This window comes from Moschus berezovskii, chromosome 22 (assembly GCF_049115385.1).
Source record: "Moschus berezovskii isolate FMDL1 chromosome 22, NW_MosBer_1.0, whole genome shotgun sequence".
In the NCBI taxonomy this organism is placed as follows: Eukaryota; Metazoa; Chordata; class Mammalia; order Artiodactyla; family Moschidae; genus Moschus; species Moschus berezovskii.
Window position 1 is genome coordinate 30,120,885 of NC_142481.1, and position 144,179 is coordinate 30,265,063.

Consider the following 144,179-nt stretch of genomic DNA (forward strand, 5'->3'; position numbering starts at 1 on the left):
TGAATTCTCACCTAACACTTGGTGACAGAATGGCTGCCAGCACCTGAACACTTGCATCTCTCCAGATTCCAGTTCAGAAGGAAAGAGACACCTCACCCCACAAAATGTGAAAAAATTCCTAAGATTGATGAGAGTTCTAGAACTGCCCACTTCTGAACTAATCACTGTGCAACTCCAGCTGATCCTGGAGATCTGAGTTTATCCTCAAGAGATGAGAAGGAGGAAACTTCACCAAAACCATGTAGACCTTGGCTTTTTGACACAATAGGGGAGGTGATTGGTATCCAAGGAACGCTGACTTTTAAAATCTGAGAATGGTGTCATTAGGATATTTTAAAAGTTTTATTGCTAAAGACGTGAAATAAAAGATTATAAAAGTGTAGAAGACTAGGTACAAAGAAGTGGGCAGGATCAAATGTTTAAAAAAAAAAAAGATCCATAATGTAACTGAAGTCTGAGAAGAAACTATTACGTTTGGGAAAGAAAGAATGACTTGTGATCCTTGAGATACAGAATTTAAAATTTACAGAGTTCGCATATATCACATTGAAAATGTTGTTCAGTAATAATAAACTATTGCTATTTCAGATTCTGTTGATTTCCTGGGGGTAATTCCAGTATGAAAATAATTCCACTAAGGGCATGGGCTTCATCCACCAATGCAGCAGAGAGGCAAACTGAGAACATTTCGCCACTGAGACTGTGAACAGAAAGGTAGCATCGAATTAAGCCAGTATGAATAACAGGCTGTAGAAATGAGCCCCTTCTTTTGAGAATAAGTTTCTAAACTCTGCATGAGTGTGTGCTTAGTCACTCAGTCATGTCTGACTCTTTGTGATGCTATGGACTGTAGCCCCCCAGTCTCCTCGTAACATGGGATTCTTCAGGCAAGCATACTGGAGTGCATAGTCATTCCCTTGTCCAGGGGATCTTCGCAACTGTGCTCTTTCTGAAAGAATGCAACTTAACTCATATCTTATACCACTCACAAAAAAGACTTACATGTAAGACCTAAGACCATGAAACTCCTGGAAGAAATCATAGGAAAAAAGCATGCTTAATGTGGGTCTTTTTTAGAGCTTTTTGGAAATCACACCTAAAGCACAGCAACAAAATAAAAAATAAGTGGAACTAAACCAAACTAAAAAACTTCTGCACAGCAAAGAAACTACAAAAAATAAGTGGAAAGATAACCTATGGAATGGGAAAAAATATTAATATTTGTAAGCCACATATCAGATAAGGAGTTAACACTGAAACTATGTAGATAACTCATACAACTCAAAGGAAAAAAAAAATCCAGTTAAGACTACGAAGAGGATTTGAATAGACATTTTTCCAAGAAGATATTCATATGATCAACAGATATATGAAAAGATGCTCGACATTACAAGTTACTAGGAAAGTGCAAATTAAAACCACAAAGACATATCACTGTATGCCGGTTAGAATGGCCATCAATGAAAAGACAAGAGACAACAAATGCTGGCATGGACGTTGAGAACAGGGAACCTCTCTGCACGGTTGGTGGGATTGTAAGTTGGTAGAGTTATTATGGAAAACAATATGGATGTTCTACCTAAGAACTCAGCAATTTCACTACTGGAGATATATCCAAAGGAAATGAAAATACTAACTTGAAAAGATATCTGCACTCCCATGTTTATAATACAATAGCCAAGACATGGAAACAGCCTAAGTGTTCATCAATGAATAAATGGACAAAGAAGTTGTAGTGATTATATCAGTAGAATATTATTCAGCCATAAAAAATGAGGGAACCCTATCATTTGCAGCAACATGGCATTACACTTAAGTGAAATTAGTCAAAGACAAATACTGAGTGATCTCACTTAAATGTAGAATCTAAAAACAAAACAAAAACACCAAACTCACAGAAAGAGAGAACATATTTCCAATTACCAGAGGCATGGTGTGAGGTCAGAGGAGGGATTAAAAGGAGGTACAAACTTCCATTTAAAAGATAACTAAGTGCTAGAGATGCAGTATATAATGGGTGGAATATAGTTAACACTAGTTAACTAGTGGTGCGTGGGAAAGTTGTTGAGAGAGTGGATCCTAAGAGTTCTCACTACAAGGAGAAGTTTTTTCTTTTCTTTGTATTGTATCTATATGAGAAGATGGATATTGACTAAATCAACTGTGGTAATTGTTTCACAATATATTTAAATCAAACCACAGTAATGCATAATTAAACTTATATGATGATGTATGTCAATAATTTCTCAATAAAACTGGAAAAATGTATATAAGATCATAAAAATGTACATGCATATATGCTTATGTATTATGCATGTATATGTGCATACTTTCAGAAACACAGAAGAATTAGTATGTTTTATCAAGGATCAGTTCAGTTCAGTCGCTCAGTTGTGTCCGCCTCTCCGCGACCCCATGAATCACAGCACGCCAGGCCTCCCTGTCCATCACCAACTCCCGGAGCTCACTCAAACTCATGTCCACAGAGGCGGTGATAGGTTTCTACTGAAACTTCTTCCCCTTTGTTTCCGTGTGTTTAGTCTTCATCTCTCTTTCTTCCTGGCTTCTCCCCATCTCTGTTTACAGTATGTTTTTCCTTTCTTCTGAGTAGGATAAATTTAAGATGGAGCATACGAGCTGGAGAAAGTCCATTCTGGGTTTGAATTTTTGCTAGCTACTTGCTAATTGTTATGACTTTGGACAGTCGGTTTCAGGGTTGCTAAGATCTCTGTCTCCTCCTCTGTAAAGTGACGATCAGTAGGTTTCCCCCTCCAATGCTTGTTCTGAGGATTAAACAAATTTCTATATATGAAATTCTTAGCACACTGCCTTTCATGTAAGAACTGAATCTGTATATGTTACTGTGTATAAGCTCCCTTCCATTCTGTATTTTTAAAGCTGTTTGGACCATTATTTTTCTGGATGACAGTGTTTTGCTCTCAGCTTTGACTTATGGAAGTATCTTACTCCCTGATGGCTAATGGAGGAATCTGTGTGAGGACAGAATCCTCAAATGGACTCTGTGAAGTTCACAAGAGCATCCCTATTGTTGTCAGAGAATGAGTCCAAATGGTTCTAGAGCATAAGGCTGGTGTGTGTGGGAGAAAAGAACTGGAACAAGCCTGACTCATCAGTTTGCAGGACCATCTTCCTCTCCTTAAAACTCTTCAAAAGTTACTCAACTCGCTTTGGGATCATGAAAATAGATATGGAATCTATCATGTATTAGAAGTCAACCATGTGCTGGAAAATACACACAGGGCATTTTTCTTTTTTTTAATAACACATTCGCATACCCCCTCCATCTCTATGAACTTGCATAACCTATGCATTATATTTAGTTAGTTTCCTTTTCTAGAAAAGAAATGATCATTTAAAGGGATTTTTCTTCAAGGTTATTGAGTCAGAAAGAGATCAGGATATGTGAGTCTTGGGCTGACTGACTGCCAAGTCTCTGCTTTCTCTACTTCAATTGTCGTATGCGATGCCGTTGTTGTTACTATTACTATCATTATGATAATGTTTTGTCATGGTGGTTGCTGAAGGTGGTGATGATTCATACTGGTACAATGTACCAGTACTACTTTTTCCATCAGGATGTTGACAGACATTTCTTCAAGATATTAAACGTTGCCATACCAACCGGCTGCACTGACAGGAAAACTATGCTTCGTGTCAATGTAAATAGTATTAAAAATGTCACAAAGAAAACAGGGATGGGAGAAGTAGATTTTAGTTTATCGAATTATTACATAAAAGATTGACAAGAATGTCTCCTGTTACAAAAGTGTAAAAAAAGCACAGCATATCAGTGTAGCATTTATCCTTCTCATAGGCAGAGAAATGGGCCTAATAACCTTTCAATGACATTTCAGTCTTTCATTCAATATATTTTTTGAGAAATATGCATATGGTACTTCCCTACAGGCTCCTTTCCATGCCAACATTGTGCTTTGCAACCAGACCGACCCATTCATATCCCACTCATTCATCAGCCAGGACAATGGAACTCTGGACCCCCCAGGACATGTCCAAGTGCACATCTAGGACATGTGATTTTATTTATTACCTTTCCTTACTTGATTCTACAGTCCAGTGACCCCTGAGTCCTTGCTTGGTTTCTTTTCCCTGTTACTCACTTGCCCTTGGCACCAAAGCCTACACTGAGTTCTCTGATTTGACACTTGGTATTGCATTCGGCAGAGAAAACACCAGTTACTAGACCTCACTGGCCATTCTTAGTTTAAAAAATGTAACACAATGCTGGTGATTTCTGAACATCACCTTGCAATACTGTGTGTAGCTGTGCAACAAATGCCCACATTCAGCTCAGGACTGACTCACCATTCTTCCCTCCCTTTCATATTTCCAAAGGAGAATCTGAGAGCTGTCTCAATGGAAGAAATGTTTGTGAACAGCACAAGGGTAAGTGCTGATATTTCGAACAGTGTTTTCATATCAGTTTGGCTAAATCACAGCAGGTGATTTGGTTATGTTGGAAGCACTGTTAACATTAATACGTGTGTGTGTGCCTGCACACTCTGCCTCACACAATTTTTATTCCTTGAAAATCCAGAGTGAATTATTGTTGTTCAGTTGCTCAGTCGTGTCTGACTCTTTGTGACCCTGTGGACTGTAGCACGCCAGGTTTCCTATCACTCACCATCTCCCAGAGCTTGCCCAAACTCATGTCCATTGAGTCAGTGATGCCATCCAGCCATCTCATGCTCTGTTGTCCCCCTCTCCTGCTGCCTTCAGTCTTTCCCAGCATCAGGTCTTTTCTAATGAGCCGGCTCTTCACATCAGGTGGTCAAAGTATTGAAGCTTTAGCATCAGTCCTTCTAATGAATATTTAGGGTTGATTTCCTTTAGGATGAACTGGTTTGATCTCTTTGCAGTCCAAGGGACTCTCAAGAGTCTTCTCCAACACCACAGTTCAAAAGCATCAGTTCTTCAGTGCTCAGCTTTCTTTATGGTCCAACTCTCTCACATACACATGACTACTGGGAAAACCATAGCTTTGACTCCATGGACTTCTGTCGGAAAAGTAATGTCTCTGCTTTTTAATATGCGTCTAGGTTTGTCATCAGAGAAGGCAATGGCAAGCCACTCCAGTACTATTGCCTAGAAAATCCCATGGATGGAGGAGCCCGGTAGGCTGCAGTCCGTGGGGTCGCTAAGCACGACTGAGCGACTTCACTTTCACTTTTCACTTTCACACATTGGAGAAGGAAATGGCAACCCACTCCAGTGTTCTTGCCTGGAGAATCCCAGGGACGGCGGAGCCTGGTGGGCTTCCATCTATGGGGTCACACAGAGTCGGACACGACTGAAGTGACTTAGCAGCAGCAGCAGGTTTGTCATGGCTCTTCTTCCAAGGAGCAAGCGTCCTTTAATTTTGTGGCTGCAGTCACCATCTGCAGTGATTCTGGAGTCCAAGAAAATAAATTCTGTTACTGTTTCCATTGTTTCCCCATCTATTTGCCATGAAGTGATAGGTCTGGATGCCATCATCTTAGTTTTAGAATGTTGAGTTTTAAGCGAGCTTTTTCACTCTCCTCTTTCACTTTTATCAAGAGCCTCGTTAGCTCCTCTTCGTTTTCTGCCATAAGGTGGTGTCGTCTGCATATCTGAGGTTATTGATATTTCTCCTGGAAATCCTGATTCCAGCTGTGCTTCATCTAGCTTGGTATTTCACATGATGTACTCTGTATATAAGTTAAATAAGCATGTTGACAATATACAGCCTTAATGTACTCCTTTCCTGATTTGGAACCAGTCTGTTGTTCCATGTCTGGTTCTAATTGTTGCTTCTTGACCTTCATATGGGCTTTTTAGGAGGCAGGTAAGGTGGTCTGGTATTCCCATCTCTGAGAATTTTCCACAGCTTGTTGTGGACCTCTCTAAAACATGATTTTCATTTCCTTACTATTTTGTACAATTGTATGGAATGGCAGCCCACTCCAACATTCTTGCCTAGAGAATCTCATGGACAGAGGAGCCTGGCAGGCTTCAGTCCATGGGGTGGCAAACAGTTGGACATGACTGAGCAAGTAAGTTTCAAACCTTCACTTTCATGTCATTACTAGGTGTTTTCTGAGGTTATAGATACTCATTCCTCTCTGCTGCTGCTAAGTCACTTCAGTCGTGTTCGACTCTGTGCGACCCAATAGACGGCAGCCCACCAGGCTCCCCTGTCCCTGGGAGTCTCCAGGCAAGAACACTGGAGAGGGTTGCCATTTCCTCCTCCAATGCATGGAAGTGAAAAGTGAAAAGTGAAAGTGAAGTTGCTCAGTCGTGTTTGACTCCTAGCGCCCCCATGGACTGCAGCCCACCAGGCTCCTCTGTCCATGGGATTTTCGAGGCAAGAGTACTGGAGTGGGCTGCCATTGCCTTCTCCTCATTCCTCTCTAACTAGTGTTTAAAAGACAAGGTCTGAAAGAATGCTGACTTCTTATAAGTTAAAGAGGACTCGCTTTCTCTTTCCATTTCTCACTTCCTGTCTGTCACATTTCTCAATCTCCAAACCATGTTGAAATGTAGTTTGCTCATACTCAACACACAGAAGTCAAATAAAGCAGAGACACAAGAGTTTGATGATTAGAAATGAAATTATCCCATACCTACTTTAGAAAGTTTCGATTTGTGCTCTGTTTCTCTGCAGGGCTATTTCAATGTGGAGTTATGGACATTGACCCCGCAGCTGATAATCTTGTAGCAGGGGTTCTCAAATGGATTGTCAAAATCTGGAGGGTAATGGCAAAACTTGTTTTCCCATTATATCACCAGAAGAGGGTTTCAACCATTTTTATTTGAGATATCAACAGAAAAATTGACCCTGAAGTCTACAGAATTTGGGGACCTCAGCCAGCCACATAGTAAATTTGTAAATAAATGGTGAAATTAAAAGGCACCCATTATTCAAGACACAGACGCTCAGGCAGTAAGGAATTCCGCGAAGAGAGGGATGAGTAGTTGATATCAAATGGTTCAGCAACTTCCTGGAAAATGATGGCTGAGAAGAGACCATTAGTTTTGGGTGAGCAAAGGATCATTTGTGATTTCTGAAAAAGGAATTTCAAGGTTGTGGTGGGAACAGATAAACAATTGCAAGTGATTGCAAAATGATTGCATGCCATCTGTACTCACAGCTTTGCTGAACTCCTGGTAGGAGATTCCAGGACAAGAAATAATTGCATTAGTAGGGCTACTTTGAATGCTTAGGCTAGTGTTGTATACAGATCTGTTCATAAATCTAAACAGAAAACATCCTATAGAGATGAAAGAAGCATCACGGTCTGCCATGCCACCATGGCAATGCAATTAAGAATATTGTTTTGAACCTAAAAGCTTGAACAAACATTAAAGTAAATTCTTATATTGTAAATTACACATAATTTGTCACTAAGCAGGGGGTTAGTCTTTTCTCAGCTTTTATTTTTTTAAGTACTTAACATCTCAAGGCACTTTGAACAGATATTACTGAAACAATGAGCCTTAAAGAAAAGTTGGGATATAGAGCAGCCTAAGTATTTAAACTATTCAGGAAATGATGTCCCTTCCTGCTTTCTGCGTATCTGCCTCATTCTCTCCTCATTTATCATGTTCTCTCTCTATCTGCCTGTTAGCAGAGAAGACATACAATGCCAGTTGAATTCTGAGGACTCTAGGGAAAGCCTGCACGGCTCTGAACACCAGATTCATCACTTCCCAGCTAGCTGCTTAACATCTCGGAGCCTCAGTTTTCCTGCACCTTTGAAATGGAGTAACAAGTGTCCTTACCTCATAGGGTGTTGTAAGTTCTTAAATGAGGCAATCAATGTAAAATGTTGGGGTGCCCGATAGATATTCAGCATCTGGTGACAGTCCCCTGAATGGCACCAAACCCACAGTGAATCCACATCTGAACGGCAAATGAAGGTGGTCGAGCCGGAACCACTCGTGTGAACATGTGCACTCAGTTGTGTTCGACTTTTGGTAACCCCATGACTGTAGCCCGCCAGGCTCCTCTGTCCACAGGATTTTCCAGGCAAGAATACTGGAGCGGGTTGCCTTTTCCTTTTCCAGCGATCTTCCTGACCCAGGGATCGAACTTGCGTTATCTTGTGTCTCCTGCATTGGCAGTGGGATTCTCTACCTCTGCGCCACCTGGAAATCAGGATTATGCTATTTGGGGATGATCAGATCAAGCCTGTAATTTCTGAGCTGCATTACTGATTCATCTCATTCTTCTACTATCTGTTTTGTACCTCTGTGATAGGCACTGACTAAACTTCGTGGTATCAGTACCCCTTCAAACCAAGGGGTGCTCATTGCCAAGGTATGTGTGTGCCTAGTCACTCAGGCATGTCCTACTCTTTTTGACGCCAAAAGACTGGTGGACTATAGCTCACCAGTTTCCTCTGTCCGTGAAATTCTTCAGGCAAGAATACTGAAGTGGGTTGCCATTCCTTTCTCTAGGGGATCTTCCCAACCCAGAGATTGAACCTGGATCTCCTGCTTTGCAGGTAGATTCTTTACTATCTGAGCCACCAGGGAAGCCCCTGCCAAGGTATGTGCTAAATTGTTTCAGTCACGTCTGACTCTTTGTGACCCCATGGACTATAGCCCACCAGGCTCCTCTGTCCATGAGGATTCTCCAGGCAAGAATACTGGAGTGTGTATAAATGGAGTGACCCATAAATGACCTCTCTGTGCCTCAGTTTCAAACCAACCAGTATATTAATGTAAGGTAATTTGCCTCCAATAAAATAAATAAATAAATAAAAAATGCTAACCACACTTAAAAAAATAAAAAAAATAAGATGGAGGCAATAATAGTAACTTCTTCCTGGGATTACTGTGAGGACCAAATGTTTAATACATGTGAAATGCTTGGCAAAGTGCCTAGTCATCGTGAGTACTTGTCAAACAAAATCTATTTATTATCATTGTTATTCTTGCTATTGTTATTTTTAAAGACTAAAATAAAATGTGACAAGAGGTAGTGAATATATACCTACAAAGTATCAACTGAATAAATAGGCAGAAACATTTAATTCAGGATCAGATATTCGAGAATGTTTTTCAGGCAATGGTACTTTTGGATTAAGATTTTGACGAGAAGAACTTTTCCTGATAGAAAAGGATATTCCAGGATTGGTAACAGCAAGGTCAAATGTATGAATGCTAGATGATGGATTTGGAGGATGGAGAGACATTTGATGCTATTAAAATCGAGACCCTTAAAGATGAGTTCTGAAGCAAGAATCATATCCCTAGACAAACGAGGATTGACATGTGCACACTATGTGTAAAGCAGGTAACTAAAGAGAATACACTGCATAGCACAGGGAACTCTACTCAGTGCTGTGTGGTGATCTAAATGGGAAGAAAATCTAAAAAAGAGGGGAGATATTACCTGATTTACTTTGCTGTAGAGCAGATACTAAGACAACATTGCAAAGCAACTATACTTCAGTAAAAACTTTTTAAAAATGAGTTCCTCTGTCACGTTTATGATTAACCTCTCTATCCAAAATGTTATTTTCTTTTTTGTCTAACACCTGTTCCCCCTCAAGATTGAGGGGTATTGAAGAAAAGGGGGGATTCAACCTGGATCCATGCCCCAGTGTCCCTGTCCTTTAAGGTAAAAGGCTTCTGCTAAGGTTCATCTAGTCAAGGCTATGGTTTTACCAGTGGTCATGTATGGACGTGAGAGTTGGACTATAAAGAAAGCTGAGTGCTGAAGAATTGATGCTTTTGAACTGTGGTGTTGGAGAAGACTCTTGAGAGTCTCTTGGACTGCAAGGAGATCCAACCAGTCCATTCTGAAGGAGATCGATCCTGGGTGTTCATTGGAAGGACTGATGCTGAAACTGAAACTCCAATACTTTGGGCACCTGATGCGAAGAGCTGACTCATTTGAAAAGACCCTGATGCTGGGAAAGATTGAGGGCAGGGAGGAGAAGGGGATGACAGAGGATGAGATGGTTGGATGGCATCACCGAATCAATGGACATGGGTTTGTGTGGACTCTGGGAGTTGGTGAAGGACAAGGAGGCCTGGCGTGCTGCGGTTCATGGGGTCACAAAGAGTCAGACACGACTGAGCGAGTGAACTGAACTGAACTTAGTCTCCCAGGCTTCCCCTGAGTCTCAAAAGGATGCCTCAAAAGTTCATTTTTAGTAAATGGGAAGATGTAGAAACAAATAATAGCTATTGGTCAGGGAAACCAATAACAATTTAGATTATAAGCCAGCTGCATAGAACAGTCACCAAACTTCCAGCTCCCTGAAAGATACAGATAAAAGGTCTGATACATATTTTTAAGCTGTTTTTACAGGAAGCAAACCCCCACCAGATGAAAACTGCTGACCACAAGCAGAGACCCCAGACTGGCTAAACCAGAAGATCGGTGAAGCTCGAAACTTGAAGCTGATGCCAGTCAATCTGAGAATTGTGCACGAGCTGATCATGTGCCCTGCAGCTCTCTCTCTCACACTGCCTTTAAAACTTTTGATTTCTAACTGCCAACATGGAGATGGTCTTAGGACATTAATCCACCATCGTCCCAGGTTTTAGGCCTCCTGAATAATGCAACTTTTCCTTTTCCTCCAACACTTGTCTGCGAATTAGCTTTTTGAGTGGCAAGCAGCTGAACTTGGGTTTGGCACCAACTTCTCTAGTTATACCATGAAATAATTCTTTCATTTTGCTAATCCGTGGTTCTTAGCATAATGTCTGATATGTAACAGTTGACTGGATGGATGATGAGTGGAAAAGATGGATGAAAGGATGGAAGGGAGGAAGCAGGAACAGATAGAGGGAAGGACAAATGGCTGCCAGGGGGTGAGGAGGGGCGGACAGAAGGAGGGAGAGTGGGTGGGAGGGTGGATGGATGCATGGATGGAGGGTGAGCTGGATGTTACTGTCGTCCCAGCCTCCTTTCTAGCGATGGCTGTTAGCGGCACATTTGGGATGACTATTTTGTACCTTAGTCTGGTTTAAACATCCCCTCCCAGGGCTTCCTGCACTCTGCTCAAAAAGGCCAAATCTAATCGATGAGCAAACTTGATCCTATAACCCTCAAAAGGCAGCTGTGAGAAGAGTGCCTTTGAATTTGTGGTAATACTACAGACCTCAAGATTTTCATAATGAAACTGGCTGTCAAATTTTAGAGGTTGCCAGAACACATGGCAGAAGAGAATCCTTACTTGCAAAGAGTCTCACCTAAATATGTTTTCTACCTTCTAAGAGTCAGCCAAGCATTGACAATATAAAACCACGGACTCACATTCCTATTCGGGTACTTCCTCCAGCCTTAAACTGTCACCTCTGTTTACAAGAGCCATCAAGGAAAGGGTCCCGGTTTCGCTCCATTTTGGAGCATAAGCATCTAGAAACTCTGACCACAGTGGGCAGTGCTAGATTCCACAGTTGGGTGCATGCTTTCTCTTCTTGTATCTGTCCCATTTTGATTTTTTTTTAAACTGCCTTTTGGATGTTTGGTGCCAAGTTTAAAAAAATAAAATCAATAAACCCAACATTAGAGCAGCAAGTTTAATATAGCTCACCTTCCTGGAACACAGACCTCAGGGAAAGCGAGAAACATCATGTTGAAATGGTGCTGAGCTCAGATTGCGAAAGATGTTTGGGATGGAGAGGACTTGTTCAGCAAGATTTTGATACCTTCAGATGCAAATGAGACAACCCCTGCAGGAGCAGTCTTGGCATGAGAGCACGTTGAGATATTTGTGGGAGACGATAGCCCAATGAGCTTCAGTGGCCATGCTGGGAGTATAAAGGCGGCACGGAATGCAAGATCACAACTCCACCATCACGGGAGATCTGCTGGAAGGTTAAAGGCAGAACTCGTCGTTTGAGTCCTGTGGAGACCGGTCTCACCACAGAGAACAGATTGCTGCAATTCTTACCACCCCCAACAGTTCATTTCATGGGAAACAGATGATCATTTGAGTTCGGTTTTCAGAACACACATTCAGAGGGCCGAATACATTGGGCAATTTGAACAACCGACATCAATGACTTCACTCATCCGTTCACAGGTTAAATAAATGTTCACTGAAGGTCAACACTGAGATACACTGGTGAGCAAAACCAGCTTCTGGTCCTGCCTTGGTCAGGTTTGCAGTCTGGGGTGGGGAAGAAAGACAGCAATCCGATGATTGCCCAAATCAATGTGAAATTACAATTGTGATAAATGCCACAAAGAAGAAGGGCTGTGGCCAACAACCGTTGGATATTTACTCCCCCTGACCCTTCATATGTAAGCTCTCATTTAAGTCTCAACAACAGCATTTCCATTTGATACGTTCATCCAGACTATCAATCAACAAAATACAAAGTTCACGGCAGCCAACTTTAGCAGCAAGGGGATTTTGAGCAGGAACTGAGATGATTTAGATATTACAGACATCATAGACCCTGTCACCTTGTGCTTCTCCCATTAGCTCTGACTCTATCTTGGTAGTAAATAATGATTCTCTCGTTGCAGACTATGCGAAAAGAGCTAGGGAGGCAAATGCCTGTGTTCCTCCTTGGTCCAGCACTCTTGACTATGAGTCCAGTAGAGGTGGTACTTAGAGTCCAGACAAAAATCAAGCAAGTCATGACCCTTTCCTATTCCATCTGACTCTCTGGGTATCTACTGAATAAAAATGAAGTGTTATGAATAAAGTACCATGACCACAGTGTTTAAAAAAAGCCAATCACTAAAGCCCATAATTGATTATTAATTTTTACTAAAAGGGGATGTGGCTATATTACTGCAACAAGATATTGACATAATGTGAAAGAAAAGACACTTTATAAACAGGAGGCTCCATCACTACACTGATTAGTTGGTCCAGCACTTCATGCAATGCCATTTTTGTTTAACAAGTCACATTATAAATCATCTTCTGAAATGTTAATTAACTGGTAAAACATTTGCTGAAAGTTAAAAGTTACCAAGAGTTTAATTATAACCTTGTGGACGCCATTTCCAGTCAATTATGGACCCTTCTTATAGTCTTGATAAACCACAAAATGCATCCTGTTAATGATCAATTGGTACTAAATTAGCTAGAATTAGTTTTTATTAAATCTAAATTAGATTTTTATTTGTGATACAATAAAATAGTGCACCCAGCCCTTGCCTCTATGATTGGGGATATTTCTGTAGAGAGTGATCACCAGATGTCTAATTGGGCAATTAATAGATACAGTTCCCAAATTAACATAATCGGGGGGCCTGAAAAGAAAACAAAATGATTATTCAGCCAGCAGACCATCTTTTTTGCATCCTGCCTTTCAGTTGGGGATGTCAACCAACCCCTCATTCTTTTGGAAAACCATGCTTGTCAGGGCTGGATTCCTACCAAAAATGGTCACTGCAACCCCAAAACCAACAGCTTCAAAGTTCGCCAGCATGGAGATGGCAATCACGGAGACCACCCAGAAGTTCATCTCCCACGGGCGGCTCTTCCAGGTTGTGCTGTGCCTTCAGGCAGGTATAGCGAGCCTGTGTGGGGTTTACAGAACCACCGAGGTAACCAGCCAGATAACGGGGTGTTTACACAGCTGACAGGAGTCCAAACGCTCAAGCCCATCTCCTTCCAAAACCAATTTTCCAGATGAGTTTAGTTGGCTGTTCCAAAGCTTTTTCACTTTACTGTTTAATATACCACAGAAGGGACTGCAACTTAACCTCTCCATTCATGCCATCTACTTAAAACACTTTATAATTGCTTTCCCAACACATTCAGTTCATAGTCTCAAAGCATGTCCGCTGCCATCTGTATTCTCTTAAGAGATGGTTCTGCGCCCCCCATATAAATAGGCTCCATTCAGCTTCCATCTGTAAAGGGGGCTGGGGGGGTGTCTTGGCTACACTGCTCACTCTGGTACCCAGGCTTCACTCTCTGATTCCTGTTTATCCAGTAGTTTTCTTAAAACTCAGGAAACCAACAAACAAGCCAAAATAGGTGAGATATAAAATAAAATTTTATAAGAGCTCTTTATATATAGTTCTTAAAACTTACTTTTAATTGGAGAGTAATTGCTTTCCAATGTTGTGTTGGTTTTCGCCATACGACACCACAAACCAGCCATACATATACCCGTGTCCCCTCACTCCCCAACTCCACCCACTCCAGGTCATCACAGAGCACCAGGTTGAGCTCCCTGTGCTCTGCAGCAACTTCCCGTTAGCTATCTATGTTCCATATGATAATGCATATGCATCATCATATGCATTTCAAGAGAGACTACCCATGAATGAATTACAGAAAGCTTATAAGAAGGCAGTGAGGAGTGCACCAGCTTCCATCAGTATCTGCAGTCTTCTTAGTGATGCCATGCCATCCACCTCCTCCAGGAGCAATGGTGAAGCTCTGCACAGGATGGACCATAGCCGTTCAGGACTGCTTTTGTTACTGGCATCGTTCTCTTAACTGCTTCCTAAGTGTAGGCTGGCCCATCCCAACCCTCACTCAGTCAAGGAATCTGTATTTCCAATCACTCTTTCTTTAGCAAACAGTCAGGAACTGCTTTTCTGCAGAGCTATGCACTTGGACTTCCCTGGTGGCTCAGAGGTTAAAGCCTCTGCCTCCAATGCGGGAGACCCGGGTTCGATCCCTGGGTCGGGAAGATCCCCTGGAGAAGGAGATGGTAACCCACTCCAGTATTCTTGCCTGGAGAATCCCATGGACGGAGAAGCCTGGTAGGCTACAGTCCACGGGGTCGCAAAGAGTCGGACACGACTGAGCGACTGAACAGACGGACGGATGCACTTGGACACCAGGATGCAATGGTAAAATTGACTGATAATGGTCCCTGTCCAAGGGGTGCCATTCAAGTGGGAGAAACAGACTATAAGTGTAACTATATATAATTGCAAATTGCCACAAATGCTATGCAAGGCAAGAAAGAGTGAGAGCTATAAGGAAAATAATGGGGTTTCCTGTGGTTCAGATGGTAAAGAATCTGCCTGCAGTGTAGGAGATCCGGGTTTGACCCCTGGGTTGGGAAGAGCCCCTGGAGAAAGGAATGGCATCCCACTCCAGTATTCTTGCCTGGGGAATTCCATGGACAGAAGAACCTGGCAGGTTACAGTCCATGGAATCGCAAAGAATCGGACATGACTGAACAAAAATAATGGAGGCTTCTTTAACTAGGTGGACAAGACAGGTATCTTTGAAGACTGGTGATTTAAATTGAAACCCAAGTGGGGTTAAGTCCAAAGGAAAAACACTGAAACAGACCTTGCAAGGGAAGGAGTTTGGTTATTGAAGAAACTTAGGAGGCCTGGAAGAAGAGCAATCATGGCATGGTGAATGAGGGGGAGGGTGGCATGGGCAGGGAACTAGGAGGGCATAGGAGGTGGCAGTCAACACAGGCAGTCAAGGAGCATGAGAGGAGATGAGGCAGTTGGAGAAATCAGGCAAGAGAACAAGCTGATATGCTTGGGCTTTCAGGTCATCAATCTTGCTGATTGGTAGAGAATGCATAGGAAGAGGCTGAGATGGGGAAAGCTCGACTGGAGGCTGCTGAAATTCTCCAGACAAGAGAGATGGAGGGATGGAGGGATAGGAGGTGGAAGGGAGAGAGGTGATGGATGGAGATGCATTTTAAGAAAGAACCAGAGGGATGGGCTGGTTATGAAGCTGAGGCTAGAGAAAACTCAAGAAGGCGCCAAGGTTTCTGGCCCAAGCATCTGAGTTTACTAGTTCATTCAGCTTGCAGTCCTTGAGCACTTAAAGCACTTAGTATGCTCCAGACCTGGATATGACAAAGGTGGACCCGACAGCAAAGGTTCATGCTCTCATGGAGTTAACATCCCTTGAGAGGAGAACTGACAAGCTAATTGCCTAGAATTCCTTCCCTTTCCAGTCATTCAGAATCTGGTTTTTGGAGGACAGGACATTCATCGGCTACAATTCTAAGACAATTTGCTTTGGTGATGACTGTGACGTGCTCTCATCCAATATAAATTCAGTTTCTTCCAAAATGACTTTGCTTGTCTCCTGCTGGGTCAGGACAGATTTCAGAGACCTCTTTGGTGCTGTTATATTACAAATGATTACTAGGTCTGGGGTTTCCTCTATGGGTGTGATTCAGGGGGCACCATGAAATGCCTTTCTCTTTACCCCCAACCTGCTGAAGACACGTGGAAGTTTCTTTATTTGGGGCCTCATCCATGATTTGCCATATAATGACTTCACAATCAATTCCATTTTTTGTTTTATATAAGGTCTCCTCCTAATTATTACAGTAATATGGATTACCTATGTAAAATCTGGGAAAGGAAAAGGAAAAAATGAAGTATAATCACTCATGATGCTATTCAAGTTTTATAAAGCAGTTTTATAATCCTGATGCTCTCTTTATATGCATATTTCAATGAAGCTTTGATTATAAACACTTTTATTTTGAATTGAACAATAAGAAAAATCTGTTTTTCAAATGGTTTTCACAGATACAACTTTAATACCCTGGACACATAGGTTGTTTTCAGTGTATTACTATTCTAAGCATAATTTCAATAAAGTATGCATGAACTTCTTGTGCTCTTCAGGATTAGTTCATCTTTATTTGTATCCTGGAAGAAGAATTAATGGGCCAAAAGGTAGGAATGTTTTAAAGGCCCGTGATGCTTATTGTGATACGTATTGTTAAAGCGCTTCTAAAAGGGTTGTGCTAATTAATGCTCCCTAGAGAAGTGCAGGAAAGAAAGTTAAGCCAAACTCTTTTAAGCATCATTTTCTCTTCTCTCCTGTCTATTAAATTTTTAATGTGTGTTAATTAGATGGGTGAAAAATTTCCTCTCGTTTTTGTAACAGCCTCCTTTTTCATTTTTATTAGAGGCTGAAACCTACCTACTAACCCACATGGGCCTATAAGTCATTTATAAATCCTTTGTTGTGAATTGTTTTGTTCATGTCCTTCACTCCTATATTGGGGTCTTAGCTTTAAGTTTTCCTGTCCTTATTTATTTCTATATCTGTATATCTGCTCCACCACTGGGTTCTCTTCTCTTTTGCTGGCTTTTTCTTTCCTAGCCTACCCCCTGGCAAGAAGAAAGTCTTTAAATATTCATCACATACATAGATTTTTATAAAAATGATCAGTATAATCAAGAGAAAGTTTTTTTTTCCAATTAATCATTCCCCTATTTTAAACCCCCTAAAAATCAGAAGTCTACACCACAGAGAACTGTAGGGAAGCACAAGCAGTGAGCTCCATTCTATTACTGATTCCCTGTGGGATCCAGGTGGACCCTGCTCTGGAATTCAGTCTCTCCTGCAATGACCATGGGAGGACACTGATGGAGCTGAGTCAGGGCTCAAGATGGAAACAGAGAAGTCGAAAGAGGAGGAGAGGGTGTGGCTTCAGAAAGTACACCTCCCCTAAAGCAGTGAGAGCCAACAAGCAAGCAAGCAGACACCACCAACAAAACGCACGCATGCATAGTGAAAGTGAAAGTATTACACCCTCAGTCACGTCTGACTCTTTGTGACCCCATAGACTGCAGCCCGCCAGATCCTCAGTCCATGGAATTCTACAGGCAAGAAAACTGGAGTGGGTAGCCATTCCCTTCTCTGGGGGATCTTCCCAGTCCAGGGATTGAACCCTGGTCTCCTGCATTGCAGGCAGATTCTTTACAGTCTGAGCCACCAGAGAAACCCCATGCATACATAAGCTAAGAGCTATCTGCAACTGTCTTCTAATCACAAAGCCATTTTATGATTGGCTACTGGCCATTAGTATTTTCTCCAGGAATGGATGAATCTAGAATATCCTTCCAATCATGCTGCCCACAGTAGCTCCTCTTTGTCCAAATCAAGCAAAAGCTGCTACTGTTGATTGCAATTTTCTTTTATACATATATATATATATATATATATATATATATATATTTCTACACAGACAGAGAGAATCACAATTCTCCAGTAAAACTTATATATATAAGTTTTACTTATATATATGCAAATATATATATCTATATATATTTACTTATATATAAACATATAAGAGAGAGAACTGTGACTCTGTCTCTCTGTAATCAGTGTATTTAACCATGCCACTACTCCTCAGCCACAACCATATTGATTCATTTATTGATCTCAGCACAATCTGTTCAACCTTCCTTATTGACAGGTCACTCTATTTTGTTGATGATTTATTCATAAATGTCACATTCATAAAGGTATGTGCTCTGAGTGTTTATGTTCCAGGTGTGGTATCGTTTAGGTTAAAACCAAATGTTATTTATACACTAGCTCCAAGGAGAGAACCCTGACTCTTGCGAGGGTAACTGGCTGCTGCCATATGGCAGGGCTAGAATTACAGTTTCACTGAACACAGCCACCTAAACCCTGTGTCAAATGATTCCTACTAAGCCCACCATGCAACTTCAAATGTCTCATTATTCTTACAAAATGTATTATCACAAATATGGTGACTTAACACGAATTTTTTGAATCTTACAGTTTCATACAGTAGAAGTCCAACATAGGTCTATCTGAGCTAAAAGCATGATGTTAGCAAGGCAGTGTTCCTTCTGGAGCTTCAGGAGAGAATCGGTTTCCTTGACTCTTCCAGATTCTATGACTGCTCACATTGTTTGGCTCCTAGCTCCCTTCCTGTGTCTGCAAAGACAGTTAACACGGCAACCCTCTGACCATACTTCCATTGTTACATCTCCATCTGCCCACAGCCAGAAAAGATTCTTCACTTTCAAAAACTCATGTCATTAGACTGAACTTACCTGGATAATCCCAATGATCTCTCAGTCTCAAAGTCCTTCATCACATTTGCCAAGTCCCTTCTGCCATGTAAGGTAATGTATTCAGAGTTCCCTGGAATTACGTTGTGGACTTTTCAGGGGGAGGTGTGTTTCATTCTTCCTATTTGTCTTAGTTCAAGCTGCTATAACAAAATGCCACAGACTGGGTGGCTTATAAACAATGGGAATTATTCTCTCACAATTCTGGAGGGTAGAACATCAGGGTACCACTATGGTCAGGTTCTGGAGAGGGTCTTCTGGATTGCAGACTGATGACGTCTTGTGATGTCCTCACATGGCAGAGGGCAGAGAGAGAAGCAACAGGCACTCTCATGACACTTATAAAGGCAGGAATCCCATTCATGACAGCTACACCCTCTTGACCTCATTTAATTATAATTACCTTCCCAAAGCCCCAGCTCCTAATAACATCATCATACTGAGGACTAGAGTTTTGACATGTGGCTATTTGGACAGATACTACTCCAGGAGAACATGTCATTAAAAAGAAAAACAAACGCAGCCTAAACTTAGGGTGTATTCTTGGTGTAAGCTCATCAACTTCCCATCCTGAACAGGACTTCTGGTCTCCTAAGATTATATGTACTAGTAAATATGATATAGAAGAAAAGTACAGAGATGATTCACAAGCCACTCTGGAAATTTTTTTCTGGGTGGCATTAGAAGTGAGGCATCACCTCCATCAGCTTCTGGTCTTCCTTGCAGTTGGGGAATCGGCCTGCTCATACAAGCTTCCTAGGAAGCCAGAGTTTCAGAACTGTGATGTAGTCCCCCACTTATCCCACAGGACTCCATTCCCCTTCCAGCAACCCTGGATAGGCAAGTATGCTCCTACATTACTGCCTATACACTTCAGTTCAGTTCAGTTCAGTTGCTCAGTCGTGTCTGACTCTCCACGACCTCATGAATCACAGCCTGCCAGGCCTCCCTGTCCATCACCAACTCCCGGAGTTCACTCAAACTCATGTCCACAGAGTTGGTGATGCCATCCAGCCATCTCATTCTCTGTCGTCCCCTTCTCCTCCCACCCTCAATCTTTCCCAGCATCAGAGTCTTTTCCAGTGAGTCAACTCATCGCATGAGGTGGCCAAAGTATTGCAGTTTCAGCTTTAGCATCAGTCCTTCCAATGAACACCCAGGATTGATCTCCTTTAGAATGGACTGGTTGGATCTCCTTGCAGTCCAAGGGACTCTCAAGAGTCTTAATCTCCCAGAGAACAGATGACCTTGGGAACTTGGATTACCTCAACTTAATGATTACAACTTATACATACCTTGAAATATCATTTATTTACCTGGCTTTCTACTCAGTATATCAAATCCACCTCAAGTCTCCACGTTCAAAATTAAATTCATCCTCTTCCTCACATTAGTTGCCTAGAACTTGTCTCCTTTTGGCATTTCCTATTACAGTTAATGGCACTAGCAATCATCGTTGACTCCAGAGTCAACTGACCTCCTAAGTAATAGTGGAATTCTTCCCCTTCACCAACAATACCTGGTTTAAGCACAACCACCATCCGCTATCTTTAGTGGTCACCTAGCAGATGCTTTACACTCTCTCTTTAGAATTTAGGTGTCAGTCACTCAGTTGTGTCCAACTCTTTGCAATCCCAGGGACTATAGCCTGCCAGGCTCCTCTGTCCATGGAATTCTGCAGGCAAGAAACTCTTTTCACACCATTTTTTTTTTCCAGTGGAAAAAACAAAACAAAAAGGACAATCTTTTCAAAATAATCAACCGGTTGCGTCATCCTCTTACGTCTTTACCATGAGGATCTGTGCCTGGTCCACCCCGGCCCTGGACTCATCTTCAGCAAGCATCCCTTCACTTAACACTTTCACCCAACCAGAACCTGGTGTGCAGTTCACAGAATGTCCTGTTATTCCCACTAAGAGAAGGCTTCTGAATGGGTTCTTCTCTCTGCCTGATATATGTCCACTATCCTCATCTTCTGCCAAACCTGTTTATCTAAAGAGCTCATTTGCCCTTCAGGTTTTGAGTCAGATACCTAGTTCTCACAAAGCCTTTCTTCACCCTGCTAAGCCACATCAGATTTCACTGCCTTTCCTGCAGTTTGTGATGTATATCATCTGCCTAATAAATGCATGAAATCTATAATTTCAATGAAGGTTGCCCTATTTCAGCTTCACATATATTACTGCATGTTCATTATTTCAATAGTTTGGTAACTGATTTCCTTTTCTCCAGCTTTCTCTTCCTCTTTTACTTTCCACAGTATCACAAGTATGACCCCTCACATGTGTAACTCTGATGATGCAGGGCCCCTGTTCCTTATTTATTAGTTTATTTATTTAATTGGTATGCCCATTGCCTACTGAGAGAATTCAAACACTCCTTATCTTTATTCATAGCCCTTCCAAACTTAGGCATCTCCTACTGGACTCCCCTTCTTTCTCCTCCAATCTTCACACTTATGGTCAATCTGAGCTGGTCACTGTGGCTGGGATTTGAGGTCTATCTGCAGTCTTGCTGAACCCTCAATGGCTGTTTTCCAGCTCTGCTTGCCTTGGGCTTACTCGGCCCAAGCTACTAGCTGGCTTCAATACCAGTCTTCTTTCATCCCATCCAGCTGGTCACGCTCTCTCCATCCCCTCAATGCTCACGCCTCTCTCCACCACTCACATAGCACAGCAAGACTAGAGCTGTAACACACATATGTCCTATTCATGCCTGTCTTCTTTCAGCCAGTTAATACATTTTCATTGTTGTTGCTGTTGAGTCGCTCAGTCATGTCCAACTCTTTGTGACCCCATGGACTGCAGCACGCCAGGCTTCACCATTTCCCAGAGCTTGCTCAAACTCATGTCCATTGAGTTGGTGATGCCATCCAACCATCTCATCCTCTGTCGTCCCCTTCTCTTCCTTCCTTCTATCTTTCCCAGCATGATGGTCTTTTCCAGAGTTGGGTCTTTGCATCAGGTGGCCAAAGTATTAGAGCTTCAGCTTCAAAATCAGTCCTTGCAATGAAAATTCAGGGTTTATTTCCTTTAGGATTGACTGGCGTGATCTCCTTGCATTTTCACTGAGCTTCTATGATAGTCCACTCATTATGGACATGAGGATGAAGAAGACATAATGTCTGCCCTCTGGGAATTTATACTCTGATGAGCAAGAGACAGGAGAGTAGTAGCTGAATGTAGCCTTCAAAGTATTATGGTCAGCCCAAATGATCTATAAACTCCAGAAAGAAAAAAAAGTCCTATCTTTGACATCCCTTTCACTTTCATATATTTTAATGAAAAAGTATTGTTTCAATAATCATCAAGGCCTCTGGGGCTTGGGGTAGAAAATTTGACTGTCCGTGTCTAAACACAAGAAGATGAAGAAGATGTATCAAAGATCATAGCATTCTATAAAGGCCTGCCTATTAAGAGTATTTCTGCATCAGGAATGGAGCCAGATCAAGTCTCTACAGACCCATCCCATGTCTGTCATTAAGAGCCAAATGACTACACTCTTTACCCAGAATAATGAGCAGCAGTGCTGTTTGCCATTATAACTTATGACAGCCAACACCATTCAGAGAGGCACTTTGAGAATACAGCCTTAATGTGGTGTTGTCTTAATCAAATACTTCTTTATCGATTGCTTATGGTTCAAAAAAAAAAAAAAGATAGGTTTGCATAACTGCCCCTAAGGAGAGGTATTAGCTGCAGCAGCTTTATTATGTCTTTGTACAAATCAACCATGATGACCCAGATCCTGCTGGATTCATTTTTAGAGAAATAGTAACAACTCTAAAACATGGTCAACCAATTTGATTACATATATGCTTTCAAAAATATTAAATATTGGGTTTCCCTAGCAGTCTAGTGATTAAGAATCAGCCTGCTAAAGCAGGGGACATGGGTTCAATCCCTGGTCTGGGAAGATCCCACACGTCTCAGAGCCACTAAGACTGAGCTTCACAACTACCGAGCCCTCATGTCAAAATTATTGAAGCCCATGTGCCCTAGAGCCCGTGCTCTGCCACAGGAGAGGCCACTGCAATGAGAAGCCCAGGCATCACAAAGAAGAGTGGCGCCTACTCACTGCAACCAAAGAAAGCCTGCCGGCATCAGCGAAGACCCAGTGCAGCCAAAAATAAAGAAATGAATAAAGAAATACAGGAAAAAATAAAACACTGAGTTGTTTTTGAAAACATATTAAGTATTTTTAAGGGCAAAAATGAGAAAAGCTGTTTGCACCAAAATGGGAGACAAGACAATATCTCTATTTCCTGAATTTTCTAAATATTCGCCTCCCTGCCTTTGATTCTCCTGTTCCATCTATCTAGACCTTTCTCTCGACACTGTTCCCCAGGCAGGCGTATGGCTTCCTCAGCCATGCCCTCCTCCTGACAGTATCACATGCTGAGCTCATTACAGCCTGTACCCCCACTAGCTTGTGAACCCAAAGAAGGCAAAGGTTGGGTCCCATCCTCTATGTCCCTGCAAATATGTTGTGGGTATCTGTCCAGTGAAGGAAGAGTTCATTCCAGTTGGTTAGAAAACTAATAACTAAGTGGTTAAAGGAGAGAAAATCTAAATACATCCTACAATAGATGAAGTAATTTCATAGTAAACATCATCATTAAATTCTTAAAGTCATCAATAAAAAATGATAACTAAAACAAACTCATCACTACTAAATAAACATGTTTTTAAAAATGATAATGCAAAATGCAGTAACAACTTATAGTAAAACTGGATTAGACCACCCACAGCAGTAGCTCAATGATATGCACAGAGTTTTATTTATGCTAGGGAAGCAACTGGGAATGAATTAGTAAGCTATGGTGTATCAATCCAATAGGAAATTCCACAGCAATTAAAAGTGATAGTTACAAAGACAATTCAGACATGAAATTGTTATGAAATTGTATGTTTCATAATAAACAAAAGCTGCGAAGAAAACAGAAACAGTTTGACTTTGGATGTCACAGTGAGGGTGAATCTTTAGTATGTTTTATTTTTATTTTTATTAGTGTGCTCTACTGCTTCAGCAGCATAAAAATTGATCGTCTTTTTTAGGGCCATGTTCTAAAGTTCTGTATTAAAATGCAATATGATCTCTAGCAATTTCATTTTTGTATAACACTGTGACTCAACACATTTTTTATTACATTTTGAAAATATCCCTTTCGCCTCCTCACACAAATACTGTATTGATGTGTTTGGGCATCTGGGTGACTGTTACGACATTCTTGCATTTATGTAAAATAAAAGTTACAGGAGGAGTCTAGGTAAAGGTGGTAGATTGAAGACATACACATATTTTCTCTCCCTCTCAAAATCTCCTTTAAACAACAATACAGGGTTTCATTTTGCTTGTTTGTTTTTTTCATTGCCATTATGGTTTAGTACAGGCTATTGAATATAGTTCCCCATGCTATATGGTAAGATCTTATTATTTATCTATTTGATATATAGCGGTTTTTTATCTCCTGGCAGAGAAGGCAATGGCAAGCCACTCCAGTACTCTTGCCTAGAAAATCCCATGGATGGAGGAGCCTGGTAGGCTGCAGTACGTGGGGTCGCTAAGGGTCAGACACGACTGAGCGACTTCACTTTCACTTTTCACTTTCACACATTGTAGAAGGGAATGGCAACCCACTCCAGTGTTCTTGCCTGGAGAGTCCCAGGGATGGGGGAGCCTGGTGGGCTTCTGTCTAGGGGGTCACACAGAGGCAGACACGACTGAAGCGACTTAGCAGCAGTAGCAGCAGCAGTCTCAAACTCCCAACCCTTCCCTCCCCTACTCAGGGTTTCTTTAAAAAGCCTAAACAACAAGAATGGAGAATGAAAGAGGGGGGAACATCTACAAAATTTGGGAAGTTCAAAAGCAGATGGATAAATTACCTGACTCGTACTGAGAAAAATGAAACAAGCTGGTAGTAGGGAAAGTTGAGAAGCAACTCTATGGCAGAAACCAACAATATATTGTGAAGCAAATATCCTCCAATTAAACCAAATTTTCAAAAAATCAAAGGTGAAGCCAGCCAATTGAGACCACAGGACCCCTGAGTGGATCGGGATTAGACATCACCTCTGAAAGTGAAGGTGAAGATGAAGATGGTGCTTTCTGGTTTTTTCTTTGGCTGAACCATATCACTTGTGGGATCTTAGTTCCCTGACCGCAGACTGAACCCGGGTCCTCGGCAGTGAAAGCATAGCGTCCTAACCACTGGACCACTATGGTATTCCCAAAGATGGTGCCTTTAAGGACCAGTACCCCTGAGGACACAAGAGAAGACTCTACACATGGACATCACCAGATGGTCAACACCGAAATCAGATTGATTATATTCTTTGCAACCAAAGATGGAGAAGCTGTATACAGTTAGCGAAAACGAGACCAGGAGCTGACTGTGGCTCAGATCATGAACTCCTTATTGCGAAGTTCAGACTTAAATTGAAGAAAGTAGGGAAAACCACTAGACCATTCAGATATGACCTCAATCAAATCCCTTATGATTATGCAGTGGAAGTGAGAAATAGATTTAAGGGACTAGATCTGATTGATAGAGTGCCTGATGAACTCTGGACGGAGGTTCGTGACATTGTACAGGAGACAGGGACCAAGACCATCCCCATGGAAAAGAAATTCAAAAGAGCGAAATGGCTGTCTGAGGAGGCCTTACAAATAGCTGTAAAAAGAAGAGAGGCGAAAAGCAAAGGAGAAAAGGAAAGATATAAGCATCTGAATGCAGAGTTCCAAAGAATAGCAAGGAGAGATAAGAAAGCCTTCCTCAGTGATCAATGCAAAGAAATAGAGGAAAACAACAGAATAGGAAAAACAAGAGACCTCTTCAAGAAAATTAGAGATTCCAAGGGAACTTTTCATGCAAAGATGGGCTCGATAAAGGACAGAAATGGTATGGACCTAACAGAAGCAGAAGATATTAAGAAGAGGTGGCAGGAATACACAGAAGAACTGTACAAAAAAGATCTTCACGACCAAGATAGTCACGATAATGTGATCACTGACCTAGAACCAGACATCTTGGAATGTGAAGTCAAGTGGGCCTTAGAAAGCATCACTACGAACAAAGCTAGTGGTGGTGATGGAATTCCAGTTGAGCTATTTCAAGTCTTGAAAGATGATGCTGTGAAAGTGCTGCACTCAATATGCCAGCAGATTTGGAAAACTCAGCAGTGGCCACAGGACTGGAAGAGGTCAGTCTTCATTCCAATCCCAAAGAAAGGCAATGCCAAAGAATGCTCAAACTACCGCACAATTGCACTCATCTCACACGCTAGTAAAGTCATGCTCAAAATTCTCCAAGCCAGGCTTCAGCAGTATGTAAACCGTGAACTCCCAGATGTTCAAGCAGGTTTTAGAAAAGGCAGAGGCACCAGAGATCAAATTGCCAACATCCGCTGGATCATGGAGAAAGCAAGAGAGTTTCAGAAAAACATCTATTTCTGCTTCATTGACTATGCCAAAGCCTTTGACTGTGTGGATCACAATAAACTGTGGAACATTCTGAAAGAGATGGGAATCCCAGACCACCTGACCTGCCTCTTGAGAAACCTGTATGCAGGTCAGGAAGCAACAGTTAGAACCGGTCATGGAACAACAGACTGGTTCCAAATAGGAAAAGGAGTGCGTCAAGGTTGTATATTGTCACCTTGCTTATTTAACTTATATGCAGAGTACATCATGAGGAACGCTGGGCTGGAAGAAGCACAAGCTGGAATCAAGATTGCTGGGAGAAATATCAATAACCTCAGATATGCAGATGACACTACCCTTATGGCAGAAAGTGAAGAGGAACTCAAAAGCCTCTTGATGAAAGTGAAAGAGGAGAGTGAAAAGGTTGGCTTGAAGCTCAACATTCAGAAAACAAAGATCATGGCATCTGGTCCCATCACTTCATGGGAAATAGATGGAAAAACAGTGGAAACAGTGTCAGACTTTGTTTTTTGGGCTCCAAAATCACTGCAGATGCTGATTGCAGCCATGAAATTAAAAGACGCTTGCTCCTTGGAAGGAAAGTTATGACCAACCTTGATAGTATATTAAAAAGCAGAGACATTACTTTGCCGACCAAGGTCCGTCTAGTCAAGGCAATGGTTTTTCCTGTGGTCATGTATGGATGTGAGAGTTGGACTGTGAAGAAAGCTGATCGCCGAAGAATCGATGCTTTTGAACTGTGGTGTTGGAGAAGACTCTTGAGAGTCCCTTATACTGCAAGGAGATCCAACCAGTCCATTCTAAAGGAGATCAATCCTGGATGTTCATTGGAGGGACTGATGCTAAAGCTGAAACTCCAATACTTTGGCCACCTCATGAGACGAGTTGACTCACTGGAAAAGACTCTGATGCTGGGAAAGGTTGGGGGCGGGAGGAGAAGGGGACGACGGAGAATGAGATGGCTGGATGGCATCACCGACTCTGTGGACATGAGTTTGAGTGTACTCCAGGAGTTGGTGATGGACAGGGAGGCCTGGCGTGCTGTGATTCATGGGGTCGCGGAGAGTCAGACACGACTGAGCGACTGAACTGAACTGAATCCCTGAGGAATGCATACCTGAGAAACGCTTTGATTTCCGGAACTGCTGCCCCCACACAGCTGGACAACTTTCTCCAATGCCAACATGTAACTGGAGGTTTTTTTCTTTACAGAAGATAAAGCAAAACTTGTGCTTTGTAATGTAAGGAACTTTATCAAGTAAATGTGTCTATCTGTCTTTTAGAACCATCACACCAGTGCCTGGACTGAAGGGTATGAAGGGTGAGACGGAGCCAGAAGGCAGGGAAACCAGTGAGTCAACTTGTGAAAACTGGGTAGGAGATCAATGGCAGCAGAAGCACTGGAAAGAGATGGTTTTGGGAAATAGAAATCACAAGGCTTAGTTAAGTGATTTGATGTAGAGGAGAGGCAGAGGAGAGTAAGCCAAGGACGATTCCCAGTTCTTCCTACTGGATGACTTCTACATGGTCTCTATGTGGCTCTGTCTCCTCCCTGCTCATTATTTTATTTGTCTCAGGGTTTTTGTCATAAACCCTGGTAGCTCACGGGGGCTTCCCTGTGGCTCAGACTTTAAAGAACCTGCCTGCAAGGTGGGAGACCTGGGTTCGATCCCTGGGTCAGGAAGATCCCCTGGAGAAGGAAATGGCAACCCACTCTAGTATGCTTGCCTGGAGAATTCCATGGACAGATAACTTGGTGGGCTATAGCCCATGGGGTTGCAAAGAGTCGGATACGACTGAGCCACAAACACACTGGTAATTCAAATCTTTGGGGAAGGAAGTGGAGAAAACCTTTCTCAGCAGTCATTTCCCCCTCCTTCCTCTACTCCATTCTCCAGAGCAGAAGCGAGTTTTAAGGAAACTGGGGATCAAAGCAGGCTGCCATCTGTGTGAGGTGCTTACAAACCAGGCAGCAGTAATTCAGGTGTTCACACAGTAGATGCGTAAATGCAGAATGATGTCCTTTTCTGTGCAAACTAGCCATTCCTACTGTGTGCCATCTGGAGCAATGATTCTATTTGTCTTTGCTATTCAAATCATTTGGGGAATAACAACTCACCCCCGCATCACTGGGCTTCCCTGGTGGCTCAGACAGTAAAGAATCTGCCTGCAATGCAAGAGACCCAGGCTCGATCCCTGGGTGGCGAAGATCCCCCGGAGAAGGGAGTGGCTACCCACTCCAGTATTCTTGTCTGAAGAATTCCACAGACAGAGGAGCCTGGCAGGCTACAGTCCATGGGATTGTAAAGAATCGGACACAACTGAGCGACTAACATTAGCATCAAATCTGTCCCAGTACACGTCTTCATCTAAGGTGTTGATAATTCTTCTTGGATAATATTGTGGAAAAGTTGTGCATAGGAATATGGTGAGATCAAATGAATTCTTGCTTTTCTTTATCTGGGCAATGCTTCTTTTAAGTGATATCTACTAGTATTTGGCAGTAGAATGAAGCATATTTTAATGTCATGCAACCTTTTAAAAAACACTATTGTCTTCTTTTTCCTGTATTACTATAATTGTAGAAGGAATCAATAAAGATATTGACCTTGACGATGGATAAGTATGGCACCGAGACTCAGTTTAGCCATTACAAAGTTACATGTCTCATTATCCTGGCAAGTTCCTGGAAGCCACATGCAGTTGAGCCTAAAAAATCCCATAAAATCCTTTTCATTATGACCAGGGAACAACTGCAGAGTATCTGCGTGGATAATACTGCCACATCATTTTTAGGAGAACAGCTGGTAGCTCAATGGCCTCCTTTCTTTAAAAAAAAAAAAAAAAAAGTGCCTCTTGCTCTGAAGTTTCAGCAGGAAACTGCTGCTTCATCATCGAGTCATGTCACATATTTTATGGTGCTAAACTTTGCCGTAGGAGTCGAGAAACAAAAATGAAAGAAAATTGATGCACTGTGTGAATCGGTGCCAGTGAACAGAGAGTAATGGGTGAGCATAAAACTCAGCATCTACTGAGGGTGAAGGGTATACAGTCCGTTGACATTCGGAACTTGAACATGAGCACCATTTCAGATGCCTGGAGGGAAGATAACGCTCAGCAGAGGGTTTATCGGTGGTGGTGCAATCTGATCATGGGTTCTGGTGCAATTTCAGGGGGATGGAGTGTGTAGGAGAATGGACTCAGATGAAAAGGCTCTGACTCTGAAAGATCAGGAATGATGTGACAGACTCCTTAGAAATGAGAAACAAGAGTTGGCTAGAATACTTTCCACATGGACACAGACATGGATGCAACAAAATGTACCTGCCCTTAGCATGTAAGAGGAGAAATAACTCTTGTTTCATGATTTTCAAAGGAAGACAGTACACCAGAGTAATTAATGAAAAATAGTATTAATGTAATTTATATACAAAGAGTCCTCAATAAATCATTAAGAAAGAACATGCCAATTACACATAAAGAAATGACACAAATACTGAGCATTATGCAAGAAGAAATCCATCCAGTGAACAAACATTTAAAAGGTTTATCCTGAATAATAAACAGACTGCTAAGAAGAGCCATGACATATTATTTTGCATCTTTTATTTTGATAGAAAAAGATAACACAAAAGATACATTGACATGGCCATACTTTTATATCACTGATGGCAATAAATTTTTATAAGTCTCTTTTTGGAAGCAATCTGTCAATAGGTATAAATACATTCCTATCTGGTAAACAACATTCTCGAAAGCTTTTCTGGGTTTAACAATCTGAAATGCAGGAGAAGGTGCATATATGAAGATGCTAATTTGTGTATGTGTTTCAAGTTGGAATTCTCCAGGAAAGACTGGAGTGGGTAGCTATTAGCTTCTCCAAGGGATCTTCTTGACTCAGTGATCGACTCTGGGTCTCCTGCATTGCAGGCAGATTCCTTGCTGTCTGAGCCACCAGGGAAGCCCCTTTAAAGTTGGAGGCAGTCTTAACGTCCAACCTAAGGCAAGTTAAATAAATAGTGACATATCCATTGCCTAGATGACTTACTAAACATTCTAATTATGACAACTTCGTAGCAATGTAGAATATATAGTAAGCAATTATATATTCGATTAAATGGAAAATAAGAGGAATATTTAATGGGATATATACTGTGATTATAAACATGAAAAATAATAACTAACATTTAAATAGCATTCTTCATTGCCAGCCACTTTGTTAAGCACTTTGCACTGATTATCCTATTGAATCTTCGTAAGAGCCCCACGAGGTTAGCATCCCATTCACAGATGTGCAAACTTGGACTTGGAGATATAAAGTTACTTGTCTAAAGTGACAGAGCTGGTAAGCGGACTCTGATATCCTGACCTCTGCTCTGGAACTCTTAACCAATACTCCATATCACCCTTTCTGAAGGAACAAAAGAAAAGAACTGGACAAGAACACGAAAAAAATCAATATAAGTATATTCAGCGAGTGGGATTACCACCTACATTTTTTGATATTAGAGTTTCATTTCAATAATATAAACTATTCTCTAAAACCTCTATTTCTGATGAAAAGGAGATGGATACAAATGACTTCACTAAACGGATGTCATGGAGGGAAAATGGCAACATGGTCTCTCTTCCTCCTTCAATCTTTACTGGGGAAAAAGGGGCTCTAACCATCTGCCTCCACCATATGTTGTAGTGAAGACAGGTGGGTCAGCTTATTACCCTACTGCTTGGATCTTGGGGTCAGCATTGTGAGATTCTGAGTTGGCTATTTCTTTGCTGTAGGGACTGTCCTGTGATTACAGGATATCTAGCAGCATTCTCAGTCTCTATCCATCAAATACCACCAGCACACTCCCTACAAGTTGTGATGACTGAAAATGTCTCCAGACATTTGCCCTAGAGGGTAAAAATTGTCCTTGGTTGAGAACCAGTGCCTTAGGTATTCATTTCCTTTCATTTGGGCTTCATGGTCTTCCTATGAAGATGTGAAAATGTTAGTCACTCAGTTGTGTCCAACTCTGTGTGATCCAATGGACTGTAACCTGCCAGACTCCTCTGTCCATGGGATTTTCCAGGCAAGAATACTGGAGTGGGTTGCTATGCCCTCCTGCAGGGGATCTTCTAGGCCCAGGGATTGAACCCAAGTCTCCTACACTGCAGGCAGATTCTTTACTATCTGAACCACAAGGGTCTTCCTATAGCCTTTTAATATTAATTGGATATTGATATGACTGTCCTAGAGTGCTTTTCCTACTGAGAAGAGGAATCCAATCAACCGACACAAGAATAACTCTTGGGACCAGGATGGTTCTATTTCTGCTTTCTAATAGTCAAGGCTATGGTTTTTCCCGTGGTCATGTATGGATGTGAGAGTTGGACTGTGAAGAAAGCTGATCGCCGAAGAATTGATACTTTTGAACTGTGGTGTTGGAGAAGACTCTTGAGAGTCCCTTGGACTGCAAGGAGATCCAACCAGTCCATTCTAAAGGAGATCAGTCCTGGGTGTTCATTGGAAGGACTGATGCTAAAGCTGAAACTGCAATACTTTGGCCACCTCATAAGACGAGTTGACTCACTGGAAAAGACTCTGATGCTGGGAGGGATTGGGGGCAGAGGAGAAGGGGACGACAGAGAATGAGATGGCTGGATGGCATCACTGACTTAATGGGCATGAGTCTGAGTGAACTCCGAGAGTTGGTGATGGACAGGGAGGCCTGGCGTGCTGTGATTCATGGGGTCGCAAAGAGTTGGACACGACTGAGCGACTGAACTGAACTGAACTGAATGAGAGCTGGCCACTTGACATTTACACGGATCAGTGGGCCTCTTGGGAATTCCTCAGTTTTGAGTCCATGCTCCAGGGGCAGCATGGGGCACTACAGAGTGCTTAGAATTTGGCATCAAGCAGACAGACCAAGCCTTCTTATTGCCTAGGTACGATGGATCTTACCTCTCTGAACCTTGATTTTTATCATATCTAAGGGGAAATGCTGGTACCTACTCTGAAGAACTGCATTGAGGATCTGAAAAGAAAGTACACATAATCAGTAAGAAATTTTAGGATAACCCCAAGGAGTTTCCAAGGTGGAGTGGGGATGCAGAAACGTACGGACGCAAATTCAGTGCTGGGTGAGGGGTTCCATGAGTATGTCTTTGCTCCAGATTAGATTGGCTTTTCCCAGTGAATGTTTTCTAGGTCCCTTACCTCTCTCATTATTGCATTCATCACACTTCAAGAGATCTTCCACCAGACTATAGGTTAAGAGGGCATGGATTAGGTTACTTCAACACCCCTAGTACCTGCATGGTATCTGGCTTACATTAGAAAAAAGAATTTTTAAAATACTTAAGTGAAGAAATAACTGTCGAATGTATGTGTTAAGTCGCCTCAGTTGTGTCTGACTCTTTGTGACCCTGTGGACTGTAGCCCACCAAGCTCTTCTGTCCATGGGACTCTCCAGACAAGAATACTGGAGCGGGTTGCCATGCCCTCCTCCAGGGAATGTTCATGATCCAAGGATCGAACCTGTGTCTCCTTTGTCTCCTGCACTGGCAGGCAGGTCTTTTACCACTAGCACCGCCTGGGAAGCCCATTGAATGTACAGGGTGTGATGAAAAGAGAGAGAAATGAATGAATTCTGCCTAAATCAGGGGCAGAAATACAGTCAAGACAATGGTGAGTACACACTAAGGTCTGACCGTGAAAAGCCATGTTAGATGGTGTGGAATTCAACCTGAAAAGCACAGAGGGTCCCACTGAGACGTTTAAAAGTAGAACTGTCATTCTTAAATTCATAAATGTTGCCATGAAATCTCTTAATACTTTTTAAAACTGTGATTTAAATATGGAAAAGATCAAGCACACATAAAAGAATAAGGAAGAGTATAATGAGCCCCCGTGATTCTATCACTCAATTTCAGAATATATCAGTTCACTGCAATCTCTGCCTCATCTATAACCCTACCCACTTTCCTTATCTGGGGTAATTTTGAAGCAGGTTCCAGACACCAAAGTATTTTATCTGTAAATATCTCCCTTTCTGTCTCTAAAAGCAAAAGACGATGATGCCAACACAACCATGATCCTACAAGCAAACTTCCCTCTTTCTCTCTCTTCCCCTCCCACCCATTCTGAATCCTCCTTCTTCACCCTATCCTCTTTGTCTTCCTCAGATTCTCTAATCTATTTGTTGAAAAAAACAGATCCTTTGTCCTAAAGAATTTCTCACGTTTTAGATTATGTTGATTTGGTGTCATTGAACATGCTTCTCTCCCTCTTCTATTTTCTCTAAGCTGGAAATTAGATTCAGAGGCTTGACCAGACTCAGGTTTGATTTTGGCTTTTTGGCAAGACAATTTCATAGGTATCCTGTACATCTATTGGAAGGGACTTAATGCCTGCTTGTCTCTCTGTGACATTAACAAATATTGATCATTTCTTGGATGTATTATTTCACACAGTGTACAAATTGCTACTATTGCATCATTCCATCTTCAGCGACTAACTGGGTGACTAATTGGGATATTCTATGAAAAGAAACTGTCCCTTATCAACTACTCTGTTACTAAGAGGTACAGTTTATACAGGAAAGCCTTCATTCCTTTCCTATATTAATCAGTAATCAAAATGAAGAAATTGGTTCCCTAAAATTATCCAAAAGTAACTATGACCAACCTAGATAGCACATTAAAAAGCAGAGACATTACTTTGACAACAAAGGTCCGTCTAGTCAAGGCTATGGTTTTTCACACCCATACATAGTGGTCGTATATGGGTGTGAGAGTTGGACTGTGAAGAAAGCTGATCGTTGAAGAATTGATGCTTTTGAACTGTGGTGCTGGAGAAGGCTCTTGAGAGTCCCTTGGACTGCAAGGAGATCCAACCAGTCCATTCTAAAGGAGATCAGTCCTGGGTGTTCATTGGAAGGACTGTGCTAAAGTTGAAACTCCAATACTTTGGCCACCTCATGCGAAGAGTTGACTCACTGGAAAAGACTGATGCTGGGAGGGATTGGGGGTGGGAGGAGACGGGGACGACAGAGAATGAGATGGCTGGATGGCATCACTGACTCGATGGACATGAGTTTGAGTGAACTCTGGGAGTTGGTGATGGACAGAGAGGACTGGTGTGCTGTGATTCATGGGGTTGCAAAGAGTCGGACGCGACTGAACTGAACTGAACTAATGTTCTGTTGTTCTCAAATCTAATTCTGACCTCATGGATGGGTTCAAGTGTATGTGATGTGTTTCATTCCATTGCAGATATGATCTTTTATTATCTCACTGCCTTTGGGCTCAATTTCGCTCTTGAGTTCTTCTGATCCTACTAACCTTTGACAGCCCCCTTGTTTTCCGGCACAACATGATGATTGAGACCTTATCTTGTACCAAAAGTATTTTTTTTTCTTTTTTAATTTTTCTTATTTAATGGGAGACAATACCTAGAGACCACATTTATTATACCAAAAGCCCTCATTGCTATTGATGCTGCTGCTGCTAAGTCGCTTCAGTCGTGTCCGACACTGTGCAACCCCATAGATGGCAGCCCACCAGGCTCCTCCATCCATGGGATTTTCCAGGCAAGAGTACCGGAGTGGGGTGCCATTGCCTTCTCCATCATTGCTATTGAGTTGACCGTTACTTCTAGTTGTTTGCAAATAACAGAACTAAGATAAATGCAAGCAATAGAACTAAGATATACACTGTTTTATAGAAATACACTATGAATTTTAATTTATGACTACTACTTTAATTACTTTAAAACTTGATGTCTTCAGTAGTGTGTCTTTGTTTCCTTACTCTTATGTCAAAATTCCTGGTTCCCAATGTTGTTGCTAACATCACTGTATATTAGGTCAGTTCAGTTCAGTTGCTCAGTCATGTCCGACTCATTGCAACCCCATGAATCGCAGCATGCCAGGCGTATTTGATGCCCATCCTCAAATACAACAGTCTCATAATAACAGCACCAACGTTACCACAAAAAACAATTACCAAAAAAAAGTTGAGGATTTTTTGGAGTTGACTTTGTATATCTTATCAGAGATGTACAGTAAAACCATGTGTTTTAAACTTATTTGAAATAATCCCCATCTGTGCTTATGTCAGGCTTCCCAGGTGGCTCAGTTGTAAAGAATCTACCTGCGAGTGCAGGAGATGTGGGTTCAATTCCTGGGTTGGGAAGATCCCATGGAGGAGGAAATGAAATGACAACCTACTCCCAGTATTCTTGCCTGGAGAATGCTATGGACAGAGGAGCCTGGCGGGCTACAGTCCATGGGGCTGCAGAGTCGAACATGACTGAGCATGCTGCTGCTACTGCTTCTGCTAAGTAGCTTCAGTCGTGTCCGACTCTTAGCGACCCCATGGACTGCAGCCCTCCAGGCTCCTCCGTCCCAGGATTCTCCAGGCAAGAGTACTGGAGTAGTGTGCCATTGCCTTCTCTGATGTACTAATGTCAAACATTTAATACGCAGTTAATTTGCTTTAGTCTTCGTGCTGATTTTAGGAAGTCCTTTCAAAAAGTTAATTTTGTTTCATAAGTATTACGATTGTGATGTTTAGAGAGTCAAGCCTATAACACAAGGCATATTCAATCCAGAGAGCTGAGATTTTATGTTTCTTCTCTCATGTTTCTCCCCTTTTGTAGCCTTAAAAAATATGTCAAATTATATGTGTATCTGTGTATTTGTATCTATTCCTTTTCTTACATACTACAGACCTTGATTTTTATCACCTTAGAGTACATTTTATGTATCACATATTTCTCATACTTGCATTACACCTACATGTTAGTATTTAAAGTCCAATCTTAATGGCCATTTTCCCCCAGCCTTTCCTATTACAAATAGTGTTACAAAAATGTTTTTCTACATATTTCTTTTTATATTTTTCTTTGTGTATCTTTGTAGTAAGATACTTAGAGTGGGCTTTCTGTGTCAATGTTAAATACCTAAGTAATTTGCTAGATATTGCCAATTTCTCTTCCGTATTCATCATATTTTTGCATTTCCCCCAACAAGGCATGGAAATACCTACGTCTCCAGAGAGCTGCCAATAGAGAATGTCATTATTTGGATTTTTGCCAACTTGAAAGGTGACAACTAGCATGTCACTGTAGTTTTAATCTGCATTTCTGTTATGATCAAGGTTAAGCACCTTTTCGTATACTTACAGGATTTTGCATTTCTTTTTTGAATTAATTATCTTTCCTTCGCATATTTCTATAGAATTCTTACTTGTATTTTCTATTTTTAGAAGATTGTCTTCATATGAGGGATACTATTCCTGCCTGATTTAAGTTACAAATATTTTTTCCAATTTGGAATCTGATCTGTGACTACCTTTTAAAACAGAAATCTATCCATGGTTTGCAATTTGCAAGCCACGTTGAGATTAGGGATTTCATATTGATGTAGAGTTGAAATGCACAAGGTCATCTTCTTAAATCCTTGAAAAACAAGTATCCTTTAGAGACTATTGCATCACTTGGAACCAGGTAAGTTATTTAAAACATCATTTGAGTTTTCTACCAGTTGTAATGTATTTCTAAGACAAGAGCATAAAAAAGGCAGAGTTTTACCAACCCCTCCATGATAATTTTGTATGGATACCATCAGAAATATAGTGATTTACCCATCTATATTTTCATGTCTTTCAAATCATTAACATTTAAACACCTGGAAATTGATTTTTGGTAATTAACCTTTTAAAAACGAGTAGTCTGTTTATCCGTGTGTTTCAAAGGTCTTGGTACATCACAATAGCTTCAAAAATATTTAAAGATATACCATAAGGGGAAAAATAAAAATGAAAGGACAAAAGAATAAATGAATGGAAAGTGGAGAGAAACTAGAGACTCAGCCAAATTCTCTCCTAACATGACATCTTCCACCAAGGTATCTATAGTAAAGATGAATTTTGTCTTTCAAATCTCTGAATTCTCTCCCTAAGAAAACTGCATCCAAAGAAGTCCATATTTAAGGCATCCCTATTGGAAGGACTGATGCTAAAGCTCAAACTCCAATACTTTGGCCACCTCATGCGACGAGTTGACTCACTGGAAAAGAGTCTGATGCTGGGAAGGATTGGGGGTGAGAGGAGACGGGGACGACAGAGAATGAGATGGCTGGATGGCATCACCGACTCGATGGACATGAGTTTGAGTGAACTCCGGGAGTTGGTGATGGACAGAGAGGCCTGGTGTGCTGTGATTCATGGGGTCACAAAAGGGTCGGACACGACTGAGCGACTGAACTGAACTGAACTGAACTGATAGCCAGTCCAGTTCAGTCGCTCAGTCGTGTCCAACTCTTGGCGACCCCATGAACCACAGCACGCCAGGCCTCCCTGTCCATCACCAACTCCTGGAGTCCACCCAAACCCTTGTCCATTGATTCGGTGATGCCATGCAACCATCTCATCCTCTGTTGTCCCTTTCTCCTCCTGCCCTCAACCTTTCCCAGCATCAGGGTCTTTCCAATGAGTCAGCTCTTCGCATCAGATGGCCAAAGTATTGGAGTTTCAGCTTCAACATTAGTCCTTCCAATGAACACCCAGGACTGATCTCCTTTAGGATGGACTGGTTGGATCTCCTTGCAGTCCAAGGGACTCTCAAGAGTCTTCTCCAACACCACAGTTCAAAAGCATCAATTTTTCAGTGTTCAGCTTTCTTATAGTCCAACTCTCACATCCATACATGACTACTGGAAAAACCACAGCCTTGACTAGACAGACCTTTGTTGACAAAGTAATGTCTCTGCTTTTTAATACGCTGTCCAGGATGGTCATAAATTTCCTTCCAAGGAGCAAGCGTCTTTTAATTTCATGGCTGCAATCACCATCTGCAGTGATTTCCAGTTCAGTTCAGTTCAGTCACTCAGTCGTGTCCGATTCTTTGCGACCCCATGAATCACAGCATGCCAGGCCTCCCTGTCCATCACCAACTCCCGGAGTTCACCCAACCTCATGTCCATCGAGTCGGTGATGCCATCAGCCATCTCATCCTCTGTCATTCCCCTTCTCCTCCTGCCCCCAATCCCTCCCAGCATCAGAGTCATTTCCAATGAGTCAACTCTTTGCATGAAGTGGCCAAAGTATTGGAGTTTCAGCTTTAGTGTAAGTCCTTCCAATGAACACCCAGGATTGATCTCCTTTAGGATGGACTGGTTGGATCTCCTTGCAGTCCAAGGGACTCTCAAGAGTCTTCTCCAACACCACAGTTCAAAAGCATCAATTTTTCGGTGCTCAGCTTTCTTCACAGTCCAACTGGAGCCCCCCAAAATAAAGTCAGCCACTGTTCCCACTGTTTCTCCATCTATTTGCCATGAAGTGATGGGACCAGAAGCCATGATCTTAGTTTATATAAAAGTTATTAATAATATTTATTTTATGCCAGCAGTGTCCAGAAGTATGATTCCAGAGGAATCATAGCTTTTTAAAATGGAGTCAATATAAACGTGAGGTTGAACACAGCATCTCTGCTTGAGAAGGTTTGTCTCTCTTTGTCAAGGACTCTTGCAGTGGATTAATTATGGGAAGAACTTTGCTGGGCCTGGGAAGGTGAAAAAGAGGACAACCAATGATTCATCCACGCTTTGCTCATGTGAGTTATGGAAGAATATTATTCAGGTTGAACTGTTATAAATAAAGAAAAAGAGAAAGATTGTAAAAAACATTAAATTTGAAAGTGACAAACTTACAAATTCTGTGTGAAGTAGAACTCTACAAACACATTACCTGTAATATATGTATGGATATATGTATTATATGTAGACAAATACATAGATAAGTGTGACAAACTCCTCTTCAAAAATCTATGAGAAAGTTGTAATATTACAGCTCAGAAAAGATAGAGAAAGAAAGAATATTTACTGGGTACTATCATATGCAGAATATTTTGTATACTTGAACTTCAATCTTTCCAGAAAACCCTAGGAAGATTACAGCCGAGGAGACAAAGGCCCCATGCAGTTATATAATTTTCCAAAGCTTACTCACAAGAAGTAAGGAGGCTGGAACCCAAGGCTGAATCTGTAACTCTTCATTACTTTGTTCCCCACTATACCTGCTGACTTTCAAATACATTGATAGTTTCCCCCATTACCACCATAGATTTGTGTCTCAAATCCATTTGTTCTCAACGAAGAGTCATAGGACTCTGAGAGTCTGGGCCAAGTTTTGTTTTTCATTAAATAGAATTATGAGAATAAACAAGAAATATTGCTAAGACAAAATGCAATGCACCCTTCTGCTCAGGAATGAGCTAGAAATCCAAGAGAAAATCAAATCAAGCCCACAACTAAAACTAGGTATTTTTCTGGCTGAAGCAATGATACAAGGATTCCTTACTGTTGATGTTCTATTCACCAAGTTGAGGCAGAGCCTGGAGAACTCTCGGATCTTTTATTGGTACAGTAATTATCCCATAGCAGAGACAAAAAGACCTCTTTTGTTTGTAACACAAACTACTTGGGTTACCTTATCATGACTCTATCAGGCTCTTGGAAGTATAATCATAATGTAATTGTGAAATGAAGATGTAATTTGAGGATAGTCCATTATGTTGCAGAGTTTCCTCTACATTACTTAAAGTATTTTGTGAACAGTAAGTTATTTAATAATTGACAGAAATCCTGTCTCCACCTATCCTCTGACAGATAACCCTAGCCAATATATATACTTAAAAATCTTTGGACATAAACTGATAAAGACATTTTGCACAGAAAAACTGAGCACTTCCCAAAAGCTTCTAGGTCCTTTCAAAGAACAGAACTGATAAATTAAGTCTATTCTGTATGTCATAAGTCTAATTCTGTACCACAAGATTTTAACTTGACCTCTTCAGTCTAGAGTCTTCATGTTCTTTCTTTTATACAGAAACCCCTGCTTCCTGACATAACCAACATTCCGACTCCTTTATTTTTCTGTAATATTTGCCAATCTGCATGAGGACGTCAGCTCCACCTTCACATTATTTGACTTGGTGAAAGTCAGAGGCACACATTTTGATCCTCAAAAATAAGAGCATCAATCCCAGATGTCTGGGGATGGTCTTTGGCGTTTGGATTCAGCAGACTTCAGCAGACTCATCTGGGACTTCCAGATCTCCCAGGTCTACTGAGGCTGCACAGTTCTTTTCTAGAGTGTTTTAGCTTCAGTGAGAGATCACACTTCCCTGGAAGATGTGGACATTGCATTGTCAGTCTCCCTGAAAGGCGGCTAATGGTACAACCATAGTCAATGGAATTCTAACTCACTCACTGGCTGAAGTCACTTAACCTCTGTGAATGTCAGTATCTTCACCTGCAGGGTCATGCCCACCACGCACATTTGTGTGGATTAACTACGATTTTAAAGTAGAAGCAGTTCTGTTTGTGTGGAAGCTAAGGAACTGTAGGTGAGAAGTTGCATTCATTCTATAGAAATCTTTCCATAAACTGTATATGTGTGTGCCTGTGTGCTAAGTCACTTTCATCATGTCCAATTCTGTGTGACCCTATGGACTGCAGCCTGCCAGGCTCTTCTGTTCATGGATTCTCCAGGCAAGAATACTGGAGTGTGTTGCCATGCCCTCTTCCAGGATATCTTCCCTCCCCAGGGATCAAACCTGTGTCCTTTATTGCATTGACAAGTGGGTTCTTTACCACTAGCGCCACCTGGGAAGCCCATAAACTAAATGAGTGACTTAACTGTAAGCTTCCTCAGCATGGGCACTGCTTATTTTTTGTTCACCCCAGAAATCTAAGGGTTCAGCACCTTGCCTGGTACAGCACAGGATCTCAAAGTCATTATTTTTGAGCAAGAAGAGACATTAATCAATCATCAGGTATTTCTTGATTGCTTTCAATGCACGTGTGTGGAGCAGATGGGAAATACATGGCTGTTCTATCACAAGTTCTATGACAACAGTGACCCCACCTAACTGGCTCAAATCTTTCTCTATAGATCTATAGTGTTTCAAACTCTTTCTGGTACTATTACAGATGCTCAATAAATATGGGTGAAGTGAGTGAGTTCCTCTGTCAAGTATACATGGAGTTTTAGGGAGAAAGCATATATACATTAAAATTTTGAGACCCACTCAGTCCCAATCTGTGGGCGCTAGAGATGCAGAGGTGGGCAGGGCTCTCAAAGGGAGAAGGGGGGCTTCTTTGAGGAGGTGGAAAACCATTACTGTGATGCATGAATAGGCTGTGAGGAAGTGGAAAAGCAGCAGGATGAGCGTCTCTGAGGGGAACATCAGGTGCAAACACAGAGAAGTTGGATGCAAGACGGTTGTGGGTGGAGAGAGATGTATAGGAACAGGGTCACTCCACAGCATTTCCCAAAGGGGCCTTTGTCACTGATGGAGATCTCACTCTCTTCTGTCCTGGATTGATGGATGGGACCAGCCATTTACATTCTCTTAATCTCAGGCAGTCCTGTGACATCCTAGTTGCAGCACTTATCGCAGAGGACCCTGGATCTGACAGTGTCTCTTAAGATTGTTGAAACATGAAAATTGCCATTTGAAATCCTTGAACTGTTTTCTGTCTCTCAGACTTAAATTTGCATTTATCATTGTAGAAGAGTGTCTCATTCCCCATGGAAATCACTTCAAGGGTTTCCCAGATACTAAAACATTGAACAAAGTTCCACCCAAAGTCCCTGGAGAAAATGGAAACTTTGACCTACTTGAATGTAGGTGATTTAGGCATAGAGTAAGTTCTACAATGCTGTGCAGTTGACCATTCTGTAGCTCTGGGGGCAGAAATTATGTTTTCATTATATATATATATGCATACATACATGAATTTACTTTAGAGTTACGGGTGGTTTTCTTTGGTATCTATTACTAGAGACAGAATACTGTAGCAAAAATAGGTAGGCACATGGATGTGAGGGGAGTTTTGGAAAGAATAGATCCATGTATATGTACTGCTAAGTCCCTTCACTATTCACCTGAAACTATCACAGCATTGTTTGTTAATCAGTTATACCTCAATACAAAATTAAGAAAAAAAATTAAGGGAACAAGTAGGCACATGTTTATTAACCTCTTTCCATTGAAACAAAGTCACTGAAATTCAGATGTACTGGGTTGATGTGACTCAACACAGATTCAATTTTTTGAGATGCTAGATGCAACCATGACATTGTCATCTCTCTGGTCCTCACTGCACTTGGGGCCTGGGTCCCTGAAAAGCAAGCATGCTCAGGGTACTGTCTATGGAAGGAGGTGGGCTGCCTTGTCGTTCCAGCACTCAAGCAAGGCAAGGTGGCCAGCTGGTGCCATTGGTTGTCCATGTACTGCAGTTGAGAGCGTGGACTCTGACAGCATATGGCCTGAATTCCCATTCTGACTTGATCCTTTCCTACTGGATCAAGTTGGGCAAGTCACTTTATCTCTCCATGCTGTGTGTGTGTGTGTGTTTAATGTATTAGGTAATCCACTCAAGTCTCCTTTACTATGCTCTATTTCTTCTCACTGCAGAACATATTTTGTTATAATCTACAGTTTTTTAGGCCATTTTCTCATCTCTTTCTCCCCTCAGGAGTGTAAACACAATGCAAGGATTTTTGATTAATCACGAGTACAAATTATTTTTGTATTACTCATAGCATAGTACCCGGTCCACAGTAGGTGCTTAATAAAAGTTTCCTGACTGAAAAAGCACTTAGAAGGATGCTCAATAAATGTCAGTTAACATTTCTCTTTCTTCCTTTCTATTATCCACAGTGTCCAGGAAACTCTTCACATGTAAGCCTGGTCTAGTGTGTGGGGAACAGCACAGAGCAACCTGTTTCAGGGCTGAGACATGATGGCCCTACCACCTCCATGGTTGGTAGGCAACCTACCAACCACGGAGGTTGCCTTTATTGCAGGAGAACCATCAAAAGTCACAGGAGCCCCATAAGGGAATTTTCTCTGGTTTATAAGGCAGCAAAGTCTGAATATTTATCTGATACAAGGTAAGCGGGAAAAAAAGAAAGCTAATGATCCTTTTTTTTTTCCCTACCAGGCGTGTTGAGCTAATCTCAATAGAGTTCCAAGGAGAGAAGTTCTACATGACTTCTCATCTCTGTTGGCAGATGTTCTGTCTCACCTTTGAGATAACAAGATAACAGATATGATAATATTAATAACAACAAAGGTGTAGTTGATATCATACTCTTCTAAGCAGTTCACATGTGTTATCACATTTAATCCCAACAAATCGGAGTTAGGCAGTCACAAGAGCATTTTAGATGATGAAACTGAGGCCTAGGAGGTGCAGTCGGGTGCCCACTGTCACTTAGAGAGAAAGCCACAGGAAGCGGAAGTAAACTATGTGTATCTGAGGCTCATCAACAGTACTACACTGACTTTAGATCTGGGCACGGGTCCAGCTTTTGAAGGTGCGTGATGTTGAGAAAAGACATGGAAATCACCATTCACAGAACAGGACTTTAGGATGTGGGGTAAGAGGCCCTGAGTGAGGGGGGACTGAACATGACTAAGAAACCTAAGAGGTTTTGTAGAAACCGTGACATTTCCAAGAGACAGCAGGAGCAAAGCAAAGGTATTTTGTAGGCCAAGAGCATGCAGACAGGGAAGAGAACACGCTCCTCAGGCAGTGGCATGTGCAAAGACAGAGACAAGAAAGGTGCTGCTGCCAAGGGGTGCTGAAATCGACAGCTGGCCTTTACTGAGGTCTAGACGTTTGTGTGCATAGACATCACCCTTGAAGCTATTGGAAAGTGCAGGTTCCTGGGACTCCTCACGTCCAAGGACAGAGCTCAGGAGTTCCACTTTAGCAAGAACTCCAAGTGCTTCTGATGATACCCTGTGGATCGCATTTCAGGAAATGTGACTATTAAGGCAATGGCAAGCCACTCCAGTACTCTTGCCTAGAAAATCCCATGGATGGAGGAGCCTGGTAGGCTGCAGTCCGTGGGGTCGCTAAGGGTCGGACACGACTGAGCGACTTCACTTTCACTTTTCACTTTCACACATTGGAGAAGGAAATGGCAACCCACTCCAGTGTTCTTGCCTGGAGAATCCCAGGGACGGGGGAGCCTGGTGGGCTTCCGTCTATGGGGTCACACAGAGTCGGACACGACTGAAGTGACAGCATAGCATAGCATGGCTTTTAAGAAAGGAAACATGAAGAATGTGATCAGATCCCTCTTTTATAAAATCTCTCTCATGGGGCAGAAAGGAGGGCCTGGAAGAGAAGAACTGAGTCATAGGGGGCTCTTAGAAGGCTGATCCAACAGTCCAGTTGAGAGAGGCAAGGACCTGAGCCCACGCATGGCTGAACGGGTAGGGGTTCTCCTGCAAGCAGGCTCAGAGCTATGGGCGGCTTCCCTTATCTGAGCGTCTTCCTTCGATTGAGTCATGACCCACTGTCTGGGGCAACGATAGCAGGAAGGTCAGCTTCTGCCAAAGGAAAACTCCATGGCAACAGTAGAAATGAAACATGCTCTGGAATTAAAGGAGGCTGACATACACGCCGAGTAATTCAATCAGAAATATTTGGAGAAGTAGGGTTTTTCAACTTAATGACATTTCAGCATCCAGGTAACATTCTGAGATATTTCACAGACACCCTTAATTAACTCAGCAGTAGGTACTGCCAAAGAGGTGGCACCACATCAGAAGTGAGTTGTATTTATTACTCAACACCTAAAGAGGACATGCTATGGTGGTTAGAAACAGTTACAGGGGCAGACTCCCCTGGTGGCTTAGTGGTAAAGAGTCTGTCTGCCAATGCAGGAAACAGGAGTTCCATCTCTGCTCCAAGAAGACCCCACATGCTGCAGAACAACTAACCCTGTGCACCACAACTGCTGAGCTTGTGTTCTAGAGCCTGGGAGCCAAAACTGCTGAGCCCACGTGCTGCGATTATTGAAGATCGCATGCCCTAGGGCCTGTGCTCCGCAATAGGAGGAGCTGCCACAATGAGAAGCCTGCACACCGCAACTAGAGAGTAGCCCCCACCCGCCTCAACTAGAGAAAAAGTCCCCACAGCAATGAAGATCCAATACAGCATGAATAAATAAATAAAATTATTAGAAAATAAGGAAAAGAAATAGTGACAGGGGCAAGAATGGCTTGGGTTCAGCATGCTGCTTGGGGTGGCCGTGATGGAAAAGAGTCACACAATTAATGATGCCACTGGGTTCTAAGTGAGGTCCAGGTACAAGTCTATAAAGGTGCAGAGGTGGGAGAGAGAGACGGCTCCTGGCTGAGATGACAGCCTGAGAGGCAGTGGGCCTTGGAAGAGGCGCCTGGTTGTACATGCAGAGATTGACAGAGATTTTTAGGCTGAGTCAATAGCTTGAGAACATGGCTACGGACAGGCAGATGGGGATTGAAGACATAGGGCATAGACACACACATAAACTGAAGCTTAGGGCTTATAAATGGGTGAAGGATTGGAAATAACAAGTAAAACAAACTACATTTACTGAGCATTCACCATGTGCTGGGAGTACTCTAAGTGCCTTGAGTGTATTGACTCCGAGTCTTATGGGATGACTCTTAGGTCTTCCAGACAGAAGGGGTGAAGGGCCTTGAACACTCGGCTAATAAGCTGGGATTTATTCTTCAGGCTGGCAATCTCAAATTGCTCTGTGCTTCCCTTGTGTTCCTTGGAGAAGCTTTAGGGGGTGCTCTGGGGCATGACATGAGGAATCCAAGGGGCAAAGAACCCCCCTCCCAAACTTCTAAAGTCTAAGTGAAAGATGACCTGCTTTCAGCTATTTGATTTTCTAGGCTTCTAAGTAAGGTTTGGCTTGGAGAAAATATTACTTTCATAATTTTTTGTCTGTAAATTATTTGGAGTCGTAGAACATCATGATAAAAGTTGAACATATAAACCAAAGGCGAATCTGGAAGTAAGTAGAGGATGATAAGGAGAAGGCAATGGCACCCCGCTCCAGTACTCTTGCCTGGAAAATCCCATGGGTGGAGGAGCCTGGTAGGCTGCAGTCCGTGGGGTCGCTAGGAGTCGGACATGACTGAGCGCCTTCACTTTCACTTTTCACTTTCATGCATTGGAGAAGGAAACGACAACCCACTCCAGTACTCTTGCCTGGAAAATCCCAGGGACGGGGAAGCCAGGTGGGCTGCCGTCTATGGGGTCGCACAGAGTTGGACACGACTGAAGTGACTTGGCAGCAACAGCAGCAACAGAGGATGATATAAAGAGGAAAGCCAAGCAAGAGACACTGGAACCTGGGACTTCCCTGGTGGTCTAGTGGCTAAGACTCCATGCTCCCAATGCAGGGGGCCCAGGATCCATTCCTGCTCAGGGAAGTAGATCCCACATGCCTCAACTAAGAGTTCACTTGCATTCCACAATGAAGATCCCGTGTGCCACAACTAAAACCTGAAACAACCGAACAAATAGGTAAATATTTTCAAAAAGAGAGAGACAGAGAAATACTCGAACCCAGTGCTGGGGCAATGACAGTGATTATGGATGGATCTAGAAGGAAGGTGAGCTCCGGATGACTTGAGAACTGAGTGGGGAGAGGAGACAGGATGGTTCTGATGTGAGCAGAGCAAGGAGGGCGCAAGGGGTGCAGGGAGGAGCTCAGGTCTGGGTGTGATCAGGTTCTGTTCATCAGGCTTCCAATCTTCTCTCTGTGCAGAGGAGTCAGCTTTCCCACCGGGAAGGATGCTGCAGTTATTCTACACCCAGCGTAGCATTTCCAATGAAGTAAGACCTTGATAAATCTGTACTGATTTAATTTGACTATCCCATGACATCATCTCAAGTTCAAGTTTTAGACAAGGTGGAGACAGAAGGTGCCTTTGCTTTGGACTCAAAATAGATGGAGGAAATGAGACAAGCTTCCAGGCAGCTCTTGGGGTGTGGGCTCATAAGGCTGAGTGATGGATCAGAGAAAGCAATGGTTTTTGCAACTAGAAGGACTCAGTTTCCAGTCTTGCCTTGTCCATTTTCAGATGTGCCACTCTGGAAAGGTTTCTTAACTGTTTTGCGTTTGTTTTTGCATTTCCTAAATGAGAGAAATAAGTCCTTCTAAAATGTTGTGATAATGCACCATGATAATTTATGGAATACTCAGAATACTGTTTAGGTATTCAACAAGTTTCATGCAAATATTCACACTGCCATCCCCCACCCAACCATTCTAGAAATGGTTCCTTCCCTCTTATACCACTAGGTCATACATCTTAACATAGTTAAGGAACATTTGTGTATATGGAAGACTAGTAGGTAAATTAATGACACCATCCATGATATTCTCTCAAGAGGGTCCAAAGGTGATCAATTCACTAGGCCAGGCTGTGAATGAGGGTTACATTTAGCTCAGTACTAGAAAGAGGTAAAACTCTCAGTTAGAGATAAGAGAACCTTGCCAAGGGCATGGCATTTTATTATAAGTACGACATGGGAGGTCAGAAATCTCAGAGAACTGAGGTCCTTTCATAAAGTGCTTTGTCTTTTTTTTTTTTTAATAAGCTTTTAGGATTTTTAGTATACTTAAGATGTGACTATTTTTCCTACGCACACACATAACTTGATTTTACAAAAGAAAAGTCCAGCTTCTTGAATCAAGAACAGTAATTGTGAAGCACTGGGAGGTGAAGTCAAATACTGAGGATTAATATCAATGCCATTTGTAATTTGCATAGACTACAAAAGTAATCAATCTTGCATTGTTTTAAGTTCAATGAGTACACAGCAGTTGATGACTTTGCCTGGGATAATCCTTTTCAAATGTTATTTTCAATTCAAAACTGCCTGCTGAATAATACTGGATTTCACTGGCAGGACAATGGTATGCTGCCCACGGAGGGCAGGTCTGCTGTGGAGTTGAAGGGATGCTGCGGAAGCAGGGAACGCCTGCGGTACCACCAGGCTTTCCACATGAATGAGGAGGAGGCAGGCATCTCCTGAGGTTTGTGTTTCGTGCTTCTCCAGGCACAATCAAGGCCTGGCGCCAACCCAGAAGGAGGGCAGATTCAGGTTATGAATGCCTCCTTCTCGTAGTTTGTTGAAACTAGCTTGAATTGTCTTGCAGGATTCAACTGTTACACACTGAAACATTTTAGGAGCTAGTCATTGAATTGTTGGTAGCCAGAAACAACATGTGAGGGTATTTACACCAGGGAAATTGGCAAACTCTCCAGTGAGTAGGAAAGACTTGAAACCTAGGACTGCCTCAGCACATACCCTCTGGCCCAGAGATTATCTTGAGAAGTATTTGTTGTCAGTGAGATGGCTTTAAGCAAAGGAGTCCATTACCAACCTCTGTACATGCCTAAACTTTCCACGTCTCTCGACTCTTGAAAACAGAGGAAAGAAAGAGCTCTTCCTCCTTCTTTCTCTTACTACATTTTCTTCTACTCTGGTCTGCATCACCAGACTCTGCTTCCCAACGAAGAGCAGCTAGGTTCTAACATGGCCATTTTGATGAGTTATTTCTACATTTTGACAGATTTTGGCAGACTATGATCTACCTCTGAAGTGCAATAACATCCCAGATGGCATCTTCAATGAGGTATCTGAATGGCCGTTAATTCCAAATCAATATGATTACTCAGAGTGAGCTGTGTGTGTGTGTACAGAGTGCATCTGTGGGTGTTCCCAACAGCAGGCATGCATGATTTAAAGAGGAGAGAGTCGGAGATTCTTTGAGGAAGCAGCTGCAGGGTGGGGAAACAGTTAGCAGGATGGGCAGGGTAGAATGAGGAACATTTAGTTATCTTGTATTCTACGGGATGTGGTTTAATCTCCAAAGCAGGAACCAAGGAATCATTATTTATTTATTCATTCACTTATACCTTTTCTTTTGTCCAACAAATATTTTTGAGCCTCCATGGCACCACATCATGTGCTGAAAAGAGAAGAGTGAAAAAGACAACTGCCCTGGGGAGTTGCCACATGGGGTTTAAGTGGTGGGACAAAGTCAGAGCAAGAGGCAGGGGCAATCCTACAAGTCCAGGTAAGTACTTTCTTATGGGGAATTTATCCTAAGTTCAAACAGCTAGAGGTGATGTGTTGAGGGTTTTGTTTCTAAAAGTATATCTTAGGCTACTGGGGAAAACTGGAAAGAAACAGGAGAGAACCTACTTATATTGTTAACATGAGAAGACCCTGGGTCCTTGAACTCTCATCCATTCAATCACAAATCCTTCAGTTCATTTCAGTTCAGTTTAGTTGCTCAGTCGTGTCCGACTCTGCGACCCCCTGAATCACAGCACGCCAGGCCTCCCTGTCTATCACCAACTCCCGGAGTTCACTCAAACTCATGTCCTTAGCCATTCCTTAATGTCTCTAGAGCCTGCACCCACTCTGCCATACTGATACATTCTGTAAGAGAGAAGTGTGGGCACTGACCAAGAATAGATGGGTATACAATGTTAGAAAAGAACTTCTAAACTTGTTTATGAAACCCTGGTTTCTTTTTTCCTTACACTGCATGACACACTGATGTAGGTTTGCAGTGCCTTCCACAGACTGTTCCTGAACTTGTTTCTGTTAAGTGTTTGGAGCATTAGTTGTGCAAGTTTCAGTGAAGGGGCCTTGCATTACTTTCTTCCTCATATGCTCCTCCACTTAAAATATTTCAGCGGTGGCTATTCATGTAGAAAAGTAAAGAATCTCTGCTTGCAGAGGGGACAAATAATTTTTAGCAGTCCACACGATCCATGTATTCGGTCAATAGACCTGCATCAGTGCTAGATTTGAGGATCTAATGATGAAAAAGCTGTTTCCTGCCTTGGAGAGTACTCTTTCTGATGGCCCATTTGATAATCCAAGATGCAATGATATAAATGCAATGATAAAGAGAAGCACGGGGTCTTAGGGGAGCCAAGAGAAGGAAGCCAGGAATTCAGCCTTAGAATGTTCCTGAAAGTACCAATGCCCATGCTGAAGCTTACTTCAGGAGTGGAAGTCAACCATGGAGAAAGTGATAGGAGGTTATGGAGAGGACCATCCAGCCGCAGGCAGACATGTGGAGGCAAGAGAGCCCCAGTGCCCATATCTGCACTGAAGCACTCAATCAACTACATTTGACCATGTGTCTTTCTATCGTTCTTTTCCCTGAGAGTACCAGTTTTGGAAGAGCACAATGCCATTTCCCCCATGGTTGTACCCAAAAAAGAGAGCCATCTGTGGGTCTCACAGAACTTGATTTGGCTCCCACCTGCCCCACTAGCTGTGTGACCTCGGGCAGAGTACCTTAAACTTTCAGCTTCCGTTTCCTCATCTGTGAAGTCGGGCAGTAGGGCTTGTGAGTGTTCACTTACACGAGGTTCTCGTGGCAAGAGGACACTCAGTAGATGTTGAAATGGACTGAGGGGTCATTTGACGATCTATGATCCAGCTGACATTTATGTTCGGATCTTTTTCTTTCACGTTTCTGGTTGTGTAAGCAGTCCTAGACTGAAAACAACCACGCAAGTGATTTAAGCATGAGAACCAGCCTTGAGGCAGTTGCTTCATCTGTCAACGGACAGCTCTGTTTAGCTGCGCTTCCACCTTTGAAACCTGAACACCAACATTCAAAGCCAACTCTACTTAATGGAGCCACCTGCCATTTCTCCCAGCAGAGGGATAAATCCACGTGGTCAGGGGACAAGTGGGATGCATTCGCCAGGTAGGTATTAGCTTTTTATTGGGATCTTCAAGGTAACACGGGTAATTTCCATTTTTGTCATATGTCATTTGCATTTCCATTTTCTATAGCAATGAAACTTTAAACGTTTCTCTCTAAATATTGGATATTGACAGTAATTGTTTGCAGAAAGGGGTTTTAGGTCATTCCCCTAATTGGTTTTGCATAATTGATTTGGGAATGTTTTATAAACTTGTATTCTGACAGTTGTATCTAGAATGCAATTTATTTCATGGTATCCAGGAACTATCCATTTTAAAGTGTATCATTATTACATGTAATACTAAAGAAGAAATATTGCTGCCAATTAAACTATGACACAGTGATTCCTTATGAGTGAGTTCTTAAAAACTCATTGAAAGAGCTCTTCGAAATCTATTTAGACATAGATTTTGTCACATGGAACTCTTGTTAAAATTTCTCTTTTAAAAATAAACTTTTTTATATAGAAAAATAAATTGGTCATGTGGGCTTAGTCACTCAGTCATGTCCGAGCCTTTGTGACCCCATGGACTGTAGCCCACTAGGATCCTTTGTACATGGGGTTTCTTCAGGTAAGAATACTGGAGTGGGTTGCTATTCCCTCCCTCCAGGGAATCTTCCCAACGCAGGGATCAAACCCAGGTCTCCCGCATTGCAGGCAGATTCTTTACCATTTGACCCATCAGGGTCAAGGTATTAATAAAACTGCTTCATATTCAAACAGAAAATCTTCAGGGTCACTTGTGAATTCACAGCTGTTGACAGCTGGTCTTTCCCATATCAAGACCACTGATGATATAGCATTTCTTGAAAGAGGGTACTATTATTGCAACGGGGATTCCCCCCTAAACTAAAGGTACTTATCCTGCGACTTTTAATACAGATGCACAGGCAATGACAGCTAATATCAAGATTTCTGCCTACCAAACTGACAGCATTCTGATTTCAGAGAGGTTAATATGTGAAATAAAAAACAAGTAAGCCAAATGTTTCTGAGAATTGCTAAAAAACAGTACAACTATAAGGTAGAATGTACTTGAGATTCATCAACTGGCTGGGCTTATTTTAATCACTCTGGACCTAGATGATTGTTCAGTGATGAGCCAGGAGCCACATTTTCAACTTCATGATCAATATTTCACTTCATGAAGTTAGAAAAGGTCCATCATGGCTGTTTTACTGTTCCTGCTAAAAAATTCCATTCTGGACCTCAAAGTCTATAGCATCACTTCATTCTGTTCAAATTGTACCTTGGTGATATGCCCAGTGCCACATGACTCTTCCAAGAAAATGGGAACATTCATTTGGCAATAACAGTAACTGCCACAGTGCACATGATACAAAGGGAAACTTTTTTCCCTCCAATTTTATATTTTATCTCATCAATTTTCCCCTTCTATTTCACTTCAAAAATTGCTGCACAAATCTCTGGTGGAACTATGTGTGCTAGAAAGGCTTTTTACTTACTTTCTGCTCCTACCATCTGTACTTCCCATTTTGCACCTGACATGCCAGGTAACCGGAATAACCTGCAGAAAGGGACCTCTGGGAACAGCCCCGGGCATCACACAGCAAACCAGAGCAACATTTCCTTGCATTTCCGTGATGAATTAGCCACTGTTTTTAACTAGCAAGATATGCATTGGAGCTTGCTCATCTATTCTATGTGCGTGTACATCTGAGTCGCTTCAGTCGAGTCCAACTCTTTTCGACCCTATGGACTGCAGCTGGCCAGGCTCCTTTGTCCATGGGATTCTCCAGGCAAGAATATTGGAATGGGTTGCCATGCCCTCCTCCGGGGGATCTTCCCGACCCAGGGATCGAACCCACGTCTCTTACATCTCCTGCACTGGTAGGCAGGTTCTTTATCACTGGCGCCACCTAGGAAGCCCTTTCTTCTATATATTAAGCAAAAATTTATCAGCTAGACTGTATACTACCTGGGATATACGGACATAAAGAAACACCCATGCCTTCCATGAGTTCAGAATCTAGCAATAGGAAGTACAGATAATCAAAGAAGTCAAAGGAGTGCTTTAAGTACTAACGTCAAAGTAACTATCGGGTACTATGAGAGGGGTGAAGTGGCTAGGACACTCAGATAATAAGAGGGGGAAGGGGCCCTCAACAGTGAGCCAACTGTTGAGCACTGCCAGTAGCACCCAGCATCGTTTGTTTCATAATACGTCCCTAGTGTCAGGTGACATTGCTTTCTATTTGAATTTGTATGAAAATGCTAATGTGGTATACTGGAAAGGTGTTTGGGTCTCCTCAGGGTCAGACCAACTAAGATGTGAATCCTAATTGATATTTACCAGCTCTGCAACCATGAGGAAACCAACTTACCTGAGCAGTAGCCTCTCCATCTGTGAAATGGGCGTGCAAAACGGCACCTCCCTGGACATCCCTGGTGGTGCAGTGGTTAAGAATATGCTTGCCAATACAGTGGACGTGGGTTCGATCCCTGGTCTCAGAAGATCCCACGTGCCTGTGCACCACAGCTCCTGAGCCTGCACACTCTACAGCCCGTGCTTTGAAACAAAAGAAGTCCCTGCAGTAAGAAGCCCCTGCGCTGCAAACTAAAGAGTAGCCTTTGCTTGCTGCAGCTAGAGAAAAGCCTGTGTGCCACAACAGAACACAGTGCAGCCAAAAATAAATGAATAAATAGAATAAACAGCACCACCCTGGAAGGAGGCAAGACTTTGGGCCTCACCTAGGAGTTAGTAGGCGTTCAATGAAGGTGGAGTGCGATTCTACTCAACACTGACATTCTAATGTATTTTTCGCATTCTATACCCTAATGACTGACCCAACATTTTTACTGTTTTCTTTTAAACTATGGAGAAACGCCTGAGAGTTTGCAAAATGCTTACACATACATATTTCCTATTTGTTCATCTCAACAGTCTTGTAAGACTCCTAAGGATGCCTCGCCTGAGGTTACAGAAGTAGTAAGTGGCAGGGCCAGATCTAATCTCGCATCTAATGATTTCAAATTCCATGTTCCTCCTGCTGTATCCAGCCGTCTCCCAGCTGCCAAAGGGGTTGTCAAGATTCTTCTGCGGAAGAGAGATGAAACAGCTCTGGATAATTTAGGGGCGAAGGAAGGAAAGCTTTCAAGTTTATCGCACAGTCAAAGCTGGAGTGTGAGTTCATTCCTTCGAGGGAGCACCCCAGAGCATCTGACATGATATTGAGTTTTGTTTTGGTTTATGTGTTTCCTGTGGCATCGAGAGGATATTTTTTGTCCCTTCTCCTGTTCTCTGCCAAGTCGACTGTTTGGTTGCCCATTAAGGGAGGATATATGGTGTGTTTCTCTTTTCTGCTCTAACCTGAAGTGTTAAGAGTGGAAAGGTACTGAGAAAATAGATTGCTTTTTTATTTCTGTTGAGAACCTATTGTTTCTGGGCTAATTAGCAAACAGCTTGGCAAATGTTATTGGGTGGAGGACAAAGAGGGAATACACATAATTATTTCTCCTAGTTAGAGACCAGAAGTCATGTTCGTCCCTTCGGGAAGGGAATATAAAACACCTCCAATAAACATATCTGGTCAGGTAGCTGTTCTCTACTAGGGAAAAGTGTCCACAGCTCCTGGTACAGAAACACCAAGTGACATAGCCAATCCACCATCATTATTAGCCTCCCAGCCAGGCCTGCCTTCACTCATAAAAGTGTGTTTGATGCCTCGCAGAGTAGGTTCCAGTTGGAATCTAGTATGAATGTGGTCTGGTGTGAAGGGGCAGTGTGAGGTGTGAACTGGAGTGGGATCCTGGCTCATTGACTGCTAGTGAGACCCTGGACAAACTTGCTTATTCCCTGAAGCTCCTCTGCATTCTCCTTTATATAATGTGGATTCCAATACATATTATATAACCATATTAAAGTGTTAATGTGAAGATCAGATAAGAACATATGTTAAAAGCCTAAAATAATAGTTTCGCATATAGTAGGTGCTTGATAAATATCAACTGCAACTCTTTCCTCCCGTGATGTTTCTGTACATTCCCTACAGGCAAGCAGTCAAACAGAATCTATCACGAGCCGATGCAGTCTCAGCTGATTACCTACCTCACCTGTTTTTGCACCTCTCACGGCTCTGGCCCTGCTGGCTATGAGGTTCAGACTCTCTCTGCCTGGAACTTCCCTGCTGGTTCAGTTCAGTTCAGTTCAGTTCAGTTCAGTTCAGTCGCTCAGTCGTGTCCGACTCTCCGCGACCCCATGAATCACAGCACGCCAGGCCTCCCTGTCCATCACCAACTCCCGGAGTACACTCAAACTCATGTCCACAGAGTCGGTGATGCCATCCAGCCATCTCATTCTCCGTCGTCCCCTTCTCCTCCCGCCCCCAACCTTTCCCAGCATCAGAGTCTTTTCCAGTGAGTCAACTCGTCTCATGAGGTGGCCAAAGTATTGGAGTTTCAGCTTTAGCATCAGTCCCTCCAATGAACATCCAGGATTGATCTCCTTTAGAATGGACTGGTTGGATCTCCTTGCAGTATAAGGGACTCTCAAGAGTCTTATCCAACACCACAGTTCAAAAGCATCAATTCTTCGGCGATCAGCTTTCTTCACAGTCCAACTCTCACATCCATACATGACCACGGGAAAAACCATTGCCTTGACTAGACGGACCTTGGTCGGCAAAGTAATGTCTCTGCTTTTTAATATACTATCAAGGTTGGTCATAACTTTCCTTCCAAGGAGCAAGCGTCTTTTAATTTCATGGCTGCAATCAGCATCTGCAGTGATTTTGGAGCCCAAAAAAACAAAGTCTGACACTGTTTCCACTGTTTTTCCATCTATTTCCCATGAAGTGATGGGACCAGATGCCATGATCTTTGTTTTCTGAATGTTGAGCTTCAAGCCAACCTTTTCACTCTCCTCTTTCACTTTCATCAAGAGGCTTTTGAGTTCCTCTTCACTTTCTGCCATAAGGGTAGTGTCATCTGCATATCTGAGGTTATTGATATTTCTCCCGGCAATCTTGATTCCAGCTTGTGCTTCTTCCAGCCCAGTGTTCCTCATGATGGACTCTGCATATAAGTTAAATAAGCAAGGTGACAATATACAACCTTGACGCACTCCTTTTCCTATTTGGAACCAGTCTGTTGTTCCATGACCGGTTCTAACTGTTGCTTCCTGACCTGCATACAGGTTTCTCAAGAGGCAGGTCAGGTGGTCTGGGATTCCCATCTCTTTCAGAATGTTCCACAGTTTATTGTGATCCACACAGTCAAAGGCTTTGGCATAGTCAATGAAGCAGAAATAGATGTTTTTCTGAAACTCTCTTGCTTTCTCCATGATCCAGCGGATGTTGGCAATTTGATCTCTGGTGCCTCTGCCTTTTCTAAAACCTGCTTGAACATCTGGGAGTTCACGGTTTACATACTGCTGAAGCCTGGCTTGGAGAATTTTGAGCAGGAATCCCTTAGAAGAAATGGAGTAGCCATCATGGTAAACAAAAGAGTCCGAAATGCAGTACTTGGATGCAATCTTAAAAATGACAGGATGATTTCTGTTCGTTTCCAAGGCAAACCATTCAATATTACAGTAATCCAGGCCTATGCCCCAACCAGTAATGCTGAAGAAGCCGAAGTTAATCGGTTCTATCAAGACCTACAAGACCTTTTAGAACTAACACCCAAAAAAGATGTCCTTTTCATTATAGGGGACTGGAATGGAAAAGTAGGAAGTCAAGAAACACCTGGAGTAACTGGCAAATTTGGCCTTGGAGCACGGAATGAAGCAGGGCAAAGGCTAATAGAGTTTTGTCAAGAGAATGCACTGGTCATAGCAAACACCCTCTTCCAACAACACAAGAGAAGACTCTACACATGGACATCACCAGATGGTCAACACCGAAATCAGATTGATTATATTCTTTGCAACCAAAGATGGAGAAGCTGTATACAGTTAGCGAAAACAAGACCAGGAGCTGACTGTGGCTCAGATCATGAACTCCTTATTGCGAAGTTCAGACTTAAATTGAAGAAAGTAGGGAAAACCACTAGACCATTCAGATATGACCTCAATCAAATCCCTTATGATTATGCAGTGGAAGTGAGAAATAGATTTAAGGGACTAGATCTGATTGATAGAGTGCCTGATGAACTCTGGACGGAGGTTCGTGACATTGTACAGGAGACAGGGACCAAGACCATCCCCAGGGAAAAGAAATGCAAAAGAGCGAAATGGCTGTCTGAGGAGGCCTTACAAATAGCTGTAAAAAGAAGAGAGGCGAAAAGCAAAGGAGAAAAGGAAAGATATAAGCATCTGAATGCAGAGTTCCAAAGAATAGCAAGGAGAGATAAGAAAGCCTTCCTCAGTGATCAATGCAAAGAAATAGAGGAAAACAACAGAATAGGAAAAACAAGAGACCTCTTCAAGAAAATTAGAGATTCCAAGGGAACTTTTCATGCAAAGATGGGCTCGATAAAGGACAGAAATGGTATGGACCTAACAGAAGCAGAAGATATTAAGAAGAGGTGGCAGGAATACACAGAAGAACTGTACAAAAAAGATCTTCACGACCAAGATAGTCACGATAACGTGATCACTGACCTAGAGCCAGACATCTTGGAATGTGAAGTCAAGTGGGCCTTAGAAAGCATCACTACGAACAAAGCTAGTGGTGGTGATGGAATTCCAGTTGAGCTATTTCAAGTCTTGAAAGATGATGCTGTGAAAATGCTGCACTCAATATGCCAGCAGATTTGGAAAACTCAGCAGTGGCCACAGGACTGGAAGAGGTCAGTCTTCATTCCAATCCCAAAGAAAGGCAATGCCAAAGAATGCTCAAACTACCGCACAATTGCACTCATCTCACACGCTAGTAAAGTCATGCTCAAAATGCTCAAAATTCTCCCTGCTGGTACAGTGGTTAAAAATCTGTCTTTCAATGCAGAGGACACCAGTTCAATCCTTGGTTGGGGAACATAGACCCCACATGTCATGAGGCCACAACCAGAGATTCCACACGCCAAATCAACAGAGCCAGAGTGCCACAGCTAAGACCTGATGCAGCCAAAATAAATAAATGAAAAAAAAAAAAAATCCTCTCTCTCTGCCTGTTGACAACGGGGCTGCCATCTTGGGGAGTGGCACACTTGGAGACATTCCTGGTTACTATGTCCTAAGCATTTGCCCCCTCCCACAATGAGATGAATGGGAGCAATTGTCCAGCTAATTTGCCAGTTACATGGAAGAATTCTTCCCAGATAACAAAGCTGTTGAGACTAAACGGGTAATGACCACATGCAGATTTCCAAAGTGTTCATTTGTTTGTACCCAACGTGGACTGAGGGACTGGGATTCTGAGAGGCCTTCAAGTCAGATTTAGATTGTGGTAGATGCGGATGAACACCTAGATTAGAGAGAAGTTATCGCTGATGACATGGTCCTCAGCCATGGGATGTGGGAAATGTCAGGCAGGGCCACAGACCCTGGAATGAAGATCCTTTCTTCCTATGCCTGAAGCACCTATGTCACCCTCCCACACCCAACAAAGACATTTTCCTCACAGAGTCTGCCTGACTGCCTTTCTCAAACTCAAGCTAGATTAACTGCTCCAGATCTGCACCCTGATGGCATCCACAGGGCTCTTCACACACTGTGACAATTTCTGATGAATATATGAGCTGTCTGCTTCCATCAGCCAGGGGTTAACTTGAGACGGAGGATCACAGTCCTTGGTTCCTATCCTGATACCTGTCACATGGCAGGTATTCAATGATGGTTGGGAAGGAGAGAAGGAGACTGGAAGGAAGAGACTTCTGAATAAGCCGCACAGTTTCTCTCCTACGAGCATGAATTTTTGTTCTTTTCTGTGACACAGAACTAAACCACCAGCTCACCCCGACCTGTCCTGTGTGTGCCACACTCCACTCTCAATAACCTCCTAGAGGAAAGCTTCCTGATTCCTCCAGACGGAGATTATCAGGAACCTTCCTTTTCAAGAGCCTTCTCCCTGGGTTCCTTCCAATGTTTCTTATTGAGGTTAGGAGGAGAAAGGGGTGACAGAGGATGAGTTGGTTGGATGGCATCACTGCCTCAATGGAGATGAGTTTGAGCAAACTCTGGGAGACAGTGAAGGACAAGGAGTCCTGGTGTGCTGCAGTTCATGGGGTCGCAAAGAGCTGGACACAACTGAGTGACTGAATGCCAACAAAGAGGGAAAACAATAGTGGCTTAACCCAAGAAAAAGCCTTATTTCTCTCCCAAGTGAAAGATGTATGGATACTGGAGAGTCCAAAATATCATGGTGCCTCCTTCCTTTGGGTCCATAGAGACCAAAGGTCTTAGATTTCTGCTCTATCTCATCAGGGTCACCTTAGGATCCACATTGGTCCTGATGCTGCAGCTGCAAGGACAAATTTCAGGCTGGAAGAAGGAAGAAAGGCAGGATGGCAAATTGGAGGAATCACCTAACTGAGATGATTCTTTCAAGTGCAGACCATTCTACATCACTTCCACACACACCTCTTTGGCCAGAGCGTAAGCACATGGCAGTGCTTGGCTATAGCCACCTTTTTATCCAAGAGGAGAATTATTCCCCTGCCTCAAAAAATCAGGGTTCCAGTATCAAGCAGTTCAGAAAGACTACTCCTTGAGATGGACAACAAACAGCCACAGCATCCAGGATAAACCTCAGTGGAAAAACAATGCGAGTGAAGGGAATTGTATTTCCCTCTTCTGGAAAGACTTACGCCCCTAAATGCCATTTCTCCTGACAGGCACAATTCAGACATCTATCTCAGGGAGAGAGAAAAAGACAGAGAAAAATGATACCTCTCCTCAGTTTCATCGAAACAGCCCAGAGAAATCAACCAGCAGGAAAGAAACAAGTATATATTAATTTCCTGCTTGCTCCAGGCACCAACACACAGTTTATCTTATTTAATTTTCACAACAGCCCGAGAAGGGAATTATTATTATTTCTATTTTGCATACCAAGACCCAAGTACAGAGAGGTTAAGTGACTTGCTCAAGGTTGCACAGTTCACAAGGGATGAAGCTGAAATTCAAACTAAAACCCCTTTACAGTTAGCTCCTGCTTCTAGTTTAACAGTAACTCTCGACACAAAAGTAAAAGAAGAAGGAGGAGCCATGACAACATCTCTGATTCAAAGAACAAATTGCCCTTGAATTTTGGTTTCACATTGGTGTAGAATATTAAATGTTCACTGTCCCTTTCATGTACAAGCATTTGTCTGATAGACAACATTTTCTGCATATATGAATTCTGAAAATATTTTAAATCTCCACCAAGATTCTCTATGATGTTGGAGAGCTGAACACAAAACTTCAGAGTCTGAATGTGAATGGTCCGTGGGCCACTTAACTCATGAGGTTCTGTCCTCTGCTGAAGCAATGCTTATGCTTACTGGTGTGAGAACTGGGCCTTACTGGGATTCTAGGATACACAGGGAATTAAAGAGAGATAGGACTGGTGCTGCAGAAGGATCCCTCAGGGATCTAAGTGCAATCCCTTAAGGATCAAAGGGAAGTTAGATGTCACTGTGGCCAGCCTCCCACACACGGTAGAATGCTCCCTAACATCATTCTTAAGTAATCATCCAGCCTAAGGAAGAAGTCTTTAAGATGATCTGTTTTCCAACGTTGAGCATTTTATTGATGGACAGCCCCTTTTAAGATTTCTTCAGTCCGTTTCCAGCTCTGCTGCCTTCAATGCTGTGTGGGCTTCCTCTAGCCATGATGAGTGGGGGCTACTCTCCGTGGTAGTGAGCAGGCTTCTCACCGTGGGGCTTCTCTTGCTGCAGAGCACGGGCTCTAGACGGGCTTCAGTAGTTGTGGCGTGTGGGCTTAGTTGCTCTGAGGCATGACGGATCTTCCCAAACCAGGGATTGAATCCATGTCCTCTGGATTGGCAGGTGGATTCTTAACCACTGGATCATCAGGGAAGTCCAACAACCCCTTTTAAAATAAAACCCAATACCACACTCCTGAGTTTAACAGCAAAGAAGTACTGAGGATCTCAGATGTACCATGCTTTTATATCAATTGCTTTCAATAGTCCTAATACCATGCCTATACACTTACGAGGGAGCTAGAGATTACCCTTCACCTTTTGTAACTGAGCGAAGGCTCTGGGAGTGCAAGATTCTCCAGAGATCACACAACTAAGCCGATCAGCCAGCCCTGCTGGCTTCAAAGTGGGTGTTTTTCCCATGCACAGCCACTACGTCTTTGTTCTTGGTTCTTGTCCTTAAACTCTGGTCCTTTCTTCAGTGATTCTGGTTGGTTGGATGCTAATGGTACCATAGTCTCCTCCATATGGGATCTGACTTGCAGACTTAGTTCAGTTCAGTTGCTCAGTCGTGTCCGACTCTCCGCGACCCCATGAATCACAGCACACCAGGCCTCCCTACCATCAGCAACTCCCGGAGTACACTCAAACTCATGTCCACAGAGTCGGTGATGCCATCCAGCCATCTCATTCTCTGTCGTCCCCTTCTCCTCCCGCCCCCAACCTTTCCCAGCATCAGAGTCTTTTCCAGTGAGTCAACTCGTCGCATGAGGTGGCCAAAGTATTGCAGTTTCAGCTTTAGCATCAGTCCTTCCAATGAACACCCAGGACTGATCTCCTTTAGAATGGACTGGTTGGATCTCCTTGCAGTATAAGGGACTCTCAAGAGTCTTCTCCAACACCACAGTTCAAAAGCATCGATTCTTCGGTGATCAGCCTTCTTCACAGTCCAACTCTCACATCCATACATGACCACGGGAAAAACCATTGCCTTGACTAGATGGACCTTGGTTGGCAAAGTAATGTCTCTGCTTTTTAGTATACTATTAAGGTTGGTCATAACTTTCCTTCCAAGGAGCAAGCGTCTTTTAATTTCATGGCTGCAATCAGCATCTGCAGTGATTTTGGAGCCCAAAAAAATAAAGTCTGACACTGTTTCCACTGTTTTTCCATCTATTTCCCATGAAGTGATGGGACCAGATGCCATGATCTTTGTTTTCTGAATGTTGAGCTTCAAGCCAACCTTTTCACTCTCCTCTTTCACTTTCCTCAAGAGGCTTTTGAGTTCCTCTTCACTTTCTGCCATAAGGGTAGTGTCATCTGCATATCTGAGGTTATTGATATTTCTCCCGGCAATCTTGATTCCAGCTTGTGCTTCTTCCAGCCCAGCGTTCCTCATGATGTACTCTGCATATAAGTTAAATAAGCAAGGTGACAATATACAACCTTGACGTACACCTTTTCCTATTTGGAACCAGTCTGTTGTTCCATGTACAGTTCTATTCATCATTTAATTAACCTTTGCAGGATACCTGTCAACTTTTTCAATGGTTTTCCTGATCATGGCTCCACAAACTGAGCAAAATCCGCTGGCTGTGGTCAGAATGGGATTGGTTTCCACTCTTTGCCTTTGAAGACTCTTGTGTCTGTTCAGCTGAACCTGTTCTTCAGTTGATTTCAATCGCAAATGCTCTGGAGTCACTGGGTTATTCCAGTTAACCTATCACAACTGTGGACTCAACTGAGAAATCCAAGTAAAAGGCCCAAACCCTGTTTTCCTAGAGCTCAGTCTCAGGAAATTGATGCCGGACATTCAGGCCTTTACATGCACTCCCATCACTGCGAACCATCTTTCAAAACTGTTGCCACCCTGTCTTTAAGACACTGTCTCTCTGGGAATCAACAGTACACACAGAAAGGGCACCAGCTCTGACGTCCAGTTATCTATGCTGCATGACAAACCACATCCACACTTAGCGGCTTAAAACAACAACAATCACTTATTTTGCTCCTGAATCTGCCATGTGGGCAGAGCACAGGAGGGACAGGTCATCTGTTTCACGTGCCTCTGGTGGGGCACATTCAACAAGGTATTGGAGAATCCGTTTTCAGGACAGCTTGCTCACATAGCTCGCACATTGGTGCTGTCAGCTGAGAGCCCTGCTGGAGCCATAGATCAGGGCCAGGGGTTCTGGTTCCTCACAACCTGTATTTCTCCATTAGCTTCTCTGGTTTCATCACAGCATGGTAACTGGGTTCCAAGAGCAAGTGTCCCAGAGAGACCAGATGGAGGGTGCAGGGCCTTGCCTAACTGAGCCTGGGGAGTTGTGTAGTATCACTTCCCTTACACTGCATGAACTGACAGGTCACTACGCTTGGCCTAGAGTCAAGTGGGAGATAGACCTGCCTATCAATACAAGGCATGTCAAAGAATCTGTGGCCTACAGACCCAGCATGGAAGGCGTTCAGCTCTAACATGTACTTATGTACGATACAGAGCAGGTTACTTTGCTACCCTAAAGCCCCCCCGACCCTTTCTTTTTTTGTTTTTAAAGGCAGCGTTTTATTTATTTATTTTTGGCGACATAAGGTCTTAGCTGTGGCATATGGGATCTGCACCGAGGCACGCGTTATCTTTGCTGCAGTGCAGGGGCTTCTCTCCAGCTGTGGCACAGGCTTGGCCGCCCCACGGCGTCTGAGATACTAGCTCCCCGACCAGGGATTGAACCATCCGTGTCCCCTGCATTGGAAGGCAGACTCTCAACCACTGGACTACCAGGGAAGTGTCTCCTTTCTCTTTTCTATGATGGGAAAGAGTAGACTCTCTGAAAGGTGCCTCTCAGACGTGTGAGTTGGCTTCCTCCTCTCCACTCAGGGTCATAGTATTATTCAATTCATATTATCTGAATAAATCAGCTCATCTGAAATGATCAGTTCATCCTCGCCAGCGTCTCTCAAAGTTTTGATAAAACTTTCAGATAGGCTAGAGGGCTAGGGCACACCCCTGGAGGCCTCTCTTTAAACTGGCCAACCCACACTCTTTTGAGGCAGTCACTCAGTCCACAGTGAATCCTAGGGAGGCCCTGGGAGTTTGTGAAGTCTTCCTAATTATTCTCTTCCAGATGTGCCATAGTCCAGGAAGTAGTGACGAATGAAGGGAGGGGCAAGGGGACAACAGAGCGGACATGGATAAGCACATTCAACACTAGTTTCATGCTGATGTATTCAAATCATAAATTCAAGATGCAGGTTAAGAATTCATTTCTGAATAGTCACATTAGATGAGTTTAGCTAGGAAGACTTTTTTAGAGAAAAACCAATCCTGGGGTGGCGGGGAGGATTTAAAAATCCCGAACAGAGGGAATTTTTTAAATAAAAAATTGTACTGGGATTTTGGGGGGGCAGCACAATTTGGTCCCAAGTCAGTTTTATATTAGGCCACTTAGTTTTACCCCAGTGGAAGTGATTAGCATGGAGAACCCTCGCTTGATAAAATATTTCCAAAAAGTCCACTTTCCTTTGTCTGCTGATATCTTGACATCACATCATTTGATTCTTGGAGAACTTAAAGTGGTAAGAAATCTTCAAGGAATTATTTTATATATTTGAATAAAACTGTTAATTATTGCATTCTGTTGTGAAGGCATGAACCAGGGAAAAGATAAAAGCATCTTTCACATTTAATGTCCCAATTAATTAATTTTTACTTATAAAATTGGAGCCTTTGCCAAGGCTTCTGGAAGCATTATAAAAGATTGATGTCATAAAGATAAGAATTTAACTGGGTCAAGCCCAACCATCAGACTATTCTTAATTAGGAATGAATCTCTCTATAATTTCTATAAAATTGGCTGAATAACAGATGACATACTAAATTACTAACGTAATTCAAGGGGTATATGATTTGAAAATGGGTTGCTCCTTCATGCCAATGTCTTCAATGGTGTTTTCCGCCCTGATTCACTCTGAAGGTTGTTTATTTTCCAACTTCAGAAAAAGGTCATTTTTAAGTACAGATGTTGCCCAGGACATGTATCCCTGCCCCCTCCATGCCAGCACCTGGTATTGAATGTAAAATACTGGCCTAGATAGGAAAACCTGTGCTTGTGTCAGAAGCAGCGTAATTTCAAAAAGGTCACATTTGAAACTTCTTCAGTAAGTTAGCTTGGAAAACATGGACTGTGTGCTGTGGTGTTTAAGAATCAGAAAGCCTGGTCTCTCCAGGAGATTCCAGATATTGCCTAGGAAGGCAGTTTTCATGGGAAAAAGGGAGAAAGGATGTTTGAGAGATCTGAAATACACCATATCACAGTATCATGGATGAATCTCATAAATGTAGTGTTGAGAATATGTATCATTTTATTCCATTTATGTGAAGTCCAATAACAGTTAAAAACTAGACTCTGATAATAAATGTGAAATTAGTGGTTACCTATGAGATAGATGTGTGGATCACAATAAACTGTGGAACATTCTGAAAGAGATGGGAATCCCAGACCACCTGACCTGCCTCTTGAAAAACCTGTATGCAGGTCAGGAAGCAACAGTCAGAACTGTACATGGAACAACAGACTGGTTCCAAATAGGAAAAGGAGTACGTCAAGGCTGTATATTGTCACCTTGCTTGTTTAACTTCTATGCAGAGTACATCATGAGGAATGCTGGGCTGGAAGAAGCACAAGCTGGAATCAAGATTGCTGGGAGAAATATCAATAACCTCAGATATGCAGATGACACTACCCTTATGGCAGAAAGTGAAGAGGAACTCAAAAGCCTCTTGATGAAAGTGAAAGAGGAGAGTGGAAATGTTGGCTTGAAGCTCAACATTCAGAAAACAAAGATCATGGCATCTGGTCCCATCACTTCATGGGAAATAGATGGAAAAACAGTGGAAACAGTGTCAGACTTTAGTTTTTTGGGCTCCAAAATCACTGTAGATGGTGATTGCAGCCATGAAATTAAAAGACGCTTACTCCTTGAAAGGAAAGTTATGACCAACCTTGATAATATATTAAAAAGCAGAGACATTACTTTGCCAACAAAGGTCTGTCTAGTCAAGGCCATGGTTTTCCCTGTGGTCATGTATGGATGTGAGAGTTGGACTGTGAAGAAAGCTGATCGCCAAAGAATTGATGCTTTTGAACTGTGGTGCTGGAGAAGACTCTTGAGAGTCCCTTGGACTGCAAGGAGATCCAACCAGTCCATCCTAAAGGAGATCAATCCTGGGTGTTCATTGGAAGGACTGATGCTAAAGCTGAAACTGCAATACTTTGGCCACCTCATGCGACGAGTTGACTCACTGGAAAAGAGTCTGATGCTGGGAAAGGTTGGGGGCAGGAGGAGAAGGGGACGACGGAGAATGAGATGACTGGATGGCATCACCGACTCTGTGGACATGAGTTTGAGTGAACTCCGGGAGTTGGTGATGGACAGGGAGGCCTGGTGTGCTGTGACTCATGGGGTCGCGGAGAGTCGGACACGACTGAGCAACTGAACTGAACTGAACTGATGAATGGATATTACCAGAAAAAGGCATACGGAAACTTTCTGGATTGATGGAAATGTTCTATGCCTTTATCTGGGTGGTAACTAGACATGCACACACACATAATTTTATATACATGTTTGTAAATTTTAGGCTTGTGCATTTTGCTTCATATGAGCTACACATCAATACAATCACACACAAATATAAAGATTCAGTACAATAATAAGAGTGTATATGTCACACAATCCTAAATATGGTGACTTGAATTTCCAATCTTAGAATGTAAGATTGTCTCTACTAGGTCATGTTTGTCAAAGAGTGGTTCCCAGATTTCTGCAACAGAATCAGCTAGAATTTTGTTAAAATTACAGATCCCTGGACTTAGGCTAGTCCAACTTACACACACACTATCAGTGGAAATGAAGGGCTGAGAAAGCTGCCTTTACATAAGTTTAGAGTCCCTTATACTGCAGGGAGATCCAACCAGTCCATTCTAAAGGAGATCAATCCTGGGTGTTCATTGGAGGGACTGATGCTAAAGCTGAAACTCCAATACTTTGGCCACCTCCTGCGACGAGTTGACTCACTGGAAAAGACTCTGATGCTGGGAAAGGTTGGGGGCGGGAGGAGAAGGGGACGACGGAGAATAAGATGGCTGGATGGCATCACCGACTCTGTGGACATGAGTTTGAGTGTACTCCGGGAGTTGGTGATGGACAGGGAGGCCTGGTGTGCTGTGATTCATGGGGTTGCGGAGAGTCGGACACGACTGGGCGACTGAACTGAACTGAAGAAGAAACCCGACACAATGTATCTTGGAGAAGTGATCCGTGAACCAGTCACTCTGCATTTCTTGTTTGCACAGATGTGCTCATTAGAAGAATCAGTGGATTCTGAGGAGCCTCCCTTTAGAATCAGCAGGTAAACTCCGGACAAAAAATGATGAGTCCTTCTACTAAGCACTTGCCATGAGTCTTTATTTATATCTCTTTTAATTTTCACAACTATGATGTGACACTTAGATTAACATCATCTCATATTCAAGAGGTGTGAACTGAGGTTATATTGGATAGTCAGCACCCACACGGTCACTATAGCAGAAAGGGAGGAGCCACCCAGATGTGGATGGCTTCTGAGCTCAGATATTCAGCCACTCTGCTTCCGTGGAGAGTGACTTCTGTAGATAGGTGACAATCATGGAGTCCCAGTCCTTCAGCTGGGAGGGTCCAGGGCAAGACAGGTCTCAGACTACAGAGGACTGGTTCTGAGCCTTAGAGAGCAGTTAATAAGGAGCTAAGATAGAGAAGATAGAAGAAGATAAGATAGACAGAAGATGAGAAGAGGAAGTGGAGTAGACTTGATCAGTTCTGTGATGGTGGCTTTTTCTCTAAGTCATGTCTGACTCTTGTGACCCCATGGACTGTAGCCTGGCAGGCTCCTTTGTTCACAGGATTCTCCAGGCAAGAATACTGGAGTGGATTGCAATTTCCTTCTCCAGGGGATCTTCCTGACCCAGGGATTGAACCTGGGTCTCCTGCATTGCAGGCAGATTCTTTACCGACTGAGCTATGAGGGAAGCCCCTTGATCAGTTTTATAGGAGACACGTTTCAAGAATGATTGGATGGGGACTTCCCTGGTGGCCCAGTGGTAAAGTGTCCACCTTGCAATGCAGGGAATGTGACTTGGATCTCTGGTTGGGGAACTAAGACCCCACATGCCTCGAAGCAAATAAGCCCGTGTGCCCCACATCAAAACACCCACAAGACGCAATGAAGATCCCTCATGCTGCAACTAAGACTCTAAGCAGCTGAATAAATAGATAAATAGATACTTTTTTTAAAAAGAATGATTGAGTGAGTCCTGGACTTTCAGGGGAAAAAATGAATAACAAACATGGATTGGGAGGTTGGGGCAGACTGGGGAGGGTCTCGAATGTCCGGTTCCCATGTTGGCCTTTCCTTTGTGGTTATAAGGAAATAATGAAAGTTACTAAGCCAGGCCTTCAGGATCTAATGCCTGATGATCTGAGGTGGAGCTGACATAATAATTATAGAAATAAAGTGCACAGTAAATGTAACGTGCTTAAATCATCCCAGAACCATTCCTCCTTGGTCCATGGAAAAACTACCCTTCATGAAACCAATCCCTGGAGCCAAAAATGTTGGGGACCACTGTCTTGCAAGATGACTCCAGATGCCAGCGAAGTCACCCTGGCCTCGTTGCCAAGAATGAACTGATGAACCACTGCCCGTGAACACTCACGCTCCCCTTTTCTTTCCAGTAGACTCTCTGCCTGCTTTTCTTAATCTCTCTCTTTCGTTTTCAGCTTTGGGGCCAGCCCTTTATTTAACGATATGGTTAGTCTAATCTTTGCAGAGCAAGTTTGTATTGCTTGACTAAATCCTGCTTCACAGAAAGTATATTCAGCCATTTTACTAAGGACTGAACTGATGTATGCATATTGCATATAATTTGATTTTGTACATTTCTCTTCATATGGCTTACTTTTTTGTAATGTACTTTTAAGGCTATTTGTAATTATGTTCAGATCTTTAGGTAGGTGAGGTTAGCCCATTTCTTGGTATTAATATGAGTTTAGTCATTCATTTCACTTGAAAATGGCAAATATCTGAAAGGGGTGGTGGAAAACTGACTTTGATTTGGAGTTAGCTAGGGCACATTTAATTTTGCCAAAGCTGAGGGCAAATTTAGAATCTCTTACACTGCTGAATCGTAATGTTGCACCTCAAGAGTGTGACAGGCCACACAGAGCTAGGGGAGAAGAGAAAGCACGTCTTGGAAAGAATTATCTCCCGAGCTAAAGGGGTGACCTATGCAAAATTTGTAATTGTAAAATTTGACCTTATGAATCACACAGCATCATGGCCACTGGGAACACACGCTCTTGCTTATGCCTACCTCTGTCCAAATACCTTCTTTTTTTCTTTTAATCCTAAGTGAAATTTCAGCTCTGTTTCATTTTTCTGTTCTTAAATGCAAATGAAATTTCGTTCAGTTGTAAACTGAGTACAGCATGTGGACTTCAGCATGTACAGATTTTTGCTCTGTTTTCAAAAGATCTCTTTATATCTGGAAATCACCTTCATAAACAATGCGGGAAAATTACACAACTCAGCCTGACTTCACTGTTTATTTTTCAAGACCACGTTTCTCCAGGCTGAGGTTAGGATAACTATAGCTCTTGCCCCATCAGTATGGTTTACTGAGCCCAACAGCAGTCACAAGATTTGCGGTAGGATGGTAAATAAATATCTCTTGCAAACTGGGCTGGATTCTTTACATGCATTTTCGTCTATAGTCAACCAGCCCTTTTGGATTATTTCTATCTTAAAATGAAAGAAAATGAGGCTGAGACACTTGAGTGCAGAACAGGAAAGGGGAATTCAGCACCAGAGAAGTTAAGAATGGCGAGACGAGTGACACCTGAAAAGGAGCTACAAGATCCAAACAAATGCAAGCTTAGGAGCCAAGACAGTGGAATGGAATAAAACTGGGGGGAAAAAAAAACCCTGAAATTATTACAGAAATCTGAATATGGAAAACAGTCATAACTTCAGTAATAACCATAACCATTACCTCCAGGACATCCCTGCCAGGTGTGAAGCAATGAACTGTGTTTGGGGCGTGACAAGGAACAAAACAAATTTACTCTCTGCCCTTGAGGAGTTCACAGCCTCAAAGGGAAACAGTGCTTCAAAAAAAAAAAAAAAAAAATGGCTGTCAGTCAATTTTAAACTCTGAATGGTGCCTTGAAGACAGCCCCAAAGGAGACAGGAGCCAGTGGCAACAAGCCCGCTTGCAAAAATTTGGTGAGTGCCACCAGGGGCAATCCCCTTCTGGCCCGTTTTGCTACCACCAGTCACGGACTCATCCGTAAGTCATGATCGTTCCCCCCTCATAAGAAAAGTTACCCACAAGTACCTATTAAGCATCTCTTCTAAATGCATAATGGCTACAATGTTTGATCTTTCTCCTTTGAAACTAACTTGCCAAGTCTCTGGTTTCAGTTTGAGGACACTTGGCATCTCAGCTGGTGAGCAGCTGAACTAGAATTCAAACTCTTTTCTTTAGAATCTGATCTGTCCTGTGCCTCCCCTAGGACAGGGAGCAGGAACGCATTTACATCTCCCATCTATCTCAGTTCCAGCATTTTAAGAAAGGCAGCTTTCTCTCATCCAAGTACTCACCTCTCCAGTTTTGTACACAGCTGTACTTGTTTTAATAAGCAGATAAATAAATGCATGAATAAGCAAAAACAGCAACACATCATGTTCATGGAAATTTTTTTTTTTTTTTTTTTTGCATCTTAGGAAAATAAATGGTTTGGGTGAACTTGGCCCCAAGCACTGGAACTCAGTAGTTGCTTCATTACAATTAAGCAGCCCTGGAAGACAAGTTTGGCTTTTGACTCTGGAGAGTAATTTAGCTTTGGAAGTGTCCCAAAGTGCTTTATATCAACACCACAACATTGGTCATTTCAGTGAGATTTTTGTGTCATGCCTAGAAATCTTGCTTTGATACTTGAAATTGAAGACCCAAAGGCTCCAAGTGGAAATAAGTGTTTCTCCTTTCATATGTGGTCCTTAAATTCTGATTGGTTATTGCATTCGATCAATATGGGCTTCAGAGCAGAAGGGATACCGTGCAGAGGGAGAGAGTCAACAGAACTGTTAAGACAGATTCTGGCTATAGGTCTTCAGGCCAGAAGAGGTATCCGGAGTGTCATAAAGACTGTGATGGACTTTGACTTAGAATGACTTGGTTTCAAATCTCTGCCTGAATCTCACTACTTGTGTGGTATTACACAAGCAATGTGACATCTCCAAGTCTCACCTGACACAAAGTACAGATGATGATACAGATACTATGACATCGCTTGCGTTGAATAACTAGAACAAAGGAGTGTATGTTAGGAAAGTTAGGACACACCCAGACTTTTTCAGAATTAGTTCTGATATCAGTACTATTTGCTGTCAGCCCCTAGGCTAGGACAGTGGTCGACTTAGAGCAGAAAGGAATATAGAGGACAGGTAAGACCTTCTTCTGAGGAAGATCCTTTCCAGATGCTACTGACATTCTCCCAGTAAGAACCTTCGATGACTATGCCAGAAACAAGTCAGCAATGAGCACTTGGTGGGGAGTCAAGGACATCCGATCTCCCCCAGGGCTGTCATTGGGTGCACAGCCTAGGGTAAGTCACCTGAGCCATCTGGGTCTCAATTTCATGAGAACAGAAATGGCGGCAGTGGGGCGGGGGCAGAATGGAGCTGAGAGAGAGACCATAAAGTTCTCTCAGGTTCCACTTGCAGTAATGAACAAAACACAACCCGAGGTCGTTAATTTCTTTAGGAGGCTGATTCTCAACATATACATCGATCCAGGAAAATAACAAATAAATAAAATTAATGAAATAAATAAATAACACAGACTGTTGCACAAGGTACTATTTTTCACAAAGAATAAATTGGTATCTCCGTGGATTGGCGTAACAGGATGTTTTTTTTCTTTTATGGAAAAAAACAATGGTTTTCAGGGGCATAAGTAGATGGTCTTTGTCAAACCTATATGTCTGTATTTTCATTTAAATGTAAATGCAGCTGTGAGTCTTAACAAATCCACACATACACCCCACAGCCTTTGCAGAGAAACCCCAGGAACAGTGAGCTCTTCAAATTGAAATTCCTTCTTAAATTATTTTTTAAGTCTCTCAAGATCATCTTGATAATTAATTTCTTTTATATTTCAAACATCTTTTTTTTTTTCCCCCCTGCAAAGCAGAAGAAAGCATCAACATCGGTGGAAGAACTCTGATTGTCAAGATGACACAATGTGCTGCCAGCTAGGGAGACATTTGTGCAACTTACACAGAGATATAAATATATTAGTTTGGGGATTGCTGCTTTCAGAGCAAATATTCCATTGTCACAAATACCGTACCCTCAAGCCTAGGTGCATGTATTAATGGCTTCATTATTACAATTTGGTTACTGTTTCAGAACCGTAAATCCATCAGTTATGATAATTTTATAAAATGAAGCCACAAATATTAATAAAAGTTTTCAGTTCAATAGAGCATCAACAATAATCAGATTTTGTAATGCAGGGGAAGTTGGGAAACAGGATTTTTAAGGTATAAGAAAATATTCCCTAATTCAAAATGTTTGCCTGCATGTTTAAGCATTAGCCTGGACAGTATGTTTCTCCTACTGCCCTCCCTACCTGTAGGCATCATTTCTCATTGTCTATTGAATAAGGCCCATGCTTTCTTGCCTGGCATTCAAGAGCCTTCCCCTCCTGCTCTCGATGAGCTTTAAACTGCTTTCCCAATACTCCCCTTGGTGAACACTGCATCCTTCAGGACAGGCGCATCCTCAGATCCTGCCTCCTCTTTGACATCACACTGTCTTTATTCAAAATGAAAGTGAAAAAAGTGAAAGCGTTACTCACTCAGTCCTGTCCAGCTCTTTGTGACCCCACGGACTGTGGCCCACCAGGCTCCTCTGTCCTTGGGATTCTCCAGGCAAGAATACTGGAGCAGGTAGCCATTCCCTTCTCCAGGGGATCTTCCTGACCCAGGGATGGAAACCAGGTCTCTTGCATTGCAGGCGGATTCTTTACCGTCTGAGCCACAAGGGAAGTCCAAGTTTTTATTTAAGGTAGCCCTCAACTGATATGCCTTTCCTTTCAATTATTTTTCTCTAACACCCATATTAAATTTTTGTTGGACTTCAAGATCTTTCCTCTCTGTATTTTTTTTTAAAGATTTTTTTTTTTGATATGGACTATTTTTAAAGTCTTTATTGAATCTGTTACAATATTGCTTCTACTCTGCGTTTCAGTTTTTTGGCCTTGAGGCTTGTGGGCTCCTAGCTCCCCAACCGCCTGCGCTGGAAGGCGAATTGCAACCACTGGACCACCAAGGAAGTCCCTCTTTCCTCCTCGCCTTGCACAGAGTAGGTTCCTACTACTTTATCTATGATGAAAGATTGCATAAAATAAATTTGTTTCTGCTGCCTATGTAAGAACTGTAGATTTCATAGCTCTAAGGTGGGCAAAAAAAAAGTTTTAGAAATAAAAGAACATTAAAGCTCATTAGGGAAATTTTGCCAAAAGGAAATCTGGAGAACAGGCAGCTCTGCTTTATGGAGGAAATTGTTTTTCTTTTTAATCAAGTGTATAGCCATTTATGTAGTTATTAAGCAGTCAGACTGTTTAAAAGGAGTTGGCTGGCCTCCTTCAGGTTAAAGACCCTTGATCGTAATGCACAAGATTGAACTAGATTCACAGGACGAAATGACGACCTATTTTCTTTTCTAAATTTCAGAGGAGTCATCGGTCTTTCCACTTTTTACCTCCCTTCTCTCTCCATTCATTCTCTTAGTCTCATTTTCCAACTTTACACACAGACCCACAGCAATCCTACACACCAAATATGCCCAGGCGTCATCATAAGTATTTCAAAGTGCACTATTAAGGCAAAAAGAAAATCGAATCTTATTAACAGGATTAACTTCTGAACAACAAGTCTAAAAATCTATTAGACATAGAAGTGACAGCGTCAGCAATACGACTTGGAGAAATCATTTAATTAAAACTCTTTTACTTTTGAAAGCTGATTACTTGTGTTCTGGTGGCTTTTAGCATTAAAACCTTGACGAGTGGATACTCCACAGTGGGCTACAATCCCCTCAGAGTTTGTTTGCCAAAGACTATTGGATACTCTGTCTGTCTTGTCCGAGCTAGTTGATTTATCCTCTGAAGAAAACACATATAAAGACCATGCACCCAAGAGGAGGAAATTAATGCCATAAACCTGTCATGAAACATTTCGAGTCAAAACAAGATCTGGTGAAACTGGAGTCCTTTATAGTGGATGATGGAAACTGTGTTACAAAACCAAGTCATCCAGTGCCAACTCCTTCAAAAGAAAAATGCCTAAATCTTTCAGAGAAAGAGATGCTTTACTTTTTGTTTATGTAATTTCCACCGTTCCAACTGAATTTAAGGGAATTCACTTGTTCATTCATTTATTTTTTGATTTACAAACTTTTAACACATGGAAGGAGCTGAGGATACAGCAAATGACAGGACAAAGTTCCCAATCCTGGAGAATGGAGGCATTCTTTACAAACAGGAGGATCCAATTTCACAACCGTTTTTGTCAGGAGAGCAACCCTGATTGAAGACGTCCAGTCTGGAAGTGGGGTGGCTGGTGAAGGTCTGCAATTAGTAAACAGCTTACAGACTTGCTGTTGTAAATATGCTAATAAGATAGGCCCCAATATTTTGACTTCTTGTTGGGGAAATTCCCTGAGCTTTCCCTTATGAAATACCAATTTTGTTAAAAAAAAAAAAAAAAGAAAAGTTAATTACTTGGTTCATATACACAGCATATTACAAAACGGAAACATCATTTTGCCAACAAAGGTTTGCACAGTCAAAGCTATGGTTTTTCCGGTAGTCATGTATGGATGTGAGAGATGGACTATAAAGAAAGCTGAGTGCCAAAGAATTGATGCTTTCAAACTATGGTATTGGAGAAGACTCTTGAGAGCCTCTTTGACTACAAGAAGATCCAACCAGTCCATCCTAAAAGAAATCAACTCTGGATACTCATTGGAAGGACAGATGCTGAAGCTCCAATACTTTGGCCATCTGATGTGAAGAGCTGACTCATTGGTAAAGACCCTGATGCTGGGAAAGACTGAAGGCAGGAGGAGAATAGGGCAGCAGAGAATGAGATGGTTGGATAGCATCACCGACTCAATGGACATGAATTTGAGCAAATTCTGGAAGTGGAGGATAGAGGAGCCTGGTGTGCTGCAGTCCATGGAGTCACAAAGGGCTGGACACAACTTAGCAACTGAACAACAGCAAGGCAAAATTTCTGGAGGGAAAGCAGAGAAGTGGTTCCAAAGCAATTTTGTTCCTTGCGTTAGATCTGAATCAGGGATGTTTTGGTCATCTTAGAGGTACACTGAAACAGCCCACGGCCTCCTAAGTAGGGACAGAGCCGCTCAAGGCTGACTGGACTGACACAGGTAAGTCCAAACCAAACTCAGTGGCCTCTCCCAACCTCCTGAACATGCAGAGCCTTTGAGAGTGAGGTCTTTGGACTTGAGTGACTATTTTTTACTTTGATTTCTAGAACTTAACTGAAGAAGAAAACTGTTTCAAGCAGTCTCCGTTCTGTCCGTTCCGTTCCGTCGCTCAGTCGTGTCCGACTCTTTGCGACCCCGTGGACTGTAGCCTACCAGGCTTCTCCGTCCATGGGATTCTCCAGGCAAGAATACTGGAGTGGGTTACCGTTTCCTTCTCCAGGGTTCAAGCAGTCTAAGGACTACTATAATTTTTAAGTATTTTGTATCGCAATTCACAATAACATATTTTTGAGTTCTATGGGAATAAATATTTAATTATTTTTCCTCTAAGTAGCTATCTATATTGCTGTTAAGATGACATTGGCATCTAACTTTCAACTATGGACTGTTTTATTTGTTGATACTATTTGTATTGTAACAATTTTTTTACCTCTATTTTTGAGGATACGCATGGATAATGTCTCTTAGAGCAGAGTTCTGCAACCTTCAATAGTATCATTTAAATATAGTACAGAAAATAAAGAAAAAGCTATTTAATAATGAACTGTGTTTTTGGATACATATGTTTCGAGGAATTATTAACAGACTGTGATGATGTGTTTCCAATTCAGTTAAGAATAAGGTATGAGGGTTTCCCTGATGGCTCAGTGGTAAAGAATCCAACTGCCAATGCAGAAGACGCGGGTTTGATCCCTGGTCTGGGAAGATCCTGCATGCTGCGGAGCAACTAAGCCCCTGCACCACAACTACAGAGCCTGTGCTCTGGAGCCCGGGCACAACTGCTGAAGCCCGCTCACCGCAATTACTGAAGCCCCTGCTCCCTAGAGCCTGTGCTCCAAACAGAAAAGACCACTTCAGCGAGAAGCCTGCTCACCGCAAGAAGAGAGGAGCCTCCATTCGCCACAACTAGAGAAAAGCCTACGCAGCAACAAAGACCCAGCACAGCCAAAAATAAATAAGTAAATTTATAAAAAGAATAATGTATGAGAAGAATATAGTAGTATCCATTATGAATAAGCTCTCTCTCTGCCTTTCTCTTCCTGGAGCTGCACCTCCCCACCCCCCTCCACCCCCACTACACTGAAGTTCCACCTATATTCCAGAAAAGCTACTTTCATAGAGGTGATAGTTGAGTCCTAATACAACCAGTCCATTCTAAGGGAGATCGATCCTGGGTGTTCATTGGAAGGACTGATGCTAAAGCTGAAACTGCAATACTTTGGCCACCTCATGCGACGAGTTGACTCACTGGAAAAGACTCTGATGCTGGGAAAGGTTGGGGGCGGGAGGAGAAGGGGATGACAGAGAATGAGATGGCTGGATGGCATCACTGACTCTGTGGACATGGGTTTGGGTGGACTCCGGGAGTTGGTGATGGACAGGGAGGCCTGGCGTGCTGTGATTCATGGGGTTGTGGAGAGTCGAACACGACTGAGCAACTGAACTGAACTGAATACCTAATATTTCATTGAAATATTAAAATAATACAATATTTCAATATTATTCAATGAAATATTGAATAACGTTTCATTATTTCAAATAATGAAAATGTTTGAATTAGCAAATTTCAATTAACTGATCATTCTACATTTGTTAGTTTTATGGGGCACTTATACGAGGTCCGTCTGTCTGTCTCTTCCCTCTTAAACACGTGAGAGGAGAGCAGGAAGCTAGGCCATGATTTCTCTCTCACTCTTCCGTCTTTTCTTCCCACGCGGCTGAATGGAAGATGGTAAAAATTAAAAGCTAGGTTTGGACTTGATAGGAAAGTCAGCTCTTTAGTGCTGATTATCAACCCTGAACCGCAGTCCTGCTTACTTGCGTTTTCTGTACTGAGATTTGGGGATCAAGCCCGCCTGACAACTAAGGCTCTTCCCCTTTCCTTTGCTCCTGTTTTCCATGTGTCCACTGTCCCTGGACAGGGTGAGGAGAAAGGAGGGTATCTAGGGAATGAGCCCAGAAATTTGGGGTCCAGATACCACCTGAACATCATTAGCAAGACTGACTCTTCACATGTTCCTCGTATCTGCTAACCTTCCTAAACCAACGCCTGGAAGGTCTCCTGGATGCAAAGCAGCCCTTGAACTGGGCTTTGAGCTGGTAAAACAACATGTCTGGTGTCAATTCTGGTCGTAGGTTTTTACTGGATGCTGATCGTAGTAGACTCTTTTGATTCTCAGCTGGAGACCCAGTGGACTCAGATTTTAAAAGCAAAAGATCAGAGAGCAAGAGATAGAATGGCTCTGGGCCACGGGAAGGAATTAGCTTCATGTGGAAAAGTGATTCTGACCTCACAAAATGATTTGGGTGCCAACCACTGCTCTCTTTTGAGCATTTCCCTCGAATTTGATCTTGCTTATTGGGTTGTGTGATGAAAGACTTCTATTGATTAGTACTGAGCACTTAAAAGTTAAGTGGCTCTGTGGAAAATGGGGAATTAGATGATCATTATTTTTTATCTTTTCTGAAAAGTGCAATTTCTAGTTAGACATCTGACTAAATAAAACCCAGGGTGTCTTTATATACCTGAAAGGAAGTGAAAAGTGGACTCTCAAACACAGCATTTCAACGTGATGGGATTTAATTAAATAGTATATATGAACTTAGGGAGAGGAAGGGTCTCTCACCAGAAGTGAGGTGGGCACTCGTTTTTATGACTTGGTTTGATGTGGAATGGGTATACCATGCCCTTGACCCTATCAAGTTCCAAACAGGTCTCAGCCTAATGGCTAGTCACTCTGTTTTGTTCCCCGGGTACCCTCTACAGATAGGGAAGCTTCCCTAAAGCATGCCTTGCCCCACCTGGTCTCTAAGCCCATCCTCAGAGAAAGCCACTGAGAACTGCATGCAGGTGAGGCCAGTACACCCCAGCATGTGAGCCTTGCACCCGCCATGTCTGCTAACCTTTTTAAAAAATCATTATCACTGTCTGATGCTCCCTCACCAGTATCTCTGCTGCTTACAGTGGCCTTGACCATGTCATTTTCAGAACTTAGAAGAACAGCAGAGACTCTTTACCTGGACTCCAACATGAGTGGATGGGCTGGCGTTGTGGGTAAAACGGTTTCCATATTTCCATGCACAAGATGGGTAAGGTCTCTGCTTTCCTGGGGGCTTGAACTTTAGTTGCAAGAAGCAAACCATGAAGTAAATAGATCAGTACACTATATGAAGGCAGATTGTGGCAAACACTACAACCAAAAAATCTATAGGGCCCTTTGACAGCATTGCTTCCAGGTTTGTAGGGGCAGGTAGGCAACATCACCTCCTGAAGCAGTCACTGAAATGACCAAATGTTCTGAAGCCTCATTTTTTTTCCCCCAATGATTCATGCAATTTTTGTTACCACTTCTTTCTATACTCATATTCATTTCAATAGGGAATTTATTTTACAGCTGGTCAAGAAAAGTTCAGAATGGAGAGATATGTGCGGTATTTCCCCTTCTATGTTGTGTCTTCACATATAACATTTTCTAACCTGAGAAGAAATCTGGGAATCCTACTGTATCCCTCCCCACAACAAAGAAAGTTTTTTAGCATTAACCATAATGGAATCAAATCCCAGGCTGCCCCACCCCTGTGGATACTGTGACCTGGGTTTTCTGGACCCATTTCACTCTGCGTGTGTATGTGCTAAGTTGCTTTGGTTGTGTCTGACTCTTTGCCACCCTATGGACTGTAGCCCACCAGGCTCTCTGTCCACGGGATTCTCCAGGCAAGAAACTGGAGTGGGCCGCCTTACCCTTCTCCAGGGGATCTTCCCAACCCAGGGATCAAATCTGCATATCTTATGCTTCCTGCATTGGCAAGTGGGTTCTTTACCACTAAAGTCAAATGGACTTGGATTGTTGTAACCATACTTTATTGCCTGGCTAGTCTGACCATCCCCAGCTCCTCCATGGTTCTCTTATCTTGACCTGTGTAGCAAATACACAGGTCCACAGTGTTACAACCGAACTCAAACAGGTTATGATCCTGAGAGTTACTTTCTAACCCTGGCTAACTAAATGTTTAAAGACATGGGCTTGGAGGAGAGTCTGCTGCTTCTCCTATTCTACTGGCTTCATCTGAGTTGTAGAGTGTCTGGCTCCATGGGCAGCTGGCTGTGAGTGAAGGTTCCCTTGGCCCCCTTCATTCCCAGGTAACCTCTTTAGAAAATCTCTTCAAAGAACAGAAGTTACTTTCCTTGGGATCAAATACAGTCCCTTAGAAATAGAAGATTCAGAAAGAGTAACTTGGTTAAATTTTTGTTTCTCATATATAGTCAATAAAACAGGGTTATTTAGGATTTCTGTTAAATCACATGGGGCCCAGAAGAGTCCACCCACGGCTTATGGGTTGAGGTCATGACAGAGGAGGAGACACAGGTCCTGGGCAAGATGACTGTCAGAATCTCTGCTCACTTCTCCCAGTGTGGACCAGCAGGGTGATGGCAGGAGGGGTAGAACTGGGAAGAGACTGGATGAGATACTGAGTTGAACTTAAAGCCTCCCATTCTGATCCAACACAAATGAGAGCAGAGTCTGACTCCCTGAGCATGACGAAAATCAAACTAACATAATACCTTGCATTTCAGTGAAAACAAACACACATGAAAATGAAGTCATGGCATTTTGAGCCACTGCTGCTGCCGCCGCTAAGTCGCTTCAATCATGTCCGACTCTCTGTGACCCCACAGACGGCAGCCCACCAGGCTCCCCCGTCCCTGGGATTCTCCAGGCAAGAACACTGGAGTGGGTTGCCATTTCCTTCTCCAATTCATGAAAGTGAAAAGTGAAAGTGAAAAAGTGAAAAGTGAAAGGGCTTCCCTGGTGGCTCAGAGGTTAAAGCGTCTGTCTGCAATGTGGGAGAACTTGGGTTCGATCCCTGGGTCGGGAAGATCCCCTGGAGAAGGAAATGGCAACCCACTCAGTCCTGTCTGACTCTTAGCGACCCCATGGACTGCAGCCTACCAGGCTCCTCCATCCATGGGATTTTTCCAGGCAAGAGTACTGGAGTGGGGGTACTTTTTGCCATTGCCTTTTCCATTGAGCTACTGAGTAAGGTTCAAATCTAAATTCTTCCATAAACAGGACAAACTGCTTGGCTTCTTCAATTCTCACCCTCCTATTCTGCTAAGTGGACATAAATGGGAACCAAAACCCCTGTCCTGTGAGGTTCCTGTGAGCAGTAAAGGAGAATGTGGGGCACGAGGAGCCATGCCTAGTATGCTCCTCTGTGTGGGGATAAGTATCTTTGGGAGGAAATGTGCTGGCCCCAGATGCCAGGAGTGAATGGGAAGCTCAGTCTGCAATGAAGTCTCCCTGGAGGATGCTTGAAAAGGTGCCAAGGCAAACGGACACTAAGTGGCAAACAAAATGCCTTGTCAGCCTCGGCCCAGAAGATGCTGGTAAGGAAGTTCCTAATTAATCGCCAGCCAGCCATAAGGTGTTATGGAGCCTGCTAAGTTTAAATATGCTTTATTAACTGACATCCAACATATGGCACATGGCTATGAGGTGGATGAGACTAGTCTTAAAGGTCACTGCTACCCAGATGAGCAGATCTGAAATGGAGAAATTAGTTAATGCTTTCTTCTGCTGATTTAGTGTGAACACATCCCAGGGAGCTGAGGCACTCCAGATGGCGGGCTGCAAAAATAGCGAAGAAAGATGATGTGTGCTAACTGTTTCCTAATGACACCAGGGGCTCACCAGGGGGAAGAGAGAGAAGGCATCTTCTCTGAGGGCTGACTGAACTCACGGGCAAGACAGAGGTCTCTCTGCCTGGTTCCCAGAAGGTTAAATCCTGCCTGCACCAACTGGAGAAACTCCCATCCACATTATTAGGTTATGTCTCCTTTCTCTTCCTCCCCCCTCCTCTCCCTCTTCTCCTTCTCCTCTGTCTTCTTTTTCACTTATTAGTTTCAGCTATTTTTTTAACTTTTAATTTTATTTTTAAATTAATTTATTAAACTATAGTTGGTTTACCGTATTCCAGCTGTCAGGCACCATTTTGTGTTTAATGTTCCTCATTTCACTTATTTCTCTTAACAACTCATTGAGGTAGTTGTGGTTAAGAATGCTGGCTTGGCATCACCAAAAAGTCTACAAATAATAAATGCTGGAGAGGGTATGGAGGAAAGGGAATCCTATACTGTTTGTGGAAATGTAATTTGGTGTAGTCACTGTGAAAAACAATAGGGAGTTTCCTTAAAAAAAAACTAAAAAGAGTTATCAAATGATCCAGTAGTCCCTCTCCTGGGCACAAATATGGAGAAAACTCTAATTCAAAAAGATACAGCAAAAGAGACACAGATGTATAGAACAGTCTTTTGGACTCTGTGAGAGGGTGGGATGATATGGGAGAATGGCATTGAAACATGTAAATTATCACATGTGAAACAAATCACCAATCCAGGTTCGATGCACGAGACAGGGTGCTCGGGGCTGGTGCACTGGGATGACCCAGAGGGATGGGATGGGGAGGGAGGTGGGAGGGGGGTTCAGGATGGGGAACACATGTACACCCGGGGCTGATTCATGTCAGTGTATGGCAAAAACCACTACAGTATTGTAAAGTAAAATAAATAAATAAAACTGAAAAAAAAAAAAAACCCCAAAAAGATATATGCATCCCAATGTTCATGGCAGCACTATCTACACTAGGCAAGTAATCTAACTCTTCATCAACAGAGGAATGTATAAAGAATATGTGGCATATATGTAAAATATAAGTGAAATATTACTTGGACATAAAACAGAATGACATAATGCCACTTTGAGGAACACGGATGGACCCCGAGAGTATGAAGTAAGTCTGACAGAGAAAGACAAGTATCATATGATATCACTTACATGAAGATTCTAAAAAAATTAAAAAGATATGAATGAACTTATTTATAAAGCAGAAGCAGACTCACAGACATAGAAAACAAACTTACCGCTACCAAAGAAGAAAGTTGGGAGGATAAATTAGGAGTTTGGGATTAGCAGACTACATACATATAAAATAAACTACTACTACATATAAAATAAAAAACAAGGTCTTACCATATAGCACAGGAGACTATTGATATATACAGTATCTTATAATAAATTTTAATCAAAAGGATCTAGAAAAGAATACACACACACACACACATAACTGAATCACTTTGCTGAATACCAAAAACTAACATAACATTGTAAATCAACTATATTCCAATAAAAAAGAGAAAAAAGAATGCCGGCTTGAGGGGTCAGACTTGATGGATCCCAAACCTATTTGTGTGACTTCCAAGAAGTGAGTACTCTGTGACAGCTCGTCGTGAAGACGATGTTACCACCTACCGTGCAGGTAACTTAAGTTCATATGAGATAATGCACATGAAGCACTTAGAATAATGCCTGGGACACAGCAAGTACTCAATAAATATTACTGTCCCCTCCCAAGATGATTTTCAACCTTTTCATGTAAGGAAAAGTAAGAGTCCAGATGTTAAGGAGCGTACCCCAGGTCATATGACTCATGCTTGCAGACAGATTCCAGGCTTACTCCTGAGATCTACCACCCCACCCAGGCAGCAGATCCTTCTTAATGGGAAGAACACACCTTTCAGGAAAGGGTAGACACTTCGGGAGAAGAAGACGACTGTCAGTCCTCAGAAGAGTGATGCAGCACAAGAAGGGAAATTTGGAAGCCTAACCAAGGCCAGGCCTGAGTGATTTTCCCCTTCCATTAGAGAAAAATCTTGGTGCAGCAACTATGGAAAACTGTATGGAGGTTATTAAAAAAACTAAAATATAGAGTTTCCATATGATCCAGCAATCGCACTCCTGGACACACATCCAGAGAAAACTATAATTTGAACAGATACAGGCACTCCACTGTTCAGTGAAGAACACTACTTGCAATCACCAAGACATGGAAACAATCTAAATGTTCACTGAAAGATGGATGGATGAAGGAGATGTGGCACATATACACAATGGAATATTACTGAGCCATCCGTTCAGGTCAGTTCAGTTCAGTCGCTCAGTCGTGTCCGACTCTCCGTGACCCCATGAATCACAGCACTCCAGGCCTCCCTGTCCATTACCAACTCCCGGAGTTCACTCAAACTCATGTCCACAGAGTCAGTGATGCCATCCAGCCATCATAGACAGGATGAAATAACGCCATTTGCAGCAACATGGATGCAGCTATAGATAATCATATGAAGTAAAAAATCAGAAAAAGACACATACCATATAATATCTCTTACATGTGGAATCTAAAAAGTGTGCCACAAATGAACTTATCTAAAACAGATAGACAGACATAGAGAACAGACTAGTGGTTATCAAGAGGGAGGGGATGGGGGGAGAGGTGTGGATTGGGAGTTCGGGGTTATCAGATGCAAACCATTACATATAGCATGGATAAACAACCATGTCCTATTGTATAGCACATCAAACTATATTCAATATCCTGTGGAATCCATAATGGAAAAGAATATAAAAATGTATACATATGTATAGCTGAATCACTTTGCTGTACTGCAGAAATTAACACAACATTGAAAATAAACTATACTTCAATTAACAAAACAAATCAAACAAACTAATTCAGAATTTGGGCAGGATGGTGAAGAAATATTGTGAAAAAGCCATCTTAAATCTTTCAATAATAATAATAATGACAGATAAGGCTTCCCTGGTGGCTAGTAGTAAAGAATCCACCTGCAATGCAGGAGACACAGGAGATTCGGGTTTGATCCCTGAGTCGGGAAGATCCCCTGGAGGAGAGCATGGCAACTCCAGTATTCTTGTCTGGAGAATCCCATGGACAGAAGAGTCTGGCGAGCTAAGGTCTATGGGATTGCAAAGAGTGGGCCATGACTGAAGTGATTGAGCATGCACTCCGACAAATAATACTTACCAAGTCCCTACTAAGTGCCAGGTATTAGCTAAGTGTCTTGCACCATGTATCAATATCATGTCTTGTATCATTTTCTATCTCCACAGTGACTGGAAGTTTGTCCTGTCATTATCCCTGCTTTATCCATAAGGGAAACAGGGTACAGAAAGGACTAATACGGTGCCCAGAGGCACATGGTTAGGAAGTGGAGGTGCTCGGCTTCGAACCCAGGCCGTCGGGAGAAAGAGCTCCTGCAGCCCACCACTGCTCCCTCCTGGTCTCAATGTCCCACGAACGGCATCGTGGCTTCCAGGGCCGGGATCCTCAACCTGAGCAAGCACCCAGGTCACCTGGTCTGGCTTGTCAGACAAAGACTGTCAGAGACCACCCCCAGAGTTCTGACTCCAGGTCTGGGGCAAGGCCCAAGAACCGGCATTTCCAACAACCTCCTGCGTCATGCTGACGCTACTGGTTTGGGGTCACACTTTAAGAGCCATTGGTTAATCAGATTTCAGAGCTTGAGTCAGAATCGCAGAAAAGTGGTTTGGCTCCCAGATCTACCACATGGTAGCTTTGTGACATCAAGCAAGTCACTCAATCCCTCCTAGCTTCGGTATCCTTATCTTGCTCAGTAGGGGTCTAAGTCTTTATAATCTTATTGACTATATAAATAGTCATTAAAAGGATGCAGTTAATAAAACCCATCTCCTAGTGCTGTGATGGAGATTAAATAAAATACCAAGTATAAAGTACCTAGTAAGTAGCTTGGAACAGAATAATAGCTCTCACATGGTGGTAAATAAATAAACTTGTCACAAAATTATTAAGCCTTCCTGTGCACACAGCGTGGGGAGACAGAGAGAGATTATGCCACATTTCCTGTCTGGGACAAGTCAATTTAAGGACTGAAAAATGTCCAAGAAGAAGCACAGATGCCTGTACAGATGTACACACAGTCACCAGGACACACGTACACACTCATGTACACATACATACACACACACATACAAAGAGTACAAATGCAAAGGAAACCAATGCTGTGTCCACCCAGGGATCTGCAGAGCACGAAAGAGAGCCCTGGAGAACAAGCACCAAGTTCCAGATGGACATTCACGAGGAGAGGGCCATCAGCACGGGCTCTTACGGTATCCAGGCATGCAACTTCTGTTCTTATTTACTTTTGTAAAGAGAAAGACTGAGTACCGACTCTGGATCAGGCACCATGTTTGGTAGCTTGCCTTTAATGGTGATAACCCTCAGCTGGCTGGAGGCTGAGCACCATGAGTCTCCTTTCAACGGGCAGGCAAACAGATCTGAGATGCTTAATCAATTTGCCTTAAGTCTCACAGTGTGTGTGTGGGGGGGTGTTGTGTGTGTGTGTGTGTGTGTGTGTGTGTATGTGTATGCATGTGTGTGTGTATGTGTGTGTGTGTAGTGCTATGTGTTGGGGCTGAGAGCGGGGTGAGCAGGAAGGCTTGTCTTCTTGTCCTTAAACCCCAGGGAGTGATCCTGTCACTGCCTCACGATTTCCTCTAGTGCAGTGTTAGCCAGACGAGCTCTGAAACTTCAAATTCACAATCCCCTGGCTTTAAAGCACGTACCCTGAGGAAGGCAGAGAAGATGTAAATGCACGTACCAAAATGAGCCTGGAACATCTGAAGCAAACTGGGCGAGTTCCAGGGCGTCTTGATGAGACGCTGTCTGGAGCCCCTGGGACAGCTGCCTCCTTTGATGACTCCCACCCCGGCTCCCTCTGCAACCATCCGTGCCTCTCCGCTGCCCTCCTTAGAACACACCGGCTCTGTGGCGGCTTATCTAAGCAATGATGAGCCGAGGGCAGGTTGCTCTTCTCCCCAGATCCACCCAGAACACCTTTGTGCCTCTGAAAGACAAAAGCCAGCTATATCTCTCTTTGGCAAATAATTCATTGTGCAAGAGAAGTGGGGATGTGCTTCTCTGTGGATGCAGGAACAACTCATGTGGGCCCCCAATCTGTTCCCCAGACACATCTGCTAGTCACGGAAGAGATGTAGAGTGAGGGGGTTCAAGGATACTTGATGTCTCTTTAAGAACAGTTATGCTCCATTTACTCAGATGCCAGACTTCTAGTAACTTAGCCAAAATTTTGTCCTGAAATTAGATAAACGAGAAGGCCTTACATAGCAGGAATGGCTTTCCAAAAGCCCCTTAAACACACACACATACTTTCTCTCACACACTCATTTTAGAACTCAGTGGGCTTTAACTTTGGACATGTTTCTAATAAGTCTATTTATGTGGTTTCCAACCTATAGGAGACAATTAGAAAGATGCCATTTATTGGTTGGCCCAGGGAAGGTGATAAAGCAGATCACTTGCTAGTTTAATGAAAGATCCAAATACAAAGAACCAGGAACCCTGTTCTCCAAAGCGATCACACAAACTACCAGTTGTAAAGAAATACATAAGTGACAGTCTCGGGCAAGGAAATTTTGCAATTGGTGTTAATATTGGCCCGAGAGAGAGAGCTGGCAGGCAGCAGGGTGAGGCTTATGCAAGCCTGGCTGAGCCGGTACCCACAGGCCTTGGAACAGCATCTCCGACTCAGGAAGTAAGATCTACTTCCTGCAAGGTTGTGGTCTGGAATGGAATTATCAGGAGAAGAGATGAGTCACCAAGGAACAGAGGGGCATGCCCTCCATGTACTACAAATCTGAGCCTCCCATAAGGCCACTTAAAGTTTTCCCTGGCAAAGGAATGTAAGTCAATCCGCAGCTTCATGATCATGAACCCAGAAGAATATCTTTGCACTTAGATGGATAGGAGCTGTTTTAAATACACCTAGAAACAGCAGCCCAAGTTGGGGAACATGGCTTCCTTAGCATTGCTCAGATCTCTGGATTCTTAGAGTCCCTTTTGTCTTGTCGAAGTATTCCTCTGAGAGGATGTGAACCTCCATTCCCTGCTATGGGTATGAGATCCGGGGCATCTCATTTGTTTATTTTCATTGCTCCTTGTTAGCTCTGAATCCTGGCAAAGGCAGACTGCCCAGACCCCAACGGAATCAAGTTGATGATTGCGAGATGAAGAGAAACAAACAACTGTGTGTGAGTGCTCAGCCTGGGGAATGCGATGCTAACTTCAGAAGGCTGCGACTAGAGCTCCTTAAAATTCTACACTTCCAATTCAGGTATTCTGTGGTTCTCTAATTCAGACACCACCAAGTGAGAGAAAAATCTGGCATCAATTTAAGGGAAACCTGAATTTCAAGAAAACTGGTTCTTCTTTTCTACTGACTTCCTGCCTCCTGTTGTATCACAAAACTTGAGAATTACATGTGCAGCCATGTTTCTGGCTTTGTTTTGGCCACTGGGAAGCTTCCGTGAAAATCTGGGTGACATTTCGTGTGAAATGTTGATATAGTGACTGTTGATTTTCTGTGAGTAGCACCTTTTTTCCATATATAATAACAGATTCATTTCCCCAAGCATATAGGCACCAGAGTGAGACTGGTTGGATCATAATAAAAATCCCCTAGCAAGAGAGATTTGTCCAAGTATGTTCCTGTGACACAAGCTGGGCCAATCAGAGTCCTGTTCCAAGATTTTTCTACCAGAACAGGTAGAGAAATGCATGCTTTCCTGTAAGCCATACCACCACACCCCCTTTACATGGTACACAGAGAAACAAAGATGAGAAGCCTACAGAGAGGGTTCTGACAGTACTCAGGAGCTAGTTCTGGTCAACCTCAGGGCCACTTCCACCACTCCACACTCCTGCAGTATTTTTCAATACAGCAGTGACCTCCATGTTGGTCCTCAAGTAACTCCACGCTGGATTTCCAGCACTTGCAAGCAGAACCTGAAGACAGGATCTCTCGCACGGATCTTTTCCCTGGCTTTCCTATTTTCCTTACAGCTTGATTCCTTCAATTATTTGCTCTTTTCCTTTTGTATTACATATAATTTTCTAAACTGCCTCCAATTCTTTGTGAAGAGCAGCCAAGTATAAACATGTATGTCGTATCAGATAATTTCAAATACAGTACTTTCTCTCTCTGTCACAACTGTTGATAATGCTTGTCTGTGACATTAAGGAAAGGTTAACCTGGTTTCTGCATTTTCTGCTTCAAAAAGCAAAGAGGAATGTGATACATTAAATAACGGTTTCCCTTTAAACAAGCAGGTACCCAATGGGGGATAACTGCTGTCTCAGTTATCTGGAGAATTCACCTACAAGGAAAAGCACACACCCTAATTTGACCAAACACGTGTAATATCACCATATTAAAAATGTATTAAAAAGTGACAACCCCTAGGACAAACCAAAGGTCTTGGTAGCTGTTATTTTAGTATTGGTAGTTGGCATCTTTTTGAGAAATGATTCTCTAGGCTACAGAGACTTCCTAAAGCATAACCATCTTTCATCCCAGACTCTAATTTCCTCGAGACCATTGTGTGTGATGATTTTGTGTGTATGCCTCTATGTACTTTGCCTAGTCAAATACACCCCTCTGTGCAATGTCTTCCTTGATAGAGGAAAGTAAATGATAACAGGACCCATTTCTTTGGTGAGCAACGGTTAAAATACAAAACCTTCTGGTTTTTAGTTAAAATTACATTCTTTATAAAGAAGTCATCTCGGAGGTGTACTTATTCTGAAAGGGAACGCTGCAACTGAGCCAACCCACTAATGGGCATGCAGTGATGAGATTGTCACATCCGCAGGGTACCGCTGAGCCTGGTGACAGGGGGTATTTAATGAGGCTGAAGAGGAAAGAAGGGTTATGGTGGCTGTATTTGTCCAGTGGATAATCTAGTTTTGGCATAATCCTCCAGATGGATTAACTGTTCCCTCAGAAGAAGATTTAAAATGCCCCTCCTTAAGCCACAGTGATCTGAATATATGGACCCCAACCTCTCCCAACACTCTCACCACCACCACCAGGACCACGGGAAGGAGAGTGGTGTCCCTCTGAAGACACCAACAAGCACAGCTAAAAGTAGGTACAGCATCTTGTGGGCAAACAGAAATTGATGGGGATATCTCCTTACTAATGCAATCTGACTTCAGACTGAAGGACAAGGAGTCTGGGGTGACTCAGCGCTCATGGCATAGACTGATACACCTAAATGTGCACACACACATCACACGCACAATGGCCTTTTCTAAGTGAGCCAGACCTTTCCCACCGAACACAGTGGTTGAGGGTTTCTATGAGCATCTCTGGGAGGAGGAAGGAGAGGTCAAGATTAGAACTCCCTGTCATTATACCCATTCTCATTCCAAACAAGAGTTAAAGATGCTTTGTCTCCACATATGTGAATTTTACAAAGTTCTCAGTACCAAATACAGGTTCAGTCACGCTTAATAATACAAACCATCACAAGTGAGAGGAAGAACACGGCTTCTGCATCTGGACCAGCCAGTTCTGTTCTTTGCCTTCCTGTGCAACCTTGACAAGTGCCTTAACCTTTAAAAGGTTTTGAGTTCTTCACATTTAAGATAGAGTTATTAACACTACCCATTAGAGTTGTGAGGATTTATGAGATTAGATATATGAAAGGGGCTTGGTTCAATGCCTGGCACATTTAAATGTTCAATAAGTGCTAGCTATGATTATTTTATAATCATCATAATGATTATTAGTATCATTACTAGAATTATCATGTTCATAAATCCCTTGAAGGATTCTACTCTTCTTATAGATACTGAGGTATGAAGGATGGAAAGAATAAAGACGGGGGAGAAAGCAGAAATGACAGAAAAAAGTATGGAAGGAAGGATGGAAGGAATGAAGGGAGGGAGGTAGGGAAGAACTAATGTTCCAATTGGGATTGGGAAAGCCTGTCTATTTACAACAATTCAGACGACCAGAGCAAGACAAAGCACACAGTTTCTCTCTTCTACTGTGCGTTGTTTCTATTTGGAGATGTTAAGCATTAGAGTCTCTCTCATGAGTTGAGCTCTCTGAAGACACGTCTAGGACATGGTGGCCCAGGTCCAGATGGGAAGAGCATGGAGACCCATCTGGACTCTGGGCTAAGTCACCGTGGTTCCACCACCAGCATGCAAAGAGACAGTACACTGGATTCAGGCTCAGCCAGCATGATTGTCTGAGCTTGTTTGAACTGATGGGAGGGTAACTGAGAAGAGGCATCTAGATAGCGACGATCACCAAGGTCTAAGGGAAGCAGGGGTGACCAAGTAAGGACCCAGACAGGAAGCAGAATCCCTGGGGTAAGGGCGAGGCTCCAGCCCCAGAAAGGAAGTAGAGAATCCCTCGATGGGGAATTCCTCTACAAAGTAGAGGTTAGAGGGAAGCCCTAATCCAGATATGGATTTGAGATTCAGTATGAATTAGATCACATTTCACCTCTGCTTGCAGCCTTCCACAAATTCCCCACTCCTCATTTTAGCAGCCAGATGCCTAAGTAATCCGGATCCCGTCTACTCGCCCAGGCTCATCCCCCACCTGCTCCAGTTCCTCAGCCATGCCAACTCCCCCCTCATCTTCCCCCTTGCATTTCCTTTTCCTTCTCACTGAAAGGTACTCCACTCACCCCTGCATGACTGGCTTTGCTTCATCACACAGGGTTCAACTCCAGTGCCGTCTCCTTACAGATCCCCACCGCTAACCCTCTACCGGATCACCATATTTATTCCCTCGAGAGCACGTGTCACAGTCAACAATCACCTTGTTCAGGCATTCCTTGTTCAGTTAGTCATCTGTCGCTCTCCCATGGTCTCCACGGGCCATGTCTCTCTTGCTGCATTCCGTAACGCTGTATCCCAGCGCCAGGAGTGAGGTCTGGCAGCAGACAGGTACACCAGAAGTATCTGTTGCTCAGGTGCATGAAGAATCTTAGGGTGGAATATGACAGCCCAGACCTCTTCTGTCATTAACCATCCTTGGTCAATACTGTAGCCTGGCCAGGAGTTCAACCTGACTGGGGCTAAACACAACCAGTCATGCAAGCAAGCTATCAACTCATAATAAGTCCATTCTCAGTCTGGCTACATGATACAACTTAGAACATATGAAAAAAAAAGTGAAAGTGTTAGTCACTCAGCCGTGTCTGACACTTTGTGATCCTGTGGACTATAGCCCACCAGGCTCTTCTGTCCATGGAATTCTCCAGACAAGAATACTGAAGTGGATAGCCATTCTCTTCTCCAGGGGATCTTCTCCACTCAGGGATCAAATATGGTCTCCCGCATTGCAGGCAGATTCTTTACCATCTAAGCCACTAGGGAAGCCCTAAGAACATATGGCTGGGGAAAAAAGAAGCAGAAGATTACATAAGTGCTGCTCAAGGACAAAAGTATGAGACGTGGTGGCATGAGGGAAGGGCACGGCATACACAGTATAGAAGCAAGAACTCAGCTTCTTTTCTAACTCGCACAAAGAACAGAGGAACTTCGTTTCCCATGTCACCACTGTGGACCATGCTGTCAAATTCGAAGAGTGGAATAAGGCTACTACTACTACTACTGCTACTAAGTCGCTTCAGTCGTGTCTGACTCTGTGCGACCCCATAGACGGCAGCTGACCAGGCTCCGCCATCCCTGGGATTCTCCAGGCAAGAACACTGGAATGGGTTGCCATCTCCTTCTCCAATGCAGGAAAGTGAAAAGTGAAAATGAAGTCGCTCAGTTGTGTCCAACTCTTTGCGACCCCATGGACTGCAGCCTACCAGTGTAAAGCTACTACCTACTAACCTATAGATGATGTCCAGAAGGGGATTTGAACACATTGTTTCTTCCATGGACACTGCATCATTTGGAACGGTCTTTAAAAATAGTTTTAGATATGCACTGACGCTGTTTGATATTGCCATGCTGAATTCCTTTTGATACCACATAATACTCACAAAAGAACCCTTTAAAGCTCGATTTTAATGCCTGAGATGCCGGTTTGCCAACCAGCTTCAATTCTATTCTGAGTCAAAAAAGAAAAACTTTTATGAGAATTCAGGACTTGAGAAATATGGTTCCGAGTCACACAGACGAGCTGTAAAAATGGAAAACATGTGGGGTAAATAATATACCCTGTGGACAAGGCAAAAATATGTGAAAAACTTATATCTCTACTTTTGTTTTTGCTGTGCAGTTTACACAAATCACTGCCTAAGCATTAATATTTATACTCCGAAGCGTTTTTTTTTTCCTACCATGCCCATCAAACTGTCACATAATCAGGGTAGTCAGTATATCACACAGCACAGGGGAGAGCAACTTGCTGGCCTCAGTTCCTGTAAATATTTTTCTTTTGTGCTGGATTAAGATTATTCTCATGGTAGGGGTCCTTGTGGAAGTGAAGTTTGCCAGCATATTTTATGATTTTAAAAAATACGGACACTTCAAGTTTCCACAAAGTTGGCGTTTATGTTCTGCATGGGAGAGACCTTTCTGACCTAGCCCCTGAAGTTTTTGAGGTTTGTTCATCCTGCATTTATTTTTAAGCTAAAGAGAGGACCATTTTCTGCAGAGAGATATTTTTCTTGGCAGAAAACACAAAATACCAAATTCATTCTTGGGTTATGGCTTATTTGAAAGTACCCCTGCTGTTTCTTAAACTTCCTGACAGAGACGCCTGCTCTCACTCTGCCCCCTGCTCAAATAATCGTAGGAACTGCTTAACATATCAGAACATAGGTAAAGTTCTTTTGGCTTGATGTCCACAAGCCTGCACGTTCTGACCTCAACCTTTCTGCACCGTAAGATGTGTGTCTCTGTGCTTTCCTTCTGTGTGGGAGGGGCCTGTGTGGCAGAAAGAGTGAAAGGGCTGTAGTCAGGTGGGTCTGGCTTTGCAGCTTGTTTTCTTTTCTTGAGTCTCCGCCTGACTCTGCCTAGTCTAGCAAAATGGTTAAGGGCTCTGGCTCTAGAAAAATGCTGTCTGAATTTAAATCCTTGCTCTTATGTTTTCTTGTTCTATGGGACTTAGCACAAGCAATGTGATTTTTCCAAGTTTCAGTAACCTGTAAAATGGGGATGAGGACAAGTATCAGTTTTCACAGTCTGTTGTGAAGAGTACGTGCATATAAGATAACTATTGCTGTATAACAAACTAACAAAACTCAGTGGCTTCAAATAGAAACCCTTTATTACTGCTCGTGAGTCCAGGAGGTTAGCTGGGCAGTTCTGTCTCAGCTGGGCTCACGTATGTTTGATTATTACGCTGCAAGATGGGTAGGAAGCTTTGCTGGTCTTGGCTGTGTCTTTCCATACCCTCTCATGTCCTTTGCTTCCACAAGGACCCCGACCAGGAAAATAATCTTAATCCAGCACAAAAGAAAAATATTTACAGGAACTGGGGTCAGCAAATTGCTCTCCCCTATCCTATGTGAGAGATTGCTCAGCGTTGGTCTAGTATGGTGTTGGCTGGAACCACTGGGTTCTCTTCATGGCGTCTTATTTCCAGCAGGCTCTCCTGGACCACATAGAGAGAGTGAAGGGGGAGCCCCGAGAAGGAAAGTGGTGAGGGCAGAGAGAGAGTGACTCAGAACCTACTGAGTCCTAGGCTCTGACTGAGTATAACATCACTTCTGCCACAGAGCAAGTCCAAAGTCAAAGAGAAAGGGGTCTGAGACTTACAGAAAGGGACCTGGCTAAGGGGAGGCCAATAACTGGGGCTGACATTTATGATCGACCTAGTACAAAGGGTAAAGTACTTAGCACGAACATGACCATATAGCAACTGCTTAATAAAAGTTAGCTATAATGACAGATTGAATATTGCCAGATAGTATCATTGTGAGGATTAAAACTCAAAGAGACAGCTATGAGTACACTAACATTATTTACCATGGAATGTGCCATTAAACAGTGGGAGTCACGCTGCTCTGTATTCTAGACCAGCAATACTCTGTTATTTGTTCTTTTCAGATATCTTTGCTGTGGGTGTTTATATAGCTGGGGATGCTCTTTCTGTATCTTCAAGATCTTGTTCCTGACTGATCCCCCTCCCCAATGAGACTGTCCTTCCAATGACTCTAGAGAGTCCTGTATGTTCCATTGTGTCATCAGGGCCCTTTCTCCTTAGACTTTGGTTATTGATGTTGATGCATTATCTCCCTGATGATTCTATTGGCTCCTTGAGAGCAGAGACTGTTTAGGAATCATATGTTTATTTCTTTCTACACTTGTTGTTCAGTTGCTAACTCATGTCCGACTGTTTGCGACCCCAAGGACTGCAACACGCTAGGCTTCCCTGTCCTTCACCATCTCCCAGAGTTTGCCCATATTCATGTTCATCATGTTGGTGATGCTACCTAACCACCTCATCCTCTGCTGCCCCCTTCACTTAAGGGCTAAACAAATTTGGGAGCTGGGGCAGTTAAGAGTGACTGAGGGAGAAAATAAAATCGTACTTTATTTTCTGACGTTAGGAATATTGGTTAATTTTTTAATATATTATTTTTGCACCAAAAACTCCATGGTTTACTTGCATAGACAGAAAGACATAATTAAGTTCTAAACTTTATTTTCTCTCAGTTTGGTCCGCTGTTTATGTTTAAAACGTTACCATTAGAACTTTGTTCCTTGTGCTTAAGGCATGATTACTCCTTAAAATGGCTCATCTATAAATTACTTTTATGGTAATTGATGCAGTGTTTCTACGAGGTGTTTACATATACTAATTTATGCCTAATAACTCTCTTCTGCAGATGTCAGCTCTTCCCTTAATCCTGCTGTTTTCCTCTGTCTTAACCTGATTCCACTGATATCTGTGGGACATGGTAACTGTTTACATTCCCCAGAAATCATTACTTTATGTCCAAAACCCTGGAGACTGATGTCTTTTTTACCTGCACCTTTAGAAAGGAGAGACGCACCATGGCTTTGCACCCTCATAGGAAGGCAAGTTGAGTCTCAAAATTCACTTTCAGTGTGTCCCTTCTCCTCTGTTCAGGCAGCCAACCTGCTGCTCTCAGCTTCTTTTCTCCCAGATGGCAAGCTTGCCCAAACTTCACTGTTTTCTATGCCTTTCACTTCTCTACTTTTCTCCAAAGTCAAAATTAAACCAACACCCACCCTGAGGGTAGGAGGTAGAACTAGTCGCCAGTGACATATTACTTTCTTGTCATTCTACAGGCCAAATTTTCATGCTTTGCAAAACCATTCATTTCCAGGCTGTCAGAGAGCCTTGTATTATGCTTTCTGGTTTGGGGTGGTGGTGGTGTCATGCTGGTGTTAATTCAGGGGTTTATTTTTTAATATTGATGTTAGATTTACTTTACCTCTGCCAACGTCTGTGAAGGAAAGGCAGTGGATAAATACAAAGCATGATTATTAACTATTATTATGCTGACATGTAAAACATAATGCACTCCTGACAGTTTGGTTGAGTGGAATCAGATGATGTTTATATATTTCAGACCAGTTCTCAGTACCTGTGATTTCTGCTCATGCTTTTGAAATTTTCAACGTTTAGAACCCTAGTGAAGCAGGCAAACTATTCTGGGGAGGCAGAGCATGGAAGGGTGGAAACTGCATGGGCTTATGTAGATCATGTTTAAATTCTACTCTCCAAGCACTGGCTAGAGAGGGTTTGTCTAAGAGGCAGTCTCTGCAGAAAGTGGGCTCTTCAGTGATCTTGGTCTCAGAATTGCTAAAAGGAAATAGCTGTTAAAAAACACAATTATGAACTTAGTCTGCATAGTAAAGTCAAAGAAGAGGAGAGATAGATGACCCACCTTCTATAAAAAGGACTGTGCTGAGGTTTCTATGCTGCCCTGGGGTACTGTGTGTGAATGCAGCACTCAGGGAGCCCAGCATTTCCCCAGGAGGAGTGAAGGCAATGAGAAATTCAGGGTGGAGGAGAGATCTGAGCAACACGATGAGGGTAGAAGAACGGCTGCCTTCAGTCATGTGAAGGGTAGGAGATGAAAAGATGAAAACGTGATAGGACTGTTCTCTTCCACAAGACAGAGCAGAACCAGTGGAAAGGTTGCTCCATAGAATTAACTGGGAGGCCCAAAAAGAAATTTTGAGAGATGAGACTAATTCAACAATGAGTGCACCTTCCTGAAAATACTGGGGTCACTGTTTACTGAAAATTGAGTGGGGATGGTATTACTCATCATCTCAGCGGTGAGCAATGAAAACTACAAAACTCGGGTGCACGTGACCACAGATGAGTCAGAAAACTCTAAAATTTCATGAGTTCAGTGGGGGAAGATCTAGAAAGAGTTGAGTCCAGAGCTAGGGCTTCAGTGAAGTTTAAGGACTGACAGCTGAAGGACATGCAAGGCGAAAGAAGCAGCAAAAGCAAAGGTCATGAGTGAGAATGAGTTTTCCAGTGAGCATGAGGACAGTGATGAAACCAAGCTTGTGTGGAAGGCAGAGTTGGAGGGGATGGTGGGAGATAAGACTTGGTACAGAGCATGGGCCTTGAGCATCCAGGACACCCTTAGATTTATTCTTGATTCTACAGGTAGTAGAGAACCCTTGACAACTTCTGGATTAGTAGGTTGGGAGAGGTTGGTTAAAAAAAAAAAATATATATATATATATATATACACTTGGTACAGTATTTAAGGGAGATAAGTCAGTTGTAGTTCAGTTCAGTTCAGTTCAGTTCAGTCGCTCAGTCGTGTCCGACTCTCCGCGACCCCATGAATCACAGCACGCCAGGCCTCCCTGTCCATCACCAACTCCCGGAGTACACTCAAACTCATGTCCACAGAGTCGGTGATGCCATCCAGCCATCTCATTCTCCGTCGTCCCCTTCTCCTCCCGCCCCCAACCTTTCCCAGCATCAGAGTCTTTTCCAGTGAGTCAACTTAAATGTGAAATGTGACAGAAAGATAAAATGTTGAATGACATGAAATGAAGATGCAATGCACATGTCCCTTCCACCAGAAGAGGTGGTGGTGACTCTTTACAATACACTGTGTTAGTCTACTTTTCACATCTGTCCTTCACACCACAAACTTGCAGTTAGCGGAGCCTCTCTTCCAGTTATCACTCTATCTGGCCCTTAGTAGGTGCTTAATTTTGATTATGAAAGAAACGGTCCAGTTTCAGTATAAAATGAGAAGAGCATATGCATCTGGCAAGGACTAGCATGCATGAAAATAGGGAGAGATAATTTTAGAATTATGGAAATACATTTGAAGAGACTCTTGTGAGTGGTTCTGAACTGGTGATGGTAACTATCCTCCACCTTTAAACCACATTTATTTATTCACAAACTACTTGAGCCCTCCTCTTTCCAGAAAAGGGTATGAGATGCTTCGGTTTGGTTTTCTTTTAAAGCAAATGATTTGCCTAAAAAGGAAAAGAAATAGAACATAGTAACTAAAAGAGGATGCCAAAAACAGCCTGCCTTTTAAAGGAGGACTCAACCCAGTGTAGCAAAGGTAGACAGTGGTCACAGTTGTTTGCTTAGGTCAAGTCATCAGGCTTCCCTGGCAGGAAATCACAGCCAGAAAAGTAGAGCTGTAGTCAAATGGGAGCTGGAAAATTTGTGTAGCAGGTGTCTGGCTAACAAGCCACATTTTCAAGGCAGGTGGGATGACTAGTGATGGACTATCTCATTCTACTTATGAGAGTGGAAACAAATGCTGTATCTGAAGCTGGTGATTGCTTGCCCCACTCTTCTTGGGCACTTTCAAGTTCAGGGAACCACTGGAAGCCCAAGACTTCTATCCATTTGCCTGGCTGTGTACACCAGTGACAGACAAGCACCTCTGAAATTTAATTGTCCTTTACAGAGACCCCCATTAGAAGGCTGGATCATCTACTGAGCTTCCTCTAAATTCAACTTCAAGTTTTCTGTTGCATCAATATGAATCATGGTAAAATCTTTCAAATGACCCTAGACGGAGGGATATATATTGCAGAAGGAATATGGATTTAAAGTCAGACACTCATGAGCTAAATCTGTAACTTCCCCACTGTGGGACTATGGAAATTCTTTTCATCTCTGTGACATACAATCATCTTAATTGTTAAATAAGAATACCTTTAGTACTTGAAGTCCGTAAGAGCTGTAGGACATAAGCTGATTTTTAGTAGGGTTCCAATAATTATTGACCATAATAATTAGACCTGTTAATACTTATACAACATATAGGGGGAGGCACACATGCATGCAGGCTTCCCTGGTAACTCAGACTGTAAAGAATCTGCCTGCAATGCAGGAGACCCAGGTATGATCCCTGGGTCAGAAAGATCCCCTGGAGGAGGAAATGGCAACCCATTCCAGTATCCTTGCCTGGAAAATCCCATGGACAGAGGAGCATGGTGGGCTCTAGTCCATGGGGTAGCAAAGAGTCAGACTGCAATTGAGCAGTTAATGTGGGCTCTACACATGCACTCACTTATATGCTCTTAAATAGCATACCCATTTTTTTTTCTTTTACTCATTTTACAAATGGCGTCTTGTGACTTGAGCAAGTTACTAAAGGTCATACAAACAAGCGACGACCGGAGGAGAACACAGAGCTCAGCTTTCACCATCCACAGGCTGTGCTTTTTCCAGCCCACCACTCTCCATCAGAAGCTAAATGCCAGCCAAGGCCACAAGACTCTAGTTGTTGGATTTTCAAGTTTTCTTCATGGAGAAGATTATATTCACAGAACTTCTCTTTGAAGAGTCTAAAGTGAGTAACAGTAAACCTCATCCTGAATGAGGGAAAATCTAACAAAGAGTCATCAAACTTCTGGGACTACATCTCTTCTAGGTTTCTCGATAGAACTGATCCATTTCATCATGGTTAAAGTAAATTATTTTAGAAGCACAAAGGCAGTAACTAGTCATCAGACCTATGAATAAGCATATGTGTAGGTTAATATGAACATCCTTTAATGAGCGGGATCACAGTGGAGTTGAAAAAGTCAGTCTGTCTGGGTTTGAATCTATGCTTTGGAGTCTAAATGAGTTGTACAAATTAGACAAAATTATTTAATTCCCCTGAGCCTCTATTTTTCTCATCAGCGAAATGGGTATACAAAACCTAATTTAAAATCTAGATATAATATGAAACAGCTAAAACTATATATCAGGCCACCAGAGTGTATGCTCAGTCACTAAGTCATGTCTGACTCTTGTGATCCCATGGACTCTAGCCCATCAGGCTCCTCTGTCCATGGGATTTCCCAGGCAAGAATACTGGGGTGGGTTGCCATTCCCTTTTCCAGGGAATCTTCCAGACCCAGGGATTGAATCCAGGTCTCGTGCCCTGCAGGAGGATCCTTTACTAACTGAGCCACCAGGGATGCCTAGGCCACCAGTAACTGACACATAAAAACAAGAACATTTTATTCTTCTCCTCCCTTTGAATGATGTAGCTACAAACTCTATTGCTGACAACTTTTTCTTCAGACAAAACCCAGCTGCTCTGAAGGCAGCCTTTATTAGGAAGTCAAGTCCAATCACCTATTTTCCATTGATTTGGAAAGGAAAGCACCCATGATATCCCAGGCTACTCAATATCTTCAGTATTTCTGGTGTCAAGGGCTAGCCAGGGCTGTGATTGATAATGTTGGTGAGAAGTCTCCCATTGTATTCTTCACTTTTCAAATCAAGACCACAAGAGCCAAACAAATCAATTAATTAATAAGCAAGAAGAGAAGGAAATGATGGCCTGGACATCCTAAGTGACCCAGGAGGCCAGGGCAGCTCTGAGCCCCAGGGCTGGTACAATGGGCAGAGAGCAGCATGGTGCGTTGCGTGAGTGTGTTTTGACGCTGGCTCAGTGAACTGGGCTGTTGTTTTTCTGCATCACTGAAGTCGCATCAGGGTTTGACAAATCCCTTTATATCCCTCACTGAAAGTGGACTCATAAACATCACCCCCTTTGAAGGGAATTTTAAAGATAGCCCTTTTTGTGATCACACATCAAAGCAAGATGATATTCCCCTTGTTCTTATGTGAATTGTTATTAGCCTCACAAACTAAGCCTGTGGAAGGTCTTAGTGGGGAAATTAACATTTCATTTTCAGAAGGCACGGAAATGACAGCTTTGGCAGTCATATAGGTCACTGTCTGGAAGGTAAGTAGGCCTTGGATCTCTTTTATTGCCGGGTCTGCCAGGGCTCCACAAAACTGATTTTAAGTTAATATTGGGGGAATCTGGAAGACTTTGCCCAACCCCGTTCTTCTTCTGCTTGAGATTCTGCTCATCTCATGAAAGAAACATGAAACATCTGGACATGATGGGATAAAAACGGGCATTAGGATTTTGGGGTACCCAGACGGGGGAGGCTGGTGGGCTTCCGTCTATGGGGTCACACAGTGTCAGACACGACTGAAGTGACTTAGCAGCAGCAGCAGCAGCATGCAATGAAGATGTCCCAAATCCGTCGGTTAGCTGACATGATGCAAGTAGCTGCACCTCTGTGGGCCTCACTTCTTTTTTCTGTACACAGGGGGACTACTGACCACATCTGTCTAATGCCTCCATTAGAGTCACACACAGCAGGGCTAAGAAAGATCCAGTTTCCCCTGTGGTGAAAAGGGGTTATAGACTGAACTGTGTTCCCCTAAAATTCACCCATTGAAGTCCTACCCCATCACCTCTGAATGTGATCTGATTTGGAGATAAGGTCATCAAGTTAAAATGAAGTCATGAGGGTGGACCCTAATCCAATCTGACTGGTGTCCTTGTCCAAATCCTTGGAATTTGGACAGAGACACATACAGAGGGAGGGCGTCCAGATGACTCAGTAGAAAAGAATCTGCCTGCCAGTGGAGGAGAGGCAGGAGAAGCAGGCTCCATCCCTGGGTTGGGAAGATCCTCTGGAGGAGGAAATGGCTACCCACTGCAGAATTCTTGCCTGGAGAATCCCACGGACAGAGGAGCCTGGCGGGCTATAGTCCATATGGGGCTGCAGAGAGTCAGCCACAACTGAGCAGGCAGCTCACAGACTAGAGACAACGGGCAGCAGAGAGACGGTGATGAAGACACAGGATGACCAGCGACAACCCTGACCGAGGCCTGCGGCAAGCTCCTTCCCTCACAGACTTTAGAGGGAACCACGCTTGCTGACACCTTGACTCTGGACATCAAGCTTCCAGAAAAGAAAGACAATACATTTCTGTTGTTTTTAGGCCACCAAGCTTGTGGTCTTTTGTTATGATAGTGCTAACAAACTAATACAGAAGGGCTGATGGGTTCCGGCTCTCCTTCTGAAAGGGGTGACCGGGAGGGACAGGATCTGAAGTTCAACAGCAATCTCTTTTTCCAGTTGAAGTCCTCTCTAGAAATGACTGGCCCTTGCTAACACTCAGGTTAGTATCTAATTATCTCAATAACACAGTTGCCATGACAACTGGGTATAAAGTTTAGTTTCAGAATTTGAATCTAACATGCTAAAATCTCCACAGGATATTTTCTTTGACTGAGAGTAAATTAAGCAAAGCACATGCATGCATACACAACACGATCTCTCAAAAACCATTAAAAAAGGGCCTACAGCCTCTGACTCATCCCTCAGTGTTTGAGAATATGAGACATGCATTGCCATTAACCATCTCTGCATTCAACTGACATTTACTCATTCAATTGGCATTTACTGAGCAACTATTATGTGCCAAGCACAGAAGGAGAACTCTTGGCAGCCTAACTGCTCATATCAGAGAAAGCTTGAGACTGTTTGAATGTCTAGATTGAAAAACGACGTATTTGTCTGTGGTGGGTTAAGGTAGCCTTCATGAGAAGAGGAGCTCTGCTTTGTCTGTTCATCACGTCCTCCTCTGTGACGTGGCAGAGCTCCATGCAGCTTGGAGACGCTTAACAAATATGCATTGAACACACGAATGAGTGAAAAAAAGAAAATTCAAAAGAACGCTGAAATTGGACTAGAAATCATGAAACACTGAAATTCGCCTGGAAATCATGAAATGCTGAAACATCTGGCTGTGGAAATGAAAACAACGTTAGCTAATATTTACTGAGCACTTCCTTTACTCCTGGTACCAAGCACTCTGAATCAAACTATGAACCCTTTTGTGTAACATTCACAGTTGTTTCTGCTGGAGTGAGGCACGGGTCCACTTTACGCATGGAGAAGACAAGTCTTTTAGAGACTAGGTAAATTCCTTGGAAGAAAAATTATGACAAACCTCCTGGAATTCTCCAGGCAAGAATACTGGAGTGGGTTTCCCATTCCCTTCTCTAGGGAATCTTCCCCATCCAGGGATCGAACCTGGGTCTCTTGCATTACAGTTCAGTTCAGTTCAGTTCAGTCACCCATTCATGTCCGACTCTTTGCAACCCCATGAATCACAGCACACCAGGCCTCCCTGTCCATCACCAACTCCTGGAGTTCACTCAAACTCATGTCCATCAAGTCGGTGATGCCATCCAGCCATCTCATTCTCTGTCGTTCCCGTCTCCTCCCGCCCCCAATCCCTCCCAGAATCAGAGTCTTTTCCAGTGAGTCAACTCGTCGCATGAGGTAGCCAAAGTATTGGAGTTTCAGCCTCAGCATCAGTCCTTCCAATGAACAAATTCTTTACCATCTGAGCCACTTGGGAAGCCCATGACAAACCTAGACTGTGTGTTAAAAAGCAGAGACATCACTGTGCCTACAAAGGTCCGTATAGTCAAAGTTATGTTTTTTCCATTAGCTCTGTATGAATGTGAGAGTTTGACCATAAAGAAGGCTGAATGCTGAAGAATTGATGCTTTTGAACTGTGGTGCTGTAGAAGACTCTTGAGAGTCCCTTAGACTGCAAGGAGATCAAACCAGTCAATTCTAAAGGAAATCAACCCTGAATATTCACTGGAAAGACTGATGCTGAAGCTGAAGCTCCAATACTTTGGCCACCTGATGCAAAGAGCTGACTCATTTGAAAAGACCCTGATGCTGGGAAAGATTGAGGGTGGGAGGAGAAGGGGACGACAGAGGATGAGATGGTTGGACGGCATCAGCAACTCAATGGATAAGAGTTTGAGAAAACTTGGGAAATAGTGAAGGACAGGGAAGCCTGGCATGCTGTAGTTGCCAGCATGAGGTTGCAGAAAGTCAGGCATGACTTAGCAATGGAGCAACAACAAAATTCCTTGCAATTATACAGAAATAGACCTGAATTTAGTTCCAAGTTCAAAGTTGTGCCCCTCAGACTGCTGCCCACCCCACCATTATCCATGGAACCCTGGGTGTGTTGCCTGCTCTCTCCAGGTTGGAAGAGAAATAGGAGGGTTTGTGGCTCATATATCCTCTCTTAAATATTTTTCACTATTTTTTTTTCATAAAAAAACAGCTCTAAGGGGCAACTTGAAGAATCCAGACATGCATTTTGTCTTCTTCCCACTTTCAGTGAACCATGGAGGGATTTTTATTCAATCTTACAAAACAGAGAACAGAAAACAAAATATGATCACTTGGCAACATCTCCTGCCAGGAGGATAATATGGGTCCGGATGACATCTCACTCTGAGGGATTTTAATACTAATTCCAAAAATTGCCAAGGGACGTCATTGGTTTGCATTTACATAATTGATAACGTATCAATTCATGTTAGTAAACGAGAAGGCTTGACCTTAAGATATGAGTTATTTGGGGTTAAACGGTGTTATCCTTTGATGGAGAGTGATCTTTTAAGGGGATTCTGCTGGACTCTGTAGATTGGTTGAGTTGCAGAAAGTTGCTGCCTTTGTCGTCCCCTTTCAGATACGAGGGGACTTACCTTCTGGAATTGCTAAGCAGAGTCAGACTGAAGAAAAAAGGGAGGATGTCAGAGTCCTTAACTAAAATAATGAGAGCAAAACAACTAGACCTGCCTCCATAATAGTGAGTTTTCTCAAATAAAGGAGAAATTGAAAATGACGTTGCTTTGAAACTGAGATGTGAGTGCACTGGGGGTAGGCATTGGGGAGGAGGAGTATAAAATATCTGAGAAGGGCTGACCTGCTTTTAATGCATAATATAAATGTTCCTGTGAGCAACTTTCCATGCACGGTAAACCTGGCCCACAGCCATGAGGTGTGCATGTTCTTATTCATTTATTCATATGTGTGTTCAGCGCTGCTTATCTGCTGAGCCTGACTCTGTGCTGGGCAACTGGAATGGTGGCTGAGAATGCTGAGCAAGGCGTGCCAGTACCCAGAGGGCTCCGATTCTAATACAATACAGAGATGTAAATACAGCAATCAGAGAAGACCAGTGTACCAGGGAAGCATGGCAGTGAGTACAACTAACTCAGCTTGGGGAGCTGGAATTGGAGGCAAATTTTAAGGGAAAGGGCTCATCCATGGAACCATTAAGTTTGGGAGGCTGGAGTCAACCAGAATGTGAGGAGCGGGCAGAGGGCTCAGCATGGGAAACTAAGGCTGTGTTGGGTCCTGTATGATGTCTGGTGTGACTGGAGTGTAAAGCAAACATCAACCCAGCGTGCTCTGCCTACACCTTCCTAGATTTTGTCAAACGTGCAAGTCATTCGTTTTTTGTGTTTAATAGTATCCTCACCAGGCCGAAAGCTCTACAAAGACAGGAATTCTAACTGATTGATTCTCAGAAGCTGGGGTGGCCACTGGCACACTCTGGATTGTCACCATTCATGGAATATCCATTGAACAAATGAATGAATGTGTATGGACGCACATCACGAGATGAGACCAGGATCTCATATCGACCATGTCAGACCACAGAGAGCCTTGAATGCCACCTTGGAGGTGCTCACAAGATATTTATTAAATGAATGAAGAAATGAAAGAAAATATACAAGAGCACTGAAACCGAGCTTGGAATCATAAAGTCTACAGTGAGAGGGAAAAACTGAAGTATCCTAAAGAGGGTATTGGAAAAGAATTTATTTTACCCAAAGAGTAAAGAATCTACCCAAAGAATCCTTTATGAGATGCTGATTATATGGGATTGGTAGTTTGCCATGTATCAGTGATTTAAAGACAAACAAAACATAGTACTCTTTTGAAGAGGACCAGGATGGCTCTAGTGGTAAAGAACCTGTCTGCCAATGCAGGAGATGCAAGAGACGCAGGTTTGATCCCTGGATTGGGAAGATCACCTGGAGAAGTGCATGGCAACCCACTCCAGTATTCATACCTGGGAAATCCTATGGATAGAGGGGCCTGGTGGGCTACTGTCCACAGGGTTGCAAAGAGTTGAATGTGACTGAAGTGACTTGACACAGATGCAAGGTCACTGGAAACTAAAAGAAAATAATCTAGGAGGGAAATAATAACATTTACTCTGTACCTTTAAATATTTTGGAGATTTGTCTAAAAGGGACCATCTAGATTTTTTTTTTCATGGAATGCAATGAAAAACAGGACTCGTGCTTAAAAGAATTCTTCAGTAGCCAAATATAGATTTCCTAATAGTACAAACCATATTGAGGAAGACTTACAGCTATCTTACTCTGCACCATGGAATAGCCAGCTATGGTACAAAGGACAAACCCAGTCCACCATCTGTTTTTGGATAGCTGTGAGCTAAGAAAAATGTTTACATCTTTAATTGCTTTAAAAAATAAAAAAATAAATAAGAACAAGATTTTGTTGTCATGTGAAAAGTATATGAAATTCAAATTTCACTGTCTATGAACAGTTCTATTGGAACATGGGCTTCCCTGGTAACTCAGTCAGTAAAGAATCTGCCTGTAGTTCAGAGAACCAGGTTCAATCCCTGGGTTGGGAAGATCCCCTGGAGAAGGAAATGGCAACCCACTCCAGGATTCTTGCCTGGAGAATCCCATGGACAGAGGAGCCTGGTGGGCTACAGTCCATGGGTTTGCAAGAGTCAGACACGAGTTAGCGACTAAACCCCCACTGGAACACAGCCACAGCCAGTCCTTTATGTATTGTGTATGGCAGCTTTCTTGCTATAACAGCAGTGTGTCATTGCTATAATACAGTTCACAAAGCCTAAGATATTTACTTTCTGGACTCGTACAGAGAAAAGGTTGCAGACTACTTCTCTGGACTCACTGTGAGTTTGAGAAGCAGGGTTGACTCCCGGCATGCATTTTGGTGACCTTCTTCTTTAGAGGTTCTGCTTCCCAAATCTGTGGTTCCTGGCAAATTAAAACTGTAATGACATTGGGGAATTTCATTTCCTACTTCTTAAAATGAGTGCCTTGCAAATGATGATGGATTATGCCTTTGATGAGGAAGGAAGGGGACCTACAGCCTAAGTATGAAATGCAAATCTATTTTAGGTCAGTGCTACATAGCTGGAACAACAGTGGCTTGAGGTCTGGAAGCCAGTGATTTCATCCTGCAAGCATTGCCTCCCCGCTCCATCTGGACCCAAGACCCCTTATGAATCAAAGCAACAGGGCCTGGAGGATGGTCTTCAAGATCGCTTCCAGGGCTAAATGTCTGAAGTTTTGCCTCACAAGTCACTGTTTGTACTCAGGGCTCTGCCACCTTCTTGCAGGGATGCGTTTTACAGAGAGCAAGCTCATGGACCGCCATATGCCTCTGATTGGTGACACATGTGTGGCCTGAACAAGAAACACACGGGGATGAACCACAGGCTGGAATTTCAAATCTGCAGGAAGCACGGGAACAATTCGGGCTCTGCATTTCGTCATGCAGCTTCAGGACGCGCTTGTCTCTTCATTCGGAAGTAACTAGGTAGGGACAGGTTTTGGTGTTGAGAAGGGCCTAAGGGGGGAGGGCTGCATTTCAAAAGCAGAGGCAGCGCTGCAGCCTGCAGTCAGATATGCCGCCCCCCCACCCCCACGGCCAACCTCTCTTTGCCTGAAAAGCTACGTTCTCACTGCAGGTTCACGCAGTGATCGTTCTGCCTCAGAATTTGCTAACAGGGGCCTGGCGGCTGCTAACCAGGGCAGGACCAAAGTTCCAGCACTGACCACTGGGCATATCCACGTGGTTTATCTGGACCCCTAAGTCATCCCCCATTGCTCTCCCTTACGAGTCCAGAGCGGAAGGTGGGAAGGTGCTGGCAAAATATCCATGCTTAAGTGACAGCTCCAGTTGTTAAATCATAACACAGTGCGATTTTGCTGAAATGAAGCAATTACAGGGGGACAGAAGGAAAGTCAAATGATACACAAACAGGTCCTTCCTGATTATCTAAGTACTGATGTGTTCTCTGACGCCCATGCATTACACGCACACACACTCTCCTCTCTGATGGTGCCATCACACAAAAGGCTCCACTGCTTTAAGAGCGGAGATGAGTACTGTTTTGGCTGATGCTCTCATCCACAGATTAGGGCAAAGATGCTGCGCTGATGGGCCCTCAGAAATTTCTCAAAGAGCTTGTCATCATTCTAAATCAACACAGCTCATATTTTAATATTTTAATATGAAATTTACAATTTAAGCTCCCTGCTTCCAGCCCTTAAAGCACAGGGCATTTTTGTCCAAATCATGACTCTCCCATGTCCCAGGTGTATAATCTTTAAAAAAAAAATTGCTTAAACTTCCTGATCCTCAGTTTCTGCATCTTTTGCTGTTGTTCATTGTTCAGTCACTCAGTTGTGTGCAGCTCTTTGCGATGCCGTGGACTTCAGCACCAGGCTTCCCTGTCCTTCACGATCTCCCAGAGTTTGCTCAAACTCATGTCCATTGAGTCAGTGATGCCTTCAACCATCTTGTCCTCTGTCATCCCCTTCTCCTGCCTTCAATCTTTCCCAGCATCAGGGTCTTTTCCAACGAGTCAGCTCTTCACATCAGGTGGCCAAAGTACTGAAACTCCAGCTTCAACATCAGTCCTTCCAATGAATATTCAAAGGAGGAGAATAATAGAACATACCTTGTATGGCTTTTGTTTTCTTAAATATATTTGAAAAGCACTTAACTTAGTACCTGGCACAGAGTAAGCACTAAATATACATTAGCTGTTATTCTATGTATTTTAGGAAACGTCCACTTGTCCTTTGGGCTCAGGTGTTATACACCTGGAAATCTGTCCTCGCCCCTGAGGTTTGGTGAGGAGCCTATTAGCCCTATCCCTATTAGCCCCTTCCAGCTTTTTTCCCCTACCAATGTCAACACTGTTTCATAATTATCTGGTTACTTGCCTCTCTTGTAAACCATAGGTTTCTGGAGAGCTACAAATCTCTCTAATTTATTTCTCTCTCTCTGGCTTTCTCCTCAGATTCAGATATGTAGCTCTGATCAAAAAATATTGTTGTGAAGTGTTAGAAAATGAAAGCAATATGCACACTGAAGCAACAAATTACAGGGACTTCCCTGGTGGTTTAGGGGCTATATGACTCCACGCTCCCAACACAGGGGGCCCAGTTTCAATCCCTTGTCAGGAACTAGATCCCACATGCCGCAACTAAAGATACCACGCGCTGCAACTAAGACCTGACGTAGCCAAACAAATAAATATTAAAAAAAAAAAAAAGAAATCAAAACAAAAATACCCACACAAAATCATGGAGCTTACTGGTGCATAGAAACTCACTGCTCTTAGAATGATAATGAAAGAAAAAGCCTAAAATCTTAGCAAGAACGCTATACAGCCCCTTTCTTGAATTTTAGCCTCTTCTCAAAATAATGGCCCTTTTCCCTTTTGCCTATTCTCTGTACTCTCGGCCACAAGAGAACATTTTCAGCACTTCGGGCCATAGGACATTTGCATAGGCAAAGGTTCCTTCTGTCTGGGACTCTAACATATTCCCATATACTTGAGATCACAGCGCAAGGCTCACTCTCTTGGGGGAGCCTTACCCACCCCTCAGTCTAGGTCACATATGCTAGTTACATGCACTTGCAGAAATCTGTTCTGTCCCTTTTGAGATCTAATTTCAATTTTAATTCATTATTTAGTTTGTGATTATTCAATTAATGTCTATCGTTCCTCAGTGGACTATAAATTCCATGGGAACAGGGGTCAAGTCTGTTTCTGCTCGCTCTTATATCCTCAGTGTCCTGGTCAGCATCTGACACCCAGTAGGTACTCAATAAATAACTGTTAACATATTAATGAATGTAAAGCAAGCAGCTGTGTTTCAGAAGTGGCAGCAAAACGCTTTTAGTTTTCTGATGAGAATTAGAAATCTTTATTCATTATGTTCAACCAATGGCAGGTATTTACACGTGTTTAATAAGAGGCAGGAGCTCTCCTGGTGGCTCAGGGGCAAAGAATTCACCTGCCAATGTAGGAGACCTGGGTTTGAACCCTGGGTTGAGAAGATCCCTTGGAGAAGGGCATGGTAACCCACTCCAGTATTCTTGCCTGGGAAATCCCATGGACAAAGGAGCCTGGTGGAGTCTATGGGGTCGCAAAAAGAATCAGACTTGGCTTGGTGACTAAGCAACAACTCAGAGGCAGAGTTTCCCCTGCCTCATTATTCAAGGTTCATTTAAGATGTTGTATTAAAACGTTCCTGTGAACACTGGACAACACATAGATGTAACAATGGTTAAAGGCAGACCAATCTTGTTTCCAGTCCCTGTAGCCCAGGCTATCTTCCCCACCCACACCCCCTCACCCCAAATTTATTATCTGTCAATTTGTAATTATCCTATTATCTTTGGTTTCAATATATCCATTTGAAATGAACTGGGCGATGTTCCCAGCTTTCAGGAAATTACATAACTAATTTCATGAAAAACTGTGTTAACCCTATTCAGCCATCCTCTGCTCCTCTCCCTCAATCTCCTGTCCGCCTTTTCATGCACGTAACAACCTCAGGTGGAGAAGGAAATGGCAACCCACTCCAGTGTTCTTACCTGGAGAATCCCAGGGATGGGGGAGCCTGGTGGGCTTCTGTCTGTGGGGTCGCACAGAGTCAGATACGACTGAAGTGACTTAGCAGCAGCAGCAGCAACAACCTCAGGAGGATGTCAATCGCCTTCAACAGCCTGACCTTTCTGCATTCCACAGCCGTGGGTTGAAACTCTCATCATTTCATTCATTGCAAAGAAATGACTGCGCTTCCAGTTCTCTTTCTCCCCATTCTACTACCCAAGAGGCTGACAGGATCATCTTACAACACAAACACTTAACCGGTAATGTAAGGTTCTTAGCAGTAGGTACTTCCGGTTTCTCTAGTCTTACCTACTTTAACCCTCACTGCGAATTAGATATCCTGCTGCTGCTGCTGCTGTTAAGTCGCTTCAGGCATGTCCAACTCTGTGCGACCCCATAGACGGCAGACCACCAGGCTCCCCCGTCCCTGGGAGTCTCCAGGCAAGAACACGAGTGGGTTGCCATTTCCTTCTCCAATGTGTGAAAGTGAAAAGTGAAAGTGAAGTCCCTCAGTCGTGTCCAACTCTTTGCAACCGTATGGACTGCAGCCTACCAGGCTCCTCCGTTCATGGGATTTTCCAGGCAAGAGTACTGGAGTGGGTTGCCATTGCCTTCTCCGAATTAGATACCTTAGAAGAATAGAATTTTCCATAAATGCCATCCACAATGCCAGATCCTTGAAATGACTGCTAGCTTCTTCTGATCAGCTCCAGCTGCCTTTCTGCCATTGGAAAAAATCTCTCTTCACGTATCCCTTAAAAATCAGATTAAGAATCATCTCCTCCCTGAAGCAGATTCTAACTTTCCAGAGAATCAGTTACCATACCTTCTGTAAAACCGTAACTATATTCATACATTAAGGATAAAAAAATATGTATTTTAAAACAATTATCTCATTACATCTTTCACCTTTGCTGGACTATAATGTCCATGAATGTGAGATCTATCTTACAATCCAAACTTTTCCTTTATCATTGGCCTGCTATCAGGAACATAATACCATTATAATATATTCAGTGAATAAAGACTTTAGCTTAAAATATATCTTTTTCCTTTGATAACAAGCATTTACTCCACAAAAGAAATGTGTTCTCCTCTGACATTGAAGTGGTATTTTGTTGAAGCAGCAGCCAGTTGAGAAACATAAAAAGTGGGTAACATCTGCATTTTGATGTGTGTATGCCTGTAGTAAATTTTCATTTATGATGATCAAAAAGAAAGGGAGTTTAAGGAGTTTATGTTTTAAGAGAGACTATGAAAATAACCTAGATTGTGATTCTGCCATTTTTAATTTTATCTTGGTTCTGATGAATGCTTCTCTTTAAAATGCTTGCCTTCATAAAGAGTACTGATAACCACCTCCCAAAACAGATTCCCCCAACTTCCTGTATTTCTAATCCTTTGATTTGGGTTCTTAATAAACACCAATGGTAAAACAAATAGTGAATGATGTTTTTGAGGTTTTGGGGATACTCTTTTCATTTACTTTTGGTTTTCATAGATTTAATACATACTGCTGCTGTTGTTGTTTAGTCGCTAAGTTAAGTCCAACTCATAGGGACCCCATGGACAGCAGCAGCACACCAGGCTTCCCTGCCCTTCACTATCTCCTGGAGCTTGCTCAGATTCATGTCCATTGTGTTGGTGATGCTATCCAATTCTTTACTTTCAGTATGTGCTTTATTTATTTCAAGAATTCAAGTCATTTCAATTCCATGAGCGTTTATAGAATGTCTACTGTATTTCAGGCTCTGTGTTAAGGGCTGGTGGTTCTGAAACTTGAGACAGAGTGCCTAACTTTAAGGAGTTCTAAGTCTGAGCCTACGATTTAAAGGAGTAAGATCTCAGGAATGACGGCAACAAAGGAAGGGTGTTTACATAAGGGGTAAGTTTAGATTGACTCTGTTGGGAAGGTGGCTGGCAGAATTGACTTCAAAATGTGGTGACTTTTGAGCTGGGCTTTGAAGGCTGAATAGGAGTTGGCCATTATCTGGTGAAGAAGCATCAAAGGATTTTAAACTATTTTTATAAAATAACATTGCAGTTAATTTCAATCAAGTTCAGAATAGGGATATTAGAGTAGAGAGGAAAAATAGTAGAGATGATACGACTTGAAAAAGCTTTCCCCTTCTGGCCTTTTTGCTGTTGTTTCATTGTCTTTGAGGCTGCAGGAAAAAATAATTTCTGAGGGCTGCTTTGAAGTATATGAATTATTCATCATTAAGAAGTCAAGCAGCTGACACTAGCCTTTGTTAGAGCTCTCAAGGGTGTGCTAGCCCCCCTGGAAAAGCAGTGTGGTTTTTAATCCTCTGCCTCATGTGAGGGTCATCTGCATGTGTAGGAAGGTCTTGGTCAGTTTTTCTCTGACTGATGCAAATCAGGGAACGTTGTGAGCCTTCACATTCTCTCATTTTTTTCCACTCTTTTTAGGATGAAAACCATTTGTCATTGGAGACACAGGTGCATGCACACACATGCACTCACCCCAAAATCATCTGGGTGTGTGGCCTGTTTGCTTCATTAAAAATCCAGAGCCCAGGCTGACGGAGAGGCACGGCCACCTAGTCCATTAGCGTTCTTGCTCCAACACAGGCAGCTTGACCTGTGAGCAGTCAATGCTAACGGGATGTCTCATTAAAATAGATTTTGTCAAGAGTTTTTTCCCTTCCATTTAACATTTTCTGGAGCATTGTGCGGGATGTGGGACCAAGGACTCTCTTGTCTCACCCAGGGTGGAACAGAATCCACAATGGAAAGACTGAGGGGTGTGAAGGGTCCAGCGTGTGCTGGTGTGGGTGTTTCCGAGCGCTCAGTAACTCTGCGAGGCTCCCATGTGCTGTTTCACGTGTGTGCTAGTAGATTGAATCAGAGAGCTAACATTTCATGTGCGCTTATGAGGTCTTAGCAGCTATATGGAATGCTTCAGCTGCGTTACTCCATTTAACCCTAAAAACTCTAAGACAAATGCATTGTTATTATTCCCATTTGCAAAATGAAAAAAGCAAGACTAATGCAGACCAGTTAACTTGTTCAAAGGTTAAGAGACAGTTTTTGACGTAATCAGGCTCCAAAGTATATGCTCTTTCTACTGTGTCATTCTACTTCTGCTTTTCTCTCCACAGAAGACTAAGAAGCAAGACTAAATTCAACAAGAATGACTAGGCTAAAACTGGCTGTACTTGTTGTTGCTATTATTGAAACCAGCATCTGTGGGTTTGCTTTGTGTCATGTCCTGGATAAATTACTCCATTTGCCTATCCTATTTAATTCTCTTTACAACCCCATGAAGCAGGCACTCTATCTCTTTCCATTTTACCAATGTAGAAATAAGGGTTTAAACTAGTTAAGTAACAAATGCCAGCCAGACTTTGATCCCAGATCTGTCTGATTTCAAATCAGAAGGAAGAAATGGTAACTTGAACTAGGGTGATACATGGAGATGAACAAACAAATATGAAAGGTATTAATGGCTTACAACTGATAAAACTTGTTATCTTTGTTGAAATATAATTCAATTTACCAGTCTTTTATTGGAAACCTGCTGCTATGAGGCATTATGCTGAGACCTAAGTATATTAAGGTGAATATCACACTACTTTATCCTTATAAACCAGATGCTTACAAACGAGAGAATCAATGGACATGGACAAAAACAATGAGATTGCTAACATGCATTCTATTAGAGGAACATGCAAATAATATACTGGCAAACACTCAGTCCTTATCATATACCAGGCATGCAGGTAAGTGTAATACCTATGCATTTTTTAAAAAATCTTAGAACGTTGATGTTTTTCCTGTTACTATCATTCCCATATTACAGATGAGAAAAACAGAGGTTGAGTGAAGATAAATAACTTCTTATAGGTCACAGAGCTAGCCAGATACTCAGAGAAGAAAGATAAGGTCAAGATTATTTCCCAAATAATTCCATTATTTAGTCATGGGCTAAAATGAATTCTACCAAGAAATGGAATCTGCAAGGGAGGAAGTTGAACCAATCCCCCAAGTAAAAATCAGGGAAGAGCTAGAAAGAGTGGATAGTTTGTTTCAGCTGACTCTCAGCTCACTGCAAACCCTCGGATTCGTGCAAATTAATTCATGCAAATTAATAACTCGATTGCCAGCTGCACAACTTACTGGTTCTTAGACTTTGAGACACTCCTTTTCACGATGTGACTAACAGGCATCCTAACGTCTACCCAACAGGGTTGTAGTAAGATCAAATGTGATAAAGCAGACACCAGCCCCAGCAGAGTTTTCTGGGATGGAGTAAAGGCTCAACAAATATGACAGGCCACCCAGTGCCCCCTTCAGTGAAGGGCTGATGACCACTGCAGCTAGGAGTGCTGTCTGCCAGTGACCTTCAGCTCTCAGCCCCTTAAAGGATTCTCTCAGGTCAAGGTTATGACACTGCCTGGGGCAGCTCACATTCTGTGATTGGTCACTGCAGGGGGATAAGGACACTGGCCACTGATCCTGAATCAGAACTATTCTGCTGGGGTCATTTCAGCTCCAGTCTCAACTTCAGGTCAGCCACGTCTGTCACCGTGCTTTACATTTCTTTTCTCCCTGATGATTCCTGCCTCTTTCTCCTCTGCCACACGAGTTGGTTCTAAGGACACCCCATGATAAAGCTCTTTAGGCTAAATCCCAATCCAGAAGCCACGCCCCAGATATCTCTGTGGTTCATACTGTCAACATCAATGGCAACGGGACTAGAACAGGCAAAGTGCAAGGAACATCATGGACCTAGGTTAGTGTCAGGATGTGTAAGAAGCGCTCATCTGGAAGACAGCTTTATGTGATGCTAACTGCATGACAAGAGAGCTCACCTTTTGTCCTGTGCTAGCCCACAGGACTCTCATTCAAAATATTAATTGCTGATATCTATTTTAAAGATGCAGGTCAGGAAGCAACAGTTAGAACTGGACATGGAACAACAGACTGGTTCCAAATAGGAAAAGGAGTACGTCAAGGTTGTATATTGTCACCCTGCTTATTTAACTTATATGCAGAGTACATCATGAGGAACGCTGGGCTGGAAGAAGCACAAGTTGGAATCAAGATTGCCGGGAGAAATATCAATAACTTCAGATATGCAGATGACACCACCCTAATGACAGAAAGTGAAGAAGAACTAAACGCCTCTTGATGAAAGTGAAAGAGGAGAGTGAAAAGGTTGGCTTGAAGCTCAACATTCAGAAAACAAAGATCATGGCATCTGGTCCCATCACTTCATAGCAAATAGATGGGGAAACAGTGGAAACAGTGTCAGACTTTATTTTTTTGGGCTCCAAAATCACTGCGGATGCTGATTGCAGCCATGAAATTAAAAGATGCTTACTCCTTGGAAGGAAAGTTATGACCAACCTAGATAGCATATTAAAAAGTAGAGACATTACTTTGCCAACCAGGGTCTGTCTAGTCAAGGCTATGGTTTTTCCCGTGGTCATGTATGGATGTGAGAGTTGGACTGTGAAGAAAGCTGATCGCCGAAGAATTGATGCTTTTGAAGTGTGGTGCTGGAGAAGACTCTTGAGAGTCCCTTGGACTGCAAGGAGATCCAACCAGTCCATTCTAAAGGAGATCAATCCTAGGTGTTCATTTGAAGGACTGATGCTAAAGCTGAAACTGCAATACTTTGGCCACCTCATGAGACGAGTTGACTCACTGGAAAGGACTCTGATGCTGGGAGGGATTGGGGGCGGGAGGAGAAGGGGACGACGGAGAATGAGATGGCTGGATGGCATCACCGACTCGATGGACACGCGTTTGAGTGAACTCCGGGAGTTGGTGATGGACAGGGAGGCCTGGCGTGCTGTGATTCATGGGGTCACAAAGAGTCGGACATGACTGAGCGACTGAACTGAACTGAACTGATTTTAAAGATGAAGGAAGTTGGTTGGGCTCACATGGGTAAAGACTTGACCAAAGCCACACAGGTTTAAGCAGTAGAGCTGGCTGACTCTGGTCTGCGGTGATCCCTAGTTGGCTGAAAACATCTCACCAGGATGGCCCATGCATGCATTTTTTTCTTTATTTGTGATTCTCTGGGGCTGCATCGTATCTGGGACATTTCCACACAAAAAGGGTGTTCTCTACCTTACAGGACCTTGGGTGTCCAAACAAAGGTCTGCTCACCATCAGCATTCTGTCCTGTCTCCAAGGGCTGTCAGCCAGAGATGGCCAGGGAAGCGATGGAGCTTTAAAAGGTTAATTACCATTAATCATTATGAGAAGGTGGCTTATTATCAATTCATAAATTCAGAATAAAATTATTTTGCTGACAAGCAAAATGTCCCAGTTGCCCTGTCGACCTGGTTTCTATTCTGAAAAATTAATAAATTTTTTTCTAGATTATGGTCTTTGTGTAAACTACTGTTTTTTCCAACATGCCATATGGAAAAAACTTAATTAAATTCATAAAGTTGACTAAATTATTACAAACTTATCAAAAGCCTTTTGGAGTACATGTGTATGAGTATTTGTACAGGCCCAGATGTAGACATGGACATCACCAGATGGTGGACACTGAAATCAGATTGATTATATTCTTTGCAGCCAAAGATGGAGAAGCTCTATACAATCAGCAAAAACAAGACCAGGAGCTGACTGTGGCTCAGATCATGAACTCCTTATTGCCAAATTGTGACTGAAATTGAAGAAAGTGGAGAAAACCACTAGACCATTCAGTTCAATTCAGTTCAGTTCAGTCGCTCAGTCGTGTCCGACTCTCCGCGACCCAATGAATCACAGCATACCAGGCCTCCCTGTCCATCACCAACTCCCGGAGTACACTCAAACTCATGTCCACAGAGTCGGTGATGCCATCCAGCCATCTCATTCTCCATCGTCCCCTTCTCCTCCCGCCCCCAACCTTTCCCAGCATCAGAGTCTTTTCCAGTGAGTCAACTCGTCGCATGAGGTGGCCAAAGTATTGCAGTTTCAGCTTTAGCATCAGTCCCTCCAATGAACATCCAGGATTGATCTCCTTTAGAATGGACTGGTTGGATCTCCTTGCAGTATAAGGGACTCTCAAGAGTCTTCTCCAACACCACAGTTCAAAAGCATCGATTCTTCGGTCCAACTCTCACAACCATACATGGTATGACCTAAATCAATCCCTTATATCTATACAATGGAAGTGAGAAATAGATTTAAGGGACTAGATCTGATAGAAGGAGTACCTGATGAACTCTGGACGGAGGTTCATGACATTGTACAGGAGACAGGGACCAAGACCACCCCCATGGAAAAGAAATGCAAAAAAGCAAAATGGCTTTTGAGGAGGCCTTACAAATAGCTGTGAAAAGAAGAGAAGTGAAAAGCAAAGAAGAAAAGGAACGATATACGCATCTGAATGCAGAGTTCCAAAGCATAGCAAGGAGAGATAAGAAAGCCTTCCTCAGCAATCAATGCAAATAAATACAGGAAAACAACAGAATAGGAAAAACAAGAGATCTCTTCAAGAAAATTAGAGATACCAAGGAAACATTTCATGCAAAGATGGGCTCAATAAAGGACAGAAATGGTAGGGACCTAACAGAAGCAGAAGATATTAAGAAGAGGTGGCAAGAATACACCGAAGAACTATACAAAAAAATCTTCCTGACCAAGAAATCATGATGCTGTGATCACTCACTTAGAGCCAGACATCCTGGAATGTGAAGTCAACTGGGCCTTAGGAAGCATCACTACGAACAAAGCTCGTGGAGATGATGGAATTCCAGTTGAGCTATTTCAAATCCTGAAAGATGATGCTGTGAAAGTGCTGCACTCAATATGCCAGCGAATTTGGAAAACTCAGCAGTGGCCACAGGACTAGAAAAGGTCAGTCTTCATTCCAATCCCAAAGAAAGGCAATGCCAAAGAATGCTCAAACTACTGCACAACTGCCTCATCTCACACGCTAGTGAAGTCATGCTTAAAATTTTCCAAGCCAGGCTTCAGTAATACGTGAACCGTGAACTTCCAGATGTTCAAGCTGGATTTAGAAAAGGCAGAGGAACCAGAGATCAAATTGCCAACATCCCCTGGATCATTGAAAAAGCAAGAGAGTTTCAGAAAAACATCTATTTCTGCTGTATTGACTATGTCAAAGCCTTTGACTGTGTGGATCACAATAAACTGTGGGAAATTCTGAAAGAGATGGGAATACCAGACCACCTGACCTGCCTCTTGAGAAACCTGTATGCAGATCAGGAAGCAACAGTTAGAACTGGACATGGAGCAACAGACTGTTTCCAAATAGGAAAAGGAGTACGTCAAGGCTGTATGTTGTCACCCTGCTTATTTAACAGAGTACATTATTTAACATGATGCAGAGTACATCATGAGGAATGCTGGACTGGAAGAAGCACAAGCTGGAATCAAGATTGCCAGGAGAAATATCAATAATCTCAGATATGCAGATGACACCACCCTTATGGCAGAAAGTGAAGAAGAACTAAAGAGCCTCTTGATAAAAGTGAAAGAGGAGAGTGAAAATGTTGGCTTAAAGCTCAATATTCAGAAAACTAAGATCATGGCATCTGGTCCCATCACTTCATGGCAAATAGATGGGGAAACAGTGGCTGCATTATTTTTCTGGGCTCCAAAATCACTGCAGATGGTGATTGCAGCCATGAAATTAAAAGATGTTTACTCCTTGGAAGGAAAGTTATGACCAACCTGGAGAGCATATTAAAAAGCAGAGACATTACTTTGTCAATGAAGGTCTGTCTAGTCAAGGCTATGGTTTTTCCAGTGGTCATGTATGGATGTGACAGTTGGACTATGAAGAAAGCTGAGTGCCAAAGAATTGATGCTTTTGAACTGTAGTGTTGGAGAAGACTCTTGAGAGTCCCTTGGACTGCAAGGAGATCCAACCTATCCATCCTAATGTGGATCAGTCCTGGGTGTTCACTGGAAGGACTGATGTTGAAGCTGAAACTCTAATACTTTGGCCATCTGATGCAAAGAGCTGACTCATTTGAAAAGACCATGATTGTGGGAAAGATTGAGGGCAGGAAAAGAAGGGGACGACAGAGGATGAGATGGTTGGATGGCATCACCGACTCAATGGACATGGGTTTGTGTGGACCCCGGAAATTGGTGATGGACAGGGAGGTCTGCATGCTGCGGTTCACGGGGTCGCAAAGAGTCGGACATGACTGAGCGACTTCACTGAACTGAGATGTGGAGTCATATGTCTATATATAGAGATGCATAGAGGCTATTACCAATGCCTTTAAAAGTGTGATTTACAGGTCACTCCTAGATGAGTCTTATGATAAAATTCTCCAAAACTTTTCATGTCAGATATTTTAGTCAACAAAATTTTTAAGCTTTCAAGGTTGCAACCTGCAAGACTCAATCTGGCCAGACTTCAGGTTGCAGTTAAGGTATTACTAAAACCATGCCAATCCATCATCATCCAGAATTTGTTTAATTGTTTGTATTTTCCTTAAAGGAAGTATGAAGCAAGATAAAATAATCTAAACTATTAAAATCACAATAACACTCAACATTCACTCAGAATGTGTCTGAGTGTTAATATTCTGTGGCAACTTGACTTGCCACAAGGTACCCAGATATTTGGTCAAACAATAACCTGGATGTATTTGTAAGAATGTTTTTCAATGAGATAAGCATTTAAATCAGTACACTGAGTAAAGCAGATTGTTCTCCCTAATGTGGGTGGGTCTCATCCAATCAGTTGAAGCTCTAGGTAGAACAAAAGGCTGATTGTCCCCTGAGTAAGAGGGAACTCTTCCTGTCCAACTCCCTTTGGGCTGAGACATTAGCTTTTTTTCCTGACATGGGACCTCAACTGAAATATCAGCTTTTTCTTTTCTTCAAGCCTGCTAGTCTTTGGATAGTAACTATGCCATTGGGTCTCCTGAGTCTGAGATTGAAACCAAACCCTCAAGAATCCTTGGTCTCAAGCTTGCCGATGCGTCCTGCTGGTATTAGGACTCACTGTCCTCCATAACTGTGTGAGCCAATTACTTAAAACATATCTCTCTAGAACACTGACTCATGCACATCTTATGCAAAATGCGAAGTGAAAGTGAAAGTCACTCAGTCATACCTGACTCTTTGCGACCCCATGAACTATACAGTCCATGGGATTCTCCAGGCCAGAACACTGGACTGGGTAGCCTTTCCCTTCTCCAGGGGATCTTTCCAAACCAAGGATTGAACTCAGGTCTCCTGCATTGCAGGTGGATTCTTTACCAGCTGAGCCACAAGGGAAGCCTGCGTAATGCTAAATATCATACTAAATGTTTTATTTCATTTGATTTAGTATTAAAATAAACATAAGAAAAAGGCACACTATTATCCCTGTTTCACAGGTGAGGAAAGTGGTGTGTTTTGTGGCATCCCTCAAAGCCTGGCCACTTCCCCATCCCAATGCTCTTCTTCAAGTAACTCCTTTCCTTACCCTCTTACACGACAAAGGTTTTAAGATTGGGAAGTGTGTTTTTCTGCTTGAACGCCACAGTGAGGACTCTTAGGGATGAAGCATCAAAGGTCTAGGATGTTTCAGAACATGGGGTCACCAGTACTTTCTGTGATGTTGGCACCTGAAACTTTTTGAAGCCGATTATCCCAGGTGTTCTGAGAGCAGCATTCTGATTTGGTTTGGCAGAAGATCTTGTTCAAGCCTGAAATAATGACAGGTGCCCCGTGCTGGCTCACTGTTTAATGCCACCTTTAGTTCCTGCGGGGCCCCGGGAGCTGGTTCCCTCAGTAGTCCTTCCCTAAGTAAGCCAGGGCACCGTCTTTCTGGAAGGAAAAGGCCTTCCACAAGGAAGAGTGAGACCTGGGAGATGATCTCTGCAATTTAAGTTCCAATCGGCCCTCGACTGCCCATTCACAGTGTCACTCTAGAAAAGTGTCCTCTTTCTGGATTGGGGTTCTCAGATCTCTGAAACAGACAAGGTGGCTGGGCACTTGAACTTCCAAATGTCTTTTAGCTTTAAAAATTCTATGATTTCAGGGTCTCCCCTGGTGGTCCAGTGGTTAGAAATCCATCTGCCAATGCACAGAATGACACGGGTTCAATCCCTGCTCTGGGAAGAACCACATGCCTTGGAGTAACTTAACCCATGCACCACAACTACAGAGCCTGTGCCCTAGAGCCCACAAACTGCAGCTACTGAGCCTGTGTGCCTAAGCCTGTGCACGGCAACGAGTTCCACCACAAGGAGAAGCCCACACACCGCAACGGAGAGCAGCCCCCACAACTACTCAACGCAACTAGAGAGCCCATGTGCAGCGATGAAGACCACCACAGCCAAAAGCAAAAATAAAACACATCTTTTTCAAAAATTCTATGATTTTGTACATTCTTCTTGCAAATTATTAATAAATTCAAATTCACTTTGCTTATATCCTGCTTTCATTAAGAAATGCATTCAAAGAACCCAAATTCACAACATAAGGGAATAAAGGTAGCTATATCATAAAACACTGAATCACTATTAAAATGTTTATGAAGATTTTTGTCAACATGGGGGAAGCAAGTATCAGGGAGTCTTAAAAGGAATATGAGTACATATATAAAGTTCTACAGGCGCTATGATACCTGACAAGTGGGAAAAATGATAAATGAAGTTAACACATAGAGAATTTACCAAATTATTAACAACTACTTCTGAGAAGTGAGATTCTGTGTGTTTTTTGTTTTCCTTGCTTTTGCATTCGTTCCCCAAATTCCTCAAAGTGACTGTGTATTCTCATTGGGGGGAAGAAAAAGGCAATTTTTTCAAAGAAGTTACTTTTAAATTTTGAATTGGGTGTGATTTTGAATCAAATTAGAGTATCATAAAAAGTCTACTATATCATCTTTTCTATATCATTCCTTTGAGATCAAGCTCATGTAACAAACACATTCCATGTTTTAAGAAAAGCAGCATGTGCCCATCAGATGTGGACATTTAAGTATCTATCTATCTATCTGTCTGACTGTGCTGGGTCTTCATTGCCTCACTCAGAATTTTAGTGGTGGGGCGTGTAGGATCTAGTTTCCTGCCCAGGGATGGAACCCGGATCCCCCACATTGGGAGAGCAGAGTTTTAACCACTGGACCACCAGGGGAGTTCCTAGGTATTTATTTCTGAAGTTGCTCATGCAGTTGCTTTTCCAATGCCCAGTGAGCTTGTGTGTGAAATCTCATGGCACTAAGGGAATGGTCTGGCATAAGGCTATATTAATAAGATTGTTTTATTCCCTCTAATGGGGAAGAATACAAAAAAAATCAGTAACCTCAATCTTTAAAATTCATTTTTCAAAATAATTGTACTAAAATTATAATCTGCTCTAATTCCTCTACTCTTGGAAAACATCAGCAATTAGTGGTCTAGCACCTGAAATTCCTCGCAGCCATCATCCACTTGCTTGTTATTTGTGCCAGTAATGCTTACACTTCTGTTCCTGCCTTTGGCCATGACTTCAATCTCATCCTGTTTCCACAGAAGGTGAATTGTGTTTGATAAGGGTGTGTGTGTGCAGGAAGGAATCTGAGGGAGATATCAGGGTCAAAGTAGAATCTTGCTTTGCAAGCCCATTTTTTAATTTAATATATTCCTTTAAATTCATTCCTTGTGCTGAGGGGAAAAAATTATTTGGAAGAAGCTGCTAAGGCAATAGGAAAATATAAATCTTTTGACTGATTGTGGAGATTTTTAGATGATGCAGAGAGAAAAGCTGAGCTCAGGCTGCCAGGTAAGCTAGGAATCAGGACGCAGGGAATCATTCCCAAATCCCACACCTGCTTCCTCCACAGAAGTGTCACACTTCTCCAAGCCTCATTTTGCCCATCTGTGAAGGACGTAGGATGTTTCCGCTACTAGTGAGTGTAAGGAAGCTTAATGGAGTCATGGTCATAAAGAGCTATCAACAAAAGCCCCTCCACACAGAATGTGGTATTGCAGCTAACAACAATGATACTGTCTGAAGCCCAGAAACAATATTCTTCTTAGGCAGGTGCAGATACAATGCAGTGGGTCTTATTCATCTCTGCATACCTGGACTAACTGCTTTGGAAAGTGGTTTTCACCTGGTGTAAACTCTCCGGGAGGTGAAATATCTACCTCCAGGAGGATGGTGGCTGATGAAGGGCTCTTCTCTGTGGCTGCCTCTTGCTGCCGCCAAAGGTGTCAATTTCAGGTAGATCTTAAACATCTCACTTTGAGAAAAAGCATCCTTGAGAATAGGTGCCCCTCTGAAATGGGTGGATGGGACTGTCTCCCCCTACCCCTCAACTGGTGAACACATCTGGCACAGAGTTAGCTGGAACCCACAGCCCTATTTCCACATCTGGGAGATAAAGCTCACCAACCTGTGTCTCCTTTCTGACATCATCCACTCCCACTCTGCTCCATCTTTTACCTTGCTCGGGAAGACTGAAAATCAGGTCAAGAAGGAAAAGTTTTCCCCTCCTCCTTAAACCACTGCACCCTAAAGCAAAACTTCCCTGAAGCTTATTCTCTTTCCCACCACACACAAACTGGCTCCCTGACTATGCAGCTGTCGGGTGACATTATTGGAGGAGATGTGTTCATAGAAGAAGCACACTATTGGATGGGCTCTTGATGGAGTGGGAGGCTCCAAACTGTCAGCAGTGTGTGAGGAACAGTTGGGGGAGTGGGGGGTGGGAATGATCAGAAGTGCTTTGGAGACGGGAAAATCTTCCACTGGCCTTTCCAGAGTAAGCCCTCCACTCACCCATTCATTCATTTTTTTTTCATTCCGTAAACATTTACTCCCTCCCTAAAGGGGATCAAACCCTCCTTGAAGCAAGGGGGGAAGAGCTGCTTGAGCCACTGTCTCTGTCTTTGAGATTATTGCAGACTTACAGACTCAGTCGCCAGCAATTACAAACCTGTGTGCTGAGTAGATGGCAGGGTGGGTACAGGATGCAAAGAAACGAAAACCTGTCTCTGTTACACTGGGTTTAGAAACTCTTAACACAGGAGGTGATGGCTGAGGAAGTTCCTACTCACCTGTGTACCGCAGAGTCCAGTAGAACATGATGCCGAGTCAGGAAGTAGTGCTGATGATGGAGCAAGCCACCATGAAAGCCAGGGCAAGTGTGGCAGCTTTCTAAGCAAGGGAGTGACATAGTGGAGATGGGGCTCTAGATCATTATGGATGCAGATATTTGCAGAAGTCAAAGACTCTCCAAAGGATCCTGAATTTTCAAGGGTTGAAATTTCAGGTGAGGACCCAGTTTTGAAGGAAGCCCTGACTGCCCTGTTTCCAAGAGTAGTACATCACTCTGGGCAAGATAATAGAAGACCCAGGGGGACACATGGACTCTTTGAGGATGTGCAGATCTTTTAAGCCTTGCTCAACACAGGGTATCTTGGTATAACACTTGCAGGCAGTGAGGCAGGAAGGTCACCTCCCTGCATAACCTCCTGTTTTAAAAGATCATTTAGAAGCATCCTTAGGGATCTGAGTGTAATTTTGCTCAACCTTTATTTAAAAATCCACCTCTATGACGACCAATTTTTACCAGCCCCTCAGGTGATAACTTAAGACAGATTTCTCTTTAATAGTTTTATAACAATTTAAGTCTCCAACTCATTCATCTCATTTTATTTCCCACATCCATAAAAAGGAATCTGGGTTTCTTATCAGGCAAGAGAGAGGAAATCAGGTAGCCAGAAGGGAAGGGCTGATTTTGAAGCCACTCTGATGGATCATGACTCTACCTAAAGATCCACTTCTTAGAGGGTCCTGAGCCCCAGAATCCTGGGCTAATGACTTGTCAACCATACATGTATACTCTAATTCTGCTAGTCAAAGATGATGTGACTCTAAGGAATCATGAAAATGCTGAAATTCAGTTAAAAAATGGAGGAATGGCAAGTGTGCTGTATGACTCAAATGAAACCACCTATAAAAGAGCCACAGGAAGGTGGGTAACTCAAAAACACAGACCGTCTTCAGGCACTGAGAAATGATTATATATCAGCAAGACCATCATCAGCATTGCCTATCCCCTCTCCTTTCTGGTCCACCAATTCTCGTTCCTCTACTCTCTAACCATCTTACGAAAAAAGTGGTTTCTTTATATTCCAGTTCCTACAGTTTGCAAAGTCACTATATTCCAGGGAGACTAGCTTCACCAAGCTAGTCCATAAACACCACCTCCTACAACTTGGATTCATTTGTAGAGACGCATCTGTGTGTTCTGCAAGTCAAAGACCTCTAAACTCATGCCCAACATGAGATTTCTGAGGAAACACACACCCATGTTCATGAGAGCCAACCGGCCAAAAGGAAGAAAAAAAAATTAAAATTAAACTTCTTCACAGTTGCATGATTTTCTGTTAACAGAAGAGATGGTGTGTCTTTTCATCACTGATCAAGACACAATTACTGTTTACGGAGTGAAGGGCAAACCTGTGTCCTTGTAGCCCCAACTGTGGGGCACACACTTGGTTGAGAAAAAGAGATTGGAGTCAAGTTCTGAGAGTTTTAGAATCTAGAAATGAGGCAGAAAGTGACTAAAAGACGCTGATCTTCCGCCAGGAAACGTAGCTCAAGGCTGAATTTTCAAACTCTTTCAACCTTAGCTAAACATAACTCAGAGGTCTGAATTACTATAAACTCAGAGTACATTTATCCACAGGATGAGGGTCACATACTTAGTGCTTTTCCAAACGTTTAAAAAAAAAAGAAAAGACATTTCAGGCCATGAATTCATTCTCTTTTCAGCACATTTCACCTGTGTTCCTTTGGTTGTAAATAGCAGTGATATTTCTATTAAATTCATTTTCTCACACGGTGGCATACCTACTCCGAATACAATCTCATTATCTGCAAGGAGGTAGATCCTGCTGGACCCTCTGAATAAGGCCATCAGCCTCCCTTGTTTATGCCTTGTAAACTCATTCATACAGGGGGCAATACTGTCCTTCGGAGAGCCCTCTGCAGAAGGGAAAGAAAAATGAAGCTAATATTTCTCTGCGCTACGCCCATATTTACTGCCTCATGACACAGCTTTCTCTGCTACCCCCTCTGATGGGTGCAAACGCAGAGCCAATGCACTCTGTTCCAAGCATGGCTTAATGTGCCCACAGATAAATCTTTTGCCCTGCTCCATATCAAAAACACCTCGCAACTCTAGGTAAATTATATGCCACGACCCCAGTTTTGTCTACTAATTTTTTAATGTATATGAAATATTCAGGGTGACTTGTGAGGCATGAAACACCTCTCATGAATCCATCCTGACACCTCTCTTGCTGAAAACACATTTCTAAGCACTGCCTGCATCCATGGGGACTGAAGTTTCTAACTAAATTAAAGGTCTGCTGGCTGAGCTGATAGAAAGATGGAGCACAGGAGTCCCCTCAGGGCTCTCTGTCTTTGGTCCTTCCCTTTCCTGCTTTGCTGCCATTGGCTTTTGGGGGTCTTTGTAAGTCTTGTGACTTCTACTGCTGGCACGTTTACTGGGATCAAGAAAGTGGAGCTGGTGTAATTTTTCAAACTCACGGACTCCTAAGACATCTTGTATACGGAAGGTCCTTTGCCCACTCAAGGGATTGGAGGTGAAAACAAATCTCTTTGAAGTTAAGGAGAGAAAACAGGACTCCAAACAGTAAGAGCTCCAAAAGTCACAGCTTTTAGGCATCTGAGCCGGACAGATCTGAATGGTTCATATAATTTAACTGGTATTGGCTGATGTGATGCAAAGAATAAGAATTCAGTGTTCAGAAATTTGGGCTTGGTTTCCAGATTGATCAATCATTAGCAGAGAGACCTAAGACATTTCATTTAAGCTTTCTGCACCTCCATTTGTGCTTCTGAAGTTTGGGGAAATTAATGTCACTGTCATAAGGTTATTGTGAGGAATCAGAGTATTAATGTGTGTATGTGCCCAGAATACTGCAAGGGTTCAGTCAAGGTGAATTTCCTGCCTTCTCTCCTGTTCATTTTTGGGATAGCTCTTTCCACTCTACCATCTGACTTAGCAATCAGAATAGCTGTCATGCGGGCGGCTCTTTTGTAGGCCACTGACATGCATTCTTCATTTCAGATGCTCACAACAGTACACCAGTTGTAAAGACTAATAATTTCCGCTCAACAGAGAAAACATAAGGTTATAGAGGTTAGGAAAAGTGACAAAGGGCATATCGTCTCCACAGTATAATGCCAAGACTCTAACCCCAATGGTATGATCCCCACATTCATCCATGCTGTTTCAGATGTGCCTCCCCATTCTTCCCACACCACTTGGCCCTCACCCAGCAGGAAGAAAAACAAATCCCTACATTACAACACCTCCCTCTTTCTCTTCTACTTTACTGCACCGCCCCGGTTTTCTCAGGATGTCTAACCAGTGCTTTTGGAGCTTCCTCATTTCCTCTACTTTCATAAGAGTTTTATGAGCTACATGCCTCTCACCCATTAATTAAGAGATTTCTTATATTGTTTGAAAAAGACATTTCCTATCCCCACTTTTGCCTTATGCATTCTGTTCTTGCCTTTTTTTTTATCTTTTATATATCCATCCCGATATTTTTTATTGTCTTTGATGGCAGCTTAGGCTTTTAGTATCTCGCATTATTGGCTATTTATCCTTTGCTTTATTTATTCGTCTATTTTCTTCTACTTCTATTTATCACTGCAGAGCTCCCTTACTTTTCCAGATGAATTGTTATTAATTCCATCCATTTCTTTCCTGTCTTCACCGACAATAATATGCCTTCACATATCCATTCCTCTTCAACTCCGTCTACTGGAAATCCAATATATGCAGCTCATGTTTTCCCTCAGCTGCCATATGCTCTTATTTTTAGCCTAATTATGAGCATCATGAAGTTTTTATTGTGATTTTCCGGGTTTTGCCTTCATTGGCTTGAGTCATAAGCCCCTGGTTGCTAAGTCTGGTACTTCTACCCCCAAGAAGCATGAATAAAATACTTAAGAGAGCCAACCTGCCCTATATCACAAATATTCTGCCACTATTATTACTCTGGGTTTCCCTGGTGGCTCAGTGGTAAAGAATTCACCTGCAGGAGACATGGGAGACGCAGGTTCGATCTATACACAGATCAGGAAGATTCCCTGAAGGAGGGCATGGCAACCCACTCCGATATTCTTGCCTGGAAAATCCCATGGACAGAGGAGCCTGGCAAGCTATAGTCCATAGGGCTGCAAGTTGGAAACGACCACAGCCAGTGAGCACATGTACACATTACTACCCTACTTCATTCTCTGTAATCTCAGCTACATCTGATCATTAGAAATGATCCAGTTTGAAGACTTCTGTCTTTTTGTTCGTTGTGGCCAAGGGTCATCACTGTAGCCAGGTTTCTAAGTGTGCTGGCCATTTTGGCGTCAAGCTCAGTATGGTAGAATTAGAGCTCATGAGCCCTGGAACGGCCTCTAAGTGTTACTTTGAAAAAGCAAAACGGGACTGTGGGATTTTGAAAAAGGAGAACCACCGGCAAAGTGTCATTTCCCAGGACATCCCTGGTGGTCCAGTGGTTGAGAATCTGACTTCCAGTGCAGAGGAAGCAGGTTCGCTACCTGGTTGGGGAACTAAGATCCCACATGCCGTGGGGCAACTAAGCGCATGCCATCTAAAGCCCGTGCTCCACAACAAAAGAAACTGGAGAGCAGCAACAACGAGCCTGCGTGTGCTACTGTGAGAGATCCCACATGCCACAACTAAGGCCTGATGCAGCCAAATAAATTGTGAATAAATAAATGTTAAAAAAAAAAACTTTTAAAAAAAGGATCATTAGCATATTTTGAAGAGGTCTCTTTACTTTGCTAAATCTCACTTTCATTACCTGCAAAACAGGATTACAAAAGTATATTATCTATCTTATGGAGCTGTGGTGTGGCACTAATAAGTCAGCATTTGTGAACAAGCCCAGCACAATTTCAGGCACACAGTGTCTTCTCAAAAAAGTGAAAGTGATAAACACTCAGTTGTGTCGAACTCATTGTGACCCCATGGACTGCAGCCCGTGGGATTCTCCAGGCAAGAATAATGGAGTGGGTTGCATTCCCTTCTCCAAGGAATCTTCCCAACCCAGGGACTGAACCCAGGTCTCCCCAATTGATGGCAGATTCTTTACCATCTGAGCCACCAGGAAAGCCCCTCAAATAAATGCCAGTTAAATAGAAAACTGGTATGGCCGCACGCCAACTCCCAACAAGCCTTGACTGTCAGCACCATGTGACCAGCCAGTCTACACTGGACCAAATCAAGAGGCAGACATCTTACAACTTTCTGGGTTTGCCCATTCTACCCTCTGAGAATGCTGACACCTTGCATACTCTTTCAGTCTAGGGCAGGACCTATATCACAGTCCAGGATGTTTAATCACAACTGTTCTCCATACAGACAGCCATCATCTGGCTCCATCTGAAATTCACCCAAGAAGTCCTGCCGCTCTTTCTCTTTTAGGTCATGTAGAACATTTTCATCACAAACATGAGAGTTCTTCAGATTTTTGAACCAAGTTCCCAAGTACTTCCCCAGGAACTTCGACGATACCTCCCGGTTACCATGGTTCCCCGTCCTCCTCAGCATCCTCTTCTCTCACCTCCGGACTGTTCAAACATGTAAAGTCCCAGGTCTGATCAGACTGTTGCAGGAATATCCTACACAGTGCAGAGTGGAACAGAAGTACCACGTTTCTTGTCCCAGATAATCTACTTCTCTTTACAAAATCACTTCTTTAACAACTGCATCCAGGAGTATTTTATTTTAATTACAGGTTTAGTTAACCATAATCTTCTTTCCTCCATACACTCATGGGCAGTTGACTTTGAGGATGTGGGCTCAGAACTTCATATTAACTTTGGATCCATGAGGTTTATCAGTACCACTCATTGTGACGCCAATAAACCAAAGATCACTCAAGGAATTCATTGGGTCAAAAGATCACTCAAGGAATTCATTGGGTCATTTTACAAATGCTTTTTTTAGGACTTTTCCTCAGTTTGAGATGCTGTTTCAGGCTCTGGGGATATGCTGGTTACCAGCACAGATCTTTTCTTGCATTAATGGAACTTACAGTTCCAGCAGGGTCAATAGTTATTAAACAACTAATTTCAACAACAACAGTAAAAGTGACATCAAACAGGCTTAAAGCAGGGGACTGATTCAGTCCAGGGGATCTGGGAAAACTTCCTGTGAATGTACCTTTTAGTTCTAAGTGATACAGAAATCACTTTGAATTTTAAGAAATGAATAGAGTTCCATGTAATGGGAAAGGCATATGGGAAGGCCTTGAAGGCAAGTTTGAGGCAAACTGAAGGATCTGTGTACAGAACAGATACTAATGCAGATAGGAATAAAGACACAAATAAATCCAGGGATAAGTCAGGGTCTAATGAAAGAATATGCAGGTCCATTCAGGATTTCGCTTTTTTTTCAAGAGCAATGAGAAGTGGTTGTTGGTTAGTCACTAAATCGTGTCTGACCCTTTTGTGACCCCATGGACTGTAGCCTGCCAGGCTCCTCTGACAATGGGATTTCCCAGGCAAGAACACTGGAAGGAGTTGCCATTTCCTTCTCCACGGTATCTTCCTGATCCAAGGATCAAACTTGTGTCTCCTTCATTGGCAGGCAGATTCTTTACCACTGAGCCACCAGGGAAGCCACAGTGAGAAGCTAACAGTTTTTGGCTGGGGCAGGTTGGGGTACATGATTAAGGTTACATTTTAAAAGGCTCATTGGGCAGCTGACCTGTGAGGATATGGATTCGACTGGGAACAAGAAGAATATGTGGTAATGGATGGTTGGCAGCCAGTCCAGTTTAGTGACAATGGTACCTTGGACATGGGTAGTGGCATGGGAGGGGGTGGTGGTTAGATTTGGGAAATCATTCAGGACTACACAGAACATAGACACTGCTTTTAAAAGAGGGGAGAAGGGAAATAGTTATAAAGAATGATACCCAGTCGCTAATCTGCACATAGGGGTGGATTTAGTGCTATTTACTAAATCTGGGGAAGCAGGAAGTGAAAAGAGTTGCAAGGGGAGAACACACAAGTTAAGTCCTAGAGGTGATGGGTTTGAAGTGCTCACTGGTTGATCCAGGTAGGACAATACCCTTTAGCTTCTTTCTGGGTCTTGGCATTCGGTGACTAGTTAACGTAGCAAAGCTGAAATGTTCTCCTGACAGAATGTATTCATGTGTGGAGTTTGTGTATGTGTGTGTGCTGTGTATCTGTGTGTGTTTATATGTGGAGACAGAGAGAGAGAGAGAGAGAATATACGTTGATTTGCTTCAGTCCTGGTTTTCTTTCATGAACTTGTGCTTTTTAATCACAACACAAGAATCTGATTTTCTTATCCTAAATATGCATTTAAAATCTTATTTAGTGAGTTTATGCTCAAAACCAAGCTCCCAGATTTTCACCTGCTGAGCTGATTTAACCAGTCAGTTATCCTGACAAAGTACCTGTCCAATTACCTGATTTTTCTAATTGCTACATCGGGACATTAAGCCTGAGAGATGTGCATGTTCATGACCTCAGCGCCTCCTATATTTTTCATCCCTCCATTTTGAGTTTGAAAAATTGGCATGAAAATTGTTTTCTGACACTTCTTTTGAACTCTTAAATTATGTATCTATGACTAATAGCGATGTCTCAGGATGTTCTTTCAGAGAGGAAATCTAGTTTGAAAATCTGTCCTTTGTTTTTAACTCTGCAATTTCCTAAAAAGATCACTTCAGGGATGTTCTTTGCCCTCTATGTTCCTTGCAGCACACGAAAGGCTACCCTTCCCCCATCACACACACACCGCTAATAGGCACTTTCTTCATATAATCAGCTGATTTTTGTCTAGCATATTCAACATTTTCAAAATAAAAACAGTAGCAGGAAAATAAGAGGGGCCTCCACACTGAAAGAATTTGCCTTGGGGTTTGAAGTCAAACCAAGGCCTGTGTGTAGTCAAATATCAGCCAAGGTGCAAGGAACTGACAGCTCCCTGTAGGGAAAGACCGACACCACTGTGAACCCAAATGATCCTTCCTGGCTCTGATTCATCCAGGCTTTCTCCAGGCTCACTTGTTTCTTTTTAAAACCCTATGCCTTTACTCTGTAGACCTCATTCACAAGACCGTGCTCTGATGAATCTCGTGGCTTCATGGTCTTTTCCCTGAGCTTTTTCCCTGAACCAGTCCTATACCTGCCATCTGCCCTTGTGATCCATCTGCAGTGATCAGCCCCCACTCTTACCCTGTGCTTCAGATAATACTGATTCAACCAGCCCATGAGTCCTACCACTTGACTTCTTCACTTCCTAGCTTTTGCATCTGAATCCCAGTGTAGATTCTGCTCAGAATGTGACTCCCACTGTGAAGACACAAAAGCCCTCCATGAACGGAGATCTTCACAAGTTCCCCCGGCTCCAAGTGCAGTGGTCACTTAACCACCTGGACACATTTGCCCATCACTGTGTTCCAATCCCTCATGAGTTCCCACTGGTTTGATTAGCACTTTTATTTGGGCAGAAGGTGAGTTTCCTGTCACTCGAAATCAGAGACTGAGCAACCTTTGATAGGAGTTTTATGGAAGTGATTCAAGCATCAGCTGAAAGATCAAATTAAATTATCTTTGATGCCTCTTTAATCTTAGACTTCTGACAATACAAAATAGCCCTATAAAATATGTAGAACTGAAAGTTTGCCCAAGCTATGCTATTTTGTGTGATTCAAAACTCTACTAAAGGATCTGAGATGTTATGCAAAGTTTTTATGCGGTGGATTTTCTCTTACTGAATGGACAGCACATCATTCTTCCCAGAGGGCGGGTTTTCGGTAAGGATGGCTGCATGTGTATGTGGATGCCTGAGGGACCCTTTCTGACTCCTCTGTGATGTCTCTTTATCTCATGAAATGGTTTACCCAGTCACAGCAATGCTGAAGTGGTCTTCTATGTGAAGGGCATTCAATCTTGTCTTGCTTAAGTCCTTCTGTGGATTTCTGTTCCCCATAGGATAATATCCAAAGCCCATGAGGACCAGATTCCTCCGCACCCAACAGGTTCAGCTCAAATGGTGCCCTCACCAGGGACACAGGTGGCTTTGAGCATTCCAAGCTGGCTGTGCCTCATGGAGCACATCAACCCACCTCACACCTTCTTGGCTTTGCCCTGCAAGTTCCCCCTGCTTTGGGTTTTCTTTGCCTACCATCTCCCAGTCAACATCCTACCCTCCCTCAACATTTAACTGGAACATCACATCCTTTTGGAAATTTTAATACAAATTATCTTCCTCTATAAAAATTAGCCCTTTATCTCCCTAGGCTCCCGATGCAAATGATCTTCTCTTGGAGCTCATTTCACTGAGTTAGTATGACTTTTGCATTTCTTTCTCTCAGTGAGCTTCAAGCAGACATCCAAGTCTGTTGTCTTTTTTTTTTTGGCCAAAACACGTGACTTGTAGGATCTTAGTTCCCCAACCAGCCATTGGACCTGGGCCCTCAGCAGTCAAAGTGTGGCATCCTAACCACTGGACCGCCAGGGAATTCCCTAGATTTATTATCTTCTTTATATGTCCCAATTCCAGGCATTAGTACGTACATGGTAGATATAAGTTGAATAAATAAATGTTAATTGATTAAGTAAGATGAACATAGCTGTAGTATATTTATGGAAACCAACTTTCCAGATTATTTCCTGTTATAGTTATGGATAAAAATGTCCCAAAGTACAGATTTCTTGCCTATTTAACATGACACCACTCTAAATATTCAAAGATAACTATTTTGTCACTTTCCAAAATTATTTAAACTCAAGGTCTGCAAAAGCTCTTATTTGAAATCATTCCCAACTTCAAACTTTAGTCAAAGTATGATTTCCTCATCATCATCTTGAAAATCCTAACATATTACTGACCAGAGACATACTAATATGCTTTTAGAGAGTGATACAATAAATATCACCATGCAAAGTTGTTAGAGCTTAAAACTGATCAAGGGTTCATTATGCAACCTATAACTGTCATTATCATTCACATATTGCTCCATCAGGTTTTTGTTCCAACCTTGCATGCATTATAAACATAAAATTTTAAAAAATGACACATCATGAAATTTTTAGGGAATAACAATTTTTTGGTGAACTCTATGCAGATACTTTCTCTGACTGTCTAAGAGGCACATGTATTAGGGTCTCAGAAGATGGTTAGTTCTTCAGAATGTAGTTCTGATTCAGATGATGTGAATATTAGGCCAATAAAATGACAAAAATATCCTTAGCAACTGATTCTGATACAGAAAGTGAAAATGAAACTTACGGTGCTGGAGAATGCTCCTTTGTCTCCACAGAAGAGAGGATGGAAGACAACAGTTCACAAAAATCAGAAGACATTCCAGGTGTGTCAGGTATAACTATTGAATGTGATAACCTACAAAGTAATAGTGAAATAACAGAATTAATTTTTGACCAGCCAAAATAAAAATTGCAAGTCACATGCCTTAATTTCTGTAAAAATCCTCCAGTCGGTAATGAGTTAAAAGTTAATTAGCTCTTATAAACCTCTCACCTTTGCTGACAGGTTTTCATAGAGGTCTAAATTATAACCCACAATGGAAAAATGAGAGGACCTTTTGATGTTACTGGGACAAAAGTCGAGGGGAATTTCTACCATTTCTTGCATATGCACGATAGACAACATCTTGCAAACGGAATAGTATTTTAATCTATATTAAACAGTGTGAACTTTACATTGCCTAATGAGGCATGACATTTGCCAGCCTCTGACAAATTCACAATATTTTGCAGAATTTTGCCAAAAAATGACGCCACAGAATCACCTGAGAACATCCTTGGCTGTCAGACATGGCCCAGTTGGCCCAAGTCTCATTCACATTCTGGCTCCTTTTTTTGCTTTTTTATGTATCTTTCCACTTATTTTCCTTTTTTCCTCATTCTCTTCCTTTCAAGCTCTCTTTTCATGACTGGTTATTGATCCCATACTCAGAAGTTTAAGAACAAGTTCTTGGGGACAAGAACAAGTTCCCTGGTGGTCCAGTGAGTAAGAATCCACCTTGCAATGGAGGGGACTTGGTTTCAATTCCTGGTTGGGAAACTAATATCCCACATGCCGAGGGGCAACTAAGCCCATGCACTGCAACTACTGAAACACATGTGCTTTGGAGCCCACGAGTCCCAGCTAGAGAGCAGGAGCACCATAAGGAAAGATCTCGCCTGGTACAACAAAGATTCTGTGTGCCACAGAAGACTCAAAGCATCCAGATAAGTAAATACTTTTTAAAAAGAACATACTCTTAGCGATAAGTAATAACTTAGTGGTTATTAACCACAGATTTTTTAATGAGATGATACTAAGTTTACTGCCCACTTCTCCAGCCCTGGCTGTGTGATTTTAGATAGTTATCTCTAGCAGACCTAGTTCTCCCATTCGAAATGCTCACTTCATGGGGTTGCTATGAGGATGAAACAAGGTACAGCACGGTAAATCATCTGACATACAGGAAGTGCTCATTTACGGTGAGAGCTCCATGACAGGCTTCCCCACATGTCTGTGTAGAAGGCCACATAAACAGAGACCAGTCTTTCACTGAGAAAAATCTACAGTTCTGCTAAATAGGAACCATCTTATTTATGGCTGCATTTCCAGCCTTGTAGAGACTGCATAAAACAGAAGAAAGACACTAATATGGATTTGAACCTACTATGTGCCAGACACCTCTCTGGTAATTTCACATATATTTTCTCATTTAAACCCCTCAATAATCTAAAAGGTATCTTTTCAAAAGGTAAAAGCAAGGATCAGAGAGCTGAAATAGCTTATATTGTGAGAGCTCAATGTTTGCAAGTGCCAGATGGAAGCCTAGTTGTGTCTGTCTCCAAATTTATATTGTATTTTTTCAAAGAAAAACTGATATTGGATATAGAATAATGTTCTCTTTCATGAGGTATATTCTGAAGGATGTAAAAAAGGGTAACAAGGTAGGATGGATTCTATGATTGAAGGTTAAGAAGCATAGATTACAGCAAACAAAATATATCTTCATTTTGCAGAACTTTTCAGAGCCTTGAATGAATGAAGTAAACCCTAAATCTCTTACAGTGTGAAGAAGATACTACATTTGATCATCTTTCACAGAAAATTCTGGGGTATCCTGCCTGGTCTTAAGAAATGTAAGTGTCTATCTGTCCACTAAAGTGTTCAGTATTTCAATATACTCTACATTATTTAGACTAATTCTGTTCTTTGGGTGCCTATACAATGTACAGTAATAAATCTCATGAGGCAGAAGGACATCCTCAGCAAATATTATCCTGGTGCTTAATGAGGGCAGATCTAAACAAAACATACATTTTCCAGGAGTATTTTCTCCTGGTTTATTGTACAGTGCATGGCTCCTAGGTACCTGAGCCCCAGACATCCAGTTGCTGTAAATCACCTGAGAAAGGTGATCATTAAATAGATTAAAATGCATGAAAATTACCTAAATGTAGGCCATTAGATTAAATGAAGCAGCTACAGTATAATGCCCTGATGGCTCCAGGAACTTTATTTAGATTATAACTGTACCAGTGTTGTGCAAATCACATGATTAAGGAGAATATTACAAATCTTACTGCTCCCCTTGCTTTCCACTGAGGGTTTGCAATTGAAATTCCTCCAAGGCTTAATAAACAGTTACCTCCAAGAAGGCACTTTGAAACTGACTTTCTAGACCAATCTGCATTTCGATGTGGTTCAGAGCAAAACCTTATCTCTGGGTGGCATGTTTGCAGGAATAACAATGTTTAAATAATGTCTGAAATGGAGCATAAAAATCCTTTGTAACTCAAATGGACATATTGAGAAATCTTAAGCTTCAGCTCACATTACCTTTTTGATATTTCTTTCAAAGACTGACAGTAAGACATCATCACTTGCAGAAAGTAACTCTCCAAGAGCCCTGTGTATATTTTTGATGTAGTTCCTGCTTGCAAACTCTCCTCATAACTTTAATAAATGCCAATTTGGGGAGCAGGAATGGTTAGAGTTTAAATTTTTCATAAAACTCTGTGTGAAATTGAAGTAGTCTATTTCTTTCCATCTAACCTGATCACTGGAGAAAGAGGGAATAAAAACAGCGTACATGTGTATGCCTTCAAAAAATGCCTCTTAATTGGAGTCATTTAGGAAGCTCTGGGTAAGATCTTTTTGGCAGAGAAAACCATCAGCAAAGGTGTTTTTTTTTTGCCTCCTTCATGTCAAGTGCATTTTTGTTCTTATTAGATCATTTTATTTCATTGAGGCTGAAAGCCAGAAAGGGTGGGGAAGAGAAGATAGCTTATATTGGATGAGTGTCTCTTCACAGTGCCCAGTACTGTGCTTGGTGTTTTCCATATTACCACGACTCACAACATTTAACAACAGCATTCCCAGGCAAAAATACTAATCATTGATCAATTAATAAAACTGAATGCTGAAGGGGCTGACTAATAAGCTATTATGGTAGAATCAGACTTTCAACCTAACTCTATCATGGACAAGTCCATGCTCTTCCCTCTGAGGACAGACAATAAACATGGACAATAAACACAGCCATAAAGCAGAGACTGCTGTTTTGGTGGGAGCCTTGTTGGCAGGTACTAGGAAATGGTTGCAGTGACTAAACCTGGAGACTTTTTGGTAAAATGGGAGAACTGGGGGGAGATGAGAAAAGCAACATCTGACAAAGCACTTAGGTATATCAGCACTCTCTAAGCATTTTACATACATTATCTCATTTAATCCTCATGACAATCCCATGAGATGAAAACTCTTTGTTCTACTTTACAGATGAGAAACAGTGAGGCTTACAGAGAGAGAAGCTCCCAAAAAGTCATAGAGGTAATCACCAGGGAAGACCCTAAATGGTTTTATCGAGATATAATTCACTTGCTATAGCCAAACCATTTAAAGTATAAATTTAAAGATTTTAGTAAATTCACAGGGAAACCCAATCCTGTGAAAAACCACAATCTGATTTTAAAGCATGTATATCCTCTGAAAAGAAATCCTATACCTGTTAGTCTATATCCCAGTCACCTCTCAACCACCTGTTATCAGTTCAGTATAGTTCAGTTCAGTCTCTCAGTCATGTCCGACTCTTTGCGACCCCATGAATCACAGCACGCCAGGCCTCCCTGTCCATCACCAACTCCCGGAGTTCACTCAAACTCATGTCCGTCGAGTCGGTGATGCCATCCAGCCATCTCATTCTCTGTCATCCCCGTCTCCTCCCACCCCCAATCCCTCCCAGCATTAGAGTCTTTTCCAGTGAGTCAACTCTTCACATGAGGTAGCCAAAGTTTTGGAGTTTCAGCCCCAGCATCAGTCCTTCCAATGAACACCCAGGATTGATCTCCTTTAGAATGGACTGGTTGGATCTCCTTGCAGTCCAAGGGACTCTCAAGAGTCTTCTCCAGCACCACAGTTCAAAGGCATCAATTCTTCGGCGATCAGCTTTCTTCACAGTCCAACTCTCACATCCATACATGACCACTGGAAAAACCATAGCCTGGACTAGACGGACCTTTGTTGGCAAAGTAATGTCTCTGCTTTTTAATATGCTGTCTAGGTTGGTCATAACTTTCCTTCCAAGGAGCAAGCGTCTTTTAATTTCATGGCTGCAATCAGCATCCACAGTGATTTTGGAGCCCAAAAAAATAAAGTCTGACACTGTTTCCACTGTTTCCCCATCTATTTCCCATGAAGTGATGGGACCAGATGCCATGATCTTCGTTTTCTGAATGTTGAGCTTCAAGCCAACCTTTTCACTCTCCTCTTTCACTTTCATCAAGAGGCCTTTGAGTTCCTCTTCACTTTCTGTCATCAGGGTGGTGTCATCTGCATATCTGAGGTTATTGATATTTCTTCCGGCAATCTTGTTTCCAGCTTGTGCTTCTTCCAGCCCAGCGTTCCTCATGATGTACTCTGCATATAAGTTAAATAAACAGGGTGACAATATACAACCTTGACGTACCCCTTTTCCTATTTGGAACCAGTCTGTTGTTCCATGTCCAGTTCTGACTGTTGCTTCCTGACCTGCATACAGGTTTCTCAAGAGGCAGGTCAGGTGGTCTGGTATTCCCATCTCTTTCAGAATGTTCCACAGTTTACTGTGATCCACACAGTCAAAGGCTTTGGCATAGTCAATGAAGCAGAAATAGATGTTTTTCTGGAACCCTCTTGCTTTCTCCATGATCCAGCGGATGTTGGCAATTTGATCTCTGGTGCCTCTGCCTTTTCTAAAACTTGCTTGAACATCTGGAAGTTCACGGTTCACATATTGCTGAAGCCTAGCTTGGAGAATTTTGAGCATGACTTTACTAGTGTGTGAGATGAGTGCAATTGTGCGGTAGTTTGAGCATTCTTTGGCAACCACTATTTCCCTTCTATCTCTACTGATTAGCCTATTCTGGACATTTCAGAAAACAGGATCATACCACAGATGGTCTTTCATGACTGGTACCTTTACTGATGATAACACTTTCAAGATTCATCTATGTTGTAATGTGTATCAGTACTTCATTACTTTTATTGCTAAGTAACAGTTCTTCGTATGGATATGCCACATTTTATATATCCAATTTATAACTGATAAGTATTTGGATTTTTTTTCACATTTTGCCTAATATGAATAATGCTACTACATACATTTATGCCCAAGTGCTCTTGTGTATAAGTATATTCTCTGTTCCTTAAGGATATCCAAAAGAGTGGAATTGTTGGGTAATATGAAAACTCTATGCTTAACATTTTGAAGAACTTTCAAACTGTTTCCCAAAGGGACCCTGCCATTTTTACATGCCTACTAAGTTGCTTCAGTTGTGTCCAACTCTTTGCAACCCTATGGACTGAAGCCTACCACCAGGCAAGAATACTGGAGTGGGTTGCCATTCCCTCCTCCAGGGGATATTTCCAACACAGGGATCGAACCAGAGTTTCTTATATTTCCTGCTTTGGTAGATGGGTTCTTTACCACTAGTGCCACCCGGGAAGCCCCAGGATTGTTATCAGGGTTCCAAATTCTTTACATTCTTTCCAACACTTACTATTTTCTGTCCTTTTAGTCTGAACTATCCTAGTGGGTATGCAATGGTATTTCATTGTACAGTAACACTCCTTATCCTCAGAGGATAAGTTCCAAGATCCTCAGTGGATGCCCAAAACTGCAGATTAGTACTGAATCAAATATATACCAAATATATTCTATGCTTTCTCCTACACATACATGGAAGCAGAAGATATTAAGAATAGGTGCAAGAATACACAGAAGAACCTTACAAAAAAGATCTAAATAACCCAGATAACCTCGATGGTGTAGTCACTCACCAAGAGCCAGACAGCCTGGAGTGCAAAGTCAAGTCAGCCTTAGGAAGTATCACTATGAACAAAGCTAGAGGAGGTGATGGAATTCCAATTGAGCTATTTCAAATCCTAAAAGATGATGCTGTGCAAGTGCTGCACTCAATATGTCAGCCAATTTGGAAAACTCAGCAGTGGCCACAGAACTGGAAAAGGTCCGTTTTCATTCCAATCCCAAAGAATGTTCAAGCCACCACACAATTGCATTCATCTCACACACTAGCAAAATGATACTCAAAATTCTCCAAGCCGGGCTTCAACAGTACATGAACTGAGAACTTCTAGATGTTCAAGCTGGATTTAGAAAAGACAGAGGAACCAGAGATCAAGTTGCCAACATCTGTTGAATCATAGAGAAAACAAGAGAGTTCCAGAAAAACATCTCAGTTCAGTTCAGTTCAGTTCAGTCGCTCAGTCGTGTCCGACTCTCCGCGACCCCATGAATCACAGCACGCCAGGCCTCCCTGTCCATCACCAACTCCCGGAGTACACTCAAACTCATGTCCACAGAGTCGGTGATGCCATCCAGCCATCTCATTCTCTGTCGTCCCCTTCTCCTCCCGCCCCCAACCTTTCCCAGCATCAGAGTCTTTTCCAGTGAGTCAACTCGTCTCATGAGGTGGCCAAAGTATTGGAGTTTCAGCTTTAGCATCAGTCCCTCCAATGAACATCCAGGATTGATCTCCTTTAGAATGGACTGGTTGGATCTCCTTGCAGTATAAGGGACTCTCAAGAGTCTTCTCCAACACCACAGTTCAAAAGCATCAATTCTTCGGCGATCAGCTTTCTTCACAGTCCAACTCTCACATCCATACATGACCACGGGAAAAACCATTGCCTTGACTAGACGGACCTTGGTCGGCAAAGTAATGTCTCTGCTTTTTAATATACTATCAAGGTTGGTCATAACTTTCCTTCCAAGGAGCAAGCGTCTTTTAATTTCATGGCTGCAATCAGCATCTGCAGTGATTTTGGAGCCCAAAAAAACAAAGTCTGACACTGTTTCCACTGTTTTTCCATCTATTTCCCATGAAGTGATGGGACCAGATGCCATGATCTTTGTTTTCTGAATGTTGAGCTTCAAGCCAACCTTTTCACTCTCCTCTTTCACTTTCATCAAGAGGCTTTTGAGTTCCTCTTCACTTTCTGCCATAAGGGTAGTGTCATCTGCATATCTGAGGTTATTGATATTTCTCCCAGCAATCTTGATTCCAGCTTGTGCTTCTTCCAGCCCAGCGTTCCTCATGATGTACTCTGCATATAAGTTAAATAAGCAAGGTGACAATATACAACCTTGACGCACTCCTTTTCCTATTTGGAACCAGTCTGTTGTTCCATGACCGGTTCTAACTGTTGCATCCTGACCTGCATACAGGTTTCTCAAGAGGCAGGTCAGGTGGTCTGGGATTCCCATCTCTTTCAGAATGTTCCACAGTTTATTGTGATCCACACAGTCAAAGGCTTTGGCATAGTCAATGAAGCAGAAATAGATGTTTTTCTGAAACTCTCTTGCCTTCTCCATGATCCAGCGGATGTTGGCAATTTGATCTCTGGTGCCTCTGCCTTTTCTAAAACCTGCTTGAACATCTGGGAGTTCACGGTTTACATACTGCTGAAGCCTGGCTTGGAGAATTTTGAGCATGACTTTACTAGCGTGTGAGATGAGTGCAATTGTGCGGTAGTTTGAGCATTCTTTGGCATTGCCTTTCTTTGGGATTGGAATGAAGACTGACCTCTTCCAGTCCTGTGGCCACTGCTGAGTTTTCCAAATCTGCTGGCATATTGAGTGCAGCACTTTCACAGCATCATCTTTCAAGACTTGAAATAGCTCAACTGGAATTCCATCACCACCACTAGCTTTGTTCGTAGTGATGCTTTCTAAGGCCCACTTGACTTCACATTCCAAGATGTCTAGCTCTAGGTCAGTGATCACATTATCGTGACTATCTTGGTCGTGAAGATCTTTTTTGTACAGTTCTTCTGTGTATTCCTGCCACCTCTTCTTAATATCTTCTGCTTCTGTTAGGTCCATACCATTTCTGTCCTTTATCGAGCCCATCTTTGCATGAAAAGTTCCCTTGGAATCTCTAATTTTCTTGAAGAGGTCTCTTGTTTTTCCTATTCTGTTGTTTTCCTCTATTTCTTTGCATTGATCACTGAGGAAGGCTTTCTTATCTCTCCTTGCTATTCTTTGGAACTCTGCATTCAGATGCTTATATCTTTCCTTTTCTCCTTTGCTTTTCGCCTCTCTTCTTTTTACAGCTATTTGTAAGGCCTCCTCAGACAGCCATTTCGCTCTTTTGCATTTCTTTTCCCTGGGGATGGTCTTGGTCCCTGTCTCCTGTACAATGTCACGAACCTCCGTCCAGAGTTCATCAGGCACTCTATCAATCAGATCTACTTATGCTTTATTGACTATGCCAAAGCCTTTGACTACAAACTGTGGAAAAGTCTTAAAGATATGGGAATACCAGACCACCTGACCTGCCTCCTGAGAAATATGTAAGCAGCTCAAGAAGCAACATTTAGAACTGGACGTGAAACAATGACTGGTTCAAAATTGGGAAAGGAGTACGTCAAGGCTGTATATTGTCACTCTGCTTATTTAACTTATATGCAGAGTACGTCATGTGAAATGCTGGGCTGGATGAAGCACAAACTGGAATCATGATTGCCAGGAGAAATAACAATAACCTCAGATATGCAGATGACGCCACCCTAATGGCAGAAAGTGAAGAGGAACTAAAGAGCCTCTTGATGAAAGTGAAAGAGGAAGGTGAAAAAGTTGACTTAAAACTCAACATTCAAAAAGCGAAGATCATGGCATCTGGGTCCCATCACTTCATGGCAAGTAGATGGGGAAATAATGGAAACAGTGATGGACTTCATTTTCTTGGGCTCCAAAATCACTTAAGATGGTGCCTGCAGCCATGAAATTAAAAGATGCTTGCTGCTTGGAAAAAAAGTTATGATAAACCTAGGCAGCATATTATAAAGCTGAGGCACTATTTTGCTGACAGAGGTCTGTATAGTCAAAGTTATGGTTCTTCCAGTTGTCATGTATGGATGTGAGAGTTGGACCATAAAGAAAGCTGAGTGCCAAAAACTTGATGCTTTTGAACTGTGGTGTTGGAGAAAACTCTGAGAGTCCCTTAGACTGCAAGGAGATCAAACCAGTCAATCCTAAAGGAAATCAGTCCTGAATATTCATTGGAAGGACTGATGCTAAAGCTCCAATACTTTGGCCACTTGATGTGAAGAACTGACACATTAGTAAAGACCTTGATGCTGGGAAAGATTGAAGGCAGGAGGAGAAGGGGATGGCAGAGAATGAGACGGGTGGATGGCATCACCAACTTGATGGCCATAAATTTGAGCAAGCTCCAGGTGATGGTGATGGACAGGGCAGCCTGGCATACTGCAGTCCATGGTGTCTCAAAGAGTCAGACAAGACTGAGAGACTGAACTGAACTGACTGATACATATTTATTATAAATGTTGATTTACAAACTAGGCATTGTAAGAAATTAACAATAATACCTAGTAATAAAATACAACAATTTTAACAATATATTATAATATGAGTTTTGTGGATATGGTCTCTCTCTCTTGCCTTGTCTCTCAAAATACCTTACTGTAAAAATTTAATGCCTTTTCCATCTTCACTAAGCATTTATCATGCACCATGGCCATAACTTTCACAGCTTGAGGTGCTGCAGCAAAACTAGCATTGATTTCTTTTACTTTCTTCACAATTTCACAAATAGAAGATTCCCTTCTTACCATAGATCTTAGCAAATTCAACATATCATTTTTTTTTTCTTTCCTTATTAAGTTGAGAACGTTTACCTGTCACTGAAAGGAAGCACTTTACAGCTTCTGTTTGGCATATCTGAATTGTCAGCAACACTGCTCTTGCACTTTGGGGCCATCATTAAGTAAAATAAGGGTTACTTGAACATAAGCATTGAGATAACGTGACAGTTGGTTTAATAACCAAGAAGGCTACTAAGCGACTAACAGACATGCTAGACAAAAGGATGATTCACTTCCTGGAAGGGAAGGAGTGGGTCAGTGAGAGATTTCATCATACTAATTGGAAAAGCATGCAATTTAAAATTTATGAATTGGTTTATTT